This window comes from Rhamphochromis sp. 'chilingali', assembly GCF_963969265.1.
Source record: "Rhamphochromis sp. 'chilingali' genome assembly, chromosome: 1".
Taxonomy (NCBI): domain Eukaryota; kingdom Metazoa; phylum Chordata; class Actinopteri; order Cichliformes; family Cichlidae; genus Rhamphochromis; species Rhamphochromis sp. 'chilingali'.
The window spans coordinates 41049008-41193186 of record NC_137929.1 but is presented as its reverse complement, the minus strand read 5'-3'; the positions used below and the strand labels follow the sequence as shown (position 1 = coordinate 41193186).

General features: G+C 39.3%; 5 protein-coding genes and 2 long non-coding RNA genes across 8 annotated transcripts; 2 read left to right on the top strand and 5 right to left on the bottom strand.

The window, feature by feature from the left end:
• Positions 1-37001: 37001 nt before the first annotated feature.
• LOC308392001 (uncharacterized protein) lies at positions 37002-38794 on the top strand. Its single transcript, XM_080874847.1, has 2 exons — positions 37002-37339; positions 38228-38794. The coding sequence occupies exons 1-2, from the start codon at positions 37080-37082 to the stop codon at positions 38496-38498; spliced, it is 531 nt and encodes a 176-aa protein (XP_080730973.1). The 5' UTR covers positions 37002-37079; the 3' UTR covers positions 38499-38794.
• A 43-nt stretch (positions 38795-38837) lies between these two features.
• Positions 38838-40434, bottom strand: LOC308392043. The gene is made up of 2 exons (XR_013970750.1): positions 39937-40434; positions 38838-39102 (listed from the first exon to the last, which is right to left on the bottom strand). It is a non-coding gene; the product is annotated as an uncharacterized lncRNA (long non-coding RNA).
• A 20429-nt stretch (positions 40435-60863) lies between these two features.
• Positions 60864-67545, top strand: LOC308392036. Its single transcript, XR_013970748.1, has 4 exons — positions 60864-60969; positions 62746-62908; positions 64084-64283; positions 66641-67545. It is a non-coding gene; the product is annotated as an uncharacterized lncRNA (long non-coding RNA).
• A 420-nt stretch (positions 67546-67965) lies between these two features.
• Positions 67966-132346, bottom strand: LOC308408215 (uncharacterized protein). The gene is made up of 21 exons (XM_080900384.1): positions 132281-132346; positions 130410-130966; positions 130140-130235; positions 129434-129667; positions 129156-129303; positions 129046-129072; positions 83390-83919; positions 77043-77108; positions 73948-74176; positions 73570-73757; positions 73408-73492; positions 73236-73318; positions 73053-73140; positions 72887-72975; positions 72638-72754; positions 72016-72111; positions 71835-71938; positions 71633-71741; positions 71348-71486; positions 71238-71264; positions 67966-69906 (listed from the first exon to the last, which is right to left on the bottom strand). The coding sequence occupies exons 2-21, from the start codon at positions 130959-130961 to the stop codon at positions 69362-69364; spliced, it is 3552 nt and encodes a 1183-aa protein (XP_080756510.1). The 5' UTR covers positions 130962-130966; positions 132281-132346; the 3' UTR covers positions 67966-69361.
• Positions 103938-111848, bottom strand: LOC308391907 (zinc finger protein RFP). Its single transcript, XM_080874685.1, has 10 exons — positions 111777-111848; positions 109375-109510; positions 109093-109157; positions 108482-108586; positions 107621-107716; positions 107424-107527; positions 107178-107286; positions 106884-107025; positions 106776-106802; positions 103938-106658 (listed from the first exon to the last, which is right to left on the bottom strand). Exons 2-10 carry the CDS (start codon positions 109490-109492, stop codon positions 106114-106116), a joined length of 1311 nt encoding a protein of 436 aa, XP_080730811.1. The 5' UTR covers positions 109493-109510; positions 111777-111848; the 3' UTR covers positions 103938-106113.
• Positions 132347-132602: 256 nt separating the features above from the next.
• LOC308391972 (E3 ubiquitin-protein ligase TRIM47-like) lies at positions 132603-138121 on the bottom strand. Of its 2 annotated transcripts, XM_080874812.1 has the most exons (4): positions 137963-138121; positions 134093-134700; positions 133341-133568; positions 132603-133242 (listed from the first exon to the last, which is right to left on the bottom strand). In XM_080874812.1, exons 2-4 carry the CDS (start codon positions 134606-134608, stop codon positions 133219-133221), a joined length of 768 nt encoding a protein of 255 aa, XP_080730938.1. In that variant the 5' UTR covers positions 134609-134700; positions 137963-138121; the 3' UTR covers positions 132603-133218. The 2 variants fall into 2 exon arrangements, with proteins under 2 accessions (XP_080730938.1, XP_080730937.1); XM_080874811.1 differs by having other exon boundaries at positions 132603-133568.
• Positions 138122-139025: 904 nt separating this feature from the next.
• LOC308391964 (E3 ubiquitin-protein ligase TRIM39-like) lies at positions 139026-142659 on the bottom strand (the record flags this gene model as incomplete). Its single annotated transcript, XM_080874796.1, has 6 exons — positions 139026-139546; positions 139650-139676; positions 141193-141340; positions 141534-141767; positions 141876-141971; positions 142081-142659. The coding sequence occupies 6 exons, from the start codon at positions 142657-142659 to the stop codon at positions 139026-139028; spliced, it is 1605 nt and encodes a 534-aa protein (XP_080730922.1).
• Between the last annotated feature and the right edge of the window lie 1520 nt (positions 142660-144179).

The following is a 144179-nucleotide window of genomic DNA, read 5'->3' as shown; positions in this document are numbered from 1 at the left end:
AGGCTTTACCTCAAGTAATCTGAGTATTTGAACTCCACCTCTGTGCTTTTTCTAATGGAATTATCAGACAGGATTGTCTGTGAGGTACTACCTTGTGCTTCAGTTTTGGAGGATGAAACTCTGGTAATGAATGACTGTATATTCACTGTGTTGAAACTGCAGTACCTTTTGTCGCCTTTTAGCCTTCTCTCTCTCCCGTTCTCTCTCCCTTTCCCTCTCTAGTTCTCTCTCTCGTTCTTCTCTCTCTCTTTCTTGTCTCTCTCGTTCTTGTCTTGCTCGTTCTCTCTCTCGTTCTTGTCTCTCCCGTTCTTGTCTCTCTCGTTCTTGTCTCTCTCGTTCTTGTCTCTCCCGTTCTTGTCTCTCTCGTTCTTGTCTTGCTCGTTCTCTCTCTCGCTCTTCTCTCTCTCGCTCTTCTCTCTCTCGTTCTTGTCTCTCTCGTTCTTGTCTTGCTCGTTCTCTCTCTCGCTCTTCTCTCTCTCGTTCTTGTCTCTCTCGTTCTTGTCTTGCTCGTTCTCTCTCTCGGTCTTGTCTCTCTTGAGCCCCTGTAAGAAAAGAAGATCAATGTTATCATGTTGTTCTTCAGAGTCTTGTTCCTGTCATGAACTAACTTAAACATCTAACTCTGCATATTACTGTGGTTGTCTGACTGGAGGATCAGACAATCCTCCAGTGATCAGTTATCAGCTATGTGTTTTTGTCTTTGTTTTTTCAGTGCAGAAACTGTAAAAACCAAGCCATAGTACATATTAAATATCGTAGGAGATGGCAAAAAAGAAATCATGTTTGATGAAACTGTAGATTTAATTGATGTAAGTTTGACAAATATGGGGCAAATATTCTAAAAAAAAGTAATTATCTAAAACATGAAAATAGATTATCACTGTAAACCAGTGAGTTTTAGTTAGATAGTCACTCCCCGACCCTGTAGCAACACAAACTGACCACTGTACAAACACATTGGTAGACTCACTATAATCCAGACTCATACACATGCCCATCGAAGGCTCTCGTCTGATTAGAGATCCCATAAAGGCCGGCATAGGATGGAAACTAGATTGCCCACTTTCAGGGATCCTCATTCCCTTTGGTGTGCAGCCCATCCTTCCCTGGTGAACTCTCAGGCCACGGTAAGTTGTGAAAGACCGGCCGCAGTGACAGAAGTGTTGCTCCATGTTGGATGAGTTGAGTATCTGTAGGGGACTGATAAGGTACAAACAAGCAGGTATAAAGACATGCACTGTCCAGAAAATGTGATCAGTAGATTTTGACTTACAGTGTATTATTTTTCGTTGTGCATTATTTTTTCAATCTTAATGGAGGAAGAATTAAATAAGTAATCTGTGATCCACCCATGAGGGTGATTCAATACAAATTCATATAATAAAAAAAAAAAATGAGCTAGAACTAAAGTTTTATGTCTTGGGGAATTTTGAGTTTTGAGGATTTTTTTTAATTACAGCTATTGTAAAATGTCTGAATTTAAATCTCTAAATCACTTATATTGTAGTCATGGAGTATTTGATGTCAATCTGGAGATGTGTGGACAGTGATTAGGCACCCTCTAGTGTTACAGATTACATGTTACAGTCTTGCACACAGAGCCAGATGAAAACAGGAATTTAAATAGGGAAAGTTCTGTTTCTGTAACATTATAGCTTCAAACAGTTTTCAGTAATAAACTAATAAATGCCTAGTAAAATAAAATTAAAAGCAACAATCAAAATAACTTGTGGTTTTATAGTAATCCAAATCAACTTGAAGTAGCTAACAGCATATTTAGACTACATTTAGCTATATAATGTTATAACACGATGTTTATTAAGCATATATGCAGAATTTGTTTTTTAATTAAGTTGAGTTACTGATTGAATCATCACAGTTCTAATACACACTATACTCACAGTGTCTGCATAATCTATTTTTAGAGTTCGACAATGGATATTATTATATTTTATTTGAGTCAACCCAAGTTCATTTCTCTACACACCTACACACATAACTCATGCATAGCTGTGCACATACCCTATACCCTGGATCAGGATCAATGATAACAACTTGCTGTTCTACAACTTGTGAAACACTAGACATGCAGTCTAAAGTTATGTATTTTAATTTACGTGACTTTAGATAACATCTAAGCAAGGCCCAAGGCACAATGATTTTTCTTTTAAACACATTCTTAAACACATATATACCACTGCAGCATGTCATTCACTTGTCTTTTCTTTTGCAGCCTGTGTTTTGTCCTGTCTTACGCTCTCTTTCTATTTTCCTTTCACTTTCTCCTCACCTCTCCAACTGGTTGAGGCACTTCTTGCCAGGAGGACTGGTTCTGCCGGAGGTTTGTCCTGTGGAAAGGGAGCTTTTATTTCCCACCACTGCAGTAGTGCTTACAAATGGGGAATTTCTGGATTATTGAGGTTTTCTCAAGAATATCAAAGTCTTTACCTCACATTGTAAAATGAATTCTTATTTATTTATTATTAATTCTTTAGTTTATGCAGGAATAAAAGTGAGTTAACAAGCAATTAATGTGATGATTAAAAAGTTGCTGATTTACTCGATATTTCTTTGTTCTGTTTTATGAGTGAAACTTGAATCAATGATTAAAATCCTAGGAAATGTTGTCTTAAATGAAACTCCAAGTTTTCATGTGTTAAAATGCATCACAGATTTTTTTTTTTTTAAATTCAATCTAGTGTCAAATGCTTGAATTTTAATCTCTAAGTCACTTATATTTTACTAACGGAAAAATAAACCTGGATGTTTTTATAATTTGTTATATAATATATATATATATATATATATATTTTTTTTAAAGAACAAAAAAAACCAAATATTAAATTAAAGACGCTTAAACACACTTATCTGCCCAGCAGCCTACCTGTGCTCCTGACAGCGGTGCTCCACTGTGTGACCTGTCACCTGTTGTTGCATCTTTTTAATGCATTGTCAGTTTTTCAGTTTCATTTCAGTCAAACCCGAAACTTTTCCACCAATGCACAAAGGTGGAGCTACAATACATTTCTCTGATATACTTCTGTGTTTTGGAAACACCATTAAAAGTAAAGCTGTAATACAGAAAAAACTGAACATCTTTATTAAAACTTTTAAAAGTGACATACAAATAGTAGCAGTGAATATACATTTTGTTTCCTCAAATTTTACTCTACTTGTACTTAAAAGAAGTAAAAATATCACAATTCAAAACTTATCCAAATCCAATGCAACCTGTTAGATGACATCAATCAAAGCGCACGATCTGATATCGTCATGTTGGTGTTGTTCCCAGATCAACATAGTAAATGTTGTTCCAGGATCAAAATTGCAAGTGACCAATCAGAATGTCATAATTTTGCGACTTCGGAAAAAATCGCCGTAAAACAAGAATCTGTACTTAAGCTGCGAGAAACCGCCTCTGTCCGCCGATCAATGGACCCTGACCCTAACCCTTTAATAAACGCTAAGCAGAATTGATATTGTCCTTGCAACATTGGAATTTCATAAATGCACGAATGGCTTGGCGCGCCAGAGAATAACGTCACAACAATGTGATTGGTCACTTGCAATGTTGATCCCGAAACAACATTTACTATGTTGTTCCAGAAACAACACCAGCATGACGATATCAGATCATCCAGTCAAAGCTATTCAATGGTCACTAAAAATATCTGACAGATTTAGTCAGCCACTCTGTGGAATCTGAAGCTAAATTCCTTTTTGTCACATGAATGGAGGTCATCAAACACGCAAGGCTTGGTGTGCAGACACTCCTTATTTTTTGAGCGTGACAGGAGGTTCATATTCTCTGGTCCAATTAAACGTTGAACACAAAAGTGTGCTGTGTGTAACACTGTGTGAAAATGGTCTCTGAGAACAGACTGGACATTAAGATGCACACTGAAATAGCAGTAGAGTTCCCGAACAAAGTAAAGTGAAGTAAGACTTAACAAACAAACAGTAATTGTTAGAAATGAGTCTGAACTGTGATATTGTAGAATGACACAAAACTTCCACATTAAAACTAAAATGAAATAAATAAAACCTACGACGCCACAATAGAACAAAACATAGCAAATGTTTAAACTGAGAAAATGTACCATACCAAGACAAATATTGGCTCATTTTAAGTTTGATGACATGAACAAGCCTCAGAAAAGTAGGGACAGGGCCGTGTTTACCACTGTGTAGCATCCCATCCTCCTTTAACAACAGTCTGTAAATGTGTGGGACTGAGAAAATATGATATAAATATGATATAGGATTCTAGCTGCTCAAGAGTCCTCGGTCTTCGTTGTTGCATTTATTGTTTCATGATGCTCCAAACCTTTTTAAGGAGGTAAAGGGTCTGGACTGCATGCATGTCGGTTCAGAACTCAGACTTCTACTCTAGTCGTGCTGGTGTAGCTTATGTGTAAGTTCGATGAGGAAGATCTGAAGTCTACATCTGTCTGCTTTCCCAGGTGTTGACAACTAATCTAAGCTTTAAGTCACTTTCACTTTCCAACGCTGTCAAGCTAATTGTGACATCACCGATCTAGTCCAATCATCTTTCTGCTAGCTTTCTTCAGCCCAATCAGCCTTCACTCCGCCTATCTCACTTTCACATGACATCTGACATTCTCCCTTGCAGATGCCTTCGTGCAACCCAGCTCCTCTTCGTCACTGCCTCTCCCTCATCACTCAGGCTTCATCCAAGCCTCCATAAAAATTCCTTCATGCTCTAAAACCTGTATATACCTTTCCACATTAATAGTGCCTTTCCAAAACAGGCTGGTAACAAACAAGGCGGGATAACAAAAAGAATGCTTTCTCTAATCAGGGTGAGTAGAAACACCTTGGAAAAAATAAAAGTTGAAAATAATTGAAGGTAATGAGGGAGGATGCAATTCTAAAGACAAAGCACAAAGGACACATAGCTAATAAAATGAAAGAGAGAAAATCTAAAAAGGGAAACGTCTAACGCAGAAAGTAAAATGTGATAAAAACAAAAGGACTTTGGAGAGGAGACTGATCCATGAAAAATGGTAGAAACAAAAGGTAAAAAATCAACACTACTACCAAATGCAGCTATAATCATATAACAATACCAAAATCCAACTTCGTAGTTCAAAACTAACAATGAATACTGTGAGGAGAAATTGTAGAAGGCAAAGGAACTCAGACTCAAGATATCTTTTACATGTGCACACATGGACGATCCCCCCCCTCATCGCCCGATCCATCCTGCAGCAACGTGTGCAGGACAGATGTGACAGAGAGGAAAGACCGCCCAGGGCATCCAAAATGTCCTTTATTTATACTTAAAGCAAGTTTCCACAGCAGTAGGAGTGGCATGTATGGAACTGATAATTTTCCTTAAAAGGAGAAACTGTTCGCTTGTCAGCTGAAACAGGAGATAACTTGGTATGTATAGAAATGCAGACATTCCCATAAAAGGAGAGAAAGAGAGGGAGAGCGCCAGTCTGTCTGTTTAAAACCGGATGTCACCGCATTCCTCTTACACATATGGCTTCAATCTCTCTTCCTGTGTTGGCTCCAATTCACAACCTCTTCTTCCTTTAAATGAAGCTACAACTAAGCATAATCACAAAATTAAAAATCTTTCATCAAATACCAATGAAAGCCAAATAAAAACAGATATCATTACAGCAAAGTGTTGCAGCTTTAAGGCAGGGATGACTCCGGGAGTTGCTTTCTCACTGCATATGCTTTATTTCACAAGCAGATCCATGACAAAAACTTACAGCAGCTTCTCTCCAACTCCTAGCCCTTGGCTGCGGTGGAAAAAGAAACGACTCCAATCCCTTTCAAGGAACATATGTACAAAAAAGTTTTCCTGACACACCAATGGGGCGTTCAATGCCATCTTGTAAATATGAGTACTCTGGCAGAATAACAGTTCAAATGAAAAATACACCAGAACAAACAAGCAAACAAAAAAGATGTGTGGGGTACCTTTGAACCAATGAACAAAGTATAACAATTTATACTTTTTAACATAACCCGACTCCGTCAATATGTGTATCTCTCACAAAAGCTTAAAATGAAAACTATGTTTATATGGTCTTATTTATGATGGTATCATGATGAGGTTTCATGTATTTTTCTCTTTGTATAGCTGCAAATAAACTGTAGCTGAAAGTGCATTTAGAAGAAATGTAACTGTTCCTTTTACATGTGGATTACATTTAGGGACCAGTTGATCAAATCCATAATTCCTCATTTAGGTTTTAGAGAACAGACTGTGATACAGTGTTCCAGGGAAAAGTAATACAAAAAACACGAGACTAGACAAGGAGATAAGAGGCTAAGCAGGGAAGCTAAGGGAGAGGAGGAGGAGGAGGAGAGGAGAAAAGTGCGACTGCCTTCGTCAAGAGCAAGAGACGAAGCAATGTTGAATATTATTACACAGGAAATAAACAACTGCACGTAAAATAATCACACCGTGACACCTCTGCCTTTCTAAATGGAGGGACAGTAACTGCGTGTGTGTGTAAGTGTGTAAAACCTGCAAATAGTCATAGTAACAGTATTTTGTCTCTATCTGCCATTCTGCAATTCATCTCATGTAAACAATAACGTGGCGCACAGCGTGACGTGAAAAAAGGCACATACCTTTGACGTTGCGTGATAAACTCTGTGTTCCTCGTTATTAAGATATTCATTGTGTGTACTCATGTTGTACAGTGTTTAACTGCATTATGGTTACTGTGGTTTAACAGAGACAGTATTTTAGTTGTCACCACAAGGAGGCACTGTTTCATTGTAAGAGCACGGATGCTGCGTCATCACGCCCCTAAAAAAAAAAAAAGTAGACCACAACGAAAATGGCACCCATGAGAAAAGTTTTGCCGCGTGTTAATGAGGAATAAAGTTCCCAAAATATTAAGGACATTTTTGCCTCCGTCGTCATTTTCCTTCGAGTTGATCGCTGTCGATGCTGCAATACTCAATAGGTTATGGGCCCAGGGCCGACTCGAAGAAGAGTTTTTTCTCATGAAGATCCGGAGCCACAACGGATAGCGGGCTAACGGCTAAATAGCAACATGGATCAACGCGGAGCAAGCAGGCTGCCTCGACTCATGTTTGACGGAGATGAGACCAGATATGAACTTTGGGAAACTAAGGTGCTAGGATATTTGCACTTGTTGGGATTAAAAGACACTGTTCTGAAGGAACCGAACAGTGAGGCTGAAGTAGCAGCAGACGGTAAGAAGAACGCTGACGCTTACGCTGAGTTAATCCAATTTTTGGACGATAAAAGCCTCTCACTGATTATGAGAGATGCCCCTGATAATGGGAGAAGAGCATTAGAAATATTGAGGGACTACTACGCTGAGAAGGGGAAGCCCCGAATCATCAACCTGTACACCATCACTTCAGAAAAAGAGGGAAGAGACTGTCACAGACTACGTCATTAGAGCAGAGGCCGCCATTACAGCACTGCGCAATGCGGGTGAGACTTTAGGTGATGGATTATTGATTGCTATGGTTTTAAAAGGTCTACCTGAAAGTTTTAAGCCATTTGCAATACACGTTACTCACGATAAAGACGATATGACATTTGCCGAGTTCAAAACAAAGCTACGGAGTTTCGAAGACACTGAAAAGTCAAGCGCTTCGGGGTGTAGCGACAACGTAATGAAAACAGGAGGAAGCACCGGGCGTGAGCACACGAGATCCAGCGCACAATGCAGATACAAGAGCGATGTGGACATTGTGTGTTTCAAGTGTGGACTAAAAGGCCACCGAGCAAAAGTGTGCAGATGGAGGACGTGGTGCAGTCATTGCAAAAGCAGCACACACAGTGATACCACATGTAGACATAAAGACAAACAAGATGGCGCGCGGAAGGTCGCAGATGAGAGCGGCAACGGATCCAAAGCAGAAACGCCAGATTATAATAATAATAATAATAATAATAACGGATACTTTATTGATCCCCATGGGGAAATTACTTGTTTTTCTCTGCATTTGACCCATTCACTCAGTGAAGCAGTGGGCAGCCCACTAAGCAGGCGCCCGGGGAGCAGTGTGTAGGGACGGTACCTTGCTCAGGGGTACCTCAGGGTAGCCGTTAAGTGGATTCGAACCGCCGACCTTCCGATCATGGGGCGACCACTTTACCTACTGAGCTATCCCTGCCCCTTATGCCTTCAGGATTAAGGGCGTAGACATCAAAGTCCAGCAGTCAGCGTACAGCATTGAGGAGAAAGGCCTGTTGGTGGACACTGGGGCTACCTCACACATCATTAACAGCATCGCCAAGTTCAAGAGCTTCGACGACGCGTTCAGACCGGAGTCACACAGCGTAGAACTGGTAGACGGTACCCAGTGCAGAGGCGTCGCCCAACAGAGGGGGGACGCAGAGGTGTTCCTGATTGACAGTACAGGCCAGCGACGCAAAGCAACGCTGAAAGATGCGCTGTTTATTCCATCATACCCCCAGAACATATTCTCTGTAAAGTCAGCCACTGCATTAGGAGCAACAGTCACCTTTAAACAAGGGCAGGACACGTTGACCCACAAAGACGGTACTAACTTTAACATTCATGTGTATGGCAAGTTGTACTATTTGCAGACTGAAGTTGAGGGTAATGATAAGTGTAACACCTGTCACAACATACAGGCATGGCATGAGATATTAGGTCATTGCAACTATGAAGATGTAGCAAGATTGCAAGGTGTGGTTAACGGTATGCAGATTAAGGGGAGAACCGATAGACCTGAAAAGGAATGTGAAGTGTGTATCCAGGGAAAGTTTGCACAAACCCGAAACAGAGATCCTAATACAAGAGCAAAGGCTCCTTTACAAATGGTACACACAGATTTAGCAGGTCCGATAGCCACTGAATCTATTGATGGGTACAAATATGTCCAGTCATTCACTGATAATTATTCAAACTCAGTGTTTGTATATTTCCTGAAGACGAAAACTGATACAGTGCAGGCAACAGAGAAATTTCTAGCGGCTGTTGCACCATATGGCAATGTAAAATGCATTAGATCAGACAATGGGACAGAGTTCACATGCAGAGATTTCCAAACCCTGTTAAGGAAAAATGGCATTAAGCATGAGATATCAGCCCCGTACTCACCCCATCAGAACGGTACAGCCGAGAGGGGGTGGCGTACTCTTTTCGAGATGGGCAAGTGCATGCTAATTGAGAGTCAGCTACCGAAATTGTGGCGCCCTGAGTATTTTGAGCATGAAGAACAAGTCTCAGATGTGTTCCTTATGTGTTCGTGCCCACCCCCCATCATCTTTTTTTGCTATTTGTTGTGACAATAGTTTGCATCATAACACAGAGTGAAAAGCTCATTTGCTCCCACCTGATGTGATGTTAGGGCGATATTTAGTTTCGCCAGTAGATGGCAGTGGCGGCTCAGCCAAACAGGTAACTGGCAAAATAATCCTTCACAAAAGTAACGCAGGCCAGTTATTACAATGGAAGCCGCCAGTAACGAATAAGGGAGTTGTTTCACGTTATCTGTGGGTAATGCTAATAACATTTGTGCGCTAGCTAAGTCATGTTAGCCTCCTGCATTAATCTCTGTAACCGTGTTGTTCCATCAGTAAGGTGAAAGGAAACTGTTAGCTGGTTTCAGTTAAAGTTATGGGAAATGGACCAGCCAGTACATGTTATGTTGTCTATTGTTTACTGGTCATTTTCTCTGTGTGTTAAGGGCAGATTAATACATGGCCAGTGGGAGACTGCGGCACCCACGGTGTGGGACGGAGAGATTTCGCAGGTCTTTCCTCCCCACTGCTGTCAGACTCCACAACAAAGACTTTAACTGAACAAACACACACATCCACACATGTGCAATAACACTAAGTGCAATAATCTTTTCTGGCATCGTTGTATTTTTACTCAGTTGTATATAGCATTCGTATTCTATTTTTATCTTATTGTATATTTTTATTCTATTTTATTCTACTGTATATAGTATATTATTTTATTCTATTCTGTACAGCTGTGTACTGTATTTATTCTTATTGTATTCTAATTTTTGCCTCATAACTTTTGCACTGTCCACTTCCTGCTGTGACAAAACAAATTTCCCACGTGTGGGACTAATAAAGGTTATCTTATCTTATCTTATCTTATTACACGTAATGCTACAAAAGTAACGCAGGCCAGTTATTACAATGGAAGCCGCCAGTAACACTGAATTGTTTTGCTGTGTTTCAGCGCAATAAATCTTCATGTGCACCTGAATGAACCCTGTCGTCCTTCAGTGTGTAACAAAATGCCTATGGAACTATGCCATTCAAACTGCTGCTGTAACACGGAACAGATGCTTTAATAAGCGAACAGGGAAAACACCCTGGACATTAAATATCATTTTGTAAGGAACATTGTAAATGAAGAGAAAATGTGTCTGTTATATTGCACCACTGAATAAATGGTTGCAGATGTTATGACCAAACCTGTTTCTAAGCTAAAACTTGCTAAGTTTGCTAACGTTATGTTTGGTGCTTAAAAGAAAAAAGAGAGAAAAAGAAAAAAGGAAGTGTGGTTGAGATTGTACAACTGTTTATCGTTTATTGTACAACTTTTCTTTAGATTCCAGCAACCTGAGTACAAGAGCGGGTGTTAAGATATTCATTGTGTGTACTCATGTTGTACAGTGTTTAACTGCATTATGGTTACTGTGGTTTAACAGAGACAGTATTTTAGTTGTCACCACAAGGAGGCACTGTTTCATTGTAAGAGCACGGATGCTGCGTCATCACGCCCCTAAAAAAAAAAAGTAGACCACAACGAAAATGGCACCCATGAGAAAAGTTTTGCCGCGTGTTGATGAGGAATAAAGTTCCCAAAATATTAAGGACATTTTTGCCTCCGTCGTCATTTTCCTTCGAGTTGATCGCTGTCGATGCTGCAATGCTCAACACTTGTCCACACGTAAACGCAAAAAAAGAGTTTCAAAAATCTCAGTTTTCAGTGATTCGAAACACGGTTTACGTGTGGACGAAACAGCTGCGTTTTTCAAAAATACCCGTGTAGGTGCGTAAAAGAGTTAGTAGTTTATTTTATTACTACCTGTAATTTATTGCAGATTACTTGTATTTGCTTAATTGTTTACTAAATGTTTGAGGTGTGAAATAAACCGCAATGGAGCAAAATATGTGTGTGTGGTTGGAGGATGTGTTTGTGCGCGCGAACATTTTTCTTGTAAAACAAAGGGGGGCCCAGCAAAAAAAAAAAAAGTTTGGGAACCGCTGATCTAAGTGCATGATGATATTGCTTGACATGTGACACTCAGAGGTTTAGGCTTCAAATTTCCTCATGATGCACACAAAGGAAATCATTCAAATTTTATCAGGCACAGATGAGTGGGTCTCTTCTGCTCTATCTTGGACTGTAAGGACATTTTTAATTGCAAGTTGGAGACTGATCACTTGGATAATGCCAAGAGTTCTCAGGTCAATGAAGCAGTTTTTGAGAATATGACTTTTTTTTCATTAGGGTCGAACTATAAAGAATTTCCTGTATAAATAAATGTACCAAGAACTCTTGTAAGGAGTGTAGACTGTTACACTTGCAACTGAGTATTTATTTATAATGACAGACAGATCATCGGTTTGCAGCATGTCACTTTAAACAGGAGATCATTATGACAAAAAGTAGTTACATGGTTTTTGTGACAGTTTACAATATAAATGATAGGTTTGTAGCATAAACCTATTCGCTGGAACGTTAAGGACAATTTAATTACACAGCAAAGCAAGACACGAGTAGGCAAAGTTCTTCATGTTTCTCGTGCACGGGAGAGAACCGGACAAACGCCGTTCCTTCGCTTGACCCCAGTTGTTCTCGCCCGCTCCCCCGTAACACTGCTCTTTTATTGAGGTTACATGAATATGCATAGGTTCATTAACATATGACGTCTACATACAAACAAAGAGTACCTTGCCTGTGTGTGTGTGTGTGTGTGTGTGTGTGTGTGTGTGTGTGTGTGTGTGTGTGTGTGTGTGTGTGTGTGTGACCCCATAAAGACTTCCCTAACCCTGCTGGTCTGGAAGTCCAGCAGTTCATTTAAACAAAAGGCACTTAGACTAAAACAGATATAGCTACATTTATCCTACCGTAAAACAATAAGACAAGGTACGACCTCTCCCATGCTCCCAGAGTGCTCTGGAATGCACACAAAGTTTGCAGACTATTAAGGATCAAACCTCTACCAATCTAAACTAATTATAAAACTCTAAGCATATATGACAATCAACAATACAAATCTAACAATAAATGCTCTGGTTTGTTGGATTAGATTTTAATATTTAGAAATATTATCATTAAGACCAGTTTATAAGTGTAAGTGCACAAAGACAAAAATATTGCAAAGATAAAAAATAAACAGCAAATATGAAAACCAAAACTAACATCGTTTCTGACATCCAACAACAAAAGTGCAACAATGGAGTAATGAAGCAATAATAAAGAAAGTAAGTAAATATGATATCACTGAATCAGGCAGTCAAAAGGAAACTATATTTACTTTAGTGAATATCAGATATTGCCAATTTTTTGCTGGTTACAACAATGTTTGTTTGTTTTTTTTGTTTGTTGTTTTTCTATTAGTTGAACTTTTGCCAGTAAAAAAAAAAAAGAGCCAGTGACACACATCAGAAATCTTATTTAAAACAAACAAAATTATATGTCTCATTGTCTCTCTGACTGACCCACTCATACTGTCCTCCTCTCATCATGCCCACAGCCCTGCCACAATCCTCAGTCTTTCCCTCTCTGCTCCACTTCTCATAGCAGACCAGCTTGTCATTGACCCAGAACCACAGATCCAGAGTGCAGGAGTAGCGCAGGCCGAGCCAGACAAAAGGACTCGAGGCATTCTTGGCTCTCACCTCTGCCCATCTCTGTTGGTAAGGGTTAGTGATGGAGACCAGTCCTCTGTGAGACTCTCTGCAGTAATCCAAGGCCTCCTTCCAGGTCTTGTTTTCTTTGATCAGGATCAGTTTATCTGCCATAAAGAAAAAACAACACATTCAGTTGAATCTAGTGAGCTGTAAACATGAGAAACTCTCTGTGCTGTTTATTTTGTTCCAATTAAAAAAAAAAAAACCTAGAAAAAGCGTGTGTGTTGCTCTGCCCTCAGTAGAAACCAGTATAATAACAATAATGAACTTTGTGCAGACAGGTCGACAACATCCTGAAATATTTGTGTTTTTAAACTTTTAGGAATCCAAAACAACTTCTCTCCATATTTACAGACAACAGAGACTTTAAAACGTTGGTTGAACCTACCAGTAGCTCAAAGTTATCCCACAGATATTTAAAGTCATCTGACTGTCAACTAAGTGTGTTCATGTTTATGAGATTAATTCAGCAAACATGCAGATGTAGGTGGAGGAAAAATATACAACATGTTCAGCTGGATCTTGTCAGTGATTCCAGTGATCCTCCTTTTAGAGAAACCAGTCAGACACATGTTGATAAAAACTCACCATCATAACAGAAGAAGGGTTTTTCTTTGTCACATTCATCAGAGCTCCATTTTCCTGATCTGTTTAACAGAGTCATAGCACATGTCTTGTTGCTTTGTTCATCATTGAATAACTGCATATCCCAGTATCTGAAAGAGGAATTACTCCCATCTGACCACCTCCAGCTGTCTCTGAACAGACCCATCCACACACTCGTGCTACGGCCAATGAACAGGGCCTTCATTTCTTCTCCATCTACCTGATCGAGTCCACTGGCCAAGTCAGTGTGATTTGATCTGCAGTAGCTCTGAGCCTGTGTCCAGTTCATAGATGTTTCAATCAAATACAATTTTTTATTGTCTTTCTTCTTTTCTGTGAAACAAACAGAAAAACACACAAAGACATCCCCCAATAATTTGTTTGTCTTTTTTCTCAATTTACAATTATGTGATTCAATTATATTTTTATATCATGATTTTATAATATTATTTAATATTATGTACATCTCCTCACCATCATAGCAGATGAACCACATAGTACTGTCACATGAAACATCTGCCAGCTTTTTATCTCCATTATCGTATCTTTTCCTCCCACAGTTCCCAGGCGGTTCTTTAACAGTTCTTCCATTCAGATTCCAGCTGCTGTCATTATGAATGTATTCCACTCCTGGCAGAGACCAATGCCACATCCTGTTTCCACCTGTGTTGTTCAGTCCAATCCAGGCTTCTCCTTGATTCTGTGCAGAGTTACGGAGTCTGCTCATGTCTGTCATGTCAAACACTTTGGCCAGGTCTGTATATTTCTCTCTGCAGTAGCTCTGTGCTTCATACCAGCTCTTGTTTTCTTTAATAAAGTGGTACTCATACAGGCAGCATGTAAAGAAGCAACACTGACCTGAAATACAGAAATATGATAAACAAAAAAGTCACATTAGCAAATCAAACATAAGGTTGAAACTGTCACATAAATGAGACTCTGACTGCAGTGATTGTGCACATATGAGAAGACTGAGTGAATCTAAGCTAAAGTCCTTTATTTGCCCCTTTCATACATACAATAGGTCCAGGTACATTGGAAATCTTATGCAGAACTGAGAGTAACAGTCAAATAAGTACAAATACACACATACATATAAGGTATAAAACAAAGTGCCTGCAGAGGTATTATATAAGATTTTTTTTAAAACAGAAATTTAAAAAAAAAACATGTCAAGTAGTAATCAGTAGTAATTAAGTAGTAATCTACAGTCATTTTATTTAAATTAAAAACTGTATATTTGGTGAAACAATCCACTTACCCATCAGAATAAGCAGATACAGACTCCACTGCATCTTTGATCTGACAGATGAAAGTGATGTTTTATTGCTCAAGGAAACAAAGATTTGAACAGAACTTCTTTGATGCACACTTTACGTCAGGAAAGAAAAGATGGATTAAACAGAAAGCTAGATAAAGAAAAATAGTGTGAACATTATGAACCAGAACAGAAATTAATTCATTTTTAATAATTCAGCAGCTCATGGAGAAGGTAATGAAACCATTAATGTTACTCATCTTGGAAGTTCTTGTTATTTTAAGCTCACAAGTCTTTTCAGTAAAAGTTGTGCAAGATAAAAGTTTCTTTTTTGTAACACATCACAAATTATTTTCAATATTCTCTACACATCACCTCTGTATCACAATCATGAAATGATATTACAGTTTTTAAACTTTCATGTGATAATTTCTTCTCTATCCGATGTGTTCATAAAGACAGCTCTCAGGTAAATATTGAAACACAGTATAGAGAGCTCTTTTTGTCCTGGTCAGGATTTGAATATTAAAATAAAAGTCTGACACTCCCTCTGAATGAATGATCCACTGATGTGAGGGATTTTTATATTCCAGTTATGAAAGATGTCATTTACATTATGAGAAAGAGAGACAGAGACAGATTCATCATGTGCTTGGTGATATGATGCAGGACTGTTGGCCTACCAGGATAAAATTTCTGCTTCCTACATTTGAGTCATTTTAATAAATTTGACTATTAAGGCACACCGAGTAGCTAACTCTACTTCTGCTTTCGCTCATAAACAAATTCTGTGCTGTGAGTGGGATCCAAACATCATGCTCAGTGAAATGATGTCTATTTTTGTGTAAGGCATACAGACTTTAACACGTGACCATCAGGCAGTGTCATAGAGGCTGAGATCTCTCGGCTCAACTCTGGCCAGAAGTGAAGTGAAAAGATGTTTTATCTCTGTTGTGGGCCGTGCTATCCTCTATGCTGTTGCATGCTGGGGCAGCAGGTTGAGGGTCAGAGATGCCAACAGACTAAATTAACTGATCCACAAGGCCGATAAAGTTGTGGGGATGGAGCTGGACTCCATTAAGGTGGTGTCTGACAGGCAGATGTTGTCCAAGAAAAAGACAATGTTGGATAATACCTCCCACCCACTCCATGACGCACTGGCTAGTCACAGGAGCACATTCAGTGAGAGACTGAGATTACCAAAAAGCACCACAGAACGACACAGGAAATCATTCCTGCCTGTGGCCATCTCCCTGTACAACTCCTCCATCTAACACACTGTAAACACTGCAATAGTTACACCCTGGCCACTTTCTCATTACTTTCATTGCATTACATCCTGCAACACCTCGACCGCCCGGGAACTTATGCCAGGGTCCTGTTTGTGGACTTTAGTTCGGCTTTTAACACCATCGTGCCTGAACTTCTCTCCTCCAAACTCTCCCAGCTCAGCATGTCACCAGCTACCTGTCAGTGGATCACCAGCTTCCTGACAGATAGAAAGCAACAAGTGAGGCTGGGGGAGATCACCTCTGAAACTCGGTCCCTCAGTATTGGTGCCCCTCAAGGATGTGTCCTCTCACCACTACTCTTCTCCCTCTACACTAACTGTCATGAATCGCTGTGCGGCAGGCAGGAGTTGGACCCAAAAGGCAGGCACTCAGGCACGAAGTTTAAACACAAAGAACTCAGCTTTATTCGCTGGCAGGAGAAAGTCAAACAAAGCAAACTAAACTGGAAACTCACAAACTAAACCCACAGAGAGACACAGGGAGAGCCACACAGCATGAGGGACGACGCGACACTGACTCAGAGAAACACAGGGTTAAAATACACTGGGAAGTAACGAGGGGAATGAGACACAGAAGGAGGGCACAGCTGGGAGAAATCAGGACTGACGAGACAAGCAAAGCAGGACACATTCACATAAGACACGGACCTTCAAGGTAAAACAGGAACAGAAAACAAAAGCAGAGCACAGCAAACACCGGGCAGTTCAGGGGGCCGACCATGCGGACGGCAACGGCGGCGGGGAAACAGTTCAGGGGGCCGGCCGCGCGGAAGGCAGCGGTGGCGGCGAAGGAGACGACGGAGCAGTTCAGGGGGCCGGCCGCGCAGAAGGCAGCGGCGGCGGCGAAGGAGATGGAGCTGTTCAGGAGGCCGGCCGCATGGAAAGCGGCGGCGGCTCTCAAGTGTCAGGCGTACTGGCCGAGGCTCGGTGGGCACAGGACCAGTCGAGGCAGGACCAGACGGGAATGAAGACTCGGAGGAGGCCGGACCAGACGAGGATGAAGACTCTGAGGCTGCAGCTGGCGAGGATGAAGACTCTGAGGCTGCAGCTGGCGAGGATGATGACGCTGGTGGAGCGACAGGAGGCTGAACGGGCCCCTCGGACCCTCCAGCGGAGACGGGAGGCTGAACAGGCCCCTCGGACCCTCCAGCGGACGAGGCGGGTGGCGGTGCGGGAGCCGCGGAGTGCTGGATGGACTCCTCCGAGCTTCCAGCAGGGGCTGATGTAGAGCCAGAGGGTATTGGGACCCCTGGCTGAATGTTAAGCTGACCAGAAGACTGTACTGCTATCGGGGACTGGGCCAATGGTTCAGGTGCGAGCTGAGCTACTGGAAACACGGGGAGCTGAGCTACTGGTGGAGGTGAAGCAGATGACTGCACGGGAGACTGATTTGAGGGCGTCTGTACTGATGTCTGTAGTAACGGTGGTGGTGAGAGTGGAGTAGGTGGTGGAGTCGATAACTTCACAGGGGAATAAACTAGAGGTAGTGGGGACGGTTGTGGTGCTGGTGGTTGAGTGGATGACTGTGCTAAGGGAGGCTGCACTGGGGAAAGCTGAGCTGCAGGAGACTGCACTAGAGACTGCAGTGACGGTTGTGGTGAGAGTGGAGTTGGTGGTTGAGTAGACGACTGAGCTAAAGGCAACTGAGGAGGTAACTGAGTGGCAGACTGAACTGAGGGAGACTGAAGTGATGGTAGGGGTGAAAACGGAGCTTGTGGTGGAGTTAACGACTGTGCTAGCGGGGACACAGGAGACGGAGCTAGCGCTTCTGGCTGGGCAGCTAAGTGAAAAAACACAGCCCCGGAATAAACAGTCCCAGAGTCAGGAAACTCCTGATTGTCCCTTCCACTCACCACAGCTGGCAACTCAGAAGTCTCGGGGTCCGGCTGTGGCGGTGGGTGTCGGCGGCGGGAACGCCGTTTCTTTTTTGATGATGGCTCTGACGGGCCGAGCAGCTCCACGTCCGGCCCTTCAGGCAGGTGGGCAGTAGCAGCTGGGGGATGAAGGTGGAGCTCATTTTGGATTAAATCCTGTTCGAGTGGGTGGAGCGCACTGAGTAGCCAAGGAAGACCAGAGATTAAACGCTGTAGTCTGGTTTCCACAGCACGGCGAAATTCCCTCCCCTCATGTTCGAGCCACAGATGCAGGAGTCTTTCCACGGAGTAGATTATGTCCAGACGCAGTTCTTCTGGTGGGTTGAGTGCTGCTGGGTCCATGTCTGGTCGCGTCGTACTGTCATGAATCGCTGTGCGGCAGGCAGGAGTTGGACCCAAAAGGCAGGCACGAAGTTTAAACACAAAGAACTCAGCTTTATTCGCTGGCAGGAGAAAGTACACAGAACAGAGGGGGACACAGAGAAACAACCATAGAATAACTCACACAAGTACAATAATACAAACATCACAAGGAACTAAAAACGCTGGGTCAGGAGACCCAGGACCGTGACACTAACGACTGCACCTCCAAGAACTCAGCTGTTAAACTCCTAAAGTTTGCAGATGACACCACTGTCATTGGCCTCATTCAGGATGGTGATGAGTCTGCATACCAGCAGGAAGTTGAGCAGCTGGTACTCTGGTGCAGTCAGCACAATCTGGAGCTGAACACTCTTAAAACTGTAGAGATGACAGTGGACTTCAGGAGACATCCCTCAACTCCGCCCCCCCCTCACCATATCAGACAGCCCTGTGTCAACTGTGAAGACCTTCAGGTTCCTGGGTACAACCATCTCCCAGGACCTGAAGTGGGAGACCAACATCAACTCCATCCTCAAAAAGACCCAGCAGAGGATGTACTTCCTGAGACAACTGGGGAAGTACAGTCTCCCACAGGAGCTGCTGATCCAGTTCTACACTGCAGTCATTGAGTCTGTCCTGTGCTCCTCCATCACGGTCTGGTATGGTGCAGCCACTAAACAGGACAGGAGCAGACTGCAGTGGTCTGTACGGGCAGTAGAAAAGATCATTGGCGCCCCCCCCCCCCTGCCCTCCATCCAGGATCTGTACCTCTCAAGAACCAGGAAACGGGAAAATCATAACAGACCCCTCACACCCTGGACACAGACTTTTTGACCTGCTGCCCTCTGGCAGACGGTACAGAAGCCTGGAGACCAGGACCACCCAAAATAGGAACAGTTTCTTTCCCCTTGCCATCTCCCTCCTAAACAGTTGACCTGTCACACTGCTCCCACTGCCAGACTGCAGCTGCACCTTATGTACATTCTGTAGTATTCATTCCACCTCATTTCTGTATTCTATGCATATAAGTTTAGATTGGTTATTTATAGTTTGTTTACACAGCTTTGTGTATGTATGTGTATGCATGTGTAATGTATATATAGACACGTGTGCGTGTGTGTGTGTGTGTGTGTGTGTGTGTGTGTGTGTGTGTGTGTGTGTGTGTGTGTGTGTGTGTGTGTGTGTGATTTACATTGCTGTGCTTGAGAGCCTCCATCTACCGGAACCAAATTCCTTGTATGTGTCTGCACATATACTTGGCCAATAAACACGATTCTGATTCTGATTCTGATTCATATATTGCTTTAGTAAGTATCCAAAACATACAAGTTTCATTTATATAATTTTTCAAGGAATCTTATATCTGTTTTCACTCTTGTGTGCTTTTCATACAAGTTTCACACAAGACAGATACAAACTTAATAAGATTTATATACATCTTTTCCATATGGGTGTGTAGCTAGCACATCATTTAATACCAGCTAGCCCAACTACAGTAAACCTACAAAAGCCACTGCTATTATGTTTTCTGTCTTCGTTTATGCCGGAAGTGATAGCAGAGCTCAGGCACGTGCAGAGGGGGGGGGGGCTAGAGGGGCTTGAGCACCCGCCCCTTTCCTGATGGGTGCCCAAAGTGCCCTTTTGTTGAGGCAACTTTTTAAAAAAAAAAATTATTATTATTATTTTTTTAATGTGTGTGTGCGTGCGGAGTCCTTTCTGTGCCCCTCAACAATAATATTTAACTATTAATCACAGTTTTGCTAAATAAAAGGATCTGGCTTGCATCAGTCACATGATCCATTTAACCAATGATCGCCCTTGACGGCAGAACGCGCTGGTTACGAGCCGGGAACGAGCTCACAAAGAGCACGCGCATTTGTTGCGGTCCGGAGCTGTAGGAGAAACACAAGTTAACTCAGAGACACAGACTGATGTGACAAAACCAGTAAGTAGGTGTACAGCGCACACTGTAGTGTATAGCACCAAGGAGTATTAGCTTATTACGTACACGTTGGTAAGCTGTCTTGTTGCAACTGACGAACTGAAACAAACGAGCGTGCTGTGTGTGCAACAGCGCGACAAACATTACCTGTCCTTTTATTAACTGCACAAGTAGTGCTGGTCACAGCTGCTGGCTACCTGGCTGTCATGGGTCTGTAGCTCTGTCACCGTTTTAGGGAACATATTTAGTTTTAAAGTATTTAGAAACATATTTAGTTTTAAAGTAAGTTTCCGGGCTTTTCCTGCCTTTCTGAGGGGATTATATTTCACTAAAAAACGATCTAATATGCATGTCCACATAATTATGCATTATTATAATTATAATATTTTAAAAAACACACGCTGTATTTTAAAAAACATACATTAAGAAGCAGATTATATTAGATTTATATTTTAAATAAGACAAAAGTTGGATTTTACAGCAGTAAAATTATTGTATCTCTACAGTTTAAAAATGTAAACGGTGGCGCCAGTGTCCGGCAGCCTCGCCTCTGTCAGTGCGCCCCAGGGTGGCTGTGGCTACAATGTAGCTTGCTATCGCCTGTGTGTGAATGGGTGGATGACTGAATGTAGTGTAAAGTGCTTAGGGGTCCTTAAGGACTAGAAAAGCGCTATACAAATGCAGGCCATTTACCATGTACCCATCAGGTAAAACATTGGCGACGTTTGCTTTGCCTTGTTGCCCATATTAGATTCTTGATGAATGTGTGTTGTTGTTATTCAGCCTGGTTCAATGTGCCCCTTTTTAACTTTGAGCACCCGCCCCTTTTAACCTCTCTGCACGGCCCTGGCAGAGCTGTACGTTTTAATTTTTGCTGTGGCGGTTAAGATGTCGGATTTTTGGCTTCACGACCCTCCTTTGTGGTTCGTACATGTCGAAACTCAGTTTGCTTTTCGTGGCGTTTCGGCCAACGACACGAAATACCACCATGTGGTTGCCTTGCTGGATCCACTGTCCACCCGCCATGTGATGACCCTCATCTGGGATCTCAAGGGAAATACACCGCTGTCAAGGTGCTGCAGCGTTGCTACTCCCTCTCTGATGCAGAGCGGGCCAAGAAACTCCTCTCTCTCCCAGGCCTGGGTGATGGTACCACTCTCGAGGTCATGGAGAGCATACTGTCCTTGCTAGGAATGGATGACGGCAGATTCCTCTTCACTCAAGAATTCCTCCAACATTTGGTGGTGCAAGCTGGTAAGCCTGGTACTTTTCCCATGAAGTATTTGTTAGTGCTCATTACAAGGCAAATGAGTCAATGTAAAGGTTTCTTTGACACAAACTGATACCAGATGTTACTGTTGTTTTAAATCAGGGATGTCGAACTCCAGGCCTGAAGAGCCAACAAGTTTAATATGAACAACGGAATTTTTTTCAGCAGTATCACTCAGATGTGTACAAGTGTCATAAAATAGCAGATTCACTCATTGCACTCCTTTGTATGCTTACATATAAATATAATATAAAAATAATATAAATAATATAAATATAAATGAAGAAGTTCACTCTTGTGAAGTTTTCATTGTTTACACACAATGGGTGTAAAACAATAAAACTGAAGTACAAAAAACAGAAAAGAAAACAAAGAGCACCAGTCACGGAGCTAAAATATGTCACTGCACTGTCAGGTATCACCTTTATTAATAATTCATTATATTTCACATCATTGATCATTAATAAAATAATCACAAATATGCAATCAATAAATAAAATATAGTTGAAGTATTTTTCCCTTGTACAGCATTCACACTAAGTTACTAAGTTTAATGTGAACAACTGTCTGTGAAGGTCCTCAGTCATCCAGGTCATGGTAGTCTAAGGAGCTTGGAGAGAAAAGCGTCTGGACTTCTTTAAGTTGTTTGAATATGTGAACAACTGAATTTTTTTTCAACGGTATCATGAAATAATACACACTCACGCATATGTGTACAAATGTCATAAAATAGCAAATTCACTCAGTGCACTCATTTCTACACTTTACATATAAAAATAACTTTCTTCTCTTTCTACAGGAACTAAATTCTTCTCATGACTGATGTGTGACAGAGTCATTGTGGTAGCTACAAACTTGCAGCCACTTGCGGCCCACGTCACCTCTACTTGATGTGAAGAAATATAATGCAATTTGGCCCTTGAAGTTTTTTTTGTTGTCGAGTGCGATGTTAAAATAAGTTCTTTAACCCTTTAAGACCTACCATAGAACCAAGTCCGCCAGAGCTTATATTATATTTTTACATGCTGTGGAGCCATTTTTGGGAGCATTTCAAGTTGATATACATCAATACAACCATTATAGCCCAAATTTTAATAATATGTATGCATTAAGTGCATAGTAATTACATAAATTGCAAAAAAGTGCAATAAACTACAAAAAAATTGAAAATCGTTTTTGTTTTTTTTAACATATATTTCTAGTTAGAGAAATTTAAGAGGCTTATCCCTCAAAACTCTAAATACAAAAAAGTTGCACAAAATAGTTTCCCACCACAGGAAATTTATTTTGAGTGTCTTCATAGTTTTATTTTTGAAATACACCAATTTTTATATGCTGCAGGAAAAACGAAAATAAATATTATACTGCAAATTTGCAAAAAAACCCCAAACAGAATATGCATCACAATAAACTATTTCCAACAGTGCAATATGAGTCCTAAGCATCCCAGAAACAACACAGAAAGTCATAAAGTCAAAGATAACTTTTAAAAACACCAGTATAGGCTCATGAGGCCCTGATGGTAAAAAACTACATTTCCACGAAAATGACGTCACTTCCGGTTTAGCTGATCAGATCGGCAAAGCGTGTTTCTGGAATATTGTGTTTTTGTTCCTGCAAGCGCTTTTTATGCAGTTTTTGCAAAGCTATATGTGGAAGGAAACTGTGACCTAGGACAAGCTGATGGCATAAGATGTAAGTACAACTCCTCCGGTTTCATATGCAAAAAAAATTATTGCGCTACCTTACGTGGTTGCAGTGCTACCGGGATTTAAAAATAGTTACGCAAAACAGAGCGTGCCCGCTCCGACCGGTTTTAAAAGGTTAAAACCCCAAAAATGATTTCATATATAGGCAATATGTCACAATGTTTGAAACAGACTCACGTGCAGACCAGGTATCCTTGATAAAGAGAAAGTGCGTTTATTTACAGTGAGACAACAGGTGAGAATATATATACAGTGTGGCGGGGGAAAGGGTCCGGGGCTCCAGGGTCCAGGGGGAAGCAGGGATTAATCCAATAAACGCTCTCAAAACAATAGCAGAAGTGCTGCCACGTGTCTGCCAGAAAGAGAGGACCAATTTGTTTATTTGATAGTTCAATGAAAGGCTTCAGTTAGTTAAGAGTTATTAAAAAACAACTTGCATTCATGTTTGCAGTTTTGTCTTGTTATACAATATTTCAACTTTAACTAGAAAAATTTGCATTTCCTGCGAAAATGCAGTGTGGATGCTTTAAAGCTGAAGCTGTATGCAAAAAGTAGCTGAAAAAGCTGAAAAGTTGCAGAAATTGTAAAAACTTTGCAGAAGCAAAGGAACTTTGCTAAAATGGAATAACTTAGCAGAACTGCAATATCTTAGAGGAAACATAATACTTGGCAGAAATACAATAGCATAGCAGAACTTAGCAGAAATATTGTAACTTACCAGAAACATAACTTCTCAAAAATACAAGAATTTAGGAGAAATAGTATAAGATAACAGAAAGAATATATTTAGACAAAAATACTTAAGCATTACAGAAACACTATGATTTAGAAAAATAGTACAACATAGCAGAAATACTGTGATTTACCAGAGACACTGTGATGAACTATGAATATTGTAATTTTAAATTAAGACTATGTTTTAGCACAAATATTATAATTTGGCAGAAATACTATGATACAGCACAAATACTCTGGTTTAGCACAAATATTATAACATAGCAGAAATACAATTATATAGCAGAAATGCTATATTTAGAAAGAAAAATATAATATAGTAGAAATAGTATGATTGAGCAGAAATACTACAATATAGCATAATAACAATGATTTAGCAGAAATACTATGATTGAGCAGAAGTACTAAGATGTAGTAAAAGTACTTTGATTTAACAGAAATACAATTATGGAGGAGTAATACTTTAAAATGGGAGAAATATTGATACACACACACATACACAGAGCCTAAAGGGAAGAGTATTTGTGCCATGGAGTGTTAAGAATGTGAGGTCCATATTAGAAAAGCTGGTAAAATCATAAAAGTTTGCAGAATTGTAATAAATGATGAATATGAATTACTGGTCTGTGACAGTGTATTAATTTGTAGGGAAAAAAACATGTTGACCAAGGTGGAATCGAACCCACGATCTTTGGCTTGCAGACCCGTGTCATTACCAACTGCGCCACTGGGAAAGAGAGGAGCCGTTTTGAAAAACAGGGTGATGAGCAGTCAGAATTAGATCCCGGTGAGAGGCAAAAAACGCCGTTTTTTGGAGTTACAAAACGTTGTGTAACTCAAAAACTAGGTGGACTAGAGGCATAATTCTTGTACTGGGTGAATCAGCAGACTTTGGTGTACTTTGACTGCGATTTTCATTGCTCTTTGTACAACCGTCGCTGAGATATGACGAGAGAGGAAACGGAAGACCTCAGACATGATTGGCTGGCTGGGAAGCCGTGCAGGCCCTGATATGTGATATGTGTCTGAGTCCGCACAGAGGATTGGCTGCCTGGCAGAAATATATAGAAATAGTATGATTAAGCATAAATACTACATTTAGCAGAAATACTATATTAAGCACAAATCCTATAAAAAGCAGAAATAGTATATTAAGCACAAATCCTATAAAAAGCAGAAATACTATATTAAGCACAAATCCTATTAAAAGCAGAAATAGTATATTAAGCACAAATCTTATAAAATAGCAGAAATAGTATGATTTAGCACAATAGTAATAAGTTAAACAGAAAAATTGGAAAAGCAAAATGGACAGCTGAAGAAATGCTGAACATGCTGAGGGTCCCTCAAATATACTTGTTAAATGAAAAAAATCAGCAGAAAAAATATAACAGCCACACAATCAGAAATATGTACACATAAGGAAACACACATGCACAGAGAGACACACACACAAGATCCAATTCAGTCAACCAGTCTAAATATATTGAATTTGAATCTTAGAATGAGATCATCCCATTAAAAGGCCTTCTCTCTCTCTCTCTCTCTCTCTCTCTCTGTCACACACACACACACACACACACACACACACACACACACACACACACACACACACACAGGGAGAGAGAAGTAAGTTTCTAGCTCAGTCAGCCTGGGAGCTGCTGAATTTGAATCCACCAATCAGAGAGCCTGTGCACTTTTTCCCGCCAAAACAGGTGCATCTATTTACACACGCAGCACAGAGAGACACAGGATTATCCGGTTGTTCAGTCTGACGTCACTAGCCGTGTCTGGGTCTAAACTCCGCTGCAGGTCCATATATCAAACGATCACTATGGCATTACTGTGAGTTGAAAAACTGTCTAAAGTCTTTCATCTTTAATAAAATGATCAGCGTTCTGCTCTACCAGGTGTAACAATTGAGTTTAACATCCAGGCATCCATGAAAACAGAATTTATGACATTTAACGGAGTTAGAAGTTAGCAGGGAGTTAGCTCGCTAGCTTCTATCTAAATACAATATAGCATGTCCTGACTGCGGGGTTTTGGAAACAAATTAAAACGTACAGCTCTGTTATCACTTCCAACATAAATGAAGACAGAAAGCTAAACAGCAGTGACGTTTGTAGGGTTACTGAAGTTTGGCTAGCTGGTATATAATGATGTGCTACGTGACCGCTAGCGACACAGCTATGTTAGCATAATATAAACAAGCTAACTTTTTTTCCACTTGATAAAAGTTACCGTGAGTGTTCTCGGTGGTCAGGAACAAATGTAATTGCATGGCAGGATGCTGTAAACGGACCAAACTTCAGCCAGGAGAACAACTGAGATAATCCATCCACAATACGAGGTTAGTCATTCATATACTGCTGCATGGGCTGGGCTGTAGTTACATCCTAAGGTTTTAAAAACTGAGCTTAAATAAATGATTAGCGGTAATAAAAGCCGAGGGAGGTCAACAGTGATCGCTGACTGTTTTAGGAGCTTTTTGAGATCAAATAGAAGAAAATACATAACATTAAACATGTTAACAACACAAATGCCATATTAAACGCAGACTACTTTAGACCCGGAAGTAGGATTCATCGCGTCATCACTGAACAACCGGATTGCAGTCTATTTCTCATAATGACGACTCCCCTCAAACAAATGACCATAATTTCCTAACCGTAGGGGCTAGAGCGGTCATTCTTACACCGTTTTGTTCAGAAGAGATGGGGGAATCTTCAAGTGTTGACAATTTATCATTAAAATATGAATTTTTAGAGATATATGACATGGATGACTTGTTGACTTAGAAGCCACGAATTCCCCAATATGCAAATTTGAATGCCTCAGACCACATATATGATTGGCTGGCTGGGAAGCCGTGCAGGCCCTGATTTGTGGATTTGAATTCCTCAGCCCTCAGATATGATTGGCTGGCTTAGAAGCCATGAAGGCCCCAATATGCAAATTTGAATGCCTCAGGACACATATATGATTGGCTGGGAAGCCGTGCAGGCCCTGATTTGAAAATTTGAATGTCTCAGTCCTCACAGAGGATTGGCTGCCTGGGGACCTGGCAGAAATATATAGAAATACTATGATTAAGCATAAATACTACATTTAGTAGAAATACTATGTTTTAGCACAAATACTATAAAAAGCAGAAATACTATAATTTAGCAGAAATACTATATTAAGCACAAATCCTATAAAAAGCAGAAATAGTATGATTAAGCATAAACACTACATTTAGTAGAAATACTATGTTTGAGCAAAAATCCTATAAAAAGCAGAAATACTATATTAGGCACAAATCCTATAAAAAGCAGAAATAGTATGATTAAGCATAAATACTACATTTAGTAGAAATACTATGTTTTAGCACAAATAGTATAAAAAGCATAAATACTGTAATTTAGCAGAAATACTATATTAGGCACAAATTCTATGAAAAGCAGAAATAGTATGATTAAGCATAAATACTACATTTAGTAGAAATACTATGTTTTAGCACAAATCCTATAAAAAGCAGAAATACTGTACTATGATTTAGTAGAAAAACTATAAATAATCAGAAATACTATATTTGGCAGAAATACTATATTTTGCACAAATCTTATAAAATAGCAGAAATAGTATGATTTAGCACAATAGTAATAAGTTAAACAGAAAAATTGGAAAAGCAAAATGGACAGCTGAAAAAATGCTGAACATGCTGAGGGTCCCTCAAATATACTTGTTAAATGAAAAAATCAGCAAAAAAATGCACAGGGAGAGAGAAGTAAGTTTCTAGGTCAGCCTGGGAGCTGCTGAATTTGAATCCACCAATCAGAGAGCCTGTGTACTTTTTCCCGCCAAAACAGGTGCATCTATTTACACACGCAGCACAGAGAGGCACAGGATTATTGCAGCCTATTTCTCATAATGACGACTCCCCTCAAACAAATGACCATAATTTCCTAACCGTAGGGGCTAGAGCGGTCATTCTTACACCGTTTTGTTCAGAAGAGATGGGGGAATCTTCCAGTGTTGACAATTTATCATTAAAATGTGAATTATTAAAGATATTTGACTTCTAATGCACCATAACTGAGTAGAGCGAAGCAAAAACTGGCTTGACTTGCCCTCAAACAACGCTTTGTAACTCGAAATCTATTTGGAGTATCGATATCATTCTTTCACCGTAAGAGACAGCAGGCTTTGGTGAACAGTCATGGAAATTTTCAGGTCTCTGTGGAAATCCAACAAAAAGTTATGACGAGAGAAAAAAGTGGTTCATTTCCAGGGTTTGAAATTTGAAGAAATCTGAGCGACGGACGAATTTCCTACCCTCAAACAAGTCCAACTCATTTCAGAACGGTAATACGTGAGAAAGAAATTCTTGAATTGTGAGCGTCACGAGTGTCTGAAGATATACCGGGACAAGCCTCATGTCTTAACTTTGCTTCGTTAAGGAGATATGACGATTCGAATATGCCTCTCATTACAGAAATGCAGCGGTGATTTTGAACAAACTCTCCATTGACTTTATATGGAGAGTTTTCCGACATTGTGTTGGTCTGAGGAGATTTGCGAAAGTTCTATGAATACCACAACAATGATAGTGACATTTTCGGAAACCCAGCAAAAATACCTATGTTTTGATGTATAATTTGTGGAAGTTGAGTGAAGATTGAGCAAGTAGCAAGAAGTTGTTCGGACATGAAGAGAAGACTGCAAAACCTTCAGTGGCACACTGGAAGCCAAGTGCATAGCAACCATAACAACGCATGTATTTTGTGAAAAATCACAATTTTGCAACTGAAAACTTTAAGAGGCATAAAGGTAAAACGGTAAAAGATTTGAAAAAGCTGAATCATACCTGAATAGCCCAATAATTTGAGAACATTTTAAAGTTTGAATGGTTGTTCTACGTGAAAATATGAGGAAGTAGTTAAGTTTCAGAAACAAGCAAATTTTAGCAAAATTGCAGAAGTTTCCCATTCATTTCAATGGGACAAATTAAGCTTAATATTTTAAAAAGTATAATAGTGAAAAATACCAAAAGACATAGCAGGAATTAGCAGAAATAGCAGAATATTTTAAAATTTGAACGGTGAAAATCGGCTGAAAATTGTGGAAGTAGTTAAGTGCCAAAAAGTGTACGGAAGTCCCAAGAGGAACTCAATAGTGTGGATGCTTAAAGCATCCACACAAAAAACAAACAAAACACTGTTTACGGAAATGTTTGTGGGTGTTTTCTTGTTTGTTTGTTTTGTACACAAAAAAAGAAAAAAAAAAGAAAAAGAAAAACACTAAAGTGGCCCTCCAATGAGATGACAGTGCCAGCAGTGGCTCACACCTCATTAAAGTTTGAGACCCCTGGTCATGTTATTGAAATCACACAGTAAAGTGATCTTTGCTTACTTTTTGATGTTTTGATCATTTTATTTGCCTTGAAGTTCTCTTTCAAATCAAGCACCTGGGGCAGATTCTTCTCATATTTTGCAAAGCATCGCCTCATCATGACACTGACACACATTTTTATATAAACCTGGAAAATACTGAAGGTTTTAGGATTTAGAAACAAAGCAAGGTATGATATGCAAAGTTGGAAACTCATTTTAATAACTGTCTAGTCAAAGGGTTTGAGAAATGTCAAAAGAAAAACAAATAAAAATAAAGTCATTGTGGTTAAGGCTGCTAGCACATTAGCAGAAGTAAAGAACTGTAGTTCATGCAGTTATTTGTAAATACAAAACAAGCTTTTTGTATCTGTGAACAGAGGGTAGCTTTGTAGATTGTGATCCTTCACTGCCAAGTAACTTCTGCTTTATTATTTATATATTTTATGAAGGAAGATTAAAGTGACCTTTGCTTACCATTTTTTTTTGTTTTGTTTTTTAAATTAATTCTGTTACACTATTAGAGATGTGTTTTAAATCCAAAACCTCGAGCAGATTCGTCCCATATGCTACAACATTGTATCTTTATTACACTGAAACATAATCTATGTTATTTTTATATAAACCTGGAAATAATCTGAAACTCTTAGAATTTAAAAACAAACTTTTTACTCTCTGCAGATTTTCTCATATTTACAGTGGAATTATTTTAACCTGCACAGTGTTTTCCTTTTAACTTTACAGTAGTCAGTGTGTGCACACAGGAAACACAGACCAGTTGTGTGCATTGTAACTCATTAAAAGTGACAGCCCTCAGCCAATCAAGTCATTTCTTCAGATCGACTTTAAAAATGTGCTTAATTTAAAGATAGCTTTTTCAGATGAATTAAAAAGAAACATGTTGACCCTCACTAAGAGTTCTGCCTTGTGGTTTGTGGGAAAAACTCCATAATGCAGCAGAATAATGAACCCGATCACACCTTACACAGCTTTACATGTTTAAAAGCAAACAGTGCTGACTGTGATGGACTCATTACTGACTTCTCTTACAGTTAACTGAACTCAGCCACACTGATTATTCACAAGGGTGCAGAGAAAGTCAGCACCATTCTCACATACATGACTCACAGTATCAGGTCTGCACAAACTCGTGGGGTCCATGCAGCGACAGTGTTGCTGTCAGTACAGTAAAAGTGGGAGTGGGGTCAGGGTGGGTGTTTGGAGTGGGTACTTTATCTGACTTTATATAATGAAAGTAACATGAACATCCCATTCATTATCCAGAACCTTCTTCCATATAGCACAAAGTGACACACGTTGGAGAAAGTGTGCAGCAGGAAGAAAGTCAAACACACTGGCAACATCTAGAGGACAAATAAGGAATAACAGTCTGAAAATACATCAAATACATTTTACTCTTTTAGGCTACGTTCACACTGCAGGTCTTAATGCTCAATTCCGATTTTTTGATCAAATCTGATTTTTTTTGTCTGCTTGTTCACACTACAGATAAAATGTGACAGCAAACGCGCTCTAGTGTGAACGCTCAAAGCGGCCCGCATGCTCAACAGAAGATGTCACACACAACGCGCTCTGTTTAGACCCAGAGCAAACAGTATTGTTTGACTGATGGCCCTTAATATAAAGACTTCGGACTTCACGTTTCCCAATTTTTGCTGTAAGTTATTTTGTTATTTACATAATAATGTAGATAACCTAATAATTATCCTCATTGCTGTTTTAGAGGAGCGGTGCTTCAAAGGACAGTTGCAGATTTCTGTCAGAATCTGCAGATTATACAGTACAAATAAAATGTTCACGTTTCTCCAACGTTGTCTTCCCAGCAGTTTCACCGGATGGCCAGGAAGCGTTCACGATGTCTTCTCGGGCGCTTCTCCGGCGCTGATAATTGGCGTCTGTCTTGTGTCAGTGACGTAAAAGACAGATTTAATGCGATTTGACCGTTCACACAGCAGTCGCTTTCTAAAACATCAGATATGTATCGGATTCAGTGCCACATAGAAGGTTAGTAGATCGGTCAAATCTGTGTGTCAAAGTATCTTTGGGCAGGTGCTGAGCACTGAGTTGCCCCCAGTGCTCCCACTGGAGGGTGAATGTCAGGTTAAAAGAGCTTAGGCAAGAAAAAAAAACAAAACACTTTTGTCAATGAATGAATGAGGCTTGTAGTAAGAAAGTGCTTTTTGTCAGTAAGTCACACGTGTAAGGATTTTAAGGGTTTTCTGTAGAAATAAATGTACCAAGAACTACTGTAAGGAGTGTTGATTGTTACACTTGCAACTGAATATTTATTTATCTTGACACACACAGATTGTCAGAGGTTGTGTGTGGAGGCGTGGAAGAGATGACCCAAACGCAAGACTCACGGTGCAGAAATGATGAGGATTTATTGGAGTGGGTGAATAAACAACGCAGGAACGGCAGAACTGACTAGCTGACTGAAAGACTGAGTGGCTGGCTGAATAACTGAGCACTAACGGGAACGACTACATAACATCACACAAACATCAATGACACGACAAGGGCTGAAGGGAAGAGAGGGCTTAAATACACGACTAACAATGACAACGATTGGAGACAGGTGAGTGAACAACTGAACCTAATGAACTAATGATAAATGGGAAGAGGACTGAACATAATGCACACAGACCAAGGCTAACACAATAAAACAGGAAGTGGAACAGGCAGTAGATAAACAGTGAACGTGAACTGAAAATACTGGGTCAACGACCCAGAAACCCTGACACAGATCACTAGTTTACAGCACATCACTTTAAATAGTCATATGAAAAAAATAGTTACCTTGGTGAAAGTTTACAATATAAATGCTCTGGTTTGTCGCATTAGTTTTAATATTTACTAACCATTAAAGATTAGAAATATTATCACTAAGACCAGTTTATAAGTGCACAAAGACAAAAAGATTACAAAGATAATAAAAATAAAATAAACAGCAAATATGAAAACTGAAACTAACTTTGTTTCTGACGTCCAATAAGAAAAGTGTAATAATAGAGTAATGCAATGAAGAAAGTAAGTATAATATCGCTGAATCCGACAGTCAAGAGGAAAATAATAAACCATATTACTTCAGTGCAGATCAGACTTTATCAGTGTTGAGCCATTTACAGCTAAAGATTTGATTTTTGCTTCTAGCTGTAATTTTGTCATCACCAAAAGAATCAGGCATCATGACTGAATCAGGCAGTCAAAAGGAAACTATATTTACTTTACTGAATATCAGATATTGCCAATTTTGTGCTGGTTAAAACAATGTTTGTTTTTTTTGTTTGTTGTTTTGCTATTAGTTGAACTTTTGCCAGTAAAAAAAAAAAAGAGCCAGTGACACACATCAGAAATCTTATTTAAAACAAACAAAATTATATGTCTCATTGTCTCTCTGACTGACCCACTCATACTGTCCTCCTCTCATCATGCCCACAGCCCTGCCACAATCCTCAGTCTTTCCCTCTCTGCTCCACTTCTCATAGCAGACCAGCTTGTCATTGACCCAGAACCACAGATCCAGAGTGCAGGAGTAGCGCAGGCCGAGCCAGACAAAAGGACTCGAGGCATTCTTGGCTTTGTCTTGGACCCATCCCTGCTCTTGAAGGTTAGTGATGGAGACCAGTCCCCTGTGAGACTCTCTGCAGTAATCCAAGGCCTCCTCCCAGGTCTTGTTTTCTTTGATCAGGATCAGTTTATCTGCCATAAAGAAAAAACAACACATTCAGTTGAATCTAGTGAGCTGTAAACATGAGAAACTCTCTGTGCTGTTTATTTTGTTCCAATTAAAAAAAAAAAAAACCTAGAAAAAGCGTGTGTGTTACTCTGCCCTCAGTAGAAACCAGTATAATAACAATAATGAACTTTGTGCAGACAGGTCGACAACATCCTGAAATGTTTGTGTTTTTAAACTATTAGGAATCCAAAACAACTTCTCTCCATATTTACAGACAACAGAGACTTTAAAACGTTGGTTGAACATAAAAGTAGCTCAAAGTTATCCCACAGATATTTAAAGTCATCTGACTGTCAACTAAGTGTGTTCATGTTTATGAGATTAATTCAGCAAACATGCAGATGTAGGTGGAGGAAAAATATACAACATGTTCAGTTGGATCTTGTCAGTGATTCCAGTGATCCTCCTTTTAGAGAAACCAATCAGACAAATGTTGATAAAAACTCACCATCATAACAGAAGAAGGGTTTTTCTTTGTCACATTCATCAGAGCTCCATTTTCCTGATCTGTTTAACAGAGTCATAGCACATGTCTTGTTGCTTTGTTCATCATTGAATAACTCCATATCCCAGTATCTGAAAGAGAAATCACTCCCATCTGACCACCTCCAGCTGTCTCTGAACAGACCCATCCACACACTCATGTTACGGCCAATGAACAGAGCCTTCATTTCTTCTCCATCTACCTGATCGAGTCCACTGGCCAAGTCAGTGTGATTTGATCTGCAGTAGCTCTGAGCCTGTGTCCAGTTCTTCTTCTCCTTAATCAAATACAATGTTTTATTGTCTTTTTTCTTTTCTGTAAAACAAACAGAAAAACACACAAAGACATCCCTCAATTATTTCTCACCTGAAATTCTGTCTGTCTCTATCTTCTCACTTCACAATTATGTGATTGCATTATATTTTTATATCATGATATTATAATAATATTTAATATTATTCATATCTCCTCACCATCATAGCAGATGAACCACATAGGATGGTGACATGAAACATCTACCAGCTTGTCTCTTTTCCTCCCACAGTTTCCAGGCTGCTCAGTACCAGTTCTTCCATTCAGATTCCAGCTGCTGTCATTATGAATGTATTCCACTCCTGGCAGAGACCAACGCCACGTCCTGTTTCCACCTGTGTTGTTGTTCAGTCCAATCCAGGCTTCTCCTTGATTCTGTGCGGAGTTACGGAGTCTGCTCATGTCTGTCATGTCAAACACTTTGGCCAGGTCTGTATATTTCTCTCTGCAGTATCTCTGTGCTTCATACCAGCTCTTGTTTTCTTTAATAAAGTGGTACTCATACAGGCGGCATGTAAAGAGGCAACACTGACCTAATATACAGAAATATGATATAGAGATTATATGAGATTATTGAATTCACTTAAAAAAGTAAAAAACAACAACAACAACAAAACGTGTGAGGTCATAATCTGCATTAATTTTAATTTTAAACAAACAATAAACAATCCACTTACCCATCAGAATAAGCAGATACAGACTCCACTGCATCTTTGATCTGACAGATGAAAGTGATGCTTTATTGCTCAAGGAAACAAAGATTTGAACAGAACTTCTTCGATGCACACTTTATGTCAGGAAAGAAAAGATGGATTAAACAGAAAGCAAGATAAAGAAAAATAGTGTGAACATTTTGAACCAGAACAGAAATTAATTCATTTTTAATAATTCAGCAGCTCATGGAGAAGGTAATGAAACCATTAATGTTACTCATCTTGGAAGTTCTTGTTATTTTAAGCTCACAAGTCTTTTCAGTAAACCTCGTGCAAGATAAATGTTTCTTTTTTGTAACACATCACAAAATATTTTCAATATTCTCTACACATCACCTCTGTACTACATACATTAAATATATTACAGTTTTTAAACTTACATGTGATAATTTCTTCTCTATCCGATGTGTTCATGAAGACAGCTCTCAGGTAAATATTGAAATACAGTATAGAGAGCTCTTTTTGTCCTGGTCAGGATTTGAATATTAAAATAAAAGTCTGACTTTCCCTCTGAATGAATGATCCACTGATGTGAGGGATTTTTATATTCCAGTTATGAAAGATGTCATTTACATTATGAGAAAGAGAGACAGAGACAGATTCATCATGTGCTTGGTGATATGATGCAGGACTGTTGGCCTACCAGGATAAAATTTCTGCTTCCTACATTTGAGTCATTTGAATAAATTTGTGTATCGAGTCACACCATATTGAGTAGTGTCGCGAAATCGATCAATGTAGAGCAGTGTCACAAACCACGGAGGCCCCAGAACAGTGCAATCAAACGTTGAGTTTATTAACAGCCCAGAGAAAACATCAACATATGTCTTCTGACCAAAATACATGTTGTGGACACTTATAAAGCAGTGGGGTACACGCCCATGGCGTCAATGACAGATTAAAATAGGTTCCAGACATTAGTCACAGTTAATCGTACATCTTGTACATCTTTAATAGCTATAACCAGACATAGAACTTCTCATTTTGATAACACCTTCAAGGTAATAATAAATAATAAAGGTAATAATCTTAAGCCCAAGGGCTGGTTATAACCTCCAGTCATCTGTTACCAAGTAGAATAAAATGCAACAGGTTTGCAACAAGAAGCTGGAAACATTTGGGCCTCTGCTCAGGCCTATTCCTAGTTTATATGTATTATATGTACTGTAAGCATGCATTGCAGTTATCCTTCTATGTTCTAGTTTCCCTCAGCATGTATCACCTGGACAGTTACGCCAGTGAAGCTTAAGACCCTTGATGAACCGAACATCAACTCAAAATAGGCACAGATATGCAATGTGTATAAAATACTTCTAACCATACTTGTAATAAAAGTTAACAAAATGGAAGGATCCTCAAATGGACATCTTCAATAAACAACTGTAATGCAGTATCAATACTGTGAGAAATATTATTAGATGAAATAATGCTGTAAAGAATGTTATTAATGCAGGTATAATGATGCAGATTATATGGCAGCAATAAAAGAATTTCTGTATCTCCACAGTAGCTAACTCTACTTCTGCTTTCGCTCATAAACAAATTCTGTGCTGTGAGTGGGATCCAAACATCATGCTCAGTGAAATGATGTCTATTTTTGTGTAAGGCATACAGACTTTAACATGAGACCATCAGGCAGTGTCATAGAGGCTGAGATCTCTCGGCTCGACTCTGGCCAGAAATGAAGTGAAAAGATCAACATCCAGTCTTATATGTGATTTATAGATTGTATAGATTAAGGAAATTGTGATTGACAGACCCAAAGTTTTAAAGAGATAGTAATGTCAAAGTGCAAAGTGACGTGCAGAGTGATGTCCTTTACAGCATATCTCATTTTTGGGGGTTCAACTGTGGTCCACAGATGGGGGAGAACTTTTTTTGACTCTACTTAATCTCTTGTGCATTATAACATCAGTGTTGTCATCTGTAGACCTCCATGGGGTCATTGTGGACGTCAAACTTTGACTCATTTTGGATGTTGTTCGTATACTGCCTCTGTAGGCTCTGTATTCACATGTTTCCAGAGGGTGGAGGACATGTTTTCTACATGCTAAGAGTTCATTTTTCTGTAGCTTTGTTTACATATTTTTATGCATCCCCAGTTATCATATGTGGCTGAGACAAACAAATGAAGTCATTGGAGAATGATCTGGAACAGCATGGCACAGTACGAAATGGGCTAGATTACAACAGTTATGTGTGAAGGAATGCAGAGAGATCAGCGGACATCTACAAGGTAGCGCAGACTCTTGACACTAACGGTGTGTTCACACCGAACGCGATGGACGCGAATAAAACGCCCCAAACGCCCCTAATTTGACTCGTGTACATTCGCGTCTCAACGCGTGTCCAAGAAAAATCCATCGCGCGTCAAAATATGATATTTTGACGCGCGTGAACCGGAAATGTGGGAGGAATGTGGGAGGGAGTTGTGCCAGACCGGTATCTTTGCAAGATGGCAGCTATCGAGCTAGCGCTTGAAGAGAGAGTCTCCCTTCTCTATGTACTGTGGAGAGCAGAGCAGCAGCGTAAAAGACGTCCTCGCCGTACCTGGGTCCATCAGGTCCTCCAGAGGCATGAGCAGTTTGGTGAGTTTCACCACTTGCTCCAGGAGCTGCGCCTGGATGACGGCCGATTCCAGCGCTATCACCATCGGCCAGTTTGAGGACCTGCTTTCCCTCGTCGGTCCCAGCATCGCCCGCCTAGACACCAACTACAGACGCTCAATCCCACCTGCAGAGCGCCTGTCCGTCTGCCTGAGGTTAGTAAAACTATTTAATACGGTAGTCCTTTATTGATATCTGTGCTAATATGCTAATCCATCCAGTTATACACTGCTAACATGGATGTGCTATGCTAACAGTGAATGCTGTCGGTGTTTACTGAAAGCAAACTGTGGTACAGAGACGACTCTTTATAATATTTCTAGTGATACTCAGAAGCTCTCATCAAGTCCCGATTTAATTCGATTTATGCTGTTATCAGTGTTTGCATGATAGCATGGCTGTGGTGTCACATCAATGTATGCGCTCGGTGTTTGCTGATATCAAACTGTAGCATTAGGACCACTGAGTTAACCTTTGTAGTGATACTCACTCCTTTTTATTTAGACCTGGTTTAATTCTGGGATAGTTGAATATTTGTATATAATCCCTGCAGCTGTCAGACTCTATAGCAGGGGTCACAGCCTTTATTAAAACAGAGTTAGATAAAACTGTGAACAGTTTGGTTCATCTCTAGTTACATGGTTCTATCTTGATAAGCTGTCTTATCACAGATTAATTTTTCAAAAATATTAATGATTTAAGCAAGGAAAGGGCTACATGTCAACACACAACTCTTTATTTCTATTAATGTCTTACTTAATTCCTACCTGATTGACATGTTTAGGAATTGTGAGTGATTGGCTCACTGTAGTGGCAAAAGTTGCTACCAATCAAATTATGATATGTTAAAGTTAAAACAAAACACAACTGTTTTAGATATTATCTAATATACATTTTGTAATTATCCTTATAATTACAAAAGGTTTTATGTAAGATTCATGTTTTGTGATTTAAATCTGACATCACAAAAGTATTTTGGAATTTGAATAATGTATTTTGTAACTGCAGCACACATAATACTGATTTTGAACAATTTTGTCCAGGTTCCTTGTCACCGGGGACTCCTTCAGGACCATCGCGTTCAGTTTCAGAGTCGGTGTGTCCACGGTGAGCCAGATCACCCCCCAGGCAGCGACGTCCATCTGGGACTGTCTAGTGGACGACTTCATGGCTGTGCCTTCACCTGGAGACTGGCGGTCCATCACAGAGGGATTCCAGGAGCGCTGGAACTTTCCTCTGTGCTGTGCAGCTCTGGATGGGAAGCACATCCAGACAAAGGCACCCCATATATCATATAGGAGACACACACATTGATATACACTAAATATTCATTTCATTTCTTTTTTGTGGTGCCCAAATTGATGCACCTGCTTGATTTTGTTTAAACAATTATTGCACACTTTCTGTAAATCCAGTAAACTTCTTTTCACTTCTCAAATATCACTGTGTGTGTCTCCTGTATGATATTTAACTGACATTTTTTATTGTAACAACCAACAATTTATACAGGAAAATAATGTCTATTAACAAGGTTGCCCAAACTTCTGCATCCCACTGTATCAGTATATTTTGTCATTAGTATAATATGAAATAAATTCTACATGTGTCAAGTCGTGTGCCAACATTTGCTGTGTAGTAGAACTGAGACATTAGTCATTATAAACATTTATTTAAAATAATATTAAAAGTCTCAAACAGAAAAACATTAAACATAAATATATAAAATATAAGAATTTACAGAGAGACAGGAATAAAAAGGACCAGCTGCTCTCCAGAGCAGGAACAAGGCTGAGGAGGAAATGCTCCATTGGAGACTGGTGTGGCCTCTTCAGGGACTCCAGGATGGCCAGCTCCACCGCCGATGGACCGTCCTGGGACCCGTCCCTCATCTGCCTCGGAGCCGTCCTCCTCTGTGGGCCTGTAAAACAGCACAAAACACAAAGAAATGAGAAGGCTGCTACTAGATTTTAATTTCAACATTGAAAAAAAAAAAAACAATAACAGGATATAATCAGATTGGTTGTAGATATTTAGTAAAGGTGATCACAAGGGAATCCCACCGACTAAAAAGGTATCAGTGCTTGCTGTACATATCTGTGGGTGCAGCAGCAGGAGCTCAGGGACTGGGGATGCTCTGCTGCAGAATCAGTTGGTTCTATCAATACAGTATTAAATGTTAACAGGTTCGATATAATAATCGTAGAGTAGACAGTGGTCCCTCATTTATTGCAGGGGTTCTCAGAATAACTAGCCCCTGGTCACAGTTCTCACAATTGATTCTCAAAGTGCAAACCTTTGTAGATTGCAAAACGTAAAAGTATTATTATGCCGCGGTTTGTCTTCATCTGCCCGCCACTTTCGTGCGCCTTTTTCCCTCACGGTGCAGGTGTCTATTTCCGAATGAGGCTCATAGTTATGGGTGTTTTTGTGCTGTTTTTTCTATTGGACGCGATGGTTATCAAAACCAAACGTGATAAATTTGGCAAGCGCAGGAGATTTGTCAATCAGGCTGCAGAATGCAATGCTGTACTGTGCAATAAAAAATCAGCGAAAAAGCAAAGCAGTGACGGATGAACAGCGGGACCACTGTGTGCTGTTTATTAATAAACAATAAAATATATTCCTAAATGATAACATGCATAAAAGCAGAACGGTATTTGTACATCAGTGGGAAAATAGCGGTGGCTTGCTAGCTTTTGTGCGGCTTCCCCGGGTCAGTGAAAACTTTCAAAAGAGAAATGAATGAACTTACCAGGTTGCCCGATCTCTTCACATATCTTCCTCCAAGCTCGGTCCTTTTTATTCCTGTCTCGGTACTGAAAGCAGCTGGTGTTGTACAGCTCCGAGTTGTTTGCTACCGCATTGATTAGCCTTCCCCTCCATTGAAGTATGAAAGGCTTTGGCTGGATCTGCCCCTTTGACCTAGGTAACAGCCACGTCACCAGGCTCCTGATTGGTTGTCGCGGCGCGATTTGACGCTGGAGTTCAGATTTTTCCAACTCGAGCGGTAGACGCGAAACGCGCGTATGCACAAAATGCAACACAAAAACTCACGCGCGTGGTTTTATTCGCGAGTCAAACGCGCCAGACGCGCTACACTGACGCGCGTTTCACGCGTTTTGGCGTTTTCGCGACGCAAATCTGCTTCCGAATTTTCGCGGGACCCGCAATCGCGCGTCATCGCGCCTTTCCATTGACTTTACATGTAAACCTGACGCTCTATTCGCGTCCATCGCGTTCGGTGTGAACACACCGTAAGACAAAAGTGAGCAGCTGCTCGGTGGATTTCGCAGACATGTCAAGTTTCTCACAGACAGTTTGTAAAATGTGCGGATCAACAAAGACTGTTGAGCAGACAGTTCAGCAGACGTGCACAAACTTCACAACCACATTCATTTCCTCTTACAATCATCAGCTCTCCACAATAAACCAGGAAACTTGTAAAGGTGAATCATATATAATTACCGTATTTCCCGGACTACAAAGCGCACCTGAATATTAGCCGCACAAGCTAAAATCAGGGGAAAATCCTGTTTTGTACATACATTAGCCGCACCTGACTAAAAGCCGCAGGTGTTTCAATGTTGACTTATCATATGTAAGAGAATATGCACAAAGCGAATTGTCAGGAAAGAGATGGCTGTTTGGAGACACACCCCTTTTATTAATATTTTGAAAATCAAGTTATGGGTACATATTTGCACATGTGCTGTGCTTCATAAATGAGTAACAAATGTAGTACATAACAGTAACCTACAGCACACCAGAAAAATAGATTCGGACTACCTTTTAGGCTCAGGTGCAGTGACACGGCTTTAACAAGAAGAAAAGTCAGTCATTCACCACCATCTTCCTGCGCACTAAAACCACCAAAGTCCTCTTCTCCAGTGTCGGATACGAACAGGCTCAGGATGGCTTCGTCATCCACTCTCAGCTTCTTTCCTTCGTTGTCACTTTCAAAACCAAAGATAATCCTCATTGTCATTGTCAGTGTCGGAGTCGAACACCCTCTGAAGGGCCGTGGCGGTGTCCTCCTCTTCATCATGCAGCAGTCCAGCCCTTCGAAATCCGTTGGTGATCGTGGATGTTTGCACACTTTTCCACGCTGTCAGAATCCACCGGTGGAGTTGAGCACAACTTGCTTTTCGCAAGTTTATCGCCGCTCGTCATCCACGACTCCCGCTGAACGCATAGCGCTACTTTGAAGTTTGTTTTTCGCGCTACTTGTACGGCACTATGTTGCCTGGCGGATGGACATGTGACCAACATACCACTCTTGAACCCCGATCCTTCCGCCAGGCAACGTAGTGCCGTACAACAGCGGAACAAACAAAACAAATCGTCTTACGATATCACAAAAATCATGGAAAATCTATAGAAAAGCGGCACCTGACTAAAAGCCGCAGGGTTCAAAGCTTGTGCAAAAAGTAGCGGCTTATAGCCCGACAATTACGGTACTATATCTCTTAAACTTATTAAACACATTGTGCTCCTTTTAAAAGCAATTTCAAGAATTTTCTAAACACTTTAATTATTCTCATTTTACATTTTAATGGATTTTAACATTTTTAATATTTCAGTGCATTTTAATTTGTTATGGTCCTTAGTGTTTTCCCGTTTTGTATTATTTATCTTTGACTTCATTGTTACTGCCTAGGGTTTTGGAACATATGAGGCAACATGTTTTCCTCCAGGCAAATCCAAGTGTGTCAGCCCTCGTAGGTGATTGGCCAGCTTGAGCCCTGTGGAAAACCGGGAAGCAATGAGTGGCTGATTGAGCTCACCTGCGTCTATAAAAGACTGATGATCTGTGATTCGGCGTGGCTGCTTTAGACTGAGAGCACAGTCCGCCATTTCGGCCCACTTTGTGTTAAACTGTGTGTGTAAAGCCGAGCACTGTCCATCTTGCTTGTTCTGGGGAGGTTAGCTGAGTAGGGTTTATTGTATTGGGTGAACCTGGGACCATTTTGTGGCCTTTGCGTTTTTTAATTTCACACTATTTTCACTGTGTTGAATGGAATATAGCCAAAGTTCCTTAAATGAGCTTAAACGGCTGAGATACAGACATACATCCTTTGTCGAACCTCATGGTCGATTTCTGCCCCATTGAAAACCATTATAAACGCTATTTTTCATTGCACAATTATTATTATTATTATTATTTGTTGTTGTTTTTGTCCCGTTTAGATCTTTAGCCATCAGAATTGTTGTCTTAAGGCCAAGAAAGATGCCAAGTGGATTTATTTTACCAAGTGGATCATCATGTCCTTGCCATATTGGTCCATTTGATTGACCTTTATTATAATTATGTATTTATTTTATTTTCGGTTGCTACAAACGGGACAGACATGACTGGGGGATAGGACAGGGAGAAAGAATGAAAGAAAGAGAGGGAGAGAAAGAAAACCAAAGGGGAGAAGAGACGGTGAGAAAGGGGGGAAGAAAGAAAGAAAAACAAACAAAACACCTGGATCACCTGTATGGAGAAAAAAAAACAGAAGAGAAAGCAAAAAAAAAAGAGCAACATAATAAAAAACAGCACCATCACAATAAACTAGCTAGCAGTAGATAACAGTAGATACTAAATATTAAACGATATTGTGCAGCACGCAAGATAGACAGCGCACAATGTGCTTTGAGGCAGCAGCCAAGAAAGGTGTAGTCCACGTCTGTGAACACCCGTGTGTACACCTGTGTGCATACCTGTGTGGATCAGCATGCTTGTATTCCAAAGGTTTCTCCATGTAACGATCTGCTAGGGAGTGTGGGGAGCCATAGCCCTGTCCCCCAGGGCATGAAGCAGGTATGGAGGAGATCCAGGCCCCAGACATCCTGAGGCCCCAGAGTACGAGGACCCGAGGAGGACCACCAAAAGGGGGGGAACCGTGCCACCCTCCTGGGAAGAGCTGAGTAGAGCCCCAAACGAGAGGTCACCCAGCAGCTACAGAGCAGAGACCAGAGGGGGTTGCAGTGGCGTGCCCGTGGGCTGTGCCAGAGAGGACCGAGCTTCAGGCCCTGAGACCAGAGGCCTGAGGGCACCCCAACCCCCGGAAGGGGCCCGGCCTCGCCAATCGGCCACCAGGAGTGAGCCGGTACATACATGAGCGCCCAGCCCCAGTCGACAAGGACCACCAACACACCAACGTCTGAGGGCATCAGCCACCAGCAGGGAGTGTAGTGAGGGGAGATAGGCCTCCGTACTTTGGAGGGCCTGAGACCCAACCTGACATATTGCACAATTATTTTAACTAGGGTTAATGCAATTCTCTAAGTGAGGGTGACAGTCCGGGCCTTACAATCTTAAGGCCCAGAGGCGCAAAACAAAGAAGCGCCGGGGGAAACGTGCCGGCGTTGGGAACTTTTTTGATACATTTCACTGTGTGTTGTACTTGTACAACTATGCATGTGACAAAAAAAACAAAAAAAATGAATCTTGAATCTTATTATTCACATGTGCTATGTGACCTGTCATGCCAAATTAGACAGAACATGTTTCCACTGGGTTGGGATTATTCACGAGGTGTGGTGTCTTTGTTTCGTGAGAAACAGAAAGAGTGAAAAATTAGTGTTGTTACATTCAGTGTGAAGGCTACAACAAAGAATTATATATTTGTTTTCACATGGTATTGTATGTCTTGTGTTGGGAACACTGACACTGGGACCCAAACACTATCCCACCGCTGGAGCCGCTGGCAGCAGCCGGTGGAGCTACTGGCAACGGCCGCCGGACACCGGCAGCGGAAATCACAACTTTCCCCGATTCCCAGCAACATAAATGTTCATGTTCATCCTTCTAAAATAAATATTTTTCTGGTTCAAAGTGATCTTGTATTGTTATTTAGACAATTTTTCTTTTCTTTTATTTTAGAACACAACAATAACAAACGTTTAGTGTAAGCAAAAAGTGAAAAACATGATATAGCACAACATTACATTTAGTGTGCTTCTGCAAAAAAAATAGTATTTGATCAAAATGAATATTGGTGCCAATCTTTGGACCATCTAAAGGCCTACTTATAATAACAATCAAATATTACTTCACCACTCTCACATACATGACTCACAGTATCAGGTCTGCACAAACTCGTGGGGTCCATGCAGCGACAGTGTTGCTGTCAGTACAGTAAAAGTGTGAGTGGGGTCAGGGTGGGTAATTAGAGTGGATACTTAATCTGACTTCATATAATGAAAGTAACATGAACATCCCATTCATTATCCAGAACTCTCTTCCATATAGCACAAAGTGACAGTAAATGGAAAAAGTGTGCAGCAGGAAAAAAGTCAAACACACTGGTAACATTTAGTGGACAAATGAGGAAAAAAGGTCTGGAAAAACTACAGCGTCAAAGATGTTTTATTGTTTTATTTGTACCAACATCCTGACAAGTTTCCAAAAGATCCCTAAATTACGGTTTCATTTATTTACATTCATCTAATCTGAGCTTTCCTCTTGCTGTGTTCTTGTTGCGCCATCTTCTTGTCTAACACCTGTATAAGTGATCCCAGGCATCTTTTATACTTGGACACATGACTGAATCGTTATTTGAATTGTTGGACATTGTTGAATCTATGCCATGAAAAATGAAGGCATTTCTGAAGGCAAAAGCGGGTTTAACTTTGTACTAGCAAGTCTGGACACTTAAGGTAGAAGTTAAGTCTATTGTTTTTTTGTTTTGTTTTGTTTTTTTCTTTTGGGGGGGGGGGGGGGGGGTTGGAGTGACCAATAAACCTGTTTACTTCTATATTCATTTGTACCCCAACAATGAGTTAGTCTACATCATGTTGACAATTCTGTCAAAAATAGTGGAACAATGAAGGCAGGAAAGTACTATCATATCTTAATCCATAATACGTCATGCACAATTCCAGATGCTGTCTATCCAGAAAGCATCTGCTTGCGAAAGTGTTATGGGTCAGAAATTTGATTTGTTTCTGGGCTGTGCATTTCTGTTCCTTGTATTTTGTGGTATGTCTTCATTTTTTGCTTTGTTTGTTGTTTTGCCTTATGAGATATTTAGCCACAACGAAAAAAAGTTTCCTTCAATCTGTTTCCATAGATTTCACTTTTTCTGTCATGGCCCTAAAATCTTTCAGGAGGTTACACATGTCAGGATAATATTAATTTGTTTCAGTAACTTATCACCACTGTGGCCCATAAATTGTTAAAATTCATTTTCTAAGCTGTTTCAGCACCACTCACTCTCCAGACCTCCCATTAATATGATCAAACTGGCTGTTTGATGCTGTTTAATAATAAACTGTTCTCTTGTCTGCATCTCTGTATCGCTTATCTATCTGTATCTATCTGTACCAGTTGAACTCAGCATGAGAGCAATGAGGAAACAGTAATACATTTGCTAGCAAAAGAATTCCAGTGTTGCTGTCAATGTATAATCTCAGACACTATTAAAAAACAACTGTGCCATCATATCATTGAAACAGCTCTGGCACATGAAGGCACAATTAGCAGAAAAGAGGTGAAGTGAGACTCTGTTTTGCTATTTCCTCAAAAAGAGGCTTCATTGGTGGACAGCTCAAGATCTTGGACATTGTTAGGTAGGCTGTAAAAGTAAAGTTTATTTGAATGGCATAAATACCCTGCAAAGCACAAAAACTATGACAAGGCTGGAACTTTTCATCTCCTTTTCATTTTATGCCCTGGCCCCTAGACAGGTCATAACATGAATATAAAGATCCTCTGTTTTTCTTGTATTTCTCTTCTATGTTCACTAATTCATTCTGTGCTTATAATTCAAAGTTATATAATGTTGACAGGCTCGAAACAGAGGGACCTCCACATAGGTGTAAATACATGGCTCCTTTTGAGAAACGTGGCATTTTTTCAGGTATCAGTTTGTTGACGAATGCAGTTTAAATGCCCCAGTTTATCCTCCTCACTCCTAAAAATGCTTATAAGTTACTCCTATTTATTTGCACCCCAACAATTATTTAGTATACATTGTCAACACATAATTGTGAAGTAGGAATGGAGGTGATCCCTGTATGCTTCAAAAGTCATACATTATGGTACGTAAATTATTTACTTCAATTTTATTCATTGAGCTCACATTTTGATATTCACGATCAAGCAGAAAAAAAGCAAAACAACGTTGTTTATAAGGCAATAAACTTGAATACAGAGCTCATTCAAACTATCTTACTAAAGATTTTTTAAAACGCTATCAAAATGCAGTTAATAATAGGCAATGCAATGAAACTCAAATCAATTAAATTAACATGAACATACATTTTAAAATTATATCAAATTCAAGAGTGATAATAAAATTAAAGCACAAAATTCTTAAGCACATTTGAATGTTACAGAAATTGGTTTGATTTGTGTGAAGCATCATATTTAAAAGAAGCTCTGGCCTGTCATCCTAAGCAGACATACATTTACTTTTTCTTACGTTTGCGTGACCAAAAAACCACTAAAGGTTGTGTGGTCATCTCCCCCAACATATGTGTTTGCAGCCATGCTCACATACACTTGGTCTCCTTGCTGCAGCTGCAGGAACACAGCGTTTCCTCCATTATCAGCTCCGTCGCTTTCTGTCTTATGATCAGCTGTAAAGACCGTCATCTCATTATTCTTGAACATACGCAGATAATGTGGGTAGCTTCTTCCACCGTGATAGAAGATGGTAAAGTAATAAACACCTGCAACAGGTGCTGTAAAGACACCTGAAGAATAAAAGAGTGTTGGTCACATCAAAAAGAAAAGGAAAAAGTAATGGAGATTTGATCATTACGTCTCATCCTTTAACTACATATAAATGTCATATTTGTAAATTGCTGTTGAAATTTTTAATAATTAAGTTTAGTACATTTAATTTTACAATAACAATAAATATAATTTTCCAAAACTGTTTTTGTCTTACACCTATATCTCTTTTACTTTGTGAAATAAAACAAATGAGCATACAGGAGGCTGTAAATCTTACCTGTGACTGGACTGTAGGCATTGCCAAAGTTTGTAATTACTTTCTTATAGTCTATAATTATGTCTGTGTTGAAGGGTCCGATGTGTGCATTGCCTCTTCCTGCTGTTGCACTGAATATTATCTTGGTTCTTTCTGTGAAAATCAAATCATAAACATAAAATTGTTGTAAATGTAGGTTCCACACTGACTGATATTGTGACTTATCTGTAAGGACACACAGACAATCAGGTGTATCAGATTTCTTTGTATCAGCAGATAAATGTGACATTTAGCTTTTAATTTGGATAATTATTATGGTATTATTAATGAGCTCTTTGATAACATGGACATTATCCGGTCTTCAAAATGTCATTGTTTTAAGCTTTTCATCTTTAATTAGACAAACAGTGTAATTAATTTCGCATTCTAATATGACAATTTAGGGTGGTCCTACCAAATTTCCACGTTGTTAGAGAGTCATAAACTCTTTGTTTTTTACTCAGATATCCCGATACACAATGTTTATACATTTCAATAAATCATTCCAGCTTTTTCCAATTTTTGTAAAAATAGAAACAAGGTGTGGCTCAAGACTCTTTTTTATTTTTTTACAGCACTGAATTTCAGGGAGTTGATGCTCTATTGTCAGGTTTGAAAACATCAAATAAGAGCAACAACACCTTCCATCTTCCTTCCTATACTAATATTTTTGAAGATTGTTAACGTTGAGTCAAATTAATTGTGAGTATTCAGCCACAATGAAAAAAATGCTTAACAGTTTAATCAATGAAATCTCACTTCATTTTGTTTTACCTTTGCTTTGCAGCTCCAAAATTTGGTTTTCGCTGTCTTTCAGCCTGGTTACAGCCTCCTTTAGGCAGATTTCAGTTTCCTTCAGTCTTGTTTCCATAGATTTCACTTTTTCTGTCATGGCCCCAAAGTCTTTCAGGAGGTTACACATGTCAGGATGGTATGGATTTGTTTCAGTGGTATTAGCACCACTGTGGGCCAAAGTCAAGCCGCAAAACAAGAAAATAGACCGTAAAATGTTAAAATTCATTTTCCAAGTTGTTTCAGCACCACTCACTCTCCAGACTCTCTGATGATTATGATCAAACTGGCTGTTTTGATGTTGTTTAATAATAAACTGCTCTCTTGTCTGCATCTTTATATCTCTTATCTGTTTGTACCAGTTGGACTCTGCAAAGCACAATGGGGAAATTGTTTTTCTACTTCCTGACACAGAGGCTTGATTGGAGGACAGTTCAAGACCTTGAACATTGTTAGGTAGGCTGTAAAAGTAACATTTATTTGAATGGCAGAAATAACCTGCAGAGCACAAAAGCTATGACAAGGCTTTAAGTGGTGTTTAGGAACTTTTAATCACTATAAGGTTAATCTGCTTTTTGCAACACTACAGAATTCAGCAAATCTGGTCTACATAAAATATATCACATATTATCTTATTCTCACTCTTTGGGTAATCTAGGAAGGTCAGACTCAGTTTTAGATTTATTGTTTTATGAGGTTATTTGTGTTCCTTGGAGCTCAGTTCTGTGTTGTTTGTTGTTTTGTTCGGCTAATTTACATCATTAAGCCCTGCTCTCAAAAACTGGCAAGGGTGTAACTCTGTCTGTGAAACTGGATTTAAGAAGTAACTGTTATAGGTCCTGTGTCTTATTAGACACCATTAATTCTGTTATCAACCCTTCACCTACCCCACACTCACCAGTGTCTCCAGCCACCTGTGAAACCTTTTTACAGTTTCTTGTTAAAGATAAGATAAGCCTTTATTAGTCACACATGTGAGAAATGTGTTGTGTCACAGCAGAAAGTGGACAGTGCAGAGTTACAGTAGCAAAAATTAAGAAAAACACTGGAATAGAACAAGAGAAAAAATAATACCATATGTCACAACCCGGCTCAAAGAATGTGACACAGTCTGTCAGATATTTTAATGAAATAAAGTAAAGAAATTCCAACACAGGTGAAATGATACAACAGCCATAACTGAACATAACCAAATGAGCATAATGAGCCCCAGATGAAGAGACAGAGGTTCAGTCAAGGTAGCTTTATAACTGGGACTGGCCTTCTCAGGTGTGCTGTATCCATAATTGGGTCAGCTCCACCAACCACATATCTGAAAGAGACAGTCAACAAGAAATCAAGGCCAGCCCTTGGCTGTCACGCATGCTATATGCAATAGAATAAAATGCTACGTTGTTTGAAAAAAAAAAATACACTTAGTGTTATTGCACATAATAATAATAATGGATTGGATTTATATAGCGCTTTTCAAGGCACCCAAAGCGCTTTACAATGCCACTATTCACTCACACACTGGTGGAGGCAGCTACGGTTGTAGCCACAGCTGCTCTGGGGCAGACTGAAAGAAGCAAGGCTGCCATATCGCGCCATCGGCCCCTCTGGCCAACTGTCCACAGCCTCAATGTCTATACCTTGGATGTTTAGTGCTTGCAGTGGAGGATGTTTGTGCCTGCGGAAGTCTACCACCAGCTCCTTTGTTTTTCCAGTGTTGATCTGGAGGTAATTCTACTGGCACCAGTCCACAAAATCTTGCGTCAGTTCTCTGTACTCCCTGTCGTCCATATCAGTGATGAGGCCTAGGGTTGGGTTTTGATTATCGATTCATAGATTAAAATCGATTCTGGCTTGGATAACGTGATATCGATTCATTAAAATTCTGAATCGATTTTTTTATATAAATTTATTTTGCCCGAAATGCCAGAATCTCAGTTTCGACAACCACCAAACAGCTAAAACAGTAAATGAGAGCAGGTACACGGATTCTGCACAAAGACGCAAACACAAAGCGCGAACCCGCCGACGGATCAGAATCAGTGAGATGTCGCCTTTCTCACCCGACGGCACGGTCGGGGCTGAAAGCCGACAGCTCGCTGATTCTGATGTTTCGGCGGGTCCAAGCTTTGTGTTTATGCCCTTTTTGCGCTGATTCTAGAGCTGTTAGTTTGATCTCTCTCCAAACAATACTGACTGAACCAGCAGCAAAAGAAGATCCAAACTACGCTTCACATAAACATCGTCATGAATTCCCTCTTACTTTTGCCGTTTTGCTTCCACCATGATAAAATCACACTTCATGCACAGCTCTCTCTCTCTCTCTGTACTTCAAGAACAGTTTCCCGTCTGAAAATCTGTTTTCTTCATTATTCGCTTGCTTGTTACGCACAAGTCTACGTTGTTTACAGGCTGTCGGCCGCTGTTTTTTTCCCTTTTACTTACTTCCGAAAAGAAAACCTAATTTCTGCTGTTCAATACTGAATAAATTTAAACGTTTTAAAATTATGCAAAATGCAAAACGTTAGCAGTGTCTCTAATAAAACCGCTGTAACTTCAGAGGTAATGTTCATATGTTGATTAATGGTTTTCTTTTGTTTTTGATGAACTGCAGAATATTTTTATAAAACCCAGGCCAGGAAAACCACCTTCATGTTTTTCTGTGTTTTATCTTCTGCTGTGATGCTCACACCTTTGATAAAGTCTTGCGAGTGTCAGCTTCCTTTTTATAGATACAAGAATATGTTAATGTACTGATTTGAATTCTAATATTTCTGACTGTCTGAGGCAAAATTTCCCAGATTCAAATCAAATTGAATCGAATCGAATCGAATTGAATTGAATCGAATCGTGGATCGAATCAATTCGAGACCTTGTGAATCGGAATCGAATCGATTCTAGAAATCAGTGACGATACCCAGCCCTAATGAGGCCGACTATTGCAGAGTCATCAGAGAACTTCGGGAGGAAGCATCATCCTCTGCAATGCCAGGTTGGTAGGCAAACTGAAGTGGGTCCAGTAATGAGCTCACCAGGGGCCGAAACTTATGATCCTTCTGTTCCCTCATATTCCTCTGTTTCTCTGTGCACTTTGGCTGAAGTAGGGCTCTCTGGAAAAGTCCAGAACTCCCATTGCAAAAAAAATCTGTAAGTGTTCTTTGATGGAAATTTTTCATTTGACAAACAAACAAATAAATCCTGTTGTAAAAGCCAGCTTCTTCCAGCTCAGGGCCCTTGCAAAAATTAAGAACATGTTGTCATTTGCTGACTTCAAGAAAGTGATTTATCTATTAATTTCATCCTGGCTTGATTAGTGTAATAATCTTTATTTTGGTATCAGCCAGGCTCTGCTCTCTTCTTCAGCTTGTTCAGAATGAGGTTAGGGTTAGACAGGCACTCGTGAATGAGACCATATTTCCCCAGTCTTGGCTCGTTCACACTGGCTTCCAGTACATTGTCCTTGGGCAAGACACTTCACCCGTTGCCTACTGGTGGTGGTCAGAGGGCCCGGTGGCGCCAGTGTCCGGCAGCCTCGCCTCTGTCAGTGCGCCCCAGGGTGGCTGTGGCTACAATGTAGCTTGCCATCACCAGTGTGTGAATGTGTGTGTGAATGGGTGGATGACTGGATATGTAAAGCGCTTTGGGGTCCTTAGGGACTAGTAAAGCGCTATATAAATACAGGCCATTTACATTATAGAATTGATTTTAAGATTTTATTGCTTGTTTTTAAGTCTCTAAATTGATTAGCTTCCCTATACCTCTCTGATCTTGTAACTAAAAATACTCCAAATAGAACTCTTAGGTCAGCTGATAAGTTGCTTCTGATTGTTCCTAGCAGCAAACTAAAACCCAGAGGAGACGAGGACTTTGAGATTGCTGCGCCTAAACTTGAATAGACTGCTTCTTCAAATTAGGACCTCTCCAAAACTCGACATTTGTAAATCTCATCTAGAAACACATCTTTACTCCCTAGCTTTTAATTGTGACTGTGTTTTGTTTTGTTCTTTTTGTGTGTATTTGTTTTCCTTTTTACTATGTACAGCAGCTTGGTCGACCTGTGTTGTTGTTAAATGTGTTTATAAATAAACAGATTGATTGAAAGTGACCATCATGAGAGTATTCCAAAGTGGAGTGGATATTTTCTCTGATTTGTGTGTGGACATGAAGTATTTACTTTAATTTTCCATTCATTATACAGAACGTTCTTCTACATAACAGAAAACAACAATGGGTGGAGAATGTGTTCATCAGGATGGAGATAAAACTCACTAATGGCATCTAGTGGACAAATAAGATATGACAGTCTGGAAGTAATTTCTATATCATTATTATTATTAATGATAATAATTGATATTATATGTGTTATTTATATTTTTAAATCTATCTACAGATTTAAAAAAAATATCTACTTATCAAACTTATTTGTGGTAACATCATGACAAAAAATGCACACACAAAAAATGTTCCTAAATGACAATTTTATTCATTTCTGTCCTTTTGATGTCATAAATATATTACACACATTATTAAATGGCATATGGTGACTCCTGAAGACCACAATATAAGAAGCCTGAGTAGCAAACAGATGGAGATGGTTACAAAAAGGATCTGTAAACAAAGAGAAGTAAACATTTTGTTGATACAGTAAGTGATGGAGAATGAACAAGACACAACAAACAAGCAGAACCCATAATCCATCCTGTGGTATACAGTTATAGCAAACAGCATTTATAGTCAGAGCTGTGGGAAGGGAGTGCTGAAGTGTCTGTGTTTGTGTGTGTGTCTACCACACTCCTCTGTGCACAGCAGACAAGAATCAGCAGACAAAAAATGTTACAGATACACAGAGTTCAAGTATTCCCGTCTTGCAACTCTTAGGACAGCAGTCAAGACATATAATTTAAGCATATTCACACAAAGTTAACTTAATATTTTAAAGTCCTGTGTGGCTTAGTGGGTAGAGCAGCCCATCTGCTAATGGCAAGGTTGGTGGTTTGATCCATGGCTCCCCTTAAACTGTGTGTCATAGATCCTGAGCCCTAAATTACCTCCTTATCCGCCAAGGCTTGAAGTATAAGAGGCAATCTGCTCAAAATGAGTAGAAAAGCACATACATACACTTATATTATTTTCTTAAGGATTAATAAAGTATTCTGATTCTGATGCATACATACACCAGTCCATGCACAACAAAGTCAAGTTCCCTGTTGCATCCAAGGGATTAATGTCAAATTACTTCTTAAAGTTACTTTCATCTAGCCGCAAGATTTTAATGCTCCCAAAAATTTGTCTAAAAGCTGATTTTGAATAATGCACAACCTCCAGCTGCTGGTGATCAGTACGTAACATCATTTGATCATAATATGTCCTAATATTTTTTTCTTAAAGAAATAACAGGAATCGTGTTCGACGTGTTTTAACAAGTTGATCTTTAGAATATATTTTGTCATTTCTGTCTTTTGCAGGTGTTTCAACAAACCCAGACATCCTAGTTCCCAGCCTTGTTTTTGTTAGTAATTTTCTGTAATTTCATTGTTCATATTGTTTCTGTAAAATCTATACATTTCCACTGTTGTATGCATGACCTATTTTTTACTTTTCAAATGTTAAAATCTAGAAAAATAGTACATAAAAGATAAAACTTTTTGATGCCTCAGTCAGAGGATTTTCATTAAGGCATGTTATAGTAAAAAATGTTGAAATTTGGCAGATGAAATGCCCGATGGGCAGGTAAGCAAACTGTTACTGCACACCCAATCATACATATTGCCAACCACATTCAGTACATGTGATTACTACTGCTTTTGCACAGCAGTGATAATCAAAGGATCACTGTTTTTCTCATTTTGTTTCAGATGTGGACTGAAGTATGGAAGGATCTACCCACCAAACGAACACTCAGTTAATGAGTAGATGTGAGACTGAGACGTCACATCGTAAAAGGACACGAGACCTTCCTCATAATCTACAAACACCCGACTTTCCGAGGTTTCTCTTTAACCGAAAGGCTTACGGGTGGTTTTTGTCAGGGCTGCATATTTCCGGTCTTCATAATGTACAGTAGCCCAGCAACCGTTGTCAGGATTGATTGAGAGTTTCCCCTTGTGGTTTGCATCACGTCTCGCCACACCCAGATCCCATCTGATCTTTTTGCTGACCTCTACCTCCCAGTATGCCCTGTCAGAGGACAGCCTGTTGAGCCCCAGGACACTTCCAAACATATTAAACCTTTGCAGAGAATCAAGATCTTTTGACATCTTTCCACCATCTCTCACTTTTTTCCCAATTATCAGACATTTCAAGGCTTTGGTGTGCGGTATCACATAAACATTCACAGCAATGACAACAATCTCTTGACCTGAAGCTTCTCCAGGTTTGCTCAAAAAAAAAATGCTGGCACCATGAAAATGCTGGCTGATCTGTGCGAGGGAGGAGGACGGTAGTGACGTGGCATTTTCAAACCATATCGTTTTATCCTTCTGCACTGAGAAGCAAAATTTCTGACTTGCTTACTTTTTATAAGTTAAGACAACTCAAATAAACTGAGTTGATCAGCTTTTGAATGAAAAGTGCTGTAACTTACTTAAACTAAGTTCTAATAACAAGTTGATAAAAACTGGGTTCAGTCTACTTAATATTTTGAATAAAACAAAATATTAGATTTTACAGTGAGGTATCTGGCAAATGTCTCACAGAGAAGCAACACATATTTCAATGATGATTAAAAAAAACGTACCGACTTTGAATATTTTTACAGAATATTTTTAAACCATCTAGGCAGTGCCTCACACAGGAAACCAGGCAAACTCACTCAGCATTCAATGCTTGTCTTTACAGGAAACAAAAAGCAACAACATCCTCTTTTCTTCCCACGAGATATGGCGGAAGAAGTGGTAATAGTAGTAAACAGTAAGTATTGTGTGTACATGACAGCTCGTTATAAGATTTGATTCTTTAATAATTCCTCTTCAAGAACAGTTTCATGCTTTGAGTTTTACAGATAGAATATTAGAAAGGTGAGGGGAGTAACAATAGCTTAGTGGAACTTTAAGGCAATATTTCATTTTTCATCAATCAATTTTCTGAAAACTAAAGGTAGTTACTGTCTAGACACAGGGATTGAGAAAATTGACAATAAAATAAAATAAATGATCAGCGCCTATGGTTAAGACTGCAAGTACAATACCCGAATATATGTGTGATATGTGTCTATGATTCATACATTTTTGTGCATATAAAACTATTTTCTATAAGGTCTTTTACAAGCCTGTGCCCCCATGCACAGGTGGTGTTTTGATATATTTTCCTATCCACCACCGGTAACAGCACTCTTGCCTGACTAGAACATGTAAATATAAACTTGACCTCTTATTTACGTTTGAAGCCAACGTTGCAAAAGTGCAGAAATCCTGAGAGAAAGCAACTACAATCCAATAAATTCAAAAACAGGCTGGTAACTGAGGTGGGCAGATCGATCCAAAAATCAATAGTATTGATACCAACACTAGTATTGGTATCAGATCAATACTAGCACAACTGGGTCGATACTTGCTTTTATCATTCAAGTTCAGTATGTAGCCTGCTGAACTGTGTTAACTATTTCTTTGGAAAAAATAAACCTCACACATGCACTATGGTCTCCAAAAGCCCAATTTCAAAACACATGAAAAGCTCAAAGGTGTGTTTTGTTGTGTTAAGTAATTATTGTGGAAAGTAACAATCACAGTGATGTGATAATGTTGAATGTTTTTGTTGAAATGTCCAGCAATGTATAAACATGTTAAATGACAAGATATATGTGTTCAAATAGCATCAATTAACGCACAGCTTCAGGTTTTTTATTTCTATTTAATTCTTCATAATTATTAAACAATAAGAATAAGTAGCCTGATATCCTGTAATCAGTATGAAACTATAATTTGATGAAGCTAAAATACAATAACATTAAGTTTTTGTACAAAGTATCGGACCAGTATCGGTGATACCACCCTGAATTTTACTTCTTCTCAATTTCTCAATAGTAACCACAAAACTCAAAATATGTCAACAAAAACCCACAATTCACTCAGACTGTTTAGTTTTTTCATAACAAAATGACATAACAGAGCGAGTTGTTTAGGTGCCATAAAATAGAAACCAAAAACTATGTTAACTTCCAAAGAGATTTAGTTTTAATGTTAGCATATAAAATATAAAAAGTAAAGAGGTTTAAAATATTTGCGGGACCGTATGGAAAAGACTGACAAATAAACACAGAGAGGATCACAACGAAGCTTAAAATAAAAACCATGCTTATAAAAGACATTGTCTTATTTATGATGGTATCATGATGAATTTTCATGCGTTTCTCTCTTTGTATAGCTGCAAATAAACTGTAGCTGAAAGTGCATTCATAAGAAATTTAACTGTTCCTTTTATATGTGCAATATAGTCACATTTTTGATTTTCTCACTGAATGCTATAGGACCAGGATTTAATGAGATAAGCAAAGGACATATAACAAATAATGATATTTAATGTAGCAAAGAGCAAAAACATACAAGGAGATTGTTTATCCAAGCAAAAAAAATAAAAATTAGCTAACCATGACAGTGTTCATCTGTTGGCTTCTGGAACACATATTTTTCAAAGTGAACAGGACGACACTGGTTTCCAACTTTGTCACAAGCCACTATCACTTTTGTTGTGCTTTTCGTAATTCTTGTAACGCTACAGCTGCTGGTGTTCACTTCAACATCATGTATCTTAAAGGTTGAGGTACTGATGCATAAGTTATCCCGAACACGCCTGCCGGAGCCATTACAGATCTTCACCACACGTTTCTCATCCTTCTTCTTGATGAAGGACTGCAGAGGTCTTTCGCAGAGTCTTTCATTCTCCAAGTACCTGAAGAGTCATATCAGTGTCCTATGTTAATGTCAGGACATTAACCTTTTTTCTTAAAAAAACAAACAAAAAACCCCCATAACACTTACATTAATATAAATAATATCAATAATGTTATAGTTATTTTTAGTAAATGCTAAACAGCTCTTACTGGCTATTTTGTTGAGTACACCTGTTCAAAACAAATATAATCAGTCAGTCACATAGCAGCAACTAAGTGAATTTAAATATGTAATATGGTCAAGATGATGCCCTGAAGTGCAAAACAAGCATCAAAATGGTGAAGAAAGGTGATTTAAGTGACTCAAAATGTGGTAATGTTGTGGTTGCCAGAATAACTGGTTCAAGTATTTTAAAAAAAGTGCTACAGGTGTTTTCTCATACAACCATCTCTATGGTTTACAGAGAATGGTCTGAAAAAGAGAAAATAACCAGTGAGTGTCGGGTCATTGCGCAGAAATGCCATATTTATGTCAGAGCTCAGAGGAGACTAGTCAGACTGCTCAAACTAGATTTTTGAACTAACACTGAGTTCAGTGGGCTTAAATGTCCTCCATAATCACCACATCTCAATCCAATATTACCTTTGGGATTTTGGTGAAACGGGAGATTTGCATTATAAATCTGCATCCACTGTGATGCTGTCATGTCTACATGGATCAAAATCTCAGAGGAATGTTTCCAGCACCTTGTTGAATCTATGCCAAGAAGAATGTAAGCATATGGTTTGTTGAAAGCGTACTTGTGTACTGGATCCCATTGTGTTTTGCCAGTTGCACTGTTAAGGAAAAGGCAGCATTCTATCGATCTACCTATCTATAAGCCTTTAACTCACATTTGCCATGCCTCCTTTGATTTTCTGTTGAAGTTTTGCTGAAGGATGTGCTTCTGAACAAATCTGTTGAATCCATTATTGTTCCAGGTCCTCTGACATGGGCGATTGTTGTACTTGTTCCGTGGGTTGGAGTTTCGGCTTGGATTGTAAACCATTGCATTCCATCCATGCAGGAGTGCGAGAGTGCACAAGATAGTCAGAAGGACAGCGTTCATTTTATCTAGTGTGTATGAAAAAAACATTGTGAGTACATTTATTCACACATTCAGAAACAATGTAATACATGTCTAACACTACAAAGGTCTGTATTAATCAACTTTGACGTTTTCTTGTTGTTTTTTTAATCAAGCCATTATTTGACTATTAATCAAATTATAGACAAAGATGCTAAAGTGTCATGTAACTACTAATTATAGAGCACTAAAGGTTCAGCAATAACCATTTCCATACATATATTTAAAGGTGGTTATATTTGGCATAAAACTTGCTGCTTCCCTTCCTCTTTTCATTCTATATTTCCTGTCTTTATCTAAGTGTGCATGAGTGTTGGGCTTTATGTCTTCCGCCAGTCTTTCAGTGCACATGTGTGTGACACACAAATTATTGGAAATCCTACTGGTGCTACTGTAAAAGCTCCAGTGCTTCCCATCATTCTTCAGCAGATCATCCTGCCAGTTAAAACACTTAAACTGTAAACTTAACCATCTCAGGTATAAAGTAGTTCTTTATTGCTTATTGTGAGATTTATGTAACAAAACTGGTGGAAATAAATTAAAGCAAATCCACTGTAAGTCTAATATCTACTGTTTCACATCAGGGTCATCATTATCATTGTAGTGGTTTTACTACAATGTTGGAAAATTAAAGAGTTGATAAATTATAAAAGATTGTCTTTATATGTATTGTTAGAGGCAGAAACTGTGTGTGCGTGTGTGTGTGTGTGTGTGTGTGTGTGTGTGTGTGTGTGTGTGTGTGTGTGTGTGTGTGTGTGTGTGTGTGTGTGTGTGAAGAGGTCTTACCTGATCACATGAACTTCCTATGTTGTCAGTGTAGCTGTTTTAGTATGGAGGAGAAACACAACTGAGGTTTGAGTCTATGAAACGTTTCCCTCTTTTAAACCAGCATCTCCTCTGGTGTGAACTATAACAACCAATCATCTCAAATTTCCACTCTCTATAAAGTATATGTTAATGATCATTTCAAGGCAAATAAGTAATGTGTAAATGTTTTTTGACACAAACTGACAGCACACCCTTCTGTTTCTGTAAATGAAGAAGTTCACACTTGTGTCTGGTGTTAGTATGAAATTTTCCATTTTACACCCACAGTGGGTGGACAACAAATAAACTGAAGTATAGAAAAACAGAAAAAGGACACAAAGAGCACCGGCCACGAGCTAAAATATTTCACTAGACTGTCATTGAACACCTTTATTATGAATCCATCATATTCCACATGATTGGCAATCAATAAGCAAAATATGGTTGAAGTGTTTTGCTTTTTACGGCATTCACAGTGAGTTACAACAAATTTAATGTGAAGTATTGAATTGTTTTTAACATTATCATGAAATAACACACGCTCACTCAAATGCATACAAGTGACATCAAATAGCAAATTCACTCATTGCACTCCTTTCTAAACTCATGTTTTATACATATAGAAAATAACTTTTGTTTACAGCAACTAAATTCTTCTTAGCTATAAAATGAATTGAGTAAAAATGTCTAACATGTTATTGAAATCACACAGTAAAGTATCTTTTGCTTATCTTTTGATGTTTTGATCATTTTGTACAATTTTTAGAACTTTCTTTTAAATCTAGTACCCGGAGCAGATTCTTCTCATATTTTACAAAGCTTTGCCTCTTCATAACACTGACACAATGTAACAATCTGTCTTATTTTTATATAAACCTGGAAAAAAATCTGAAATTTTTAGGCTTTAGAAACAAGCAGAAAGCAGAAAGTCAAACTCACTGGTTACATCTAGTGGACGATTGAGGAATAACAGTCTGGAAAAACTACAAGGTCAAACATGTTTTATTGTATTATTTGAACCAACATCTTGACAAAAAATATAAAGTTGAAAAAAAAGGTTCTGTAAATGACACTTTTATCGATTTAAATACATAATATATAATGATCACAACTGTTGTGGACTTTAAATGAAAACTTTTAAGAACAAGAGAAGAACTCATTCATCTTTTTACATATAAATATAATGAATAGCATTTATAGTCAGAGCTTAGAGAACAGTTGCTCAAGTGTGTGTGTGTCTCTTGTGACTTCAAAAGCATGTCAGTCTTGCAGCTATGAGCTCTCCTAAGAAAGGGCAGACAGTACAGTATAACCTTATTTACACAAAACTGTGTTTCTAAAACATTTTTGTAATTCTCATTATTATTAGGAGGTAGAGCGGGTCAATTAATTAGAAGGTCAGTAGATTGATCCCTGGCTCCTCAAACCTGTGTGTCAACGTATCTTTGGGCAAGATGCTGACGCCTGAGTTGACTCATGTGCTCCCCCTGGAGGGTGAATGTCAGGGTTAAAGAGCTTAGACACTGGGAAAAAAAGCACTTGTGTCAATGAATGAATGAGGCTTGTAGTAAGAAAGTGTTTTGAGTGCTCAAAGCAAGTAGAACAGCACGTTATAAGTACAAGTAAATGGTCAAAATGATCAAGTGCCCATTTGTGTCAAAGGTGTTAATGTGAAATTAATTTACTGCTAAAATGTCACCTTCATCTATGCATGATGATAATGGTTGACATGTGACATGGCACTCAGAGGTATTGGCTTCAAATTTACTCATGGCATTTACAAAGGACATTCTTCAAATTTTATCAGGGACAGGTGAGTGGGTCTCTTCTGCTTAATCCTGGAGTGTAAACACATTTTTAATTCCAAGTTGGAGAATGACCGCTTGGATGAAGTAAACACAGGGGTAATGCCAAGCAAGGGCGTAGATTTGGTATGGACGGGAGGGACATGTCCCCACCAATATCCAGCGCTTATTGAATTGTCCCCACCAATAATTTGATCTCTTCGAGTAAAGAAAAACAAAACCCATAGAAATAAATAAAAAAAAAGCGATCTGTCAGCGTCTCATTCACCCAGCGGTGCAGAAAGAGTTAAATTACGTTCTCTACTGGAGTCCTACGTCATGTGACAAATATGGCCAATGTGATTGGCTGTGCCTTTCAGGGAGCTCTGTTTAGTTTTAGCAGCGGCAAGCCCGCGCTGCCAGGACCTGCAAGGAGGAGAGCAGGATGGCAGCAAAAAGAACCTGGATATAAGAAAGTATTTTTCAAAGAAACCTGTAAGTCCCTTAAAGTCAAGTTCACTCATAAAATCTGGCCATCATAATAACGTTACAGGCTATGCAAGGCAATACATGCCAACCCTCCCGTTTTTTCTGGGACAATCCTGAATTTCAGTGCCCCTCTTATTACTCTTTCTGGGTTGCAAAATAAACTTTTAAAAAATTTCAGGCGAGAATGTAGCCGTGCAAACTTCAAATATCTAGAACAGCAAACTCCCGGCACATCGTTTTAGGCTTTGGCCCACGTCAGTCTAAAATTGTATGTAACCATGAATAACGTGTTGCCATGTCCACCAGGAGAGACTGGACAGTATAGATGTAAAACAAATATGCCAGCAGTTTACCTCAGTTAATGAGAGGAGAAGGCATGTGTGTGGCTCCTTCACATACTGGACATTGAGTTGTTGTGTGGGACACCAGTAGTCCATGTCTGTTGCTGTAACAGTAGTTCATGTTTAGAGTAAAACATCCCAGCTCACTGACTTGATCGGGGCAATAGTGCCTAAAATGTTGCATAATTTTGCTAAGAGATCTGTTACTTTGTGGTAATCTTAGATGAGTAGTTTTATGGACAAAAACCACCAGGTCATTCAGTGTTCCCTTAATGCTAACGTATAAGAGATGTTGGTGTAATATAACTGAAGTAATGTTGTTAAGTCCTTAAAGTCATATTCTTTTATTGTCATGACTGTATTTGAAGCCATTTTTATGTTTGTATGATACCTGATTTATATGGAATATGGTTGAAGTAAACTAAAGTATAAAATACTTAGTCAGTCATTTGTTTAATAGTAACTTAACATTATATAATTCACATATAAAACTATGAATTGTAATTTTAAATGGTTTAAAAGCATGTAGAATAGCATATGTAGGCAAGTATATTTCTCCTCTTTTTATCAAGAAAAAAAAGGAAACAGGGCAGGGTTCGGTGGTTGAATCATCCGTCCCCACCAATGCCAAAACCAAATCTACGCCCTTGATGCCAAGAGTTCTCAGGTGCATGAAGCAGTTTTTGAGAAAGTGACATTTTGTCTCATTAGGGTCGAATGGGTGAGAATTTTAAAGGATTTCCTGTATGCACCAAGAACTACTGTAAGGAGTATCGACTGTGACAGACACAGGTCATCGGTTTACAGCATGTCACTTTAAATAATACATCATTATGAAAAAAAGTAGTTAAGTGGTTTTGTGAAAGTTTACAATATAAATACTCTGGTTTGTCATATTAACTTTTAATATTTATTAACCATTAAAGACTGGAGATATTATCACAAAGGCCAGTTTATAAGTTCGTAAAGACAAAAAGATTACAAAGATGAAAAAAAAATAAACAACAAACATAAAAACTAAAACAGACTTTTTTATCTATCAACAAAAGTGTAATAATGAAGTAATGCAGCAATAATGAAGAAAGCAATTATGATATCACTGAAACGGAATGTCAAGCAGAACATGAGGAAACCATAATTACCTTAGCGAATATCAAATTTTACCAATATTGTGTCGTTTACAGCTATAGATTTGTTTTTCACTCTTAGTTGAAATTTTGCCATCACCAAAACACCCCAGTGACTCACAGCAGAGAACTACAAAATCCCAATTCACTCCAGAATGAAATCTGTAATAAATGGAGATGGGATAAATCTTACTTTGCCTCGTGTCTAAATTCTAAAATAGTTCTGAAGTCTTATTTAAAACATAAAAAATTGTATTTCTCATTGTCTCTCTGACTGACCCACTCATACTGTCCTCCTCTCATCATGCCCACAGCCCTGCCACAATCCTCAGTCTTTCCCTCTCTGCTCCACTTCTCATAGCAGACCAGCTTGTCATTGACCCAGAACCACAGATCCAGAGTGCAGGAGTAGCGCAGGCCGAGCCAGACAAAAGGACTCGAGCCATTCTTGGCTCTCACCTCTGCCCATCTCTGTTGGTAAGGGTTAGTGATGGAGACCAGTCCCCTGTGAGACTCTCTGCAGTAATCCAAGGCCTCCTTCCAGGTTTTGTTTTCTTTGATCAGGATCAATTTATCTGCCATAAAGAAAAAAAACAACACATTCCGTTGAATCTAGTGAGCTGTAAACATGAGAAACTCTCTGCGCTGTTTATTTTGTTCCAATAATAAAAAAATAAAAAATAAAAAAACCTAGAAAAAGCGTGTGTGTTACTCTGCCCTCAGTAGAAACCAGTATAATAACAATAATGAACTTTGTGCAGACAGGTCGACAACATCCTGAAATATTTATGTTTTTAAACTATTAGGAATCCAAAACAACTTCTCTCCATATTTACAGACAACAGAGACTTTAAAACGTTGGTTGAACATAAAAGTAGCTCAAAGCGATCCCACAGATATTTAAAGTCATCTGACTGTCAACTAAGTGTGTTCATGTTTATGAGATTAATTCAGCAAACATGCAGATGTAGGTGGAGGAAAAATATACAACATGTTCAGTTGGATCTTGTCAGTGATTCCAGTGATCCTCCTTTTAGAGAAACCAGTCAGACACATGTTGATAAAAACTCACCATCATAACAGAAGAAGGGTTTTTCTTTGTCACATTCATCAGAGCTCCATTTTCCTGATCTGTTTAACAGAGTCATAGCACATGTCTTGTTGCTTTGTTCATCATTGAATAACTGCATATCCCAGTATCTGAAAGAGAAATCACTCCTATCTGACCACCTCCAGCTGTCTCTGAACAGACCCATCCACACACTCATGTTACGGCCAATGAACAGAGCCTTCATTTCTTCTCCATCTACCTGATTCAGTCCACTGGCCAAGTCAGTGTGATTATATCTGCAATAGTTCTGAGCCTGTGTCCAGTTCTTCTTCTCCTCAATCAAATACAATGTTTTATTGTCTTTCTTCTTTTCTGTAAAACAAACAGAAAAACACACAAAGACATCCCTCAATAATTTCTCACCTGAAATTCTGTCTGTCTCTATCTTCTCACTTCACAATTATGTGATTGCATTATATTTTTATATCATGATATTATAATATTATTTAATATTATTCATATCTCCTCACCATCATAGCAGATGAACCACATAGGATGGTGACATGAAACATCTACCAGCTTGTCTCTTTTCCTCCCACAGTTTCCAGGCCCAGGTTCAGTACCGTATCTTCCATTCAGATTCCAGCTGCTGTCATTATGAATGTATTCCACTCCTGGCAGAGACCAACGCCACGTCCTGTTTCCACCTGTGTTGTTGTTCAGTCCAATCCAGGCTTCTCCTTGATTCTGTGCAGAGTTACGGAGTCTGCTCATGTCTGTCATGTCAAACACTTTGGCCAGGTCTGTATATTTCTCTCTGCAGTATCTCTGTGCTTCAGACCAGCTCTTGTTTTCTTTAATAAAGTGGTACTCATACAGGCGGCATGTAAAGAGGCAACACTGACCTGAAATACAGAAATATGATAAACATAGTCTGACTGAAGAAATTAAATATTACAGGTTAACATCGTTACATAAATGAGACTCTGACTGTAGTGAATGGGCAGATGTGAGAAGACTGAGTGAATCTAAGCTAAAGTCTTTTATTTGCCAGTTGCATTCATACAATAGGTCCAGGTACATGGGCAATCTTGTACAGAGCTGAGAATAACAGTCAAATAAATACAAATACAAAGACACACTTACATATATGGTATATAACAAAGTGCCTACAGAGGTATTATATAGGATTATTGATATTGTTTTCTTAACAGAATAAAATGGGGAAAAAAACATGTCAAGTAGTTCATTTATATTCATAAATATTCTATATTCATTTTATTTAAATTAAAAAGAGTATATTTGGTAAACAATCCACTTACCCATCAGAATAAGCAGATACAGACTCCATCTTTGATCTGACAGATTAAAGTGATGTTTTATTACTCAAGGAAACAAAGATTTGAACAGAACTTCTTTTTTTTCACTTTATGTCAGATGAAAGAAAAGATGGATCAATACAAGATAGTAGGACATATGAAGTACATGTGAAAAAGACCAACATACTTAAAGAAAAATAGTGTGAACTATTATGAACCAGAACAGAAACTGTTTTTTAAATAATTCAGCAGCTCATGAACAAACTGATAAAATTAATGATATTATTAATCTTGAAAGCTCTTTTTTATTTAATGCTAGTTCATCTTTTCAGTAAGAGTTGAGGTAACATATTTTTTAGTTTTGTTTTTTTTAGTATCACACCTGACAAGATATTTCAGATATTCTCTACACATCACCTCTGCACCACATACATAAAATATATTACAGGTTTTAAACTTACATGTTATAATTTCTTCTCTATACGGTGTGTTCACGAAGACAGCTCTCAAGTAGATATTGATATACAGTAAAGAGAGCTCTTTTTTGTCAAGGTTAGGATTTGAATATCCAAATACAAGACTGGGACTATTTCCCCTGAATGAATGATCCACTGATGAGAGGGATTTGTATATTCCAGTTATAAAAGGTGTCATTTACTTTATGAGTAAACAGGAAAAAAGGGGAAGAACGCACTGCACTACTAACTGTCCACCAAGCAAGAACGTATAAACATATCGTCCTTATCTGTGTTGCTTAATAACTTCATCCATTATGTTAAACTGGGTGTGAGGCACAGTTAGAACTTGATCTGCTCTAGAAAGTACAGGATATCACTGCTTCAGCTGCAGCTACTCAGACATCATAGCAGGAGGCTGCAACCAACAAATGAAGGCATTTATCCAATCCAGTCTACTAATTTTTAATCCAAACCACACCTAAAACTGTCTTTCTGGGTACATTATTTTTTTATATACAGTTACTGGTGTTATCAGTTTATTCAATTTAGGTTATTAGCCCCATAGAAATGAGTCCGATAAGATCTAAAGCAGGTGTATGTAACGATCACTGCTGAGTGATTGCCACTCTGTCAAACAAATCACAAAATTAGTTGAGCCAGCAGATTGACTCATAGACCCGAATAAAGAAAACTGAATGGAATTTCAGCTCTGCTTCAAGTTTTCAGGTTTGCTTTGATTGAGATAATCATCTTGTACTTGGTGAAATGATACAGGATTCTTGGATTACCTGGATAAAATTTCAGCTTCCAACATTTAATTTTAATAAAATTGTGAATGGAGGCACACTAGACTGAGTATCTAAGTTTACTTCTGCTTTTGGTTATGTGCAAATTGTAAGCAAATACTATTCTCAGTGAAATAATGACCTTATATTTTGTGGCATGCTTTTATTATTGTTTTGTTTGTTGTTTTGACTGTGTTGCTGTATGGACTATGCAGTGGAAATGTAAAGAGTGATGAGTGGTGAGAGTTTTGCCTGGGCGTCGATCCATTGGTAGTGCCTCAAGGTAATGCTTCGCGCGTCTCTTCCTTCACTCAATACAGACGAATGAGAGCGAGAGCTGTGTGTCAGTATTATTCATTCATTTCTCCTCACTGCTTCCCCTGTTTAAGGTAACTGCCATCCACAGAATGCTATAAACGTGGCAGTATGTGTTACTGTTAACTGTTAGCCCATTATCATTGTTCATCAAAAGGAAAGAGGTGAATTGTGGACTGTTTTTGCTGAGTTGAACTCCGTTGCTGTGTATGCTTGCTTTCTCTATTGCTCCACCATATTGTGTCATGATTTTTCTGTTACTACTACTTTTCTACCACCAGCTTGGCCTTGGGTCAGTTCTCTGTACTCCCTGTCGTCGATGTCAGTGATGAGGCAGACTATTGCAGAGTCATCAGAGAACTTCTGCAGGAAGCATAATCCTCTTCAATGCCAGGTTGGTAGGCAAACTGAAGTGGATCCAGTGATGAGCTGACCAGGGGCCGAAGCTTATGATCTTTCTGTTCCAGCAGATTTCTCAGCTGTTTTTTAACACTTTGAGCCTGTTTCTCTGTGCACTTTGGCTGGAGTGGGACCCTCTGTCCAGAAGTCCAGTTGCAAAAAATCTGGGAGTGTTCTTTGATGGCAATTTTTTTATTTGAGAGAAACAAATAAATCCTGTTATTTATTTGGCTCAGGCTCCTTGCAAAAATTAAGAACATTTGGTCATCTGTTGACTTCAAGAAAGTGATTTATGCATTTATTTTATCCAAGTTGACTACTGTAATAGTCTTTATTTTGGTATCAGCCAGACTCTGCTCTCCCATCTTGTTCAGAATGCTGCAGCCCGACAGTTTACAGGCACTCTTAAACACAACCATATTTCCCCAATGTTTCTCATTCACATTGGCTTCCAGTATGTTATAGAATTGATTTTAAGAGTTCATTGCTTGTTTTTAAGTCTCTAAATGGACCCTCCTACCACTTTGATTTTTAAACTAAAAATACTCCAAATAGAATTCTTAGGTCAGCTGAAAAGTTTCCTAAACTGGAATAGTCTGCTTCTTCAAATTATTACCTCTCCAAAACTCAGCATTTGTAAACCTCGTCCAGAAACACATCTTTATTCCGTAGCTTTTAATTGTTAATGAGCCTTGTTTTGTTTTTTCTCTGTGTGTTAGTTTTACTTTTACAGCACTTTGGGAGACCTGTGTTGTTGTTAAATGTGCTTATAAATAAACTGATTGATTGACTGAAACTGACCATCATGAGAGTATTTCAAAGAGGACATGAAATATTTCCATCCATTATCCAGAACTCTCTTCTACATAGCACAAAACAACAATGAAGAATGTGTGCATCAAATTCACTAGTGGCATCTAGTGGACAAATAAGAAATGACAGTCTTGATGTCATTTCATTATTATTATTATTATTATTATTATTATTATTATTATTATTATTATTAATGATAATAGTTGATATTTTACGTTCTATTTATATTTTCTATTTTTTAAATCTAGTTATTGATTTTAAAGATATCTACTTATCAAATATATTTGTGGTAACACCATGACAAAAAATGCAAAAAAAAAAAGTTCCTAAATGATAGTCTCTTTAATTTCTGTCCATTTAATGTCATAAATTATATTACATACATCTTTTAAATGGCATACAGCGACTCCTGAAGACCACAATATAAGAAGTCTGAGTAGAAAAAATACAAAATGAAACAAATGGTTGAACAGAAGGAAATAGTTACAAAAAGGATCTGTAAAACAGAGCTACAAAGAGTAAGTAAGCAAAAAGTTTGTTGATACAATAAGTGATGGACAATCAGCAAAAACACAACAAACAAGCAGAACTCGTAATCCATCCTTTGGTCAACTATTATAACAAACAGCATTTATAGTTAGAGCTGTGGGAAGGGGGTGCTGTATGTGTTTATACAGCGGTGGAGTGGACCACAGCTGTACACAGCAGAAAAGAATCAGCAGAGTCCAAATGTCACAGGCACAGAGATTTCAAGTATTCCAGTCTTGCAACTCTTAGGACAACAGTCAAAGCTTATTCGCACAAAGTTAACGTAATATTTTAAAGTCAACTTTCAACAACAGGGCCCCTGTGGCTTAGTTGCCAGAGCAGGCTATTTGCTAATGGTAAGGTTGGTGGTTTGATCCCTGGCTCCCCGTGTGTCATAGATCCTGAGTCCTGAATAACCCCCAATCCCCCAAGGCTTGTAGTAAAAGTGAGTAGAAAAGCACATATATACACTTATATTATTTTCTTAAGGATTAATAAAGTATTCTGATTCCAATTCATACATACACCAGTCCATGTACAAGAAAGTCAAGTGCCCTGTTGCATCCAAGGGATTAATTTGAAATGACTTCCTGAAGTTCATCTAGGTGCATGATTTTAATGCTCCAAATAATTGGCTAATAGCTGATTTTGAAAAATGCACCACCTCTAGCTGGTGATCAGTACGTAACATAATTTGATTGTAATATGTCCTAACGTTTTTCTTAAAGAAACAGGAATAGTGTCTAAAGTGTTTCAACACGCCCAGACCTCCTAGTTTCCAGTGTTCTGTTTTGGCCGGGTTAATAATTTTCTGTTATTTCATTGTTCATATTGTTTCTGTAAAATTTATACATTTCCAATGCTGTATGTATGACTTATTTTTTACTTTTCAAATGTTAAAAGTTAGAAAATATAGTACATAAAAAATAAAACTCTAAAATTGATGCCTCAGTCAGAGGATCTTCATTAATGCATGTTATAAGAAAAATGTTGAAATTTGACCGATCAAATGCCCGATGGGCAGGTGAGCAAACTGTTACTGCACACTGAATAGAAAATATGGTACATAAAAACCTGAGTCAGGTGATCTTCGTGCATGTTATAATGAAAAATGTTGAAAAATTAAAAATGTTGAAATTTGGACAATCTTGGAAAATTAAGAAAACTCATCAGAAAAAACATTAAACTGTTACTGCACACCTGGACACATATATTGCTTACCAGTGATGCATTCACTGCACCAGATCCAGTACATGTGATTACTACTGTTTTTGCACGGCAGTGATAATCAAAGGATTGCTGTTTTTCTCATTTTGTTTCAGATGTGGACTGAAGTACGGGAGGATCTCACCACCGAACGAACACTCAGTAAATGAGTAGATGTGAGACTGAGACGTCACATCGTAAAAGGACACGAGACCTTCCTCATAATCTACAAACACCCCGACTTTCCGAGGTTTCTCTTTAACCGAAAGGCTCACTGGTGGTGTTGCCAGGGCTGCATATTTCTGGTCTTCATAATGTACAGTAGCCCAGTAACCATTGTCAGGACTGATTGAGAGTTTCCCCTTGCGGTTTGCGTCACGTCTCGCCACACCCAGATCCCACCCGGTCTTTTTGCTGACCTCCACCTCCCAGTATGCCCTGCCAGAGGACAGCCTGTTTAGCCCCAGGATACTTCCAAACATATTAAACCTCTGTGGAGAATCAGGATCTTTCGACATCTTTCCACTATCTCTCACTTTTTTCCCATTATCAGAAATTTCAAGGCTTTGGTGTGCGGTCGCCGGGTCCAGCTTCACGTCCACTGCAGTCAAAAGAACACAAGTGATTAAAAAAACAGGACCGTGTGGTGGGTAGAAGTGTGGAAGCATCACAAGAGTTATGGATAAACTACAATAGAAGACTCCCCTTACTTTATTTACTTTTTCTATTAAACATTTCAGCCAAAGCTGACCCAAACATGGTGGTAAGTATTGCTATGGAAACATTAGTAACAACAGGTTTGTCCTCAGTAAGAAATAATATTTGTATATGAAATCTTAAGGAGATGAGATATGAGCATGCATGATACCCTAACCGTTCCCTGAACTTTTTTTCACATCTTCCTCCGGATAAAGCAATAAAGAGAGGTTTCACACTATCGACAAGCAGCTAGGCTAACAAAAGAGCATCAGGGCATTGTGTTCGCCATGCTGACCCCTTGAGGTCTTGTCATCATAACAAGTAAACACTACTTACTTATGTTAGCTAACTCACTATTTAATTTTTTCATTGGTAAATAAACAATATATTAATATTTTTTAGCTAATAACTGTGCTAATTTTCCAATATTTTATTCACATAACTCCTGAAATCTTACAGTACTGAATCACAGTGCATTAATTTTGTTGAGTTTGCTGCTCGCCAAGAGGTGTCAAATATCGTTCACGTGACAAAATTTGAGAGTAATAAAATGTGCCCGAGCTAAACGTGTTCATATCCTTAAAAATAATTATTCATGTTTTTCCATAGACCCTTTTTTCAGGGGGGGAAGTGATTGCAGTTAAGTGAGCAGTTTTAGAAATATATAAGCAGACAAATTACTGTGGGGCAATTTGTTTCCACAGTGACACAGTTACAGTTGAGGAGGAGAAACTTTATGCCTTTGTGTTTAAATAGGAAAAAACTGAAATAACAAAAATATGACTTGTGCCATACAAACTGTCTCACTGCCCGATGACCAATCATCACCATCAGCTAGATAATGAGTGAAAGTAATCGCTACAGGCAATGTTAAAACTTATCTCTGCCATTTGTTTCTTAAATAACTTTGAAAGAGTACATTAGAAAATTATGTTTTATTTTGGAAATCTACATATTAATTTTGACTGCATCCAACTAAACCTTAACAAGACGAGTTCAATTCTGGCAAACAATAAGAGCTGAAGGCTTTTTTTATTTTGGAATTTGAGAGAATCCTGCTAAATTTCTATAAAGCTTTGGTTTTTATTTTAAAAATTTCACAACTTTTAAAGCTTATTAATTTTCCATTACAAGACCTACTGCTGTTCATCAGTATGTATCTGTATTAAACATCAAAATGCAAAACAATCACATTTTTTCATTTAAATAAGGTTTTCATTTTGAAATACACACCTGCAAATTTTGTAATCCTCCTGAGTTCTGTGGAAACAAACATTTTAGTAAGTGGCAATAAATCAGAAAATACAGATTTTAATATAAGTATAACAAAATGAAGGGTGCACCAATGGATGAGAGTTTTTCCAGTTTGTCGTGAATTTGCTTCATCATGGCTGAAGTCGTAGTTCTCAGTGTGCCAAAGGAGAGTGAAGTGTCAACATTTTTCCAGTCAGTAGATTCATTTAGGCCTGTTAGTGGCGAAACCTGTGTGTGCACACAGTAAACATCAGCATATGACAAGATTAGATTTAATGAGTTTAACGAAACAGAATTTCCAAAGTGCAGAAATGCACTTTTATGCTGAGATGTTAAAAAGACCAAAAGATGGACTTCAGGTCCTCAAAGCTCACCTCCAAGTTTGGGTTTTTGGGTGCTTCAGCAATGGCCTTTTTGAGCACATCAATTTCTCTTTGCAGCTTCTGGATGATATCCTGAGCATCTCCTTTCACTTTCTGTCTCCTAAACAGTATTTAAGAGAGTAAAATGTACAGCTCTATAACAGCACACTGGCAATGTTCAGCTGCTCTCCACTGATAAACTGACAGTACTAACCTCTCCTCCAGAGGCTTGAGGGCTTTCTTTCGAGCATCTTCCACAACTCTGATAGCCTCTGAGAAGAAATGATTGACTTCCAACCATTCGGCATCCAGAGTACCCTGAAAAGAGAGTGGATGTGTTAAAGTAACATCAAAGCAAGAAACCAAACGAATGAAAAATAAATAAACATCCTTACCTTGCAGTCTATTTCCGATGATCTGACTTCAGCCATCTTGAGCTCTCTGATGTGAATTTTCTGCTGCAAATCAGATTTCATCTTTTCCTGTTTTGCCTTGAAAGAGGAAAATGGCTCAGAGTCAAAGGTCTCATGATAGAAGGACACATCCTGGTCAAAAATGACTCCAATGTTTCTCACAGTGCTACTGGAGGCCAAGGTAATGCCATCCAGAGTAAGAATCTGGTTAGATATCATATTTCTAAGATTTTCAGGGCCGAGTAAAATAACCTCAGTTTTATGTGAATTTAGAAGCAGAAATTTAGAGGCCATCCAGGTTTTTTGTGTCTTTGCGATATTTCTGCAGTTTAACTAAATGTGGATACTAGGGAGGTTTAAAGCTAGAGGTGTGGTGGCTTTGACCGAAAGGTGTGCAAACACATGCAGCAGTAGCCTGTAACACTCTGTGAGGCTTTACTTCCACTACTATGAGTGTCTGAACTGGACCTCCAAGCAGTGTTTGTGCTGTTGGCACTTTTTGGAGCATTTTTAGAATTTTTTCAGTTTTAGTGATTGAAAATTCTACTAATTATTACATTGTTACTCAGAACCACTATTTTAACAACTATTAAAACTGCATTACCTTTTGTAGTTTTTTAGTCTTCTTCTCTTTCAGCCTGTCTATCTCCTTTTCTTTTTCTTCGGGGCAGATTGCTGCGTGCTGGGCTGCTTTCCCAGGAAGCTCCAAGAGTTGTACCACCTAAAATATGAAAGCAGTAAGTAATGAAATTAATCTTTATACAGTTTAACTCTTAGCAAAATTGTTTCACATTTATACTAAAACCATATTTTACATGCATCTGAATAACTGTACTTAAGAAATCTGCAGTACCTGCTGTCCACCAGTAGAGAAGTCCAGAGCTCGACGGGCTTTGTCTGAGCTCACGGTGCTTTGATGAGAGCGCTGAGGAGTCTCAAAGACTGCAGAGGAACAAGAGAGTTATTACCAAGCAAAGCTGGCTTGAACTATCATCAGCTGTGAAGATTGTAATGCGTACATGATGTGTCTGTCTCCATCTTTGTGGTTGTGTTGTCTGTGTGATCACTGTGGTTGCTGAAGGTCTGTGACACAGACATGAACACAGACTGTAAAAGGAAAGTAGAAGTGGAGATTCAGTGGGTGTCACTTGACAAGTTGTCCTAACACTTCTTTGATATGTTTGAAAAGAAAATCTGTGTACCTGTGCACCAGAGCCTAAATCAAGCCCCTGATCTTCGCCCATGTTTGAACCTGTTGGCACAGACTGTTGCTGAGTTTCAACCACTGTAACAAAAGAGGATTAATGGTTAAATTAAGCCACCTTGCTTTTTTGGAGTGTTGTCATTATGAACTAACTAAATTAAAATGCATACATGATTTAATTATCTCTACTGCAGAGGCTTGTCTGGCTGGAGAATCGATTTGGGGGATGAAGCTTGATGGCAGAAACATATTCTGCTGGAGAGAACAGATGTGATTATACAGTTCGATGCTAATCTAGTGTAATTTCTCATATTTTGGTGAAAAAGCCATACCTCCTCCTTGACTGAAGGACTGAAAGTTGGTCTGCTGCACTTTTGATGAGATTCTTCTTGATGATTTCTCCAGAGTTGAACTTTGTTCTCTTCCAGTTGATTTTGTGTAGATCTCATCCCTCCCTGGAGATCTCCGAGGTCCTGATCAACTGTGATTCTGGGCCAGCTGTAGTAGCTTGAGTTTGAATCTGTTGTGTTTGTGTGACACATTAAGGAACGATTATTTTAACTCTTCCTGCATATTCTTTGTTTATTTTTTAGTAAATCATTCCTTAACAATGTGAGAATACACTGTAACGAACTGTCAAAGTGACAAATTTATCCTCTGCAGCTGCACAAAGTGTAACTATAGGGTAGCAGTACAATCAGCGCACTCACCAGACTTCACAGAATTCTTGAAAATATCCATAAATGGGTCTGTTAATTTGATCTGAGGACTCAGGATAGTCACTGTAGGAAGGTAACTGAATTGTTCATGTTCAGGGATCCTCATTCCCTTTGGTGTACATCCCATCTTTCCCTGGTGAACTCTGAGGCCCTGGTAACTTGTCGTTTTGGACCAGCCACAGTGGCAAACCTGAAGACTCATTTTGGATGAGTTGAGTATCTGAAGTAGACAGAAAAGGGTGTAAACAACAGGGAAACCAGTAAGAGTTCAATTATTAAATGCACTGTTTAGAAAATGTGGTTTTAGATTTTAGGAATAATATGAGTAATGTGTGAATTATCAGTGAGGGTAGTTTATCACTAGTTTGCTTCAATAATTGATTTTAATGCTATTCTTTCCAAACAATTTGGTTATTATTGTTTGTCTTCTGCTAATGAAATTAAAAGTCACAGTTTTTTCTTTTCTCATGATCCTAGAGTTTTGAGTTTTGGGGTGTTTTGCAGGTTTTTAATTTATTTATCTGTATTACAGTTCTGTATTGTTGACATTCTGGCTTTTTTATGGTTCACATCTTAGTCCTGTTCTCAGTGTTTGTTGCCTCATGATTAGTTTTGATAGTCCACGTATCAAGAGTGTTTTTTATTCAGTTTTGCTTCCCACTTCCCAGCCCGTTAGTCTGATTCCATTCAGCTGTGTTCCCTGGTGTTTTGGATCTCCCTGATTTCCTAGTATGTAAACAATGTCTGAGTCCTCCTTTGTTCTTTGTCATTTTCTCCCTCAAGGTGTGTTTCCTGTGTGGTTCCAGCTTGTCTTGTTAAAGGCTTGTTGTGTGTTCATAGTTTCTGCTATGGTGTATACTCTACTTTTAGAAGAGTTTTTTACTATTAAAAGTTGTGCTTTTCAGGTTAAAAGTAACCTTTCAAGGCATTACTGCATGATGTCCTGATGTCCTTATATCAGAAAGAAATGATGACCATATTGTTTTTTGCCCCTCAGTTACCCATCATTTCTCTGTTCCACTTTACAAGACAGACATATAAAATACTAAGACAAATATATTACCCCTTATATATAAAAATACTTTTTTTTTAAAAAGTGAAACTGTCAAAAATTACACCTCGGACTCGCTTGTGTTGCACAGTGATTAGGCGCCCTCTAGTGGCACTGAATGTGCAACAAAAAAAACCCACTGATATTACAGTTTTGTGTCTTAGTGTGGAGAGTTCATGTCAGTAAAGATATACATTAAAACTGTCACCATTCCACTGAGATTTTAAAAAACATTATCAAGCTACAACATGTATGTACTTATACATAATATTGAATAATTTAATTCAATTTTTATTTATATATCACAACAACAGTAGCCTCCAGACACTTTATATTGTAAGGTCTACATTATGAGGTACAATAATACATACAGAAATCAATCATATGACCCCTACGAGCAAGCACTTTGGCGACAGTGGGAAGGAAAAACTCCCTTTTAACAGGAAGAAACCTCCCACAGAGCCAGGCTGGGGAAGGGTGGCCATCTGCCTAAATAAAGCATAAATGTGGTGAAATATCGATCCTATACATAACACATAAATGGTAAATGGCCTGCATTTGTATAGCGCTTTTCTAGTCCCTAAGGACCCCAAACACTACATTCAGTCATTCACCCATTCACACACAATGTGATGGCAAGCTACATTGTAGCCACAGCTGCCCTGGGGTGCACTGACAGAGGCGAGGCTGCCAGACACTGGCGCCACCGGGCCCTCTGACCACCACCAGTAGGCAAACATGGGGTTAGTATCTTGCCCAAGGATATTTGGCATGCAGCCAGGAGGCAGCCTGGGATTGAACTACCGACCTTCTGATTAGTGGCTGACCTGCTCTGCCACCTGAGCTACAGCCACATAAATGTAATTAGTGTTTTATTATTTTTAATAAACATTAAACATTCATTTTAAAACTCATCTCCCTTTCAAACTTTGACCACACATATAACACATAATTATAGGCAAACACTCACGCCCTGACATTTAATCTGGACTAGAAGGAGTTAAAATGACTCTCCAAGAGTAGTATTTGCATTTCAGGTTGGATTTGTTTATTCCTGTCATGGAAAGAAAAGCAGCCTAGTGGAAAAAAAGCTTAGCACACACCGTGCAACCTGCGGTTTAATTTTATAGCCATGACAGCTTCCTTATCCTGAAAAGATCTGTGTAATTAACTGAAGTTTTGTTGTATAAGTTTGTATGCATGTGCACAGATTCGGCTTATATAGGGGTTTTTTTCTGGGATTTCGCGCAACCCAGGAAAAAAATAATTAATACATAATGGGCTTGGAGTGACAACATTATGAATGAAATGAGCTTTATTTGGAAGCACCCCCCCACAGGTTGTGTGTGAGACTTCAGCACAGCAGCAGCAGCAAGTAGGCGCACCGAGGACCCTCGCGCTCAATTTTCGAGTATATCTGTGTGATAGAATTTAGAAAACACATCGGTGCAAATTATAAGTCTGGTGTTTTTGTGTCCGTTGGTTTGTTTTTGTTTCGTGAGCTGGTTATTATACACCGAGCCAGAGAATACCTCGCCGCCCCGCCCCTCTCCTCCCTGTGCAGCAAGCAACAGGCGCACCTCGCAAACGGAGGGCGCCCTTACTCGCCACAAATGGGCAATAGAAAACTGACTAGTACCCATGCAAGCACAAAAATGCGTTGGCAGCATTGGTGCCAGCAACTATTTTTGCCGATGCCCATAATCCCGCCCCCACCATGTCGCCTATATCAAAACCCCCAACTGTATAACGTTGTGTGCTGCACTCTACAAACTACGAGTTAACTAACAACTTTTTAGATTTTATTTCACACGCAAGATGACGTCACAGCATCTACACAAAATAAAATACATATAAAACATATACTTATAGTATTATACAAAGGAGTAATGATTTAATATAATCTGATTCTTCTACAAACAAGGCTTTCATTCATGCAGGCACGAGAGTGAGTGGGTCAGTGAGACTGTCGTGTTATTTTATCATGAAGCATTTCAAAAAGTTCAAAGTAACACCAAAGTGCAGAGCAGCCTACCTGCGCTCCTGCGTATCTCGATGCTCCTCTGTGAGATCTGCTGCTTTCTCCACACTCTGCTCCTCTCTAATAAAGATTCAGCAGTTTCAGTTTCCTTTCGGCAAAATCAATCCCGAAACTGTGAGGAGTTGCGACATATCACTGCGAAATACTTAGTTACTGGAAACGTCATGGAAAAGAAATAAACAAATAAACGTCATGAGGAAAAAAAGGGAACAACGTTCATTCATTCTTTAAGAAAAACGAGAGAGAAAAAACAAATACAAACAGTTGACATATAGATGCTAAAATCTATTTTTGATACCTAAAGTGTAAAAGTGGAGGTGTTTGTCAAACAGGTGGGGCTTTGTGTGCAAAGGACACTCCTCATTTAGCACGCAGGTCATTTAAAAAAATGTTTTTTTAAGCTAAACACATAAAAGTGTCATATCCTCCTCACTGGACAATAAAGAAGAGAGAGGCAGAGAGATAGATGAGTTTATTTATTTTCCATTTCCAGCATGAAGCAAAAGCAATATGTGACAGCAGACTGGGACTGAATGATTTACCATTAACACCCGGGTAGAACCCCCGCACCTGCTTCAAACATGGCACTTAAAGAAAAAAATATAATAATAACAAATGCACATATACACAAACCAGTTCACAAAAAATACCACACCCATGTATACTGATGTCTAGCAGTGGCACCATGTTCTTCAACATGCAAACTGAGATAGGGGTGAAGTTCCCCAGTAAACACTCTTTGGTTCCTCGTAACTCAAAAAAACTCCAACGTTTGTGAGGTTTTCCTTTGGGCAAAGGAAGCAGGTGGTTCTGTGAGGACTGTGCAGACTTTGTCATCTTTGTGCGAATCATTTTTGGGGTTTTGTGAGAGGTTCTCCTTATGGCTTGTGCTTGCTTTTATTACACCCAGATGCTTGTGTTGCTAACCTCCACCTCCCAGTAAGGTTTCCCAAGGATTTTCCAGTAAGATTTCCCCTTACCTCTTGTTTTTGTACAGAGAAAGTGATCAGGCTTTTTCTTCATCTCCTGACACCAGCTGCACCGGATCTTCATCCTTTTTCACTCAGTGAACTCTTTCCTTGTGTTGGTCATTGCTGTGCAGGAAAAACAAAGTATGTGATCACAGGTGAAATAAGGGATTGTTTTCCCAGTGCAGGTTTAGAGTGTTTCACTTTGTGATAGCCATTGATCCATTTTTCAAATAATCTCTAAGGATCTGACTTTTTAAGAAAGACACAAATATCTCTGCTTATTATTTGGCTAACAGCTTAAAATAGAGATAGCATGTTATAATAAGTTAACAGCATTCCCACAAAGCACCCCTGCACACCAGCATTGCACTTAAATTATACTTTAATTAAGATATAATTATGATTTAATCACAAAAATATGACTGGCTCAGCATTACATGAATCAAATTTTTAAACTGATGTTGGAGTGAGAACATTGTTACAGGGAAAATGTGTCTGTCTGCAGATATTAACTAAACATCTGTATGTAGTACGAAATGGACATAATAATAATAAATATGCTAAAGTGAAAATAAACTTAACTGAAACTCAATACTCTTACAAACTAAATAGTTCCCAGAAATAAAAAGAATTAAGTAAAGCTTATTTAAGATGACTATGTTTGGACAACTTATTCATTGCACGTATACAGTACTAAGAACAACTTGATTTTAAGTTTCTGACTGTACAACACTAATTGTTTACTGACTGACAAACATTTTAAGTTCCACTAAATTAAAGAACAATTTGTGGTCATTTTTTAATCACATTTCTTTATTATCCTTGAAATTTCTAGTACAATACTTAAATTAATATAACACTGTATGCAAATAAAAAATAATTAACACCACTTCTTGTAATGGTGTTAAAATCAGCCCAACTTTTATTTTCAAATCCAAAACGTACATCAGCCAACATGCTAGACGTTGTTCTGCTGAAAAACAAACAACATTGCCACTATTGTTATAATCTTACAATGAAACAAAGTCTCAGATTTAATTTCTGTAAAACTAAGTTTAGGCTTTCTACAACTTTGTTTTTCTAGTTACATTACTTATATTTTCAAAATAAAATGTAATTATTGTGCAGCCACAGGTGCTTGTTTCCAGTCCAGGCATTACTGCCTGAATGACTGTCATGGATTTAGGTGATCCAAACGTAAGTGGAACACAAATGGGACAAATATGACATAGTGAGACAAAGGAGGAAGAAAACTATATACACTGCACACAGGACAGGGACTACCAAAATAAAACAGGACACATGAGACATAGACTGAAACGTGGACTTGACACTGTGACTGGGTAAGAACAGACATGAGAACACAACTAACTTGACATGACTCATGGAACACAGAGGAGGCACAGTTACAAAGCCTCAAGACTAGAAACTAACAAATATAACAGGGGAGAATTAAGGAAAATAGAAATACAAATAACAATGCCAAGAACAATGCTAAATCAAAAAATTATTCAAAAACAGAAACACATAAACACTGGGTCCCCAGACTCAGAGCAATGAAAAATTTGATCTGTGTTAGCTACAATAGGATTATCACTTGCCCCTGCATACACTTCAAAAATTTTATAGAGCCCATAAGCCAATGCTTCCTTCTCCACTATCGAGTAGTGTGGACCACAGAAGCCACCACAGGCCTACAGGACTGTTTTGACAACACGGTTTGGGGTATATTTGCAGAAGGAACAGAATTGGAGGGCCACACACCTCTCATACTCTCATACATACTGAGAGTGTAACAACAACAAAGACTGTTAAAGTGTTCTCATCACCATCTTCAACCTCTTACTGCTACAGTCTATTATACCATCCCGCTTTAAGTCAGCCACTCCAGTGCCCAAGAAGAACATGGTGAGCTGCCTGAATGACTATCGCCCAGTTGCATAAATGCTTTGAGAAACTTATCGGCGGCCTAACTCCCAGCAAATGGGTGATAGAAAACATGAGTACGAGCAATTTTTTTTACATTTTGTTTTGCCGATGCCCGTGACGCCCCCCACAACGATGCCGCCCCAGGCAACCGCCCGTGTCGCCCGTATCAAAAACCGCTACTGCCTGCATCTGAACACAGCCAGTAACCTTTTAACAAGTCAAATTTACTGACAAATTTTGCTGAGACTATCCCGTCCACACAGTCATTGACACGTGACAATGGAAAGAATCCATCTTTGTGACCTGGTTAACTTTACGACAATCGGTGCAGGGTTGAAAGGTCAGATCTGGTTTTTGTACAAGCAAGCATGGGGATGATCAATTTGAACATGAAGCAATATTATCAACATGTACTTCACTTCAGACTTCAGTTGATCCTGTTTTTCCAGTGAAGTGTGATAGAAATGCTGCCAAACAGTCAACATCAATGCCATACCCAATTACTTGGGTAACCAAGGGGGTGTCAGAAAATAATTAGTGAAAAGAAAGTGTTAGCTTCTTCAATTCTTCCTTGTTAGACTCTGCTAAGTGTCCCAACAAAGCATCCAAGTTACTGAGCAACTCAGAGTTTTTCAGACATCCCTGTAAAATGGATGAACATTCCTCCCCAGTTTCGACCCTCCCACTAACCAACCCCTCTGAAAGAGCTGCCACAACAATTGAATTCACATCCTCTGCACCACATCCAGGAACATCGTAGAGATTTAACAGGTTTACATTAAAAAGTTGTGATTTCCTTCTGCGTTCAAGAGTAGCAACCAGATAATTTTGATCTGACACCTGCTGCAGTACAGAATATGGACAAGTTAATAACAGGAAGCAGTACCAACACTTTGTCCCCTGAACTAAACTCAAGTGTTTCAGCTCTATCCAGCTGAAACACTGAACTTTTGCCTGTTTTACAGCTTCATACAACCTCCTTCTAAAGCCATTAACATAGTCTGCCAGATTTACAGGAGGTGGGAGGGTCTCCCAGTCATCCTGTAAAACTGCTCCTGGACCCTGAACAGTGTGACCAAAAACCAATTCATATGGGCTGAACCCAGTACTACGTTGGGTGACTTCTTGCTAGCATGAGCCACGGCAGTCTCCCCTCCCAGTCAGGATCCAGTTCTGTATAATAAGCATACAACAAGAACATCAGGGTTTGATGGAATCTTTCAATAGCTCCCTGCCTTTGTGGATGGTTCTGAGGAGAATCTGCTACACGATAATAGAGGACCAGGTGAAGGGGAACTGTTTGATGAGAATCACAGGTCAGAATGAAGCTTATAATGGTTCAAGAAGCCTTATTCTAGTCACATCTGATCAAGCAAGATATCTAAAAAAATAACTATGAGAAAATTAGGTGAGTGTTTGTGACAGAAACAAATAAAAGTGCAGTAAAGTCAGAAGTGAATCTTGTAAAGATAAACTGTGGTTATTGGGACACATTTCAACTCAAAGGAGATAAAAGCAACATCACCCTGTTGTTACTGACACATTCACCTAAATGACAAATAAATAATAATATCAATTATTATTATTAGTAATAATAATAATAATAATAATAATAATAATAATAATACATTATATGTATATGCCACAAATTTATTTGTGGTAACATCATGACAAAAAAATGCAAAACAAATGTTGCTAAATGACAATTTTATTCATTTCTGTACATCTGATGTCATAAAATATATTACACAAATCTATTAAATGGCATACAGCGACTCCTGAAGACCACAATGTAAGAAGTCTGACAAGCAAAACTACAAAATGAAACAAATGATTGAGCAGATTGAAATAGTTACAAAAAGGATCTGTAAAACAGAGCTACAAAGAGTAAGTAAGTAAACATTTTGTTGACACAGTAAGTGATGGACAATCAGCAAAACACAACATGAAGAACTCGTAATCCATCCTTTGTTATACAATTAAAACAAACAGCATTTATAGTCAGAGCCGTGGGAAGAGAGTGCTGAGGTGTCTGTGTGTGTGCATGTTTAGACACCTTTTTAGCACATGAAATTGGCATGATGCTGTACTTGTGGGGACCAACAGATCACTCAAGGGGTCAAAATGCCCAAAGCACCTAGGATTAGGTATTAATTTTTTGTGGTTATAAATAATTTTTGGTTTTTTTTATATGAAAATGAGTATGTGTGCGTGTATGGCGGTGGAAGGGATCACAGCAGAGTCCAAATGTCACAGGCACACAGAGATTTCAAGTACTCAAGTCTTGCAACTCTTAAGAAAGCAGACATTTGATATAACCCTAATTGCACAAAGGTAACTTAACATTTTAAAGGCCCCTGTGGCTTAGTTGGTAAGCCAGGCCATCTGCTATTGGCATAGTTTGTGGTTTGATCCCTGGCTCCCCTGTGTGTCACAGATCCTGAGTCCTGAATTACCCCCAGTACCCCAAGGCTTGTAGTGAGAAAGCAATCTGCTCAAAGTGAGTAGAAAAGCACATACACACACTTATATTATTTACTAAAGGATTCAGATTCATACATACACCAGTCCACGTACAACAAAGTCAAGTGTCCTGTTGCATTCAAGGGATTCATATCAAAATTACTTCTTATTGTTACCTTTATCTAGGTGCATGATTTTAATGCTGCAAACGTGACATAGCACTCAGAGGTTTAGGCTACAAATGTCCAAATAAGGGGCAGTGAAAAAATTGTTCAAAGTGTTTAAAATGTCTGTGAAGACATTTATCCGGGACACGTGAGTGAGTGAAGGAGACCAACAGTGGGATAATCCAAGAGCTTTCAGAGGAAGTTCCTCAGTCTGCTGGTTGTCTGCAATTTGTTTTATAAGGGATTAGAAGATAAATAAAACAAAACTTTAAAAAATAGTGTTTTCATGCTACTGTGATAGGAATTGGCTAATAGCTGATTTTGAAAAATGCACCAGCTCCAGTTACTGGTGATCAGTACGTAACATCATTTGATCATAATATGTCCTAATGTTTTTTCTTAAAGAAACAGGAATAGTGTCTAAAGTGTTTTAACAGCTTTATCTTTAGAAGACATTTTGTCATTTCTGTCTTTTGCAAAAGGTGTTTCAACACGCATGCTAACAATTGTTTCTGTAAATTCATACATTTGCACTGCTGTATGTAAGACTTAGTTTTTACTTTTCAAATGAAAATAAAAGTGAGAAAATATAGTACATAAAAACCTGAGTCAGGAGATCTTCATCAATGCATGTTATAATGAATAATGTTGAAAATTGGGCAAGCAAATGCCTGGTAGAGAGGTAAGAAAACTCTGTTTAAACACAGAAAAAACATTAAACTGTTACTGCACACCTGGACACATATATTGCTTACCAGTGATGCATTCACTGCACCAGATCCAGTGCATGTGATTACTACTGTTTTTGCACAGCAGTGATAATCAAAGGATTGCTGTTTTTCTCATTTTGTTTCAGATGTGGACTGAAGTACGGGAGGATCTCACCACCGAACGAACACTCAGTAAATGAGTAGATGTGAGACTGAGACGTCACATCGTAAAAGGACACGAGACCTTCCTCATAATCTACAAACACCCCGACTTTCTGAGGTTTCCTTTTAGGTGAAAGGCTCACTGGTGGTGTCGTCAGGGCTGCATATTTCTGATCTTCATAATGTACAACAACCCAGTAACCGTTGTCAGGATTGATTGAGAGTTTCCCCTTGCGGTTTGCGTCACGTCTCGCCACACCCAGATCCCACCCGGGCTTATTCCTGACCTCCACCTCCCAGTATGCCCTGCCAGAGGACAGCCTGTTGAGCCCCAGGACACTTCCAAATACATCAAACCTCTGCAGAGAGTCAGGATCTGTCGACATATTTCCACTATCTTTCACTTTTTTCCCATTATCAGAAATTTCAAGTCTTTGGTGTGCGGTGGTGGGGTCCAGCTTCACGTCCACTGCAGTCAAAAGAACACAAGTGATTAAAAAGATGATTTTATTGTTACAGTACGACCAGAAAGAGATCATCAACAGAAAAAATATAACTCATGTCATACAGTTTCAACATCTCACCAGCTACTTGTATTAACTGGATAAAAAGATAACAAGTGAGAAAATATTAAAATTGGTTATCTTAAAATGATCTTTGCCATTGTTTTCTAAATGACCTTTGAATACTACATAAGAAAATTAGATTTTAGTTTAGTAAACTACATATGAATTTTCATATCTAACGAAAACTTAGCAAGAAAACTCCAATTCTGGACAATAAAAACTTTTATTACATCTAATACATCACAAGAGGTTTTTATTTTAAATGCCGGAGTTTAAAGAATCTAAATACCTATACTGTAAGTATCATGGGGATTTTATTTTGAAATCAGTTATAACTTAGGTCAAACATGATAATTTCCCAAAGGATTTTTTCCAATAAGAAACTGAGGATCCATCCTTTCAACATTTGAGCCGCACCTGTTTGCTTCTGTTAGTGTCAACATCTGGAACTTGTCTGTTGTCCATCAGTGTGTGTCTTGCGTGTATTTACAATGAAAATGTGGAACAATTGCCATTTCTTTCTATTTTAATACTGTTTTTAATTTGACATACACACCTGCAAATATAGGAATCCTCTTGAATTCTGTGGAAGTAGAAATCTGAGTAAGATGCTGTATATCAAGTATAGATTTTAACACAAGTCATGATGAATCAAAAGACTCACCAATGGGTGAGAGTTTATCCAGTTCCTTGTGAATTTGCTTCATCATGGTTGAAGTCGTAGCTCTCAGTGTGCCGAAGGACAGTGAAGTGTCAACATGTACATTTTTCCAGTTAGAGTCATTCAGGCCTGCTAGAGGAGAAACCTGTATATGTGTGCAGACATCATTAAATGTAATGATTTTAAATGAAGCAGAACTGACACAGAATAGAAATTAAATGTTTCCTCTTTTAAGTGCTTTTATGCTCCAGTATTCAAAAGACCAGAAGATGGACTTCAGGACCTTGTGGCTCACCTCCAAGTCTGGGTGTTTGATTGACTCATCAATGGCCTGTTTGAGCACATCAATTTCTCTCTGAAGCTTCTGGAGGAGATCCTGAGTGTCTCTTTTTACTTTCCGTCTCCTAGAGTGTGCACAGGAGAGCCTGTTTTATTCAAATGTACTGCACCATAGCAACACAAAGGATCTCCGTGGTGATGTTAAGCTGTTCCTCACTGATGAACTAAGAGACTAACTGCAACATAATCTCACAGGACCAACCTTTCCTCCAGAGGCTGAAGGGCTTTCTGCCGAGCATCCTCCACAACTTTTATTATGTCTGAGAAGAAATCGTTGACTTCCAGCCACTCTGCATCCAAACTAGCCTGAAAGCCGTCAAACAGAGTAGAGGATTTAGAGCAAAGATATTAAAGCAAACAAAACAACAAAACAAAAAAGTCAAACATATGTTACAGTCTTTACCTTGCAGTCTGTTACTGATGATCTGACTTCTGCCATTTTATGCTCTCTGATATGAATTTGTTGCTGTAAATGAGCTTTCAGTTTTTCTTGTTTAGCCTTGAAAGAGGACAAAGGACACGTATAATATTTACAAGTTATAATGAGATTTTAAAAAAAGAGAGTCGACTGTTATGCTGAGATTTGCTGGCACCAGAGTTTTGTGTTTTTCAGGTTTGCGAGCATTTTTTTTTTTTTTGCCTGTATTTGTATAGCGCTTTTAAAAGAGTTCCTGCTTTGAGCTTGTAGCAGAGATAATAGCACACATGAAGCATGTCACTGGACACTGCAAATGTTAATGTAATGGTGGATAAACAATCCAATTATTAATCAACCTGGAGAACTGATTAATATTGGGCTGGAAAATGAATTCTCATAAACAGCAGTTCCTCTAGTGGCCACTGGAGGATGGCTCCGAAAGTGATTCAGTCCCAACAGACAGACTCTAGTGTCAAAATATCAGGCTAAATAGGATTAAAATACATGTTTAAAACCAGGTACAAAACTACAATAGTTGCCCCCTTCCTGACAGTTTTACTGTCGAAAAATTGGCTATATGATCTATCTATGTGGATATTAATAAAGGCCTAAAGTTAGGGGTGTGGTGGCTTTGACTGAGCTGTATGCAAACACAGAGCTTTCTGTTTAAGACTGATTGCTGCTTACTGAGCTGTGAGCTGTGCCAACCATAAGCTACAACAAGAGCAACAGAGCGCAAGGGTCAACTTTGACCTTACGCTCAAACAAAGAAGGTCAAGGTAAAATGCTTAGTCATCCTAGGTGCTCATGTCCTCCAAGGCCTATTGTAGTGAAGTTCTGTTCACCAAAATGAAATCGGCTGGAGCTGTTATTGGTATCAAACATCACACAAAATTTGAAAATGATATTGAAAACTAACATCTTGCTAAGAAACAGAAAGACAGGCAGACAAACAAACAAATGGAACTCGTTACATTTTCTTTACCTTTGGAGGAAGAATGAAACTAATGTTTACGTAGTTTTACTTTGAAGTCAGCAATGAGTCTGTAGAGCGATGCAGCCAAAGGCTTGTTAAATTCTTAGCAAATGAGCAAAATGATGCCTTTGGCCACCTTGTGCTCTTTATGAGGAGATTTATTTTGGCTTCATAATGTATACTTCAGTATGGGTCCATTTTACATGCATCTGAATGGTCGTCCTTAAGAAGTATGCAGTACCTGCTGTCCACCAATAGAAAAGTCCAGAACTCGGCGAGCTCTGGAATCTTCAAGTTCAGTAGTTAGACGAGCGCGCTGTGGAGTCTCAAAGACTGTAGAGAAAGAAGACAGTCACTGTAAACTGTTCTATGCCTGTTATCAGTTATAAATGGTTTAAGCATGATGTTGGGGTCACTATACTGCTAAAATACATAAAATGCTGAACTACATCAACAATTACTGTAAACTGGGATGATAACAGCAGTTTTAGTGAGGACATTTTTCCTGGTCCTACATCAGCACAAATGCTGTACCATCGATGCGCTCACCAGAACTCTTTAAGTCATCCACAAAAGGCTCTTCTATTTTGATTTGAGGTTTATTGTAGCTCAGTTTATGAGAGAAATTGGATTGTTCGCTTTGAGGGATCCTCATTCCTTTTGGTGTGCATCCCATCATTCCCTGGTGAACTCTCAAGCCGTGGTAAGTTGTATATTTGGTCCAACCGCAGTGGCAAACCTGTTTGTTCATGTTGGATAAGTTGGGTGTCTGCAACAGAATATTATCAACATATTTGTCAGTGAAGCAAAAATGAGTGGTGTATGATTTAAGGATGTAGTTCGTGTCTAATTTAGTTTAACAACATCCTTAACTCTATGTCTATCTTTCCCTAAATTTCACCACACCTCTGGACTCCTCTGGTAAGCAGTTTCTATTTCATCTGTTTCTTTTCATTTTTGTAGGCAGGCGATCAATAAAACTTAAATTAACAGCTTTATCATTTCTATTTATTTTTTGTGACCATAGTAGTCGTGGTATAGACTGCATAGTGGCTGTATTTAAAACCGTCAGAAAAGTAAGTGTTGTTCCGAATTATTTGAAGTATCGTGCTTTTGTTAACATTTTGAACCAAACTTAGAATGTGATACTAAAGGTACAGTAGTTGAATGGGTTTAATAAGGGTTTCAGGTTACATACTCTTTACCTTTGGAGGAAGAATAAAACTAATGTTTATATAGTTTTACTTTGAAACCAGGAATTAATCTGTTGAACAATGCAGGCAAAAGGCCTGTAAATTCTTAGCAAACTGGCAAAGTGATGTTTTCGGCCACCTTGTGCTCTTTATGAGGAGCTTTATTTTGGCTTGATAATGTATACTTCTGTGTAAGTCCATTTTACATGCATCTGAATGGTCGTCCTTAAGAAATATGCAGTACCTGCTGTCCACCGACAGAAGATTGCAGAAAATTACGAGCTCTCGAATCTTCAAGTTCAGTAGTTTGACGAGCGCGCTGTGGAGTCTCAAACACTGTAGAGAAAGAAGACAGTCACTGTAAACTGGGATGATAACAGGAGTTTTAGTGAGGATATTTCTCCTGGTCCTACATCAGCACAAACACTCACCAGAACTCTTGAAGTAATCCACAAAAGGCTCTTCTATTTTGATTTGAGGTTCATTGTAGCTCGGTTTATGGGAGAACCTGGATTGTTCACTTTGAGGGATCCTCATTCCCTTTGGCGTGCATCCCTTCAATCCCTGGTGAACTCTCAAGCCGTGGTAAGTTGTACGTTTGGTCCAACCGCAGTGGCAAACCTGAACGTTCATGTTGATAAGTTGGGTGTCTGTAAAAAAAATATTGTCAACATATTTGTCAGTAAAGCAAAAATGAGCAGTGTATGATTTAATGATGTCTAATTTACTTTAACATCCTCAACTCTATGTCTATCTTTCCCTAAATTTCACCACACCTCCACATCCTCTGGCAAGAAGTTTTTCTTTCATCTGTTTTCTTATTACTGTTTCTTTTCATTCAATAGCCAGGTGATCAATAAAACTTCAATTGAGAGCTTTATCATTTTTATTTTTATTTTGCGTGTGACCATAGTAGTCATGGTACAGACTGCATACTGGCTGTGTTTAAAACTTTCGGAAATGTAAGTATTCTTCCAGATTATTTCAAGTATTAACATTAGGAACCAAAACTACTACTTGTAAAGTAGTTTACTGGGTTTAATACGGGTTTCAGGTTTAAAATAGCTTTTTCGGTGCAATGCTGTCATAGTTACTAACACAGATGTCCTTATATCAGAAATACATATCCATATGAGATTAATGAGATATTTATTTATTCCTCTAGCCAAATGAAAACAGGAAGTTAAAGAGTTCTGTCTCAGTAAGATTACATTGTGATTACATCAAGAGTGACCTGGGCTTAAGATTAAACAACGTGCAACATGACTGACCTAACATGTCTGTGTACTGTGGGAGGAAATGCCCACCCGGGCACAGGGAGAACATGCAAACGCCACACTGTCCCCAGCCTGAATTCAAATCTAAGACCCTTACACAGTGCGACAAAAGTACTATTCAGTGGTTCATGAGTAACAGTGACTGTTACACATGAACCGTTTGGAGTTGTGTTGCATAAGTTTGTGTCTAATCCCAATCAACTTGGTGTAGGAGAAAAAATGAATGTTTATGTGTGGTTATAGTGTACATGATGTTTAGTCAAATATAAATGTACAAAGACATGGGTCATGTACATAACACGGGGATCTACATAAATGCAATTAGTAATTAGTTTTATTGATGCAGGTCACCATAAAACATTAATTTATGGTTATATCATGTCTCTTTATGTAAACCCATACATAAACCTACCGTTCAGTGTTTGACCATGCGTGAAGAAGGGGGAAGTGACATTTTCCTTTGCACAGCACAAACACTCACACCAGGGCTGGACTGGGACAAAAAATCGGCCCGGGCATTTTGACTAGAGACCGGCCCACCAGGATAAAGATTGAAAATGTGACGTCATTCAGGGGTAAAACCGCAAAGGATTCTGGGAACTTGTGGCAAGAGGTACTAGCGATAAAAGAAACCCAAAAAATGCCAAGAAGCTGTTGTATTATTAACTGCAATAGCTGGTCGCATGACAGCCATGGAAAGCCGACGGGTAAAGAGATCGTTTTGTTTTTTTATCGGATTACGTAGTTGAAGAGAAATTTTTTAAGCCATGTTTCCGAAGTAAGAGCCGACGGATGGTCTGGATATAACTATAAATATAACGTCCCAGAACACTCCAGCTCACATGTTAGTCTGCTCCAAGCATTCCCACAAAGATCAGAGTTTTGTAGTAGTTAATACGTCCTTTTTCTTAACATAATTGGTGATATAGGTTACAAGTCTGGCGCTGAACAGAAATTGTCGCGCTATGCTCCTTTATTTATTGTGTTTATTGTGCATAAATAGTGAATTGTCCTGACACAATATTGCGTTTCGCTTCTGTTATTACCATGGTACATTGACAAAAACATATACTTTTATTCACAGGATAAAACTGTTGTTTTGTATCACTAATTGTCCATTGCGATTACAGCATACAATATTATTGTCACTGCTACATTTCTGTAATGCTACCAGAAATTATTTCCACTACTAATTAATTACCGTTGAGCTCAAAGGTTATATTAATAAACGGTTAACGAATGTGTATTTATGACGACGATTTGTGAGACTGGTAAACTTACCTTTGTTCGTACGATGGTCTTTCGTTCTACACGGTGCATTTCAAGGTCCTGCACCCATCTGTCAGTAAACTGTACCTGGGCTTGTTGCAGTGACCTGAAGTTACTAAACTTCATGAGTGTATGCACTCACTCCAAGAACCGTATAATTATAAATATGAGCGTGGTGAAAGTTGGGCAGCACGCTGACGTCTTTTGTCCCTCTGTGTGCTCGTAAGGGTCTGACCCTTTCACTCCTTTGATTTTTCCTCGTATCTTTTCTTTGTCTTTTCGTCGAGTCTGTCTTTGTACGGACCGGCATTGTTCTCCTTTTGTTTTGTACATAACTTTTTTGTGCGGCAAAGAAAAAACAAGAAGGTATTGGAACCGGAGAATGAACGTTTTGCGGTGCTGCAAACGCTTGCATTTGATGCGGTACTTGGATTGTTTTGCCACGAGTTCCCGGCATGCAATGCGCGAAAATCACGTGATTGCTAAACAGGGGGGCGGGTGCATCCGGCCTCCTCGGCTGTAATTGGTCCAGCCCAGAGTCGATCATGACCAATTGGCCAATCCAACACCTTTCATTATATATACCCTTCCTAAAAAAAAAAAAAAAAAAAAAAAAAAAAAAAATCCATCGGCCCATAAAAACAAAAAATCGCCAGCGGCCCACCGGGCAAATGCCCGGTATGCCCGATGGCCAGTCCAGCTATGACTCACACCATGTCTGCTCTGGACTAGAAGGAGTTAAAATGACTCTCCAAGAGCAGTATTTGTATTTCAGGTTGGATTTGTTTATTCCTGCCATGGAAAGAAAAGCAGCCTAGTGGAAAAAAGTAGTTTGAGCACACACCCCGTGCAGGTTGTAACAGCTTCCTTATCTTCAAACGATCGACGTGTAATTAACTGGAGTTAAGTTTGTGCCTATATAACGTTGTGTGCTGCACTCTGCAAACTATCAGTTAACATCAACTTGTTAAATTTTAATTCACACACAAGATGACTTCACAGCATCTACACAAAATAAAATTCATATAATATATAATATTATACGAAGTCGTAATATTTTAATATTATCTGATTCTCCTTCACTCATGCAGGCACGAGAGGGAGTGTTAGTGAGATTGTCAGGTTATTTTGTCATGAGACTTTTCAAAAAGTAAACACCAAAGTGCTGAGCAGCCTACCTGCTCCTTCGTATGTCTCGATCCTCGGCTGTGCGATCTGCTGCTGTCTCCAAACTTTGTTCCTCTCTGGTTCAGTTTCAGTTTCGTTTTTTTTTTAATATTAATCCCGAAACCAGCCCTTTAAATTCAACTGTAAGGAGTTGCGACACGTTACTGGAAACGTCATGGAAAAGAAACAAACACACAAACGTCATGAGAAAAAAAAAAGGGGGGGGGGGGGGGGGGGAAGAAAGAATAACGAGAGAAAACAAATACAAACACAGCTGACATCTTCCTGATCCTGATATTTTGAATATTTTTAACTGATATTTTTTATAACAGTATTTAACGTAGCTTACAACAGTAGCACAATACATATTAAAACAAGCTTCCCATAAAAGCCGTTTAATGTGTAAGACAGTCAAGGTGAAGTCATAATGAGTTTAATCAGTTAATTAGTTTTTCATGCCGACACTTTTTTTCGTGGTTAGAAGTGGATTGTTTTTTACCAATACTATAATCCCCCAAAAAATCAAAGTTTAAAACTGACGGGAAGCCTGATGCGATCTTTTACATGACATCAGTTAGAACGATTAGGTGGGTATTTAATGTATTTAATACTTTTAGACAGTAAAGTGTAAAGGAGAAGGTGGGGCGCAAAAGACACTCCTCATTTAGCACGCAGGGCTTTTTTTCATGCTTTTCATGCTGAACACTAATAAAAGTGTAGTAGCTGCACTCTGTAATTGTCATATCCTCCTCACTGGGTGATAAGGAAGAGAGAGACAGAGAGATAGATGAGTTTATTTATTTTTCATGAAACAAAAGCAACATCTTGGCTTATACATGACAGCAGACTGGGACTGAATGATTTACCATTAACACCCAGGCAGAACCTGCTCATATGCTACCAAACATGGCACTTAAGAAAAATAATAATAATAAGAACTGCACATATACACAAACACCCATGCATAGTTACTGATGGTAAGCATCTTCTTTAACATGCAAACTGAAATAGGGATGAAGTTCCCCAGTAAACAAACACTGTGGTTCGTAGAATGACGCAAAACCTTCCTTGTAATCCACAAAAACTCCAACGTTTGTGAGGTTTTCCTTTGGGCAAAGGAAGCAGGTGGTTCTGTGAGGACTGTGCAGACTTTGTCATCTTTGTGCGATCATCCAGGAATCATTTTTGGGGTTTTGTGAGAGGTTCTCCTTACGGCTTGTGCTGGCTTTTATTACACCCAGATGCTCGTGTTGCTAACCTCCACCTCCCAGTAAGATTTCCCATGGATCAGGCAGCTGAGCCCAAGCAGATTGCTGAATTACATCTAAGCCTCTGGAGCTTTCTGCTTCTCTTCTCTGGCTCTCACTTGCTTCCCTGTGCCCGGATCCAGTATTATATCCACTACAGTTACAACAAAAACAATACATCTGTAAATATAACAATGCCAGGAAACAGGAATCATACCTGCAATGAATGCAAATGAGACGTGATCAAACTGTTTTTACTTTTTTTTTGATCCCCCTCTCCAGGCCATTAGGGGGCACCCAAAGGGCTGACACATTTTAAACTACATCAGTAGTAATGTGAAAAGTTTACAGTGACAGTAGGCAAGACCTGACCTCCCTTAGGGGGACCAACCTGCCTCCACTCATGCTTGTTGCAAGTGGCACACATAATTCTGTTTAAACAAACTCCATGACAACAATGATGCAAACAAATAAATGTAAACGAAAGGATTCATCCTTCTGAGAATAATAAGAAAGAAGGAAAAAGAGGATGAGAGGAACAAAGCAACAACAGTAGTGACGGGGCACTGTTTAAAAAAAGCTTTAAGTTTGGAGTTGCAGTCACAGCACCGCTTGTTAAAAGCTATAATAATATTCCATGGTCTTCAGCTACCTACTTGTTAGCTTTCACAGTTAAAAACAACCAAACCAAAACACAGTTACCTAGCTGCTAACACAAACCACAACTGCTCTTTCATATTAAAAGCATCAGAAAATGTTAAAAAGGATCTTATTTTGAAACAATAAGACATGTTTGAAACTTGAGTTTCCACATTTCCAGCAAATCAGCTGCTAATCGAGCACTGGCTGCAGTTCCAAAACTCAGGACTAAAAGCTTGAGGAAAAATCTGAAACAGATATTTTAAATATGAAATGTGTGCCATACCTTTGAGTGGTTTCGATCCTTCATGTCTGGGTCTTTCTCTTTTTGATGATCTTTAGTTTCCCTGGCTGAAAGCTTCTGGATAAGCAGCTTCACCTGAAAGATAGTAGGCACTCAAGTATCCATCGAATTATCACCCAACCATGGACTTTGTGGTAGAGGTGGGCGGATCCAACTAAATATCGATGGTATGGATACCAACGGTGGTATTGGTATCGGATCAATACTTGTGTGATAGGATTGTTACTTTGTTACTAATAGTGTTGAATTTTTTTTTTCTTGGAAATGAAAAAAAAAAAAACCTTGAACATGCAGTATGAAACATGTCTGAACCTTTTTGTGTTGACTACACATCTATTTTATTGTTAGCTTACAGCACAGCGACCCAAAGTCCTTTAGAGACAGACGGGTCCATGTCTCCAAAATAATCCAGTTTCAGAACACATGAAAACCCAAAAGGTGTGTTTTGTTAACTCATTATTGTACAAAATAAAAATCACAATGATTTAGTGTCCAGTAAAATGTGTTCACAATGTTTCAATTAGTGATGATTAAGCTCATAAATCATGAGACACTGCTCTCTCCTACATAATCTGCCTTTATAGGTTCAAAGCATCAGTATTGGCAGTACTAGTATTGTATTGGATCAATAGCAAAATTTGTGTTATTACAAAGCACTACTTTCTGATTGGTGTCCAAATGGAGTCCCAGACGTGTTCTGGTCTTATAGAATTGGGGAGTTGGAAGAGCTACAACAAAAGTCCAGTTTACTTTCTAGCAGCTGCTTAACAGACGGTCATTTTGTCTTTTGATAAAAAAGGTCAAAGTCAGCAGTAAAGATGATAAAACAACATCTTCTTTCCCACTTATGCCACATCAGGTCAGCCGAAGGAGAACATGAAAGCTTCACACAGAAAGTGTAAAACTAGAAAACATGTGCTAACCCCGGCACAGTTGTGCTATCTCAACATGACTTTTAGCTCTTTTTTTAGACTTCTTGGTCAGATTGTGGTGAAGTCAGCGCAAAACGATAGAGGAAACAGAATTTGTTAAAAACTAAGAATCACCCTCTTTGGTGGTTGCATAACCCAAAAAGGGAATATATGTTTCTGTTTTCACTCATACCAAGAATATCATCAGAAGAAAAACCAACACTTCCTGCTTTAGCAGCATTTCCTGCTTCACCCCCCTACACCCTCTACAGTACAAACCACATTATGCTCTCTGCTTTCTAAATGACATTGACTGTGGTTTACCCCGTTTGCAGGTTTCTGTTCTTCTCTCCATTTCTCTTTTAGTCCGATTGTTTTCTCCTGTGTTGTATTGGCTGAAAACATCCGGGCCAGATGCTTCACCTAAAATGCAGCAAGCAATAAGAACTGAAAACAATCAAGCAAAGAAAACAGATGAAACCTCTCCTGTAGTAAAGAAACACTCAGGTGCAGCAGCTGCAGTGAAACAAGCTGTCAGGTCTGGCTGAACGAGTGTCAGACGTTTTCGTGCACAGGAAGTCGTACCTTCAAACCAGAGGAGAAATCTGAGAGTGGTGCATTTTCACACGCTGTAGAAAAAGATGATAGTAATCATCAGCCATGTTTTTTATTGTATTTTTCTCAATTTTACATATAAACATTCTCATATTGTGACATACATATTTTGGGATCCTTCTCCGCTGTTAGTGATGCTTTCGCTGCTGTAGAATTGATTTCAATGGGATCGCTTTTTGAATCTGTCACCATCTGTCAGAAAAGGTGGATAATAGTTTATAACGCATGAAGAATAACAACACAGCTCCCTGTATTTGTCTCCTGTGATATATTGCAAACATATATGATATATGTTTGCTTCATGATGGATTCATCTAGCTCATGCTTTTCTGTGAAACGTGCTCGCAGAGGGGCACGGTTCTGGCTCAACTGCAGTAGGAGGAGTGGTGCAGTGCGGTGCAGAGAGTAGGTGGAGTATTTGGGACACTGGCTGTGCATTCCCTAATTAACCTGTGCTTATTAGGCAGTTTGCCCAGACCTGGAGATGGACACATGCCCACACTTCTGTGCTGTAGCTGATCTGCATACTTGACAGTGAGAAGCAAGAGCCACTGCTTTGAGAGAGAGAGCACCCTGAGGCCGGGCGCATCGAGAGTAGCGACTCTTTCCTGTTATAAATGTGTGTGTTCTGTAAATAAAGAGTGTGTGCCTGATGATGCTGCATCGACACGGACACAAAGTCTTGAACTACAGAAAGAAAAACAATGAACTCCAACATAAAAACTTTAAATGTCATATTTTGCTCAACCAGCAGCTTGAAGCTAAAACAGGATCCACTCATGAGTTATTTGGGTACTTCAGGCTGGATCAAAGAGCTAAATGACTTTTCCACTGATGGAGGAAAGGCAACAGATCACTCGCCCTGCACCTGTGTGGGTTTCTGCTCCTCCCCGTGCTCCTCCTTTGCTTTGGCTGCTGTTTCCTGGGCAGAAATGACTGAAAACCTTTGAGCCAGCAGTTTCACCTGAAAGATATTGAACATATTAGAAAGCCGTGATTCATTAAATGGTGTTTGGGGTGGGGGGTCATCGTAGACATGATTAAAGATTCTATATTTTGTGTATTTTAGCCTTCAGGCTCGAGCACAGGTGTTGGTCCGTGATCATGATCATGTCCCATGTTTTACATATTTGGCTCCTCCCATTAACGTATGTGTGGGTTTGTGTTGACTGTTGAGACAGGTGGAGACTGCTGATTGGCTGCTTTGAGTGCGTATTTGATGACTGGATGGACAGCAGCCTCTCAACCTCCAGCTGGCAGCCAGCAGAGAGCCAGCTGTTAACTGGGATCTTGAAATGTGAGGACTGAGCAGCAGTGAGGAATTGATTTGAGAGCTGAGAAGCTGAGAGAACATTCTGAATTCTGTTTTCAGCTGAGTGCATTTAGGAAATAATGAATTGTAAATAAATAAATTGCTCTACATATTGAGCACCTCAAAGCCGTAAGATCCTTTTTTTCCTCCTTTTCCCCCAGTTGGAAACCGAGGTTAAAGGACTGTCAGCGCTGCTCTTTGCGTGAAAATTGTAAAAACTAAATTGCAGAAAAGGTTCTGGTAGCATAATTCACAGACCTGTCTGTAGTTATAAAATAAAAAGTTTAAAATATATGACCTCCTTCACGTTTTCCAAAAACATCCAGTGGGCCAGATTGAAGTCTTTGCCAGGCCCATACAGGACCCTGGCCCTTATGTTTGACAGCCCTGTTCTAGGTTATCCCTAACTTGGGGATGTACTACAGGATATAAGAGGGTTTTACCTGAGATGGTTTTTGGTTGGCTCCGTGTTTCTCCTTTGTTGAAATCAGCGTTTCCTTGGCTGAAAACATGCGGGCGAGTTCCTTCACCTGAAAAAACATCCATAGCGACAACCAAACTCAAGCATTCCCATCAGAACGTTCTGCAGTGTCACAACTGTGAGTGAGAGATATGGAAGACTCTGTACCTTCACACCAGTGGAGAGCTCAGCCTCTGCAGCGTGATCCACTGCAAACACAAACACAACAGCTACATCATTGAGCATGAATGCATTAGCCTGAAATCATAGAGGGGCACCTCAGTGTCAACTATATATATGTTTAATTTTGTGTAATAAGCTAGGATATTTATAAGTAGAGCTATTTTGTTATATGTTGTAATATTTCATTTAGTTGAGTTAGTTACTCTTACTGTCTTGGGGCACATCATTTCCTGTGGGATTAATAAAGTATTCTGATTCTGAATGTTTATCGCCTGAACCATACGATCACATACACTGTGTTGGATTGTCCTTCGGTGAGACGTCCGCTGCTGCAGGACTTGTTTGTGTGTTTGCACTCATTACATCTGAAACGTTCTGTCAAAAAACGAGAGGATCGCTGTTAAAATTTGAGACATTTCAGAGTACAAACTGTACCTCAAACATTTGTAAGATGTTTTCAACGACAATGCTTAAAAAGTCTTAGATTAAAAGTGCAAATGTAGCTAAACTAATTAGATTAATTCTGATCAGGTGCCGTTGGTGACTACATGCTACAGCTTCCTGTTTACCTCTGGTCTGCAGGCTCTGACTTCACAGTTCTTCCCCTCTGTCATCTGAAGTTTTGGCTGTAATTCAGCTTTGAACCTCTCCAGCCTTTCCTTGAATAAAGCCGAATGCTTCTTCTTCGGCGGGACCGGAGGTGGTGCTGTCGGGTGGTCTCTGGCTGATTTGCTTGCCTGGAGGTTTAAAATTGAAACATTTGCCGTAACGTTCAAAACAACCAGAAATAAAGTGAATGAATAAAATAATGTTTCTAGTATACGTCACAAGAGGCTCAATTTTATAAAAGAAAGGACTACACTGGCTTAAAAACATGCATAAAGCTCATTCATCACTTAAAGGGGGAGCTACTTTTTTTGTTACAGTGGTGGATGTTCATTGTAGATACGGTCGAATTTTCTGGCAATTCATATTTCAGGCCTTAACGGGTTAAAGGTCATCAGTCTAATGTGTTAAATTGCAGTACCTGTGAAAATGTTTGATTCTGTGTGTGATTTTCCTCAGCTTGGCCTGCTGGTGCTGGGTTTGTGGTTGCTGGACTCATCATCTGCAAGATGTTATGCACTGTAATGCAAATGTTGACTGCTAATGGCTAAAATTTGACTAAATGCCTGAACAAAGGTCGGCCTCGTACAGTCTATTCAATACCTGTCTCTGATCCTTCGTCTCTTTCTTTTCTAGCAGCTCTGCTGTTTCCGGTTCTCGAGTACTTGGAGGTTCTCCGACAGATCTTCTAACCTGAAACATTTTTAGAGAAACACATGTTATTCTTGTTTTACCAAAACACTGCTTCATGACACCAAACTCTGGTGGTTTGTTACACAAGCCGAAACATTTCTTTGAGAAAGTCACAGGACTCTACCTTCAAACCTGTGGAGAATTCCTGCTGCTGGTCACTGGTGGCTCTTTGGAAAGATGGTTGTGAGGTTGGGGGTGCTGTGAGGAAAAAAGGATTGCTTTAATGTTTTTTTTCCCAGACAAATTTTTTAATTTGCTACATGCATGTTAATTATGATGATCATGATGCCAAATTATTTTTTAAAAATAATTTGTCTTGAATAAACTTTATTTCTTTGGTCACACATACGTGATTTTGGCTTCTCCTTGATTTTGGCTGCTGGTGTTGCATAGTCTGCAGATGGGTCAATGTTTATATATCCTGTCATTGCACTACTGTCTACTGCCTAAGAGAGACAAAACGTTTCTTAAACTGAAGAAACGTGTAAAACCTAAAGTCCTAAGGTCTAAAACAGTGACATACATGTGATAATGGTTGTTGCTTTATTTGTTCCTCCTTAGATTGGATTACATTTCCTGGGTATGGTGGTGCTGAAGGCTCCCTGGCAGGTGCAGTCACCTGTAAAATATGGATTCCATTTACATGCTGCTGTTTACTCATTTTAAAGTACTATGAATGGATCCATTGTACCTGTGGAAGGGTGGGGAACTCGTAAAGTTGATGGTCTGACTTTGAGTTATTGGCTCTTTGGGTGGAGCGTTGTGCAGAAGCTGCTGTAAAAAGATCATAGTTCCAGCTTTCGCTTCTATTCAAAGTCATACTCTTAGATCGTAGCTCTGTACACACCTGATTCGTATTCATCCTCTCTGAACGTTGCTGCAGAGCTGTTACTGCTGCTTGTCTTTGCTGGTCCTGGTGAATTCTGTCAGGTTAAAATGAAACTATTTGAAAACTAGCTGCCGTTATTGAAGACTTTTTACTATAGAATGAATGAAAAAACAACAGCCACGCTAACTGCTCATTGATGCTGTCAAAGAGTAGACTAAGATGGGCTACATGCATGTTAATTATGATGATCATGATGCCAGCTTGGCTAACATTTGCTGCTTAGCATTAAAGACAAAGTACATGAGGATGATGTGATTAGTTGGTTTGGTGCTGGACAGTCCTTCACCAAACTCTTCCTCTGAGGGATGTTCTGCAGTCAGTAACTGTACTATAGATGTGAAATGCTAAAGATTAAATACTAAAACAAAGGTTCTGCTTCAAGCAGCCCGTCTGGTACCTGTGTTTGATCCTTCCTCTCTTGATTTTTGAGCATCACTGCTGCTTCCAGGGGAACCTGAAACATAGAAAAAGAAAACACAGCTTCTTCCTCTTTTTCAAACCACAGCGCTACGTGATACCAAACTCTGCTGTTTTAGCGCACAAGCTGGAACACTTAGAGAAAATCACCGCACTCTACCTCCTGCTGCTGAACGCTGGTGGCTCTTTGGAAAGATGGTTGTGGGGTTGCTAGTGCTATAATAAAAAGGAGGGTTTTTTCAGACAGGTTAAAAAAAAACATCTTCTTTTGTATACATTTTGTTAATTTCTTTGTTTATACATACGTGACTTGGGCTCCTCCTTGATTTTGGTTGTTGTTGTTGGATAGTCTGCACAGCAGTCAATGCTCAGATATCCTGCCACTTCTCTACTGTCTTCTGTCTAAGAGAGACAAAAAGTTACTTAAACTGGAAAAAACAAAATACAATAACCTTAAAATCTAAAAAAGTGAGGCACCTGTGAAAATGTTTGCTGCTTCACTTTTTTCTTCTTAGGCCTGACTATGTTTCCTGGGTATGATGGTGCTGAAGGCTGCCTGGCAGGTCTGTTCATCTGAAAAATATTGATTCCACTGACATATTTAATCACTTTAAAGTTATTTGAGCAGATATTTCCATCCTGAATCTAAATAGCAAAATACAATTTAAAAAAAAAAAGGCAATGCTAAATCTTAAACTATATTACCTGCTTTTCCCGGTGTTTTACCGTAGCTGGGACTGATTATGTGGTTGTTTAAAGAAGTCAAGGATAACTAAAACACAAAAGCTACACTTCAAACAATCTGTTTTGTACCTGTGTTTGCTCCCTGCTGTCTTTTTTCATAGGCAGCACTGTTTGTTCCCGTGGTGGAGGAGTTGGAGGCAAGGATCTTTGTACCTGACATACAGAAAACACTTTAATTCCAGTGATATTGCACTTTAAAAAAAGCGTCAGCAGTAAACTTTGGTGGTTTGTCACATGCTTAAGCATTATTTAGCAAAAAAACACAGTACCTCTAAACCAGGGGGGAACTCCTGCAGCAGGCGACGGCTGGCTCTTTGGAAAGATGGCTGTGGAGTTGTGTGAAGTGCTGTAATTAAGAGCAGATGATTTTTTATCACACTTTTTTAATCTATTCTTAATGATTTGAACAAAGCTTGTCTTGAATAAACTGTAACACTTAATTCTTTGTTTGTACTTACGTGATTTGGGCTCCTGCTTGATTTTGGTTGCTGTTGTTGCATAGTCTCTACAGAGGTCAACACTCAGGTATTCTACCATCGTGCTGCTGTTTTCTATCTAAAAGATAGAAAACAGTTCTTCGTTTAAACTTTCTTTTAAAGTTTAAAAGAAAAATATCTTAACTTGTAAAAACAAAAAGGTACCTGTGATAATGTTTTCTGCTTTACTTTTTTCTCCTTAGGCCTGACTACATTTCCTGGGTATGGTGGTGCTGAAGGCTCCCTGGCAGGCCTGCTCACCTAAAAAGTATTGATTACATTTATATGTTACTGTTTACTCACTTTAAAATTGGCCGACTATTAACTCTAACTATCATTATTAACGATAACTGTAGTACCTGTGGAAGGGTGGAGTGTTCCTGCAGCTGATGCTGCGACTTTCTGGCTCTTTGGGAGTAGTGCTGTGTATATGCAGAAGCTGCTGTAAGTAAGAACACAGCTCCATGTTAGCCTCCACATTTTGTTGTATGAGAATCATGTTTTTACTAAATTCTAACTGCGTACATACTCAGTTTGTTTTCTTCCTTGAATATGGCTGTTGCTCCAGAGTTGGCATAGCCGTACACGCTTGGTGACTCTGGAAAATTCTGTCAGGTTGACGGATAAAGTTGAGAAAAAGTTGATATGTAATGAAAACACTAACATGGAAGTTTTTGTACAGTGATCAAAAGTAACACAGCCAGCTAGGAGCATTTAGGGGGATCTGCAAGTTACTACACTTTCGGTGACCTTGATTATCAAAATGTCGGGGTCGTCTGTTCACCACGTGATTTAACGAAACATCAAGCAACTAAAGTCATTAAGTCATCCTTTACTTTTATAAATTATTTTTTTGTTATTTTTCATTCTGAAAAAAAGAAAAGGTGGTGGTGGTGGACAAAGCTTAAAGTGCTTCCTGTCACTCATTTATTGGCCTAAAAAGCAAACTCATACCTCTTCCTTTACAGTCGCCTTCTTAGCTGGTTTCCAGTATTCCGTGTCCTCCTCCCACTGATTTTTCCAGTTGTACTGCTCCTTTTGGGGGATCCTCACTCCCTTTGGTGTGCATCCCATCTTCCCCTGGTGAATTCTTAATCCCTGGTAAGTCGTAACTTTGTTCCATCCGCAGTGACAAACCTGGAGGCTCAGGTTTGAATATTCTGTTGTTTCTGTTTGTCACATAATTCAAGAGTCAAATGAAGATTTTAAATAGTTTTAAGCAAAAATAGAAATTTATAGCAATGAAAATTATTTTTTTTTAACTAATTCCGGTTTGGTTCGCTTTAATCTGCTGATATGGGATCCCGTTCTCACACCTGAGGCATAATATACGTCCCACGGCATTCCTGAGGAAAACGAAAGGTGACCTTCCGTGTTTTTATGGTAGGTGCCAGGTTATGGAGGAAATCCAGGAGAATGACGCTCCCTCAGTAATAGACGTTTGAACCATGTATTCCAGCCCTAACCCTAACCACAACTTTAATGCTGTTAGATAGTGTTAGATAGTAAAATAAAGGTACATGTGTAGATTCATTCCAAACAGTTCTCATGTTTCCTCATTTTTCTCATGATATAGGGATGTGTTGGGTGCCCAGAAGCGTAATATGATTTGTCACCTAGCGTAAAATGTTACACTTTGGGAGTGAGAACATGTTGGATCAGGTCTTTTCCTATTGGGGTGTTTTTATCAGTTTGAAAGAAAAGTTATAATCTTGAACTCACACAACATAATATTTAAAAAACAAACAAACCTACCAATCTTGAAAGAGGTGCAGACATCTAGCCTGAGGTCCATTTGAGTTTTTGTGTGTCCCACATAGCTCTGTGTGTAATGCTGTGGAGGGTCTGAAACCCTCACACCCTTCGGGGTGCATCCCATCTTCCCCTGGTGAATTCTCAGGCCCTGGTAAGTTGTCACTTTGGACCATCCGCAGGAGTGACAAACCTGGAGCTCCATTTTTGCTGCGTGTCTGCATTACACACACAACAAAAGACACACAGAGGATGCTGTGTGACTTCCTTTTTTGCTCTCAAAATAACTGTGCTGACTGCACAGAGTGATTCACGAAACACTATCAAGAACGTAAACTTTCTGTGATTGTTATTACAGTGTTCATTTTACCTCAAATGTGAGAACAGTTATCTTTTACCATTTTCTTGTGTTGTGCGCACAAAAACTATGATTTTTTTTTTTCTTTTCAAAATGTGCATTAACATCTGGATCATCATATAAACGTTTAAAAACATCCAAGCTACAACAGCTGCAGCGGCTCAGGTAGCGAAAGTGACACACTTCCCCTTATTCACAGCTGCTGTGGGTCCATCTTTTCTACTGTAAGTCGTCACTTCCCTAATATTAGAAAACTAAATTTTTAATTGCTAATATTATTTACCTAACTGGCTTGTGTTGGTTGCAGACCTACTGCATTAAAAGCAGCAGGCTGGCATCAAAAGGCAGCCACTGGGTCGTCTTCCAGGTAACTGTCTGATGATAGACAACAGGAAAGCACCGTAAAACATCAGTTTCATTACTTCCCTTTTCAATTTTGACGTGACTACAGCTAAACCTCTACATGTGTCTTCTCCATCACCTACTTCTATCATAGTTTAAACAAACTAAATAATAATAATAATAACAATAAAGTAGTCAATTCTACTTTTTTAAAAATTGATTACAATTCCTGGAGTACGTTAGATATCCATTTGTAGCATCACACCGAAATAAGCTGTGACTTGATGATGTACAGGCTCCTCATTATTTAGGGCACTGTGGATTCTTGATTTTGCTCTCCTCTGTTTTCTATCGTAACAAACAATAGCAAAGATCAGCTGGATAAATCTGCTCTCTGTGTTACTTACAATAGAATCAGGGCGATGGATGCATGTGGTGCCTCTACTGTGCACTCTTCTCTTCCTTTGTCTACCGTTACCTCTGTGCTGACATGATGTTTGGTATGCTTTGTTTTGTGCTTTTACTTTCGTTTCCGGAAAAAAGAAAAAAAAAGAAGGAGGAAAAAAACCCGCCAACCGCCCCTGATAGATTTGCCCAGACATGATTCAACTGCATATTATCACGGCACACAAACATGGTCACAGCCATGATGAATAAAAAAGGAGAGAAAAAGTTATATTTTCAAACAGGGATTTTATTCATTACATGCTGTTTGACATTGCCTGACAACACTGAATGTCATTCATTTAGCCTGAAAGTTGACTACTTTTCTGGAAGCAAGGCAAAATAAGGAAAGGAAAGCAGTTTACATTTTTATGTTGTTTTCAGATGATGCATTGTTCTGTACACTGAGGCTTTTAGGAAACCTTGAAACTGTAAAAGTGTACATTTGATATTTGTGTGTACTTTTTATGGGACAGTGGTGACACAGCTAATCATGGACCTTGACTCAGTTACAAGAACTGTCTGTGCTCTGCTTTAATTATCTCAAGTTCCAGACTGACCTCAGTCACCGCTTTGCCATAAAAAAAATACAGACGAGTTTGCAATGTGAAAAACTTCAAAATAAAATTAAACACAATACAAGTCTGTGCTAAAGAACAGCCACAAAACACCCCAAAATAATTAAGTGGGATACATAACTAAAAAACTGGGAATATAATTAAAGTATATGTTTTGAAAGCCCCTTATAACACAATATTTTATTGCTGATCTTTATTGCCCATACATTCACTTAAACACAGACTGTTGTTGCTGTTGCAGCTGATCAAGCTAGAGGTAGGTTGTGGTTATTTTGTCATATGTGCCGATATTAAACCACATTCAGCTAAAAGTGTAAAATCAAATGTTCCGTCAATCAAGAATAATGTTGGATCAGTGTTTCAATATTTATATCTTTTATTAGATGTTCATGTGGTTTGGTTATTTATCTTTTGGTTGAAAGTACACTGGGATAGGACTTTTTTTTTTATTAGTGATCTTAATAGTATTTGTTTTTTCATATTAATGTATTTTTTTAATCTAATTGAATACAATCTATTTAATAATAATAATAATATATTGGATTTATATAGCGCTTTTCAAGGCACCCAAAGCGCTTTACAATGCCACTATTCAGTCACTCTCACATTCACACACTGGTGGAGGCAGCTACAGTTGTAGCCACAGCTGCCCTGGGGCAGACTGACAGAAGCCAGGCTGCCATATCGCGCCATCGGCCCCTCTGGCCAACACCAGTAGGCGGTAGGTGAAGTGTCTTGCCCAAGGACACAACGGCCAGGACAGAGAGCCCGGGGATCGAACCGGCGACCTTCCGGTTACAGATTCTATTTTTGGAGTGTATTTTTAAATTAAATTGTGTTAAAATGTACAAAACAGTGATGTCATGTTTTGTGACGAGGACCCAGGCACAGAGGGACTTGATGAATTTAAGAATCTTATGATTTAATAAAGAAATTTGCAGACTTGCACAGAGAGGGTAAAATTATGATGACTGATAACGGAGATGAAGACAACAGACGATCAGGGACAGGGAGCAACAGGGGTTTAAATGCACCAAGGAGACAGTCAGAAGGAACTTGGGACAACTGGAGACATTTAGGGATGCAGGGACTGACAGACACGGGGAAGACGTGTCATCGTGCTTTGCCTTGTTACCCATATTAGATTCTTGATGAATGTGTGTTGTTGTTATTCAGCCTGGTTCAATGTGCCCCTTTTTAACTTTGAGCACCCGCCCCTTTAAACGTCTCTGCATGGCCCTGTTGTCATGGTAAAAAAAAAAAGAGGAGAAAAAAGATTCTTCAGTACTGTGCCCAGATGTTTTCACTATGTTCCACTTGGTCAGAAGTTTGGGACAGTTATTGTCCCATCCAAGAGTTTTGGCATTGATACGTGAGCAGAAGAATTACAGAAATTTGTATTTATACAATATCAAAGACGGAGAACACATGAAGTCTCACCCTTAGGGATGGTTACTGGTATCCGGCGCCATGATGGCACCGGTTCTGACATAAACGGTAGTAACCAGACCGAAAAGCAGCGCACATTTTGGTGCTTTATTTCGGTGTTTTTTTTCCTGAGCTGTGATACACTTTAGATTCTAGCCAATTATTTTACGTTTCCGAGGATAGTAGGCGGGACCTGGTACGTACGTTCTGTTAGAGCAGAGCTACAGATTAAACTAAAAAATCAAAATTGTTGAAATTTGGACAATCTTACCTGCTTGATAGACAGGTGAGAAAACTCTGTTTGCACAAAGAAAAACATTAAACTGTTACTGAACACCTGAACAAATAAATTGCTCACCAGTGATGCATTCCCTGCACCAGATCCAGTGCATTTGGTTATTACTGCTTTTTCACAGCAGAGATAATCAAAGGATCGCTGTTTTTCTCATTTTGTTTTGGGTGTGGACTGAAATATGGGAGGATCTCACCACCGAACAAACACTCAGTAAATGAGTAGATGTGAGACTGTGACGTCACATCGTAAAAGGACACGAGACCTTCCTCGTAATCTACAAACACCCCGACTTTCTGAGGTTTTCCTTTAAGTGAAAGGCTCACGGGTGGTGTTGCCAGGGCTAAATAGTTCTGGTCTTCATAATGTACAATAACCCAGTAACCGTTGTCAGGATTGATCGAGAGATTCCCCTTGCGGTTTGCGTAACGTCTTGCCACACCCAGATCCCACCCGGGCTTGTTCCTGACCTTCACCTCCCAGTATGCCCTGCCAGAGGACAGCCTGTTGAGCCCCAGGACACTTCCAAATACATCAAACCTCTGCGGAGAATCAGGATATTTCAACGTCTTTCCACCATCTCTCACTCTTTTCCCATTATCAAAAATTTCAAGGCTTTGGTGTGCAGTAGTTGGGTCCAACTTCACATCCACTGCAGTCAAAAGAATACAAGTGTGTGTGTTTTTTTTTTTTGTCCATTCACAATGAAGATGTAGAACAATCACCATGTTCTTCTATTTAAATACTGTTTTTATTTTGACATACACACCTGCAAATGTAGAAATCCTCTTGAATTCTGTGGAAGCAGCAATCGGAGTAAGATGCAGTATATCAAGTATAGATTTTAACACAAGTCATGACGAATTAAAGGACTCACCAATGGGTGAGAGTTTATCCAGTTCCTCGCGAATTTGCTTCATCATGGTTGAAGTTGTAGCTGTCAGTGTGCCGATGGAGAGTGAAGTGTCAACATGGTCATTTATCCCATTAGATTCCTTCAGGACTCTTAGAGGAGAAACCTGTTTGTGTGTGTGCAGACACCATGAAATTTATTGATTTTAGTGAAGCAGAACTGACACGGCACATAAATTAAATGTTTCCTCTTTTAAGTGCTTTTATGCTCCAGTATTTTTAAAAAGCAGAAGACGGACTTCAGGCCTTTGTGGCTCACCTCCAAGTCTGGGTTTTTGATTGACTCATCAATGGCCTTTTTAAGCACATCAAGTTCTCTCTGAAGCTTCTGGAGGAGATCCTGACTGTCTCTTTCAACTTTCCATCTCCTAGAGTGTGCAAAAGACAGCCTATTTTATTAAAATGTACTGCACCATAGCAACATAAAGGATCTCCGTGGTGATGTTAAGCTGTTCATCACTGATAAACTAAGTGACTAACTGTAACTTAACATCACAGGACCAACCTTTCGTTCAGAGGCTGAATGGCTTTCTGCCGAGCATCATCCACAATATTTATTATGTGGGAGAAGAAATTGTTGACTTCCAGCCACTCTTCATCCAAACTAGCCTGAAAGCCGTCAAACAGAGTGGAGGGTTTTGATCAATAAACAAAAAACAACAACAACAACAACAACAAAAAAACATATGTTACAGTCTTTACCTTGCAGGCTAATTCTGATGATCTGACTTCTGCCATCTTTTGCTCTCTGATATGAATTTGCTGCTCGAAATCAGCTTTCAGTTTTTCATGTTTAGCCTAGAAAGAGGACAAAAGACACGTATAATACTTACAAGTTATAATAAGTTTAAAAAAAGAATGTCAGCTCTGTACGTCTGCAACTAGAGTTATGCTCAGATTTGCAGGCAGGAGAGTTTTGTGTTTTTCAGGTTTGCAAGCATTTACAAGATTTTCTGCTTTGAGCTTGTACCAAAAACGATGGCATGTCATCTAACAAGTGTTAACAAGGGTATGTCACTGGACCCTGCAAATGTTAACGTCATGGTGGAGCTAGAAAAAGAGCCCAGTTATTAATCAACCTGGAGAACTGATTAATATTGGATGGAAAATGAAATCTCAGAAACAGCAGTTCCTCTAGTCGCCACTTGAGGCTCGCTCCTAAAGTGATTCAGTCCAAACAGACAGATTGTAGTGTTAAAATGCCCAGCTGAACAGCAACAAAAGACATGTTTACAACCAGGTACAAAACTGTAATAGCTGCCCCCTTCATAATAGCTTTACTGTCAATATATGGCTATATAACCAACCTATGTGAATATTAATAAAGGCCTAAAGTGAGGGATGTGGTGGTTTTGATTGAGCCATATGCAAACACACAGCTGTAGCCGTAGGTATCTCCAAGGCTTTATTTCACAAGCTACAGTGTTTCTGATGTTTTTGCCTTTTGAAGCATTTTCAGCTTTTCTTAGGGTTTAGTGAGACAAATTCCAGTTATTATTACTCTGTTACTAGGCACTAGTAACAGTAACTGTTACTGTAGTAACTGTATTAAAATTGCAGAACCTTTTGTAGATTTTTGGCTTTCTTCTCTTCCTCCAAGGCTATCCCTATAAGACCAATTGCTGCTTGCTGAGCTGCGGTCCTAGGACTCTCCAAGAACTGTGCCACCTATAAGATACAACAAGAGCAACAGAGCACAAGGGTCAAACTTGACCTTAAGCTCGAACAAAGAAAGTCATAGAAAGGTGTTTAGGCAACCTTGGTGCTCATGTCCTCCAAGGCCTAATATATTGTAGTGAAGTTCTGTTCACCAAAATGAAATCTGCTTGAGCTGTTATTGGTTTTTACCATGACAGAAATTTGAAAATGATATCTTGAAAACTAGTTAAGAAACAGACAGACAGACAAATAAACAAATGGAACTGATTACATACTCTTTACCGTCGGAAGAAGAATTAAACTATTGTTTATATAGTTTTACTTTGAAGTCAACAATGAATCTGTTGAACAATGCAGCCAAAAGGCCTGTTAAATTCTTAGCAAATGAGCAAAATGATGTATTTGGCCACTTTGTGCTCTTGTAGAGGAGCTTTATTTTGGCTTGATAAGGTACACTTCAGTATGAGTCCATTTTACATGCATCAGAATGGTGGTTCTTAATAAATATGCAGTACCTGAGCTCTGGAAACATCAAAGCGGGCCAAAGTAGTTTGATGAGAGGACTGAGGAGTCTCATAGACTGTAAAGAAAGAAGACAGGCCCTGCTCACTGTTTTGTGTCTGTTATCAGTTGTAATTGTTTTAAATGTGATGTGGGGGTTGCTATACTGCTAAATTCCATAAATTGCTGAAATACATTACCTCTCATTGTAAACTGGGATGATAAGAGAAGTGTTAGTGAGGATATTTCTCTTGGCCCTACATCAGCACAAACACATTACAATCGATTGCACTCACCAGAACTCTCTATATTGATTTCAGGTTCATTGTGGCTCGGTGGAAAGAACCTGAATCCCTGGTGACCTCTGAAGCATCTACATTTGGTGACACCACAGCGGGAACACTGTGCATTCATGTTGAATAAGTTGGATGTCTGTAACACAATATTGCCAACATATTTGTGAGTGAATCAAAAAAAAGCAGTGGATGATTAAATTTACTTTCACAACATCCTTAACTCTATGTCTACCTCTCCCTAAATTTCACCACACCTCTGCACTCCTCTGTTAAGCGGTTTCTTTCATCTGTTTGCTTATGTTTCTTTTCATTTTAATAGTGACAAAACAAAACTTAAATTGAGAGCTTTATCGTTTGGATTTTTTATTTTGTTTTTTGTGACCATAGTAGTCGTGGCACAGACTGCATAGTGGCAGTGTTTAGAACTTTCAGAAAAGTAAGTGTTGTTCCAAATTATTTGAAGTATTGAGCTTTTCCTAACATGAGGAACCAAACTCAAAAAGGGATACTACTGGTACAGTACCCCCAAAAGGTTGATTCTCTTCATCTGGACGTAACTACCTGGATGATTGAACATGCATCAACATACTGGTACAGTAGTTTCATGGGTTTAATAAGGGTTTCAGGTTAAAAATAGCTTTTTTGGTGCAATGCTGTCATAGTTATTAACACTGATGTCTTTATATCAAATATACATATCCACATGAGACAAACAAGATATTTATTTATTTATTTTTCAAGCCAATTGACATCAGGAAGTTAAATGGAGAGTATTGTCTCAGTAAGATTACATTTTGACAGGTCAGCATCTCAGTGAAATGAAAGTTATTTTTTCAAGAATGACCTGGGCTTAGAGGTGTTAAGACTGAACAACGTGCAACACGATTGATCTAGCATGTCTGTGTACTGTGGGAGGAAATACCCAAGCAGGCACGGGGGGAAAATGCAAGCTCCACACTATCCCCAGCCTGAATTCAAATCTAGGAGCATTATAAAGTACAACAACAGTACTATAGATCGATTTGTGTGTGTAACAGTCACTGTGGTTTCTAATCCTAATCAACTTGGTGTGGGAGAAAAATGTATTTATGTGTGGTTATACTGTACATAATGTTTAATAAAAGATAAAGGTAGAAATAAATTGGGTCGTGTCCATAACACAGGGATCTACATAAATTTCATTAGTTTTATTGATGCTACAAGAATAAAACATTTGTGTTATGGTTATATATAAACCATTTATAACCACATATTTATAAACTTAACTTAACTTAAACTATAAATATAAAACTACCTTTTAGTGTTTGACCACGCGTGATTATTGGAAAGTGACATGATCCTTTGCACAGCACAAACACTCACACCCTGAAATCTACTTTGGACTAGAAGGAGTTAAAATGAGTTTATAGGAGTAGTGTTTGCATTTCAGGTTGGATTTGTTTATTCCTGCAATGGAAAGAAAAGCAGTCTAGTGGGAAAATATTGTTTCATGTGTAGCTGAGCACACACCCTGCAACCTGCGGTATAACCATGACAGCTTCCTCATCCCTTATCCTTGTGCCTCGCTATAACGCCTTTCAATTGTGTTCTGTGTCCTGATTGGCTGTATACCACTGTCAATCAATCTCCTCCGTGCAGCGTTTCCTTTACAGTACAGAATGCGTAATGCTCGTCACATTTACATAAATCTTTTCTACTTAGGTTCTAGGGTGTTTAAACAAGAGAGAAAAGTGTGAAAATATTCATGCCCGTCTGACAAAAGACCGGCATATTTAAGGTCTTCACAGCCCTAAAACATCTGTAATAATTGTTTTGTTTTTTTGTTTTTTTTTGTGTGTGTGTGTGTGTGTGTGTGTGTGTGTGTGTGTGTGTGTGTGTGTGTGTGTGTGTGTGTTTAAGCTATATACTTCGCGTATTTCGCCTATTGCAGGTTAACGGGTTGGATTTGCGGGTCATTAACAGGTTGGATTTGGTTATTCCTGTCATGGAAAGAAAAGCAGTGTAATGAAAAGAAAAAAGTTTCGTGTGTAGCTGAGCACACACCCTGCAACCTGCACTTCACTTTGATAACAATGACAGCTTCCTTATCTTAAAACGATCCGCATATAAATAATTGGAGTTGTGTTGCACAAGTTGGTCTCTATAATTTTGTTTAGCTACACTACAATCTACCTGTTAACTATGAACTTTTTAGATTTTAATTCATACACAAGATGACTTCACAGCATCTACACAAAATGAAAAACATATAAAAACACAATATTATACAAAGGCGTGATATTTTAATATGATCTGGTTTTCTTTCGCTCATACAGGCATGACAGTGAGTGGATTAGTTAGACTGTCAGGCTATTTTTATCATGAAACGTTTCAAAAAGTTCAAAGTAACACCAGCAGCCTACCTGCTCTCCTCCGTATCTCGATGCTGTGCGATCTGTTGCTTTCTCGACACTCTGCTCCTCTCTGGTAAAGATTCAGCGGTTCCAGTTTCGTTTTTTCCCGAAACCATCCGTTTAAATTCAACTGTAAAGAGTTGCGACACATCATTGCGAAATACTGGAAACGTCATGGAAAAGAAACAAACAAACGCGAAAAAAATGGAACTGCGTTTATTAATTCTTTAAGAAAAACAAGAGAAAACAAACACAAACACAGCTGAGATCCTCCTGTGACTGTACATGGCTGGTCTGTCAGTAAATCGGATACTAACATCTTTTTTTATACTGTAGTGTAAAGGAGAAGGTGTTTACCACACGTGTGGGGCTTTGCGTGAAAAAGACACTCGCGCAAGTCTTTCTTTCATGTTTCATGCTGAACAACACAAAAAGTGTACTGGCTATACTCTGTAATTATCATATCCTCCTGCGCTCGACTAATTGGACGATAAAGAAGACAGAGACAGAGAGAGACAGATGAGTTTATTTATTTCCCATTTCCAGCATGAAACAAAAGCAACATGGAGACTTATGACAGCAGACCGGAGCTGTGTCCCAATCCAGCGGTCTACGTGGACTAGGTAGGCAGGGTATGGCGTTATTTTTGTGCCATGTGAGCTCTGAGCACACGTAAAAAAAAAAAAAAAAAAAAAAAACCCAAATAAACCAAACCAAAACAAAAGAAACGTTGAGCGCATGTAACAAATACTGGGCTGGGACAAAAAAAAAATCGGCCCAGTATTTTGACTAGAGACCGACCCACCAGGTATTAAAGCCATAAAGCCTTTAAATGAAAACGAATGCTGTTGTAGTCAAAGGAGCTTGCAAAGAAAAGCGTCTGGACTTCTTTAAGTTGCTTGAAGACGTTTCACCTCACATCCGAGAAGCTTCTTCAGTTCTAAGGTCAAATGGTGGAGAGTCCCAGATATAAACCTAGTGGGAGTAACCCCCCACAGAGGGACAAAAGGACCCCCTAATGATCCTCTAATCGCCTGAGCCAAGGTGTGAAACTGGGTGTGGGTCCCAATCAGCCAGAGTTTCGGGTGAGTTCATTGTGAAATCGCCCCTGCCTTATAGGTACAATGTTGCTGTTGAGGGGTTTCTGCTGCTCCTGCTGCTGATAGTGCTGGAGGGCAGGGCTGTGTTGAGCTGAGATTGTAGACATTAAAAAGTCCATAGGAGAGATGGTGGCTGATTAAACAAGTATCATGAGATAATAACAAAATGCAAAGATTGGTGACAGCACTTGGAACCATAAGGCAACAAAAACTGTGAGAAATAATTTAGGCTCTGCCTGTGAATCACTCTTTGCTTCTCTTCTTCCTTCCATCCCATCATTTCATATATCACTCTCCACTTGCTGTCTATCTGAGAACAAGGCACAACTTGCTATTGCACTAAACTATAATTTAATTATCCACACCTAACAACTCTTGCACTTAATCTATAATAAAATGATGACAGAAAAATGTTATAGCCCTGCCTTTAGTAGCCTCACACAGCTCCTACTGTTTCCTCCTCATGTCCTTACCAGGCATGTCTGGACAATGTTATATCAAGAGTACTAATTTAAAAAAATCCATATACATATGGATATATACGTGCTCTTTGTGAGCTCGTTCCCGGCTCGTAACCAGCGCGTTCTGCCGTCAAGAGCGATCATTGGTTAAATGTGATTATGTGACTGATGCAAGCCAGATCCTTTTATTTAGGAAAACCGTGATTAATAGTTAAATATTATTGTTGAGGACTCTGCACGCCCACACACATAATATATATATATATATATATATATATATATATATATATATATATATATATATATATATAATTTTTCTTTTTTTTTTTTTAAAGTTGCCTCAACAAAAGGGCACTTTGGGCACTCATCAGCAGTGTTGGTCAAGTTACTTGAAAAAAGTAATTAATTACTTAATTACTTTTTAAAAACACGATTTACAACCTGAATAGGTAATAAAGTGATAGATCTTTCAGCCCAATTCTACTTTTTCTACATAATCCATCATACAAAATGTAATCAAATGGAAAAGTCTCTTTTTTTAACTTGTTTTATCAGTTTTAATCTTTTAACTTTATGCATCAAGCAAAAATTTAATTATATGCAACATTCTCTGAATTGAATAAATTAGTTTAACATTTAAACCTATTTTCTGCACATTCCAGCACATAGAATAAAATATTTTTTGTGTTTACACTCAGTCTTTCAAATAGATGCAAGTAAAACACAGCAGAAAATAAATAAAGTCAAAGACTCAGCGGTCCTGTTGCTCTATTTTCACCTGTAAAGCAGGACTGCGGTAGGCAAAAAAAAAAAAAAAAAACTGCGGTAGGCGGAGGTTTACCCTGGTGCAGGTGTGCTGTGGTCAGTTGAAGAATCCGCGAGTTTCTCTGTGAGTTTCCCATTACGTGGTAGCTACTCGGTGCTTGCTTGGAAGTTTAGGGTTTTTTTTCGCTGTAAAAATAAGTTTTCTTCCCACGCACGATGGACGCTAATGTTTCTGTCACTTTTTATGGAATCAAACTCAAAGTAAGGTCAGTACTTCCACGCTTTAAACGCTGCACGCTCATACTCTCTCCCACAATCGATATGCGATCCATTGTTGATCTGCACACAGCTGTTGTCACTAACGGCGCTCGCTTACGTCACTGTCATGAGACATTCTCGCAAAAAAAAATCACAGTTTTAGTAACGCAGTAACGCAGCGTTCATACGGAAAAGTAACAGTAATCTAATTACCGTTTTTGCAATAGTAATCCCTTACTTTACTCGTTACTTGAAAAAAGTAATCAGATTACAGTAACTCTGTTACTCCGCTCATCAGGGAAGGGGGCGGGTGCTCAAGCCCCTCTAACCCCCCCCCCCCCCCCCCCCCGCACGTGCCTGAAGCAAAGAAAACAGGTAAAACCTCTCCTGAAGTAAAGACACATTGAGGTGCAGCAGTTGCAGTAAAAAAAATAGGCTGTAAGGTCTGGCTGAACGAGTGCGTGTACAGGAAGTCGTACCTTCAAAACAGAGGAGAAATCCCGCACCGCTGCCTACAACACGGGACTTACGACGGGGGACATGGACCCGTACAAAGCCGCGTCATATAACGTGCGGAGGGCGGTGAAAGAGGCGAAGCAGCGCTACGGGAGGAAACTAGAGTCACAACTCCAACAGAGTGACTCTAGGAGCCTGTGGCGGGGACTAAGGACAATAACGGACTATAAAGCACCAACAACCGGTATGACGAACGCGGCCGTGACTCTGGCAGACGAGCTGAACACTTTCTATGCTCGCTTCGAGGCTGCAGCTAAGGTCTCCAACAATGCTAGTGTTAGCGGCGCTAACGGCTGCAGACAGGAAGATACTGCCAGCACCGGAAATGTGCTCGTCATCTGCGAGCATGAAGTAAGGAGAGCCTTCAGAAGAGTGAACACCAGGAAAGCAGCAGGACCAGACGGCATCCCAGGTCGTATCCTCAGAGACTGCGCATACCAGCTAGCTCCTGTGTTCACTGAGATATTCAACATCTCTTTATCTCAGTTGGTGATCCCCACATGCTTCAAAGAGTCCATCATTGTTCCTGTCCCGAAGAAACCCCACCCTGCTTCTCTCAATGACTATCGCCCTGTAGCCCTCACCTCAGTAGTGATGAAGTGCTTTGAACGCCTGGTCAGAGACTTCATCATTTCTTCACTACCAGACACACTGGACCCACTACAGTTCGCTTACCGTCCAAATCGTTCCACAGACGATGCCATCTCTCATCTCCTCCACACATCACTCACTCACTTGGACACTAGAAGGGGGAATTATGTTAAAATGCTCTTCATAGACTACAGCTCTGCATTTAATACCATAATTCCCTCCACACTCACCACCAAGCTGGAGCATCTGGGACTCAGCTCATCTATGTGTCAGTGGATCTCCAACTTCCTAACTGGCAGACCACAGGCAGTAAGGATGGGCGGACATGTCTCAGCCTCCACCACTCTCAGCACTGGAGCCCCCCAGGGGTGTGTTCTGAGCCCCCTGCTGTACTCTTTGTACACATATGACTGTGTGGCCACTACCAGCTCCACCACCATCATCAAGTTTGCTGACGACACCGTCGTGGTGGGCCTGATCTCTGATAACAACGAGACGGCCTACCTGAAGGAGATTAGGAATCTGGAGAACTGGTGCCAGAGGAACAACCTCCTTCTAAACGTCAGTAAGACAAAGGAGCTGATAGTGGACTTCAGCACTAAGCAGGAGAGGAACTACCAGACCCCCGTCATCAACGAGTGCCCAGTGGAGAGAGTGGACAGCTTCAAATACCTCGGAGTTCACATCACGCAGGACCTGTCATGGTCCTGTCACATCAACACCGTGGTGAAAAAGGCCCGTCAGCGTCTCTACCACCTCAGACGCTTGAGAGACTTCCAACTGCCCTCCAAGGTGCTCAGGAACTTTTACTCCTGCACCATAGAGAGCATCCTGACGGGAAACATCTTAACCTGGTTCGGGAACAGCACCATGCAGGACAGACGAGCTCTACAGAGGGTTGTGCGGTCAGCTGAGCGCACCATCCGCTCCGAGCTCCCTGACCTGCACTCAATCTACAGCAGGCGGTGCTGGACCAAGGCCAGGAAGATCGTGAAGGACCTCAGCCATCCCAACAACAGACTGTTCTCTCTGTTGAGGTCAGGAAAGCGATTCCGCTCCCTGAAGACCAACACAGAGAGACTGAGGAGGAGCTTCTTCCCGCAGGCGATACGGTCTCTCAATCACACCACCACACAGTACTGACCCACACATATGGTTCTTACACACACACTGGACTTTCTGGACATTGTTTTCACTTCATTACTTAAATCACGCTGCTGTTATTGTGTATATATTTATTTATATTTCTTCATACATTCTTATATAGTTCTATATTGTGTATTTTGTTGTACAGTTATTTTATTTTCAACTTTAATTTATATATTTTATCTTATTCTTTCCCAGTTAAATTTACCCTTCATTCTAATTTGTGTTGTACAGTTATTTCATTTTTAACCTTAATTTATATTTTATTCCTTCCTAGTAAAATTTACCCTTTTTAATTTTTCATATTTATTTCCTATCTTATTCATAGCCTTTTCCTTTTTTGTTTTCTTTAGGTCACGAGCAGTTGTCCAAGCATTTCACTGCATATCGTACTGTGTATGACTGTGTACGTGACAAATAAAATTTGAATTTGAATTTGAAATTTGAAATCTGAGAGTGGTGCATTTTCACAAGCTGTAGAAAAAGATGATAGTAATCATCAGCCATGTTTTTTATTGTATTTTTCTCAATTTTACATATAAACATTCTCATATTGTGACTTACATAATTTGGGATCCTTCTCTGCTGTTAGTGATGCTTTCGCTGCTGCAGAATTGATTTCAATGGGATCGCTTTTTGAATCTGTCACCATCTGTCAGAAAAGGTGGATAATAGTTTATAACGCATGAAGAATTTCAACACAGCTCCCTGTATTTGTCTCCTGTGATATATTGCAAACATATATGATATATGTTTGCTTCATGATGGATTCATCTAGCTCATGCTTTTCTGTGAAACGTGCTCGCAGAGGGGCACGGTTCTGGCTCAACTGCAGGAGGAGGAGTGGTGCAGTGCGATGCAGAGAGTAGGTGGAGTATTTGGGACAGGGTTAGGGCTGTGCATTCCCTAATTAACCTGTGCTTATTAGGCAGTTTGCCCAGACCTGGAGATGGACACATGCCCACACAGAGGTGCTGTAGCTGATCTGCATACTTGACAGTGAGAAGCAAGAGCCACTGCTTTGAGAGAGAGAGCACCCTGAGGCCGGGCGCATCGAGAGTAGCGACTCTTTCCTCTTATAAATGTGTGTGTTCTGTAAATAAAGAGTGTGTGCCTGATGATGCTGCATCGACACGGACACAAAGTCTTGAACTACAGAAAGAAAAACAATGAACTCCAACATAAAAACTTTAAATGTCATATTTTGCTCAACCAGCAGCTTGAAGCTAAAACAGGATCCACTCATGAGTTATTTGGGTACTTCAGGCTGGATCAAAGAGCTAAATGACTTTTCCACTGATGGAGGAAAGGCAACAGATCACTCGCCCTGCACCTGTGTGGGTTTCTGCTCCTCCCCGTGCTCCTCCTTTGCTTTGGCTGCTGTTTCCTGGGCAGAAATGACTGAAAACCTTTGAGCCAGCAGTTTCACCTGAAAGATAATGAACATATTAGAAAGCCGTGATTCATTAAATGGTGTTTGGGGTGGGGGGTCATCGTAGACATGATTAAAGATTCTATATTTTGTGTATTTTAGCCTTCAGGCTCGAGCACAGGTGTTGGTCCGTGATCATGATCATGTCCCATGTTTTACATATTTGGCTCCTCCCATTAACGTATGTGTGGGTTTGTGTTGACTGTTGAGACAGGTGGAGACTGCTGATTGGCTGCTTTGAGTGCGTATTTGATGACTGGATGGACAGCAGCCTCTCAACCTCCAGCTGGCAGCCAGCAGAGAGCCAGCTGTTTACTGGGATCTTGAAATGTGAGGACTGAGCAGCAGTGAGGAATTGATTTGAGAGCCGAGAAGCTGAGAGAGCATTCTGAATTCTGTTTTCAGCTGAGTGCATTTAGGAAATAATGAATTGTAAATAAATAAATTGCTGTACATATTGAGCACCTCAAAGCCGTAAGATCCTTTTTTTCCTCCTTTTCCCCCAGTTGGAAACCGAGGTTAAAGGACTGTCAGCGCTGCTCTTTGCGTGAAAATTGTAAAAACTAAATTGCAGAAAAGGTTCTGGTAGCATAATTCACAGACCTGTCTGTAGTTATAAAATAAAAAGTTTAAAATATATGACCTCCTTCACGTTTTCCAAAAACATCCAGTGGGCCAGATTGAAGTCTTTGCCAGGCCCATACAGGACCCTGGCCCTTATGTTTGACAGCCCTGTTCTAGGTTATCCCTAACTTGGGAATGTAGTAGAGGATATAAGCAGTGTTGGGGAGTAACGGAATACATGTACCGCCGTTACGTATTTAGAATACAAAATATGAGTAACTGTATTCCGTTACAGTTACCGTTTAAAAAGGTGGTATTCAGAATACAGTTACTTTGTTGAAATAAATGGATTACACTGCGGTACTTTCCTGTTTCATTTTGTCGCGGGTCAGGACTGTTTGGGTTTTGTTTGACAGCTACGTTCTGTTGTTCCAGGCGGCAGCGTTACGGTTGCCATGGTTACAGGGCGACGCTCTCTCTCTCTTTCTGCGACTGTGTGTTTCCTGGGTGAGAGAGCGCCTTTTCGTTGTTGTTGTTGTGCTAAGCTAACAGGCAGAATGCTACAGTCCGTGTTGCAGGGAGAATGCACTGCCATACACGTTATGTGTCTGTGAGCGCGAGGAGGGAGAAAAAGGGGAGTGGAAAGGTTGGAGTTGTCGTCGAGGAAAAACGGGAGCTGGAAGCATGTAAATATAATAATAACCACTGCAGCCAAGAAGAGTGCCTGACGAGCCCAGTTGTAATTAAGCTATTAAGACTCGACTGTACACCGTGTTCGTGTTTTCCTCCGAAAACAATAAGTTCCGTTGGAGCAGTCTTTCAACGCCTCTCTCTGTCTCTCGCAAGAAAAGTTGATCCACACAACAAAGTAAAGCTATTTTTCGGCTACGAGCCGACAGGGACCCCGCTGTATTAGTCAGAGGTCCCTTTACTACAGTTCGGAGTCGCGGACCTTCAGTAATAGTAATAAATCACACAGCAATAGTACATTCACGTTGTTGTAAAAAGCACGATAATATATTAAGTAATCCAAAGTATTCAGAATACGTTACTGTCATTGAGTAACGTAACGGAATACGTTACAGAATACATTTTGGGGCATGTATTCTGTATTCTGTAACGGAATACATTTTAAAAGTAACCTTCCCAACACTGGATATAAGAGGGTGTTCTACCTGAGATGGTTTTTGGTTGGCTCCGTGTTTCTCCTTTGTTGAAATCAGCGTTTCCTTGGCTGAAAACATGCGGGCGAGTTCCTTCACCTGAAAAAACATCCATAGCGACAACCAAACTCAAGCATTCCCATCAGAACGCTCTGCAGTGTCACAACTGTGAGTGAGAGATATGGAAGACTCTGTACCTTCACACCAGTGGAGAGTTCAGCCTCTGCAGCGCGATCCACTGCAAACACAAACACAACAGCTACATCATTGAGCATGAATGCATTAGCCTGAAATCATAGAGGGGCACCTCAGTGTCAACTATATATATGTTTAATTTTGTGTAATAAGCTAGGATATTTATAAGTAGAGCTATTTTGTTATATGTTGTAATATTTCATTTAGTTGAGTTAGTTACTCTTACTGTCTTGGGGCACATCATTTCCTGTGGGATTAATAAAGTATTCTGATTCTGAATGTTTATCGCCTGAACCATACGATCACATACACTGTGTTGGATTGTCCTTCGGTGAGACGTCCGCTGCTGCAGGACTTGTTTGTGTGTTTGCACTCATTACATCTGAAACGTTCTGTCAAAAAACGAGAGGATCGCTGTTAAAATTTGAGACATTTCAGAGTACAAACTGTACCTCAAACATTTGTAAGATGTTTTCAACGACAATGCTTAAAAAGTCTTAGATTAAAAGTGCAAATGTAGCTAAACTAATTAGATTAATTCTGATCAGGTGCCGTTGGTGACTACATGCTACAGCTTCCTGTTTACCTCTGGTCTGCAGGCTCTGACTTCACAGTTCTTCCCCTCTGTCATCTGAAGTTTTGGCTGTAATTCAGCTTTGAACCTCTCCAGCCTTTCCTTGAATAAAGCCGAATGCTTCTTCTTCGGCGGGACCGGAGGTGGTGCTGTCGGGTGGTCTCTGGCTGATTTGCTTGCCTGGAGGTTTAAAATTGAAACATTTGCCGTAACGTTCAAAACAACCAGAAATAAAGTGAATGAATAAAATAATGTTTCTAGTATACGTCACAAGAGGCTCAATTTTATAAAAGAAAGGACTACACTGGCTTAAAAACATGCATAAAGCTCATTCATCACTTAAAGGGGGAGCTACTTTTTTTGTTACAGTGGTGGATGTTCATTGTAGATACGGTCGAATTTTCTGGCAATTCATATTTCAGGCCTTAACGGGTTAAAGGTCATCAGTCTAATGTGTTAAATTGCAGTACCTGTGAAAATGTTTGATTCTGTGTGTGATTTTCCTCAGCTTGGCCTGCTGGTGCTGGGTTTGTGGTTGCTGGACTCATCATCTGTAATGCAAATGTTGACTGCTAATGGCTAAAATTTGACTAAATGCCTGAACAAAGGTCGGCCTCGTACAGTCTATTCAATACCTGTCTCTGATCCTTCGTCTCTTTCTTTTCTAGCAGCTCTGCTGTTTCCGGTTCTCGAGTACTTGGAGGTTCTCCGACAGATCTTCTAACCTGAAACATTTTTAGAGAAACACATGTTATTCTTGTTTTACCAAAACACTGCTTCATGACACCAAACTCTGGTGGTTTGTTGCACAAGCCGAAACATTTTTTTGAGTAAGTCACAGGACTCTACCTTCAAACCTGTGGAGAATTCCTGCTGCTGGTCACTGGTGGCTCTTTGGAAAGATGGTTGTGAGGTTGGGGGTGCTGTGAGGAAAAAAGGATTGCTTTAATGTTTTTTTTCCCAGACAAATTTTTTAATTTGCTACATGCATGTTAATTATGATGATCATGATGCCAAATTATTTTTTAAAAATAATTTGTCTTGAATAAACTTTATTTCTTTGGTCACACATACGTGATTTTGGCTTCTCCTTGATTTTGGCTGCTGGTGTTGCATAGTCTGCAGATGGGTCAATGTTTATATATCCTGTCATTGCACTACTGTCTACTGCCTAAGAGAGACAAAACGTTTCTTAAACTGAAGAAACATGTGTAAAACCTAAAGTCCTAAGGTCTAAAACAGTGACATACATGTGATAATGGTTGTTGCTTTATTTGTTCCTCCTTAGATTGGATTACATTTCCTGGGTATGGTGGTGCTGAAGGCTCCCTGGCAGGTGCAGTCACCTGTAAAATATGGATTCCATTTACATGCTGCTGTTTACTAATTTTAAAGTACTATGAATGGATCCATTGTACCTGTGGAAGGGTGGGGAACTCGTAAAGTTGATGGTCTGACTTTGAGTTATTGGCTCTTTGGGTGGAGCGTTGTGCAGAAGCTGCTGTAAAAAGATCATAGTTCCAGCTTTCGCTTCTATTCAAAGTCATACTCTTAGATCGTAGCTCTGTACACACCTGATTCGTATTCATCCTCTCTGAACGTTGCTGCAGAGCTGTTACTGCTGCTTGTCTTTGCTGGTCCTGGTGAATTCTGTCAGGTTAAAATGAAACTATTTGAAAACTAGCTGCCGTTATTGAAGACTTTTTACTATAGAATGAATGAAAAAACAACAGCCACGCTAACTGCTCATTGATGCTGTCAAAGAGTAGACTAAGATGGGCTACATGCATGTTAATTATGATGATCATGATGCCAGCTTGGCTAACATTTGCTGCTTAGCATTAAAGACAAAGTACATGAGGATGATGTGATTAGTTGGTTTGGTGCTGGACAGTCCTTCACCAAACTCTTCCTCTGAGGGATGTTCTGCAGTCAGTAACTGTACTATAAATGTGAGATGCTAAAGATTAAATACTAAAACAAAAGTTCTGCTTCAAGCAGCCCGTCTGGTACCTGTGTTTGATCCTTCCTCTCTTGATTTTTGAGCATCACTGCTGCTTCCAGGGGAACCTGAAACATAGAAAAAGAAAACACAGCTTCTTCCTCTTTTTCAAACCACAGCGCTACGTGATACCAAACTCTGCTGTTTTAGCGCACAAGCTGGAACACTTAGAGAAAATCACCGCACTCTACCTCCTGCTGCTGAACGCTGGTGGCTCTTTGGAAAGATGGTTGTGGGGTTGCTAGTGCTATAATAAAAAGGAGGGTTTTTTCAGACAGGTTAAAAAAAAACATCTTCTTTTGTATACATTTTGTTAATTTCTTTGTTTATACATACGTGACTTGGGCTCCTCCTTGATTTTGGTTGTTGTTGTTGGATAGTCTGCACAGCAGTCAATGCTCAGATATCCTGCCACTTCTCTACTGTCTTCTGTCTAAGAGAGACAAAAAGTTACTTAAACTGGAAAAAACAAAATACAATAACCTTAAAATCTAAAAAAGTGAGGCACCTGTGAAAATGTTTGCTGCTTCACTTTTTTCTTCTTAGGCCTGACTATGTTTCCTGGGTATGATGGTGCTGAAGGCTGCCTGGCAGGTCTGTTCATCTGAAAAATATTGATTCCACTGACATATTTAATCACTTTAAAGTTATTTGAGCAGATATTTCCATCCTGAATCTAAATAGCAAAATACAATTTTAAAAAAAAAAGGCAATGCTAAATCTTAAACTGTATTACCTGCTTTTCCCGGTGTTTTACCGTAGCTGGGACTGATTATGTGGTTGTTTAAAGAAGTCAAGGATAACTAAAACACAAAAGCTACACTTCAAACAATCTGTTTTGTACCTGTGTTTGCTCCCTGCTGTCTTTTTTCATAGGCAGCACTGTTTGTTCCCGTGGTGGAGGAGTTGGAGGCAAGGATCTTTGTACCTGACATACAGAAAACACTTTAATTCCAGTGATATTGCACTTTAAAAAAAGCGTCAGCAGTAAACTTTGGTGGTTTGTCACATGCTTAAGCATTATTTAGCAAAAAAACACAGTACCTCTAAACCAGGGGGGAACTCCTGCAGCAGGCGACGGCTGGCTCTTTGGAAAGATGGCTGTGGAGTTGTGTGAAGTGCTGTAATTAAGAGCAGATGATTTTTTTATCACACTTTTTTAATCTATTCCTAATGATTTGAACAAAGCTTGTCTTGAATAAACTGTAACACTTAATTCTTTGTTTGTACTTACGTGATTTGGGCTCCTGCTTGATTTTGGTTGCTGTTGTTGCATAGTCTCTACAGAGGTCAACACTCAGGTATTCTACCATCGTGCTGCTGTTTTCTATCTAAAAGATAGAAAACAGTTCTTCGTTTAAACTTTCTTTTAAAGTTTAAAAGAAAAATATCTTAACTTGTAAAAACAAAAAGGTACCTGTGATAATGTTTTCTGCTTTACTTTTTTCTCCTTAGGCCTGACTACATTTCCTGGGTATGGTGGTGCTGAAGGCTCCCTGGCAGGCCTGCTCACCTAAAAAGTATTGATTACATTTATATGTTACTGTTTACTCACTTTAAAATTGGCCGACTATTAACTCTAACTATCATTATTAACGATAACTGTAGTACCTGTGGAAGGGTGGAGTGTTCCTGCAGCTGATGCTGCGACTTTCTGGCTCTTTGGGAGTAGTGCTGTGTATATGCAGAAGCTGCTGTAAGTAAGAACACAGCTCCATGTTAGCCTCCACATTTTGTTGTATGAGAATCATGTTTTTACTAAATTCTAACTGCGTACATACTCAGTTTGTTTTCTTCCTTGAATATGGCTGTTGCTCCAGAGTTGGCATAGCCGTACACGCTTGGTGACTCTGGAAAATTCTGTCAGGTTGACGGATAAAGTTGAGAAAAAGTTGATATGTAATGAAAACACTAACATGGAAGTTTTTGTACAGTGATCAAAAGTAACACAGCCAGCTAGGAGCATTTAGGGGGATCTGCAAGTTACTACACTTTCGGTGACCTTGATTATCAAAATGTCGGGGTCGTCTGTTCACCACGTGATTTAACGAAACATCAAGCAACTAAAGTCATTAAGTCATCCTTTACTTTTATAAATTATTTTTTTGTTATTTTTCATTCTGAAAAAAAGAAAAGGTGGTGGTGGTGGACAAAGCTTAAAGTGCTTCCTGTCACTCATTTATTGGCCTAAAAAGCAAACTCATACCTCTTCCTTTACAGTCGCCTTCTTAGCTGGTTTCCAGTATTCCGTGTCCTCCTCCCACTGATTTTTGCATTTGTACTGCTCCTTTTGGGGGATCCTCACTCCCTTTGGTGTGCATCCCATCTTCCCCTGGTGAATTCTTAAACCCTGGTAAGTCGTAACTTTATTCCATCCGCAGTGACAAACCCGGAGGCTCAGGTTTGAATATTCTGTTGTTTCTGTTTGTCACATAATTCAAGAGTCAAATGAAGATTTTAAATAGTCTTAAGCAAAAATAGAAATTTATAGCAATGAAAATGATTTTTTTTAACAAATTCCGGTTTGGTTTGCTTTAATCTGCTGATACCTGAGGCATAATATACGTCCCACGGCATTCCTGAGGAAAACGAAAGGTGACCTTCCGTGTTTTTATGGTAGGTGCCAGGTTATGGAGGAAATCCAGGAGAATGACGCTCCCTCAGTAATAGACGTTTAAACCATGTATTCCAGCCCTAACCCTAACCACAACTTTAATGCTGTTAGATAGTGTTAGATAGTAAAATAAAGGTACATGTGTAGATTCATTCCAAACAGTTCTCATGTTTCCTCATTTTTCTCATGATATAGGGATGTGTTGGGTGCCCGGAAGCGTAATATGATTTGTCACTTAGCGTAAAATGTTACACTTTGGGAGTGAGAACATGTTGGATCAGGTCTTTTCCTATTGGGGTGTTTTTATCAGTTTGAAAGAAAAGTTATAATCTTGAAGTCACACAACATAATATTTAAAAAACAAACAAACCTACCAATCTTGAAAGAGGTGCAGACATCTAGCCTGAGGTCCATTTGAGTTTTTGTGTGTCCCACATAGCTCTGTGTGTAATGCTGTGGAGGGTCTGAAACCCTCACACCCTTCGGGGTGCATCCCATCTTCCCCTGGTGAATTCTCAGGCCCTGGTAAGTTGTCACTTTGGACCATCCGCAGGAGTGACAAACCTGGAGCTCCATTTTTGCTGCGTGTCTGCATTACACACACAACAAAAGACACACAGAGGATGCTGTGTGACTTCCTTTTTTGCTCTCAAAATAACTGTGCTGACTGCACAGAGTGATTCACGAAACACTATCAAGAACGTAAATAAGTGACTTATGTATGTATGTATGTATGTATATATATGTATATATTGTACTATTCTTAGTTAGCGTATTGTCTGTCTTGTCTTAATGTTGGTTTAAAATGGAGCACTGTAACAAAAAATAATTTCCCCCAGGGATCAATAAAGTATTCTGATTCTGATTCTGATTCTGAAACTTTCTGTGATTGTTATTACAGTATTCATTTTACCTCAAATGTGAGAACAGTTATCTTTTACCATTTTCTTGTGTTGTACGCACAAAAACTATGATTTTTTTTTTTCTTTTCAAAATGTGCATTAACATCTGGATCATCATATAAACGTTTAAAAACATCCAAGCTACAACAGCTGCAGTGGCTCAGGTAGCGAAAGTGACAAGCTTCCCTTTATCCACAGCTGCTGCGGGTCCATCTTTTCTACTGTAAGTCGTCACTTCCCTAATATTAGAAAACTAAATTTTTAATTGCTAATATTATTTACCTAACTGGCTTGTGTTGGTTGCAGACCTACTGCATTAAAAGCAGCAGGCTGGCATCAAAAGGCAGCCACTGGGTCGTCTTCCAGGTAACTGTCTGATGATAGACAACAGGAAAGCACCGTAAAACATCAGTTTCATTACTTCCCTTTTCAATTTTGACGTGACTACAGCGAAACCTCTACGTGTGTCTTCTCCATCACCTACTTCTATCATAGTTTAAACAAACTAAATAATAATAATAATAACAATAAAGTAGTCAATTCTACTTTTTTTAAAATTGATTACAATTCCTGGAGTACGTTAGATATCCATTTGTAGCATCACACCGAAATAAGCTGTGACTTGATGACGTACAGGCTCCTCATTATTTAGGGCACCGTGGATTCTTGATTTTGCTCTCCTCTGTTTTCTATCGTAACAAACAATAGCAAAGATCAGCTGGATAAATCTGCTCTCTGTGTTACTTACAATAGAATCAGGGCGATGGATGCATGTGGTGCCTCTACTGTGCACTCTTCTCTTCCTTTGTCTACCGTTACCTCTGTGCTGACATGATGTTTGGTATGCTTTGTTTTGTGCTTTTACTTTCGTTTCCGGAAAAAAGAAAAAAAAAGAAGGAGGAAAAAAACCCGCCAACCGCCCCTGATAGATTTGCCCAGACATGATTCAACTGCATATTTTCACAACACACAAACATGGTCACATGATGAATAAAAAAGGAGAGACAAAGTTATATTTTCAAACAGGGATTTTATTCATTACATGCTGTTTGACATTGCCTGACAACACTGAATGTCATTCATTTAGCCTGAAATCTGACTACTTTTCTGGAAGCAAGGCAAAATAAGGAAAGGAAAGCAGTTTACATTTTTATGTTGTTTTCAGATGATGCATTGTTCTGTACACTGAGGCTGTGGTGGGTTTAGGAAACCTTGAAACTGTAAAAGTGTACATTTGATATTTGTGTGTACTTTTTATGGGACAGTGGTGACACAGCTAATCATGGACCTTGACTCAGTTACAAGAACTGTCTGTGCTCAGTCACCGCTTTGCCATAAAAAAATACAGACTAGTTTGCAATGTGAAAAACTTCAAAATAAAATTAAACACAATACAAGTCTGTGCTAAAGAACAGCCACAAAACACCCCAAAATAATTAAGTGGGATACATAACTAAAAAACTGGGAATATAATTAAAGTATATGTTTTGAAAGCCCCTTATAACACAATATTTTATTGCTGATCTTTATTGCCCATACATTCACTTAAACACAGACTGTTGTTGCTGTTGCAGCTGATCAAGCTAGAGGTAGGTTGTGTTCAAGACTGCAACAAATCATTATAAGTTAATCTGCTAACTTCATTTTCAACTGATCAGCTATCTGTTTATAAACAAATCTATTAAATGTTCAGGATTGTTCTAAGAAAAAATAACTTTCTGGATTAAATTGTGTAAGCAATTTAATTGTTTCATCTTTGGATATGTTATCGAATAACCTTTCGCAAAAAAAATACAGAAGTAACTACTAAGCAAAACTGTCACAATGTTGAGTGCAAGTACGTGTAGTTTTTAATAGTGTCTGATTCACAAAGTTCTAGGATCCATTTGGTCCTCCAACATGGTGTAAAAAAAAAACACCACACACACTCTTCTTACTAACCACAGTATTTTAAGCTTCGTCTAAATTACAGTTAGATCAAGAGTTTGTGTTCTAGATCAGGTTGTAAGTCTTGACTGGTTCACATGTTGAATAGCAGTGTGAGCACACTGTAGCAGCATTGTTTTGTGTTATGATTCTGATTATCTCAATTAGTAAATTGGACCAAACCAGGGGTTACGAAGACTGCTTTAAAGGCTTTTGAGTAATAAAGCAAATAACGGAGAAAAGATAAATGGTCAGTACTTGCTTTACTATCATTGGTCTGTCACTAGCTGCTAAACGTAAAGATATATATAAAAAAAAAAAGTCTAAGGTAAATGAAATGCCTGATAATTCCCATTTTCCTCTATCGGAAAAAAGAAAAACAGGAAGGTTGTGGACCAACAACCTTTAGTATATTGTAGTTAAAATGCATTTCTTAAGACTCCATTGGTATCTCTCTACAAATAATCAAAGGCTCAGAGTTTTTCTCTTCTTGTTTCACGTGTGGGCTGAAATATGGGTAAAGCTCAGCTCTGAATGAACACTCAGTGAACGAGTAGATGTGGGACTCAGCCTTCACATCGTAGAAGGAGACGAGGTCTTCCTCGTAGTCCACAAACACTCCCACCTTCTCAGGTTTCTCTTTTAGGTGAATACGAACTGGCGGTGCTGTGAGGGCTGCATACTCTTCTTCTTCATAATGTACAATAACCCAGTACCCATTATCTGGGCTGAGTTTGAGCTTCCCTTTGCGGTTTGCACCGCCTCTTACTAGGCCTATATCCCACCCCGTCTTGTTGTTGACCTCCACCTCCCAGTAAGACTTCCCAGAGGATAAGGTATTTTGCCCCACAACGCTGCTAAATATATCAAATCTTTCAGAGACACGGGGTAGTTCCTGATTCTCTCCTCCATCTTTCACTTCCTTCCTATCTTCAGACAGCACGAGGCGTTGGTGTGCAGAATCTGGATCCAGTTTTACGTCCACTGTAAAATTAAAAACATGTAAAAGAAAGTCTGTATTTTAAACAAGTCACAGTTTCTAAGAGAGCAAATAATATGAACCACATACCTGAAAACTTTGGGATTCTCTTCAGTTCTGTGACGAGAAGAAAAGTTTTAGATTGATTAAGTCAACATTTTAACTTTTAGTTTTCACTGCTCTTAACTAGCTGCTCTTACCAATGGGAGTTAGTTTATCCATTTCTTGCTGAATTTTTTCCAGCATTTTTGTTGTAGTTTTCCTGATGGTGCCAAAGGACAGCGATGTGTCCAGGTTTACCTCATCCCAGTCTATGATGTCTCCAGTGTCTGTAAGAGATGGGTACTTCTGCAAAACAGAAATACAACCCAACAGTTTGATAGCTGTGCTGAACAAAATGTCAGTAGCTAATCAGATATGTTTAGCCTTCAGACTGATTATGAATGTGCCACATATATCATCCCAAAGTTTTCTCTACCTTTAGGAAAAGGATGTGGTCCTCGAGAACAGAAATGTTATCTAGTTCAGAGATGGCCGTTTCAAGATTGTTGATCTCTGCTTCCAACTCATGTTTACGGTCTTTTGCTTCTTTTTCCAAAACCTGCCTCCTGTCTGTTATTGGCTTATGGGCTCTGGCATGGGCTTCTTCCACAATGGCGATCACAGCGTTGAACACATTGTCAATAACCCACCACTCATTTTCCAGCTGGTCCTGAAAATGGAATGAAACAGGAATGTCTATTTGACTGTTCACCTCTTTTTTCTGTATTACATAGAGTAACACACTACTTTTTGACTGGTTTAGTTAGGGAAGGTAATCTGAGAAAGGTTCAGCATTCAGTCAGTTACCATAAACACAATTTTTATCTTTGAAAAAACAAACTGACATGGTAGATTTTCACTTTGACTCGTCTGATAGCAGCTGGATAGTGTAGTGGTAAGACTACACACATTCAGAGTGAGTGTCACAAGTTTGATTCCCACATGGTATCCAGTAAGGGTCCTGCCTAGACCCCCCATGCTAAAACCAAGCCCTGGAATGGCACAGCTATGTCTGCAGCCTGTCCGCAGCTCGGACTCAAGAATTTCACTACATGTTGTACTGTGTATAATTATGTATGTGACAAATAAAGGTTTGTTGTTTGATTGACTTTTCTCTAAAAGTCAGTTTACTTGCTGCTTACCTTGCAGCTCCTGAAAGCTTCCTCAATCTCAGCAGTCTTTGTTTTTCTCTTGTCAATGTTCTCATTTAACTCTGTCTTGGTGTTGTCAAGTTCAGACTGTAGGAGAAACATAAAATAATACTTTAAAAATGTATTTTTTCCACGTGTACTCATTTTTTGTGCACTTGAAAATTCTTTCACATGCCACAATATATTAAGTATAGTAAGTAAAATATATACAATGCTGTCAAGACTCAAAACACATATTCAGAGGTTGTTATGGTAACTTACCCTTTTCTTCTTCCATTCATCTTCAGTTGAGACAACCTCCTCCTGACCTTCCATGCAGAGAACACAAATGCATGCCTGCCGCTCCCTGCTGTACAGCTCCAAGGGGCGTCCATGCTTCAAGCAGGCCCTCGCATCCAAATTCTCCACCGGCTCCACCAACTTGTGGCCCTTCAACCTTTCTGTTGACAAATGATTGTCCAGGTGAACTGAACAATACGATGCAAGACACACAAGGCAGGACTTCTTGGCCTTCAGCTTTTTGTCACTGCAAACATCACAGGCCACCTCCCCTGCAGCTCCAGTGTATTTCTCTTTCAGTTGTTCAACAATGTCTCTCAGGACTATATTAACATCAGGGATCCTGCTTATATAATTCTTGCATAGTGGGCACCCTCTGTCACCGATATTACAGCTCCGGATCAGACACAGCTTGCAGAACGAGTGACCACAAGCTGTAGTGACAGGATCCGTAAATGTGTCCATGCAGATGGAGCAGTGGAGATGCTTCCCCAGCGAGCCGGGCTCACTGGGTGATGCTGAAGTTGGGACCATATCTGCTTGAAGAGAGGACCACAAGGTTATTCACTAAGAAAAGTAACAGTGACTTTTATTTTGTCAAATAAATTTTCCTTGAAATTCTTGTTTTGGATTCAATTGTTAGAATATGCGTTTCGTGAGTTGTTCCTAACATAAAGGAAACTGTAACCTTGTAAGGGGTCATCGACTTCATAATGTCCTTTATTAAAGAAATAATAACGATAGTGGACAATATGTACCAGCTCCACCCACAAATCCCCGTACACTTCTATGTAAAATTGCTCAGCTTTGAAGCAAAAACTAAATTTTGGTGTATGCGGCTTAGGTAAACCTTCCTTGCAGCTTTAAAGCACTTGGTTGATATGACACTTTCTTAAATTACTTGAGGCTTAAAGCTATGCATTGCTCGGGGGGTGTCTATTTCCAACTAAGCCACATGATGTATAGTCGTCACCTAAACAAACTGAGCTAACTGAGCTGGACCTCCCAGCTCCCAGAATTAATTGTACTAACCATTCAAAGAGTTTGTGGTCACGATTTGATGTATGAAATTCTGCCATGTCATGTTAATTAGCACTACTTTCTGTGTCCATGTGAGACACATGGATTACCAAGCTTGCTAGCATTATCTGATGATTTAGCGCTCTAATCTCTAAACGTGTAAATACGGTCTCTTACGCAGAAGAAGGTGAGCTGAAACAAAGGCTTCAGAATCAGTTTACAAATCCACTTCTAGTTACTTCTAGTGGAAGTACGCCTAACAAAAAAAAAAAAAAAAAAAAAAAAAGGAAGTACGCCTAACTGAACAAGATTGAGTTTATTGCTTATTAATTCCACTTTGTAATATCATTTAGTTAAAGTATTATGATTAATATTATTTACCAGGACTTACTTAAATTCAACAAAAGTTATTTGCTAATATTTAACATGTGTGCAGGTCAAAGTATTCACTTTATAGTTAATAAAGTCAGCAAACAGTCAAACTAAATAGAATTGCATACACTGTAATTTGTGGGCAATAAGTTGGATACAATGACGATTTATTCTCTGAAACTTTCTACTGGCCCCTCTTAAAAGTAAGAAGTAAAAACCACTGAATACTAGTGACACACCCTGTAAATAAGCCTCACAAATGGGAGTGTTGAAGATTGGAGGAGGAAACTCGACACCAAATATAAAGTACCGGTACACACTGTAAGTTTCTATTACAGTACAGTTGATCACACACATTTGATTTAAATCTATTGCTGTAAGCTAACTGTATATTACATGTAATATCTGTCATTTAACATCAGTCTTTTTATATGAAGTTCATGCAAAAAGTACAGTATTACCTTTCAGCTAATGAGATCTCAAAGGCATCTGTCTCCGTTTCCCTTTACTCCCGGTGTGTGTATGAGTGTGTGTCCTTCCTTTTGGACTTCCTCCTAGAGTTTAAGTTTCATTTCTGTTCATACTCCCAACCGTTCACATTTTTTACTCCAGAGACGAGTTGGCATGCAAACGCATAAACAAATCATCTGTGTGCCTGCAGCAGGGCGTGTTGTGTGTGCTCAGCATGTTCATACAGATCAAGTATCCAGTTTCACAAGACCTTTTTATTGCACAGGACTTCGGTCGAAATACTGCCTATTGCTCATCATAAGTTTTATTTTACATACATTTTATTGGTTAATCAAAAAGGAAGACAAAAGCATTTTTGGCACTGAATAGCAGTTAATTGCATCACCCACCCAGTAATAAGTTACATTCATACAACCAAGTTCAACGTCCCTGAGGTTTCTAAACTTCACAGTTTCTTTAAACCCGTATAAACGATTCATTTTTTAAATATAAAAATATAAAATATAAAATTCAGTGCATACATTGGATTTCTGGCAGAGTGATACATGAGATCAATACCATTTACATTAAATGTATGACCACAGCCACCGGCAGCTTAGCTTAGTTTAGCTTAGCAACAGTTTAGCTTAGTTTGGCATTGGAAATCCTGGGAATTAGCTAGCTTTTCCTTTTTAAAAGTATTATTGAGGTTCAAAAGTATAAATAGTTCAAGTTTGTGTTTCACTGTAGGCTAAAAGTCAGCTGGTTGTATCCTTACATTAAATGCAAAAATAATTGAGTGACACTTCTCATCTCTTTCTCATGAATCAGAGCATACTTTTCCTTGAAAGCTAACACACCCACCCAGCTGAGATTACATAATCATTTTATAGCTAAAAAAACAAACAAACACATGAATAAAGATTTGATGATCAGCATGTTTCTTGAATCACAAAGCACCATGGAGAGATCTCTGCAGAGACAAGAGAGACACAACACTGAAATTAGTGTTGTGTTTTGTGTGCATGTGTTTAATGCTGCAGTTGGTGTTAAGTTTACCAGGAAGCAAACCTGTAAGAATAAGAGATCATCTTCAATCTTCAAGAGCTGTTCTAGCTCAGCATTTCTCCTCTGGAGCTCAAAGATTTCATCTTCCAGCTGTTCGAGCTCTTTATTTGTTTGCCATTCCTCTTTTGGACTTTGTCCACTGAGATCTACAGTGAGTTTGATTTTCTCAGCTTCACTCACTCTATCTTGAACCTCTTGCTGAAGTTTCATCCTCCTTCGTTTTACAATAACCTGTGGGGAGACACTGCATTAGCACAGCTAAGCTGACAAACTGCAGGCACACTTGTACCATGTTTTGTTAAATCAAGTCGTCGTATGGTCTCCTGAGCTTCTTCTGAAGTATGTTGCAATCCTGTGCACCCCGTGATGACAGTTTCTTTTGCTTTGATGGATGACACAAAACAAAACTCCATCAAGAGCTTCAGTTCACTTTTTGATTACAAAAAGAGTCAATTTTTTGACCCCCATCCAAATTTACAAAAGTAATCAAAAAGGGAATGAAAAGGCAAGAAATGGCTGCCAAGATGTAAGCTAATTCTTACTTTTGTTGTTTAATTTGTTAACAAATATAACTTACAAAACAGCTTTAACACTAATTGTCTGAGATTATTATGGGATAGCATGTGAATCCAACTGAGTGGCAAGTTTTTTAGTCTTTTTTTAAGCTGAAATTAGAGAATACTTATTACATTATTGCCAACAAAAATTATTTGTAAATACTTTTTCTAAAAAAGCTTTAGCAGAAATTTCTTTACCTTCTTCTTAAAGGCTTCCCGGCTAATAGAAATGATGTTGTGGCTCCAATGCTCTGTCTGTGCACACATAGCACAAATGCACGCCCGGTCACTCCTGCAGAACTTCTCCAACTTCTTCCCATGCAGTTTGCACACAGAATCCTCGAGGTTTTTTACCACACTGACCAGTAGATGGCGCCTAAGCTCTTCAGTCTGGTAATGTGCTTCCAGATGAGTGGTGCAGTAGGAAGCCATGCACATCAGGCAGGATTTGACTGCAGGACGTTTTGCTGAGCAGGAGTCACAGGGAACCTCTCCAGCTTTTAAAGGTTGAGGTGCTTTCACAGTATGTAGTGTCTGGTCTGTTTTGAGCTGTGGCCTGGTAGGAAACAAAGTCTTGCAAAGGGGGCACTGGCAGGCCTCGTTGATTTTCCAGTATTCTCCAATGCATCCCAAGCAGAAGACGTGTCCACAGGGGATGGACACGGGGCTTGCGAACTCATCCAGACAGATGCAGCAATTAGGAGGGTCTGACATCGCGTCTTAATATGCCTGTGCAAATACAAGCAACCTGCGGCCTGTTTCAGTTTGCTTTTTGCACAGGTGATGATTTGTTTGAAGCAGTACGTCTGACAAGAAAAGAGAGGTTTTATTAGCACACATTCAACATCGTTCTTCACAAAGCTTGACATATCAGAAGGAAACTACACAATTACACACTGCACAGAAAACAGCTTCTGGTTTAAAGCTGTCCAGAGCTACTGTCATTACGAAGACTGTCCACTTTTTGTGCAAAATACCATAATACATATACCTGTTTGTGACTGACTTTGGCCCTGCAACCCTGATAACAATAACTGAAGGAGAATGGATGGATGGACATAACCATACTGATTGCTTGAGCCATCGATGCCCATCAATGGACTGGTGTATCACTGACTATATGGAAATGCACAGTTCACCAGGCTTCAGTCTTTATTGCTTTGGTTATTCATTAGAATTACTTTAATAGCTAAATATGGCAACAGATGCCAAACAAACACTTTTTCTCCTCATGTTTCGTATCACTTGGCAGGATCAAACAGTAGCTGGCATTTGAATAACACTTACTCCATCTTTGTATAAACTGCTTTGTGTTTCCTTACTGGGAGGATTAATGTTAAGATCACATGAATAGAAGAATGTTTTTACAGGCTTCTCTACTTAAGTACAATACAGAAAACTGGTTGGCTTTAGCAAACATCCATTCTCTTCAACTTATCCATACCTTTGTCTGGAGCCTATCCCAGCTACCAGAGGGTGAGAGGCAGGGTACACCCTGGACAGTTGCCAATCTGACGCTGAGCTTACACACAGAAACAGGTAACCATAAACACTTATAGGCCATTTAGAATCACCAGTTAACCTAACCCCACTAACCGCATGGTTTTGAACCCACAGACACATTGCAGTCTAACTCTGGACCTTCTTGCTTTGAGGCAACAGAGATCATCACTGCTCCACAGGTGCTGCCCAACTTTAGTAAACACATTAATAAAAAGTAACATGTAGTGCAGTGCAAATATCTTAAGCCATTCCTAATTTCTTTGGATGCAACAGTTTGCTGAAACGTGTGCAAGCATTCATGTAAGGCAAAAAGATTTTTTTGTTTTTTTTGTTTTGCCTCTTCCGTTTGGTTCTTTACCCATCAGAAATACTGTCAGAAGGCCAAGAAAGACGCCCAAGAAAAAAAAAAGGGAAAACAAGGTGAAAAAGAGAGCAATATAATAAACGCAACACCATCGCATTAATCTAGCTAAGTGTAAATAACACTAGATACCAAGTATTAAATGTTATTGTGTAGCACAATGTGCTTTGAGGTAGAAGCCAAGAAAGGGGTAGTTTGTGTCTGTGAACAGTGAACACCCATGTGTACACCTGTGTGGATGAGCATTCTTGTATTCAAAAGGTTTATTCATGTAACGATCTGCTAGGGGGTGGAGCCATAGCCCCGTCCCACAGGGCATTAATCAGGCATGGAGGAGATCCAGGCCCCAAACATCCAGAGGCCCCCAGAGTGCGAGAGTCTAAGAAGGACCATCGGAGGGGCAACCGTGACACCCTGCTGGGAAGAGCTGAGGAGAGCCCCAGACGAGGGGTCACCTAGCAACCACGGAGCAGAGGCCAGAGGTTTGGGTGGATCAAAATGGTACCTTTCTTCATCCATGATTCCATCAATGTTCACAAGATCTCCAACACCACTGGCTAAAATGCAGCACTAAACCATGACAGAGCCACCACCTTGTTTTACAGATGTCTTCAGACTCTCGCTGTTGTACCTCTCTCTTGGCCTTCTCCCTGAAAACTGACAATGATTTGAACCGAAAGTTTTGGATTCATCGCTCCATCAGTCCTGATTTTCTGTTGCCAAATCTCACTTAATTTGGTATACCTCAGCCTTCTTCACGGCTGCCCTTCCAATGATATCATTTCTGTTGAGGCTTCAGTGAACAAGAGATGTATCAACTAAAGGGCCAGATGCTTCTCTCAGGTCCTGCGTCAGGTATTTTCTGGATTTCTTTTCCTATTTCTAAAGGAGTTCTAGATACTGTTCATCTGCTGGAGATAGTTTTTTTGCACACCATGCCAAAATATGCCAAGTTTTGACCGTTGTAAAATTAGATTTTTTTGCACAATAATGGGATTACCATATTGCTTTATCTTTGGCATTTTTAAGAGATTTGTTTAGTGACAGGGCGACAGTAACAAAGTGCCCAAAGATATGATTTAAAATGAGATCTTTACAAAGATGTTATGTGTAGACACAAGACTGGTTCATTCCTTGAGTTACGTTTCTGATTGAATAAATGATAGGTCTGTTAAGTGGCTTGACAAAACGACTACTTCCTGTAAAAATAGTCAGGTATGAAGACTGGACTGAACATGAGTGAAAAGCAGCCAGTGTCCAAATAAAAACCTAAAAGATCTTTAGACAACTATTGCTCAAAATCACTCTGAAGTAAGGCTGGCTCTTTGGAAGTAATATATTTAAAAAAGGTTTGTTGGCACAAAACATTTGCACAGTATTAAATAAACGACTTCAGTTGGAGGTCAGTCAAATATCCCACAAAAATCGATCTGAAATGTTATAATGAAACACTGTTCATGAAACAAAGTCTGATAACTTTAATATAAAGACAAAAACAAACATTACCATTACCAGCATTTTGTCACTGATACAACAAACAGCAATGTGGAAAAGAAAAACCAAATATGTATATAAGGCAGTTCAAGAGAGCAGTAAGAATATTACTCACATGTAACCATATGAGGTAATGAATAAGTTTATAGGCTCAAGAGCAAAGGTATGTCCAGTCAATCAAACTGTTGATCAGACTTGTGTGCAATGCCATATTTGTTCTGAAGTGGCATGCCACCGTAACAGTTTGTTCAAAAATTCATGCAAAACTGGATTTTCCTGCTTTCATACGAGCATATCTGCACTAGAGGGGGAAAAGGTTCCTGCTCATTCATACTGAGAGTGAAAGAATTCTGAGTGTACGTCACAAAACATCTGTACTACATCAGAGCCATGCAGGAATCTTGAAGTTTTGCGTATCCTCCAGCCACTCAGCACTGAGTATTCTCTATGAACGTAACAGCATTAATGGCTACATTTGTCACAGTGACACAGCCATCAAACTAAACTTATTTTAGATTGTGGCTTTTCACTCCTGAGCCTGAGAGTAATACGCATAACATGAAAATGACTCATTCACCGCTCACACGAACTATGAACAATGTAAACAAGTTCAACTCAGCTGTGTACCTCCACAGAAATCTCATGTAATGGTCAAAAGCTGTCTTCAAAATACCAGAAAGAAAAGAAATAATTCATAAAAAAATACTTACAATTATTTTCTAACTGCCAGCTTGTGTATCCTCAGGCACTAACAGCAATGAGCTACACTCTGCTCACTTGGTTCTCCTGACATAGAGATAGACACACCCACCACTGCTAGGAAAGGGGCTGGCCGTTCTAGACAGCATACACCCATAAACTCGGGCCCTGTTAATAAAGCTCAAACCCTGGCAAAAAAAGCCCCGAATAATTAAACATATCAGAGTTAAATAAACGTGTTTCTTTCCTGCCTGAGTTACTTAATAATTTGTAAGGTACTGCAAATAATAATATCTTTATATTTTAAGTTGTTTGCCTTCATTTTAAATGGGTTATAGCTATTTATCACTGTTTTCTCCTTACTTATATAAGATTATGCCAAAGTTGCTTGGTATGTTAAAAACTGAGACTGTTTAGAATTTGTTATTACATCTATACATTGAAAAAAACTGCAGAAAAAGAACATTTAAAGTAAATATCTAAAAAAAGAAAAGACAAGACCTTTCTCTATTAAACAAACCTCCTAGCCATTCCCATGAGTTTACGAGGTTAACTTAATGCACCATAAAGTTCCTGTTTTTACAGAAGCAGCTGTGGTGACTACCATACATGGTGCTGTACTCCGGAGATCCTACGTCAAAGATTTTGACCCCACTCGAGTAAAGCTAAATAAACAGGATGCGTAATAACAAAAAATTGATTCAAGTCTTTCAAGTTTCCTTAAATGAAAGCTCTGAAACAGACAGAGGATGGAACTAACACTACATAATACTGATTAGTTTGTTATATACTGTGCACGCACTCTACAAGCGCATATTTAAAACATCATTTGCATGGTTCATAGTCTGGAATTCTGAACAATTTGTACGTGGTATTTTTATCTGTGTCATAGTTTATCACAATGTAAAACAACGCAACAGGGGAACAACAGTCGGTGTTAATTATTAACCTTAAATTGGTCATTTCCGAATACGTTTTATTGATGTTCAGATTGCGCAGCACTCTGAGTTCTAAACTTTGATCTTATTATTCATTTATCATTTTGATTGTTGAAGGAAGTCAATTAGAATTAAGTCAATCCTTGATAAGCAAAGGCTCAGATTTCTTTGATCCACCTAGTAGATAAAAGTATGGAAATAGTTTATCTGTGAAAGACTCTCCTGTGAAAGAGTAAATATGCAAGTTCTCGTTCACGTCAAAAAATGAGACTCTGCCTTCTTCATAGTCCAGGTACACTCCTATTAACCTTGGCCTAGGGAAAAGGTAGAGAACTGTGGAGGGTGCTGAGTGAACTTTATAGTCCAAAAACCTTTTTCCTATGGCAAAGAATCCATTTTCTCTTTTCAAAAAAACCCTTCCTGATCTGTTTACAGTTTCCTTGGCAACACCCACATCCCAGTTGTTTCTCAGGCCCACTCGGACTTCCCAGTAGTGTCGGCCAGAGGTGAAGCCCTTCGTCCCAAACACCATGGGACAGTCAAACCTCCCAAACTCATCAGACGAGGGGCTTGCTGCTCTGAAGTACTTCAGACGTTTCCCAGATTCAGTCACCACAAGGCCCTCGCCGGCAGTGGAAGGGTTAAAGGCGACTGATTCTTAAAGGAAAAAAGACATATGGTCAGTTACATATATATATTAATAGTTATGTTGAGCTTTTACATCTTGGAAAGTAAACTAAATATAAATCTATGAACTCACCTTTATATTGCCTCATCCTGGTCAGTTCTGAGAGGAAAAAACATCACAGTGAGGCAAACCTTAAGTGTAAAACACGTGTGGTGTTTCAAATCACATACTTGTACTGTGAGATTTGCATCAACAAATTAAAAGAAAACTCTTCTTCAATGGCAGCCAAGAATATGAATATACAGACAATTCTATGGGTGGTGTAACTTGTGACAAATCAATCACATGCTAGTGTGAACGCAGGATAACAACTACAACTACGTGCAGTAGCATGAGCAGATATCGCCATGTTAGTGTTGTTCCTGGATTAAAACTAAAGAGTTTTGCATTGTAGAAACACCATCACACTAAACACCAGACTCTAACCCTAACCTTACTGTGATATCCCAGCAATGTGATTGGTCACTTGGAGCATTGAATCTGGACCAACATTAGTTTTAATGATCCAAGAACAAAACCAACACAGAGATATCAGATGCAACACAGGTAATACTGGGATTAAATGAGATAAACTCTTCTTTATTTATCCCACAGTTAGCGAATAGCTGTTTCACTTGCCTAAACATAAAGATGTGGAGTACTCATAACTATGTAAATGTAATCTGGCAATTTCATCACATTTGCTGAGTTGAGCGTTTTGACCATTGCCGTCTTGCTGTTTTGAAAGAGGTTGTCACAGTTGAAGGTTGGATCTAACTGAGAAGTCAACGGACAGTGAATGCTTAAAGAGTAACTTCCTGTCAGTCAAAAAGATCACCTCTTTAAAATTTATGTATTTAATAAAATGTAAATGTAGAGACTAAGACTATAAAAGTCTTTAGGAAAAGCTTTACAAAGGTCATTCATCTTGTACGAGGTCATGTTTCCATAAATGTCAAGTGAACTTTTTGTAACCAGACAAATTCGCCCTCTGCTGGCCATTTAAAAAAAAAAAAGGAACTTCTGCTTTGGCTGTTTAGTTTCATGTCATTTCTTCTAAATAATCCCATGCATCTATTCATTTCCTGCCATTTATCCAGTTCAGGCTCACTAGAGTCAATCTGAGCTGTAATGGGGCTGGAGCACGACCTATACAATTGTTCATTCACACCTACAGCCAATTACCAGTTAACCCTAATGCTGTGGGAGGAAGCTGGACTACACAGAGTAAACAGGCACAGGCACAGTGAGAATAGGCAGGCGTCACACAGAAAGACACCAGCCAGTGGATTAGAAGACAAGACCTTCTTGCTGCCCTGAAATTATTTATCCCTCTTATGAAGAGTTTTCACTCAGCTGGCGGAAGCTATATTGTCCATGCAGATGGCACTGACCAAGAGCAGCATATTTTTCCAGGCACTGACGTTAAATGTGCTGTGGTGTCGTTTCGTGTTTGCACACACTGAATTGTCGGCTTCACAGCAGAAGAACTGACTTTTGTATGTGCACAGCAGCCTCCACGACAATCAGTCAAATGCCGTGATCATCATTTTAATATGCTACGTTAACGTGTACAAACAGAAGTATCCAAACTAGAGAAATCTGCACACATAAAACAAACGCTGCAGATATTTACCTGCTTTTGTGAGAGTTTTCAGTTCAGTTTTGAAAGTGTGCACAAGATGAGCCATGGCTCTCCTTGCCGTCTGCACACACAAGTCTGAGTAAACCTTGATCTTGGACCAATCCTTGGAGGCGGAAATATTGCTCAGAGCCTTCAAAGTCTGAAATGATTCATAAGGACATGATAGTGAGTAGCAGCTATTTTCAGTTGGATCTTTTTTTGGATTGGGGCAGGGGTGAGTGAGGAAAAGATACAAAGCGATGGATAAAAGATGGAGAAATTTGTTGCACCTGGCTTTAAAAGAGATATATTTTATTATAAGATGCTTATAGGTCATAGTCTGTACAACTTACCTGTAAGAGCCACAGGTGGTCCTCATTTTGTGAAAGTTCGTCCAGCTCTGAGTGTTTTCTCTGCAGTTCTGCGATTTCGTCGTGCAACTCCTGAATTACCGCTTCGTCTTTCTCTTGTGACTTTCTGAGCTTGATTTGAATGTTTGATCGTAGTTTAGCCTGCATCTCTTCTACTTGGTTTATCAGATTACTGAATAGTGTATTGTTCTCCTCAATCTCTTGGTCTGCTTTTACCTGCAGGAGAAAGAAAAGGGCTCCATTGGTAAACATGTAGGTGTGCACTGAACACTGTAAAGCTTAATGTGACAAATTTTACATTTGGAAATTTGCCTCAATACTCACCTTCCGCAGTTCGGAGCCCTCATTAAATTCCTTTATCTTTTCCATCCTCTCCTCAATCATCAGTTTGATCTTTGCTTTTTGAGACTCAATATTTTCCTGAAATGTACAATTTTAAGCAATTAAATTGGGTGAAGCAGTCATTTTCAAGGATCCGCGTTCTCATTTTAACAAAAATGTAACAAAATAAAATTCAGCATCGTCTTACTCTCTGCTGAGCCCCTTCTTCTTCAACAGGTACTGTCTCATGGTCTTTGTGGTCTGTCTCACTGCACAGCAGACAGATGCACACCTGATCATCTCTGCAGAAAAACTCCATTATCCTCTCGTGCTTCCTGCACATCCTCTCCTCCAGATTCTCCACTGGCTCGATCAGCTTGTGTCTCATTAAAGAGGGAACTCTCTGGTGAGGCTCCAGATGGGCTTCGCAGTACGACGTCTGACACACCAGGCAAGACTTCAAGGCTTTGAACTGTAAATCAGTGCACACGTCGCACGCCACTTTCCCTGGTGCATCCGTGTCTTCAAGCGTCTCCACCTTCCTCTTCTTGATTTGGCCTGAAATCTCTGCGATGACGGTGTTTGTGGAGAACTCGGGCCTCACATAGAATCTTTTACTGCACGTTGGACAGTGACATAACTCACTTCTGTCCCAGTGCTGAGTGAGGCAGGTCCTACAAAAGTTGTGACCGCAAGGTGTAGTGACCGGGTCACTGAAGACGTTCAGGCAGATCGTACAGACGAAATGATCCTCTGGCAACGAAGCGAGGAAACCAAAAGCTGACATGATCTCTGTAGATGAAAATATCATTGATATGCTTTACATTTCTGTTCTTTCAGGCTTTTTATATCATATGAAATATGATATAAAGGGAAAAAAATAGCTAAATAGATAGAAATAGATTTGGCACTAAGTGTGTGTTTTGGCTGTTTCCAGTGAGAGCCCTGACACACCCAATGAGTCATAATCATATCAATCTCTTTGCTTGTTTTAATTTTGGATCACATACTTACAGTTATGCATTTACAGTAGAAGCAAAAACAAAAGAAAAACAGCTCAATTTCATTTTAACTTGACTCACCTTATTTCTAGTAACTCGGTAATTCCAACAGACTAAACTCCACGTTTGCATGCAGATATAAAACCTGCTGCAAACAATTCACCACTCGTCTCTCACACGGGAAGTAATATGAGTGAACCTTGAAGAACCGGGGAAGCTCCAGTCACTTCAGTGGGCGTGGTCAAACTACATCATTTGGCTGAAATGAAACTTAATGCTGTAGCAGGAAAATAGCATCATGTGGGCATATCTGAAAAAAAACCAAACATTTATTGGTGTAAACATTTCTCCCAAAGCATGTTCGCAAGATCAGTCACTGTAAATAGCAGCATGCAATCATGAATTCAGATTAAAACAAACCACAATCTCTTCTTTTTTTTTTTTTTTAACATGATGCATTTAAAATGAATGTCTCATTTGTGTTATACATTTTATATTTTGCCAAAACCCATATGAGAAGCTCAATACTACTCTGGTGGACTGACTGTGGTGGATTGGAATCCATCTGGCTGCTATTTTTGCAGATTAAACCTAAATATTGTTTTTGTCAGGAATCGCTGTGCGGCAGGCAGGAGTAGGACCCAAAATGCAGGACTCACAGGCACGAGGGAATGAACTCAAAACGCAGCTTTATTTGCTGGCAGAACAAACATACAAACTAAACTGGGAAACCACAAACTAAGAACTCACAGGGAGATCCACACAGCATGAGGGACGACGCGACACTGACTCAGAGAAACACAGGGTTTAAATACACTGGGAAGTAACGAGGGGAATGAGACACAGAAGGAGGGCACAGCTGGGAGAAATCAGGACTGACGAGACAAGCAAAGCAGGACGCATTCACATGAGACACGGACCATCAAAGTAAAACAGGAAGTATCACACAGAGACGCGAACTTGACACAGTGGAGACAGCAACTAAGAAATACAGAGACAAACCATAAGGCAGAGGTCTAAGAACCAAAATACACAGGGAAATACTCAGCTGGGAACACAAGAGACTAGACTAGAGAGAGTAACAAAAAACCAACCATGAGAACATAATGCACAATGCAGAGTGACAGAAAACAAGAAACTCAAACATGCAAAGACACACAATTACACAGAACAGAGGGGACACAGAGAGACATGAAGGGCAAGGGATCAAAACTAGAAGCCATAGAATAAATCACACACAAGTACAATAATACAAAAATCACAAAGAACTAAAAACGCTGGGTCAGGAGACCCAGGACCGTGACAG

Coding starts and splice junctions, on each gene's coding strand:
- LOC308392001 (XM_080874847.1), top strand. CDS start 37,080: ATGTACTGTGGAGAGCAGAGCAGCAGCGTAAAAGACGTCCTCGCCGTA. Junction 37,340..38,227: donor CGCCTGTCCGTCTGCCTGAG/GTTAGTAAAACT, acceptor AATTTTGTCCAG/GTTCCTTGTCACCGGGGACT.
- LOC308408215 (XM_080900384.1), bottom strand. CDS start 130,961: ATGGTCCCAACTTCAGCATCACCCAGTGAGCCCGGCTCGCTGGGGAAG. Junction 129,073..129,155: donor GGATAAACTAACTCCCATTG/GTAAGAGCAGCT, acceptor TTCTCGTCACAG/AACTGAAGAGAATCCCAAAG. Junction 73,493..73,569: donor GTCCTTCAGTCAAGGAGGAG/GTATGGCTTTTT, acceptor TGTTCTCTCCAG/CAGAATATGTTTCTGCCATC.
- LOC308391907 (XM_080874685.1), bottom strand. CDS start 109,492: ATGAATGCACAGTGTTCCCGCTGTGGTGTCACCAAATGTAGATGCTTC. Junction 109,158..109,374: donor AATCAATATAGAGAGTTCTG/GTGAGTGCAATC, acceptor CTTTCTTTACAG/TCTATGAGACTCCTCAGTCC. Junction 108,587..109,092: donor TTGATGTTTCCAGAGCTCAG/GTACTGCATATT, acceptor TGTATCTTATAG/GTGGCACAGTTCTTGGAGAG.
- LOC308391972 (XM_080874811.1), bottom strand. CDS start 134,608: ATGTCAGACCCTCCTAATTGCTGCATCTGTCTGGATGAGTTCGCAAGC. Junction 133,569..134,092: donor GGGAAGCCTTTAAGAAGAAG/GTAAAGAAATTT, acceptor GTCTCCCCACAG/GTTATTGTAAAACGAAGGAG.